The sequence below is a fragment of the Photinus pyralis genome, unplaced genomic scaffold (genome assembly GCF_008802855.1).
Source record: "Photinus pyralis isolate 1611_PpyrPB1 unplaced genomic scaffold, Ppyr1.3 Ppyr1.4_LG6, whole genome shotgun sequence".
Classification (NCBI taxonomy): domain Eukaryota; kingdom Metazoa; phylum Arthropoda; class Insecta; order Coleoptera; family Lampyridae; genus Photinus; species Photinus pyralis.
The window spans coordinates 22,510,792-22,654,970 of NW_022170663.1; the positions used below are offsets into that span (position 1 = coordinate 22,510,792).

At 36.4% G+C, this 144,179-nt stretch overlaps 2 protein-coding genes and 1 long non-coding RNA gene across 3 annotated transcripts; 1 reads left to right on the forward strand and 2 right to left on the reverse strand.

Moving 5' to 3' along the window:
- The first annotated feature begins 15,897 nt into the window (after positions 1 to 15,897).
- LOC116174537 lies at positions 15,898 to 94,895 on the forward strand. Its single transcript, XM_031492473.1, has 4 exons — positions 15,898 to 16,035; positions 94,094 to 94,266; positions 94,319 to 94,449; positions 94,507 to 94,895. Exons 1-4 carry the CDS (start codon positions 15,898 to 15,900, stop codon positions 94,674 to 94,676), a joined length of 612 nt encoding a protein of 203 aa, XP_031348333.1. The 3' UTR covers positions 94,677 to 94,895.
- A 5,196-nt stretch (positions 94,896 to 100,091) lies between these two features.
- On the reverse strand, positions 100,092 to 101,303 carry LOC116173072. Its single transcript, XR_004145852.1, has 2 exons — positions 100,728 to 101,303; positions 100,092 to 100,675 (listed from the first exon to the last, which is right to left on the reverse strand). It is a non-coding gene; the product is annotated as an uncharacterized LOC116173072 (long non-coding RNA).
- A 9,214-nt stretch (positions 101,304 to 110,517) lies between these two features.
- On the reverse strand, positions 110,518 to 111,361 carry LOC116173071 (cuticle protein-like). The gene is made up of 2 exons (XM_031490361.1): positions 111,300 to 111,361; positions 110,518 to 111,253 (listed from the first exon to the last, which is right to left on the reverse strand). Exons 1-2 carry the CDS (start codon positions 111,309 to 111,311, stop codon positions 110,651 to 110,653), a joined length of 615 nt encoding a protein of 204 aa, XP_031346221.1. The 5' UTR covers positions 111,312 to 111,361; the 3' UTR covers positions 110,518 to 110,650.
- Positions 111,362 to 144,179: the final 32,818 nt, after the last annotated feature.

The following is a 144,179-nucleotide window of genomic DNA, read 5'->3' on the forward strand; positions in this document are numbered from 1 at the left end:
AAATTGGTGTATTGGGTTGTAAGTACAGGGGGGTTGCAAAATTGTCCCTGACACATGCGATCCTGTTCCCTTCGAGATATTCAACAAAATGATACACAAGAAGCGCGATTTTCCGTCGTCTGCCGATCCCATCGACATCTCGGTCCCTGAGCCAACTAGAGAAAAGAGACATGGATGGCACAAGGAAAACGAAGCAGACTGAATAACTCTTTTTGGAAAAAAGAAAGGGGGGAAGGCATCTTTTACTTTAAAATGGTCACCCCTGGCCTCAACCCCTTCAATAATTTTGAATTGAAGTTGGATCGAGTCACACATAGTCGGAAAGTGCTCGCCTATGGATTAGTTTTCAAAATCGAGCGAGTCCTTTGAAGGATACAGGGTGACAAATGACCAATAATTCAAAAGGATATTCAAGCTACACAAAACAATCCTGAAGAACATAAACCATGAGAAATCAACATAATAATAGTTATTTATTATAGAAGAAGGTAAATGGGTGTTTTAATCATTGAGTGAAAGGTGTTAATTCACGTGGCGTAGCCACTCCACGAGATGGTTAGTTACCGTTTATTGTCGTATATAATACAAAACTTTATTTTATAGCAGAAGCCATATAAATCATTGTAAAGCTTCTGACAATTTTGAATTTAATTTAGAGACGTCAAAAATAGCAAGCTTAGGTTCTGCCGTCACGATCGTTTCCATAGAAACAGAATTGTCATATGTTCTGAACGTCATTTTATATCGTACATTTGAAATAAGAATAACAGATGTCACTAGAATGCACAATCAACTGTTTCACTTTATCTACTATCTTTCCTTGCGGTTAAAGAACGGCTTGGCCTACTCATTCAAATATATTAATATATAATTTCCATATATGCTATCAAATAAAAACTTCTAATTGTTAACATCGGGTTCATGAATAAAACGTATTTTCTCAAAGGTAATACAAAGAAATAATTTTAATTTATTGCATCTGACATTTGTAATAATATCGCTTGTTTTCTGTAACCAACGTTAACAAATCCAACATACCTACTAGAACTACAGTGACTGTATTAGGGCAGTGGCGACAACTTATCATAATCCGCCATGTTGGAGCTAAAAAATTATTTGATTGTAGGATCAAGATACCTTGTCATGTCAAATTGTGACTGTAAAATTTCATTTAAAGATTCTCATTCAAAACTAATGCGCAGAAATGATCGTTTAAAACTATGCATAACAATTCATGGGTAAACCACTGCTTCCCAAATTCAAAAAGATGGAAAACGGAATAATAAGTATAAAATATGGTGCAATATCTATATCCAAAATGTACATGTAAAGGTAACCATTAATCATTACATTGTGTTTGACATTTCAGTGTGTTCTGTCACTTCTTGTCCCTTGTCGCGTATTTCTCCTTCCGTTATAAAAAGTACCACTTTACACGTTTACACGTTGATTTAGTCCAGGGAGTACAAAAAAGCAAAATTCGTTGTGGTTCAGCAATCATCAATGTTAAACTTTAAACCAATTCAAGCGTATTTATGAACATAATTGCGTTATCCATAACCACAATTTATTGGTACATTTGGTATAAGCTGCTTCTCTACCCTTTTCTATTTATACTCATTATTTGCGGCTTCTGAAACAATTTTTACATCAATTACCACTAGTATGGTTAGGTACAGTTTTACATCTAAAAACACTTTAAGCCAATTACATACTTTATAATATCGTAAATCCAAGCTATATGCATCTTGAAAAATACGAGTTTATATAGAACGTAAAATACAGCAAATACAAGAGGCAAAGTGTAAACTAGTACCTAACGTGCAGCCGTGAAGCGTTAACTGTCAAAACAGTACCTATCATTAATAATTATAGCACGGAGTGTACTGCGTCGTTTTTGAGGCTTTCTATTGGCTACTTTGGAATTTAGCTCCAATATGGCAACCAGAACGAACGACCAATCAATAACAAGATACCCTGTTGTCGCCACTGTTCTAAATTGAGTCACTGTAACTAAAACTAACGAACTAAAAGCACATGTTGTCTGTGCAGTCTGTGCTGAAAGTAACTAACAGACCATCTTCCCTTTCAAGCTTAAAATATTAATCCAAGACACTAGGGGAAATGTTTAAACGTTTATCGGGAGAAGGATTCGGAACACTGTGGGTGGGGGTTATACTCGAAATCAGATAGGATTTTCTTACCTCAACACTTACTTTCGATTCACTGTTCTCCGGGAGCACCGATCTATTACTATTTTGACATTGGTTCTGAATACTATACAGGGTGGTGACTTGCGTAACGCATCATAGGGATTTTATTGTAAAATTCATTACATGCGATTATTGGCTTCCCAAATTGTATTAAGGTTTTTTGTAGAAAAAAAATTTTGACGTCAATCAACCGTATTAGTTTTCCATTTTTTACATAATAAAGACGGAAAATTGGTTCACTTTTGGGGTATATCCCAAACAAATGGTGTATTTTTTTTATAAAGACGTCAATGGCTCTAAGCCCTAATGAATGTGTCCGATTATAGGGATAAGTCTACGAGATAAATTAATCATTCCTAAAAATTGTAAAACTGTTTTTAGTTCTTAGGTGTCAAGAACTATAACTTTTTTTGAATTGAACACCCTGTATATTTTTTGTTGTTTCAATGCCATTAGTTAACCTTTACATTGGAGACTATTAGCTTTTTGTTTCTTTTGTCAATGTTGCCATCTCATTAATTTTTTCCGAATAAGAAAAATCATTTTTTGAGTTAAGATATAAATTCCTTTCAGCAGTAAGGTTAATCAGAGAAATGGGCAACACTTTGATAAAGTTGCATATAGTTGCATAACTTTATTTTTCAAATGGAAGTACCACTAGAATGCCAGAAACTAGGTCAATCTAGAAACTCAATAAATGTAGGTAACATTAAATTTTAATGGGAAGAATGCTGAGTTGATTAATATTTTTAACTACTTATTTTATTTGTTTATCATTTTAAATGAAGTTAATAACTTTATTAATAATTGTTTCTGGAAATTTTTTAGGATTATTTTTTGAATATAGATATTTTAAATATAAAATCTAAGATTATTTATAATGATTTTCTTTACTGCTAAAAAATAAAAAAGACAGCAGTTATTTTTATGAAACGCACAAAGTATGAAAAGCAATGTAACAGAAAAATTACCTACATTTATTGAATTGTTAAATTGACACTTGTTTACTTTCTGGCATTATTTTATTTTTTATTTCCACGGCCTACTCCGGTGCAAAATGATATAATTAATTTTATTAATGGGTAGGTATTTTTGTGCAAAATATTGAATAACATAAAAACTACGGGGTTTAGACACAGTACACCCCATATACTTTCAAGCTCAGAAACTTTACCATTTCCTTGTGAACACCCTGTATCACTAAATCCAACTTTCTCATTATCAGAGTGCTGTCCTTTACTCGGATTAACATTATTGCTCGAATGTATTTTTTAATTTCAAAAAACAAGGCCGCTACGATTTATCTAGGTTGGGCTTGCTTATGGGGAATTATTCGGAACAAAATTAATAAGATGGTAACATTGACAAGAAATCAAAAAGTGGCTAGCGTTTAAAGTAGAAGTTAACAAATGACATCGAAACACATAAAAATATACAGGGTGTTCTACTTTAAATAAAAGTTATTTATTGGCACCGAAAAAGTGGGACACCCTGTACCTCTACATTCAATAGTATATTGAAAGACAAAAAGACAAGTGTTACAATGCGACCTATTGTAATAAGACTATCTTGTGGTACGAGTGGCGACGCGAAGCGTAGCCACGAGTGTCCGCAAGATAGGAGTATTACAATAAAGCATTGTAACACGCGTTTTTCATACTATTTTTTCTATTTCGGTGCTTTAATTTAATTAAAAAAATCATTATCAGAAACTATAGCGAACATTAGAACTAACATGTTTTATGTTGGGAACACCTTTTATGCCGTTAAGTTTTAGGTTGGCAGCGTAGTAAGACTGACATTTTGAAGTTCAAACATGGAAGTACCCAACGAAGTACCTACTTGTACTAACTAGTAACTGCCACCTTAAGAGATGAGTTACCAAAAAAAAAAACGATTATAATCACTGTCTTTGTACAAAATCATCATTGTGACACCGAAATAGAAAAAAATAATTTCTATAGATGCGCATGCATGCATCATGCATCCGTGCATAGTTGACGTTTACACACAAGGTTTTTTATTCAACATTCGGTTACGGTGGATGTACTTTAGTTACCCGCGCTTTATTTACTCATCTCGAATATGCATACGTAAGGCAGTATGTATTATCTTATTCTATTTATATTTGAAATAAAATTGCATTTCTAACCGCGCATATTACTTTATATTGCCAATAACCCTTCTAGTTTCCTTGCGGTTAAATAAAAATACCAACTTGGGTTATGGATAAATGAAATAATTAATTTCTTTGCAATGCCTAAAGCTGACACAAAGTTATCGTTGCGTATCTATTTTTGAATTATGCATTTTCTTCTGGGTACCCCGCCTTGAAGAATGTATTGTACATGAATTTCTCTTACGCCGTTATAGAAGAATTCGAAAAAAATCAATGTAGCTACTCGTATTTTAGCGAAAGGAATTTAGAAGAAGCTTAACAAGGACTTGTAGAAAGCTTAAAGGGAATTTAATATAAATTTGCGGGTTAGCGGAAATTTTAGAGGAAGTTAAGAAGGACTTGCGAGGAACTTGCGAGGAACTTGAGAAGAATTGGATTGGAACTTGACCCTAAGAGTGAGGAATTTGGAAAACTGAGCGCAGTTTTATAGTGGAATTTGAGCAAAAGTTAACGAGAATTTGATACGAAGGGGTGCGGGACATTGAGGGGATATGCGAAACTGATGGAAAAGAATCTCTGAGGAACGTAAAAGACAGCTAAGAAGAAAACGAGTGAGGAGAACTTTAAGGGAACTTTAGATAAACTTAAAAATTGAGTCCCATAAGTAGAACCGACGAGGAGTTTAAGTATAACGGAAAGAAAACTTGAGGAAGACTTGAAAATAAACGTAGAGCAACTTGAGGGACTTGGGAAGAGTGATGACAATTGATGGATTTAGCTTAGGAGAAATGAGAAGAATTCTAAGAACACTTGACGAACTTGAGATAAACTTAGGAACACAAATTCGGGATAAATTCGAAGCAACAATAGATAATTTCTTTTATAAAGGACAATTAAAAATTTACTTTTTAAGTCACTGCAACGCGAAACTAGTTAATGGAGGTAAGCCACATATTAACGTTTTAATGTACGTTAATGCACCTCTGAATCGCGTAAGCTTTTTGCAAATGTGACAAGTCTACCATCAAAGTCGCTTAAAGTTTTAAGGCAATAGTTTCTAAAGAATTCCCCCAAGATCGAAAGTTTCTTACATAAATTTTAATAGAATATATATAAAGTACGGGACGTATTAAATAAATCGCTGTTTTGCCGCAAAACTTAGTATAATCGCATTTCAGCTCGAATAAACTTATGGAAAAGTCGTCATTTTTTCAAAATAAAAATTATCGGTCGGAAAATCGAAATACGATTCAACTGAATAACCATTTAGAACGCGACTATCACATAACGACACTTTATGCTTCTATCAAAATTTATATTTAGAGGAGTTTCATTATGTTTTCCGCGATTATCTGTATGTAATAATTTTTATTGTAATGGAAGCGCACCAAATTGCCTCGCTACCTACATTTTTATTAAGGCTATTTAATAATGACCGTATTGTTAGTGAATACTTCCCTTTATTCTTTTGTGATCCATACGCGGATTAGTAAATGCAAAGTGGGTACAAATTCATTTCCTCTCGTGCTTTTTTCCTCCTCTTTCAGAATAAAGGATTGGATTGCGCATTTAATGGAATTGTTTACAACAATTAAACGGTATTTCCAATGCATTCGTTCGTTGTAACCTTCATTTTCATGACCACTTTATGTCGGGAAATTTTAGTTTCCATGACAGTAGCAACTAGCAGTAACACTTTGACTACTTTTTTCCATTTTTCTGTCGCATCGCATGTCACATTGATATTAATTAAGAGTGATATTTTATATTAAAATACGATTTCGGGTAAAATTTAATACAAAACTCAGTAAAATGACACTACTTGACTCGGAAATTAAAATACTCGGCCTCAAAGAAGCCTCGTGCTTCAATATATGCCGCACCACGTCCATACCCACTGTTGTAAAGTTACCAACAAGGCTTGTAGCTCTGTTTTTAATTAAAAGATTCAAATAAGGTTTCAAGAGAAGTGGGAGATGATCATTCTAACAATTCCAGTCGTTTTAAATCGATTTAAAACAATCCAGAAATAGCTCTAGGGACCAATTGTACAGGGTGTTACAGGAAAACCGATAGTTTGCCGAATTTTAAGCACATGTCGATTTGGTGTTGTTCTTTAAAGTATGTGAAATTCGGTTGCTTATTTCCGACGTATGACGATTGTGGTGGGTGGTCTCCTTTCTTAATTCCTAAAGCCTCCAGTATTAGAATCTTGACTACATGAATTCCATCACTTCCTCTGGTGCCGGAGTCTTGGTTGGATTTCTGAGGGACTGATTAAATATCCTATTAGTTTCGGCAGCCCATTTCCTGGAAATAAGTGTTGTTTTCATGGGACTCCATGACGATGTTTCATGTTCGATGTAGTTGATCCCTTCCATGCACTCGTGTAGTGTATCGTGAAGCATCCTCACTTGTTGTGCATCTTCTTTACGGCTTACCGGAAAGTCGAGTATTTTTTCTAGTAGTTTCGACGTAATTAGCCTCGTGTTGTGGTACCCCTTGGCCATTGTATCCCATGCTGTTTCGTAATTCCTCTCGATATTGTGTAGATGTTGAATCAACCTGACGGATTTTCTACATACATTACTTTTCAAATAGTGCATTTTTTCCGTGCTGGATCAGCTTCTGAAATAGGTCATGAAATGGTGTCCAGTTTTTATACCCGGTCCTAAAGATAGAGATCCTGATTATCGGCAGTGTTATTTTGCTGCTCGAATCTCCATATTGGCGATTTGCTCCTCAAAGGCATCGTACCTCTTTTGTGCCTCTTCGTATCTTTCGCCCCATGGGCGAACTCCATTTGGCATTTTTTTTCCATTTCGTCCTCGCATATTCTGTCCCAATATTTTTCGGTCCTACCACATATCACTTTTATTCGACTGCTATTTCGTGATTGCTCCACCTGGTTCGATCTGAATGATACGAACCTCGTGTCTTCTAATCCGCATCTCTTGAGTGGCATTGCTCTCTTCGCGATCTTCCTCTGCTTTTACCGCCTTTTCTTTTTTGTCCAGGTAGTCGCTGACCTTAGGGTGAACGTGAACTTAATTATTACAATAGATACTAAGAGAAGGGTATAAATACAAGTGCATTCGCACCTGGAAAAAGAGTGTTTCCACGGGCAGCTCCGATGTGAAACCTGCGTTAGTTTATTTCAAACATCCAAATAGTGCGTTACCGAGCAAATCGTCTTCCTGGCGATATTTACCCACCCCCGACTTTATCAACCAGAAGAAATAGGAGAAAAGGAAAGATTGTTGCAAATTTACTTGTAGTTTTTGTTCTGCTTCGGCTGTTAACCAAGTTGGCGTTGCATTATCTTTAAAAACAGCTAAGATACGCTCAAGTCTCAACTAAAACAGGACCCCCGTCACATGTACGGGGTGAGTCAACGATTGCGCGGAGTAACTTAATGCCTAGAAGATAAGATTTTTCGATAGAGTGCTTTTGTATTATGATATGGTTGAATATTCTCCACATTTTACAAATATTTGGAATTATACAGGGTGCGCCCACAAAGTAAGGCGCCAAAATGGTACATTTTCTTAAATAGAACCCCCTATATTTGAATGCCTTTTTGAATTCTACGTGTACGTCTTTTTTATTATATGGTTAATATCCGAAAAGCTAGTAGTTTTAAAGATAATTCTAATTTTAAATATGTTAAATGTCATTTACATAATAGTGAGGTGGACATGCAAAAAAATGCAATTTTTATCTATCTCGTCCAAAACGAAAATCATATCGATTAATTTATTTTTCAAACAATTTATTTTACGTCCAAAAACTGGAGAATAAGGAAATTTTCAATTGTCTAGCTTACTCGAACTTCAAAAAATCAAAACGAATTCAGTCACAGCAAGAGGGCTTTAGGTGGGGCAATTAAAGACAAAATGTTTATTCTTTTAATATTCGACCCCTGATTCTTTTCCCACAGATTTGGAACTATTTGAATATCCGTATCCTTTCAAAAGTTAGGTAAAGTCAATTTATTTGTGTGTACAAGACTGAATAAAAAGTTGAGATACATCTCATTTCATACACGAACCTTAACAGATTGGTCTGCATTCACGGGTAACTGCAGGTACGAAAGGGTATTTACCACGAGAGTTTACTAAACTGAATTGAGTTTAATCTTATGTTGAGTAGGTACGTAATTAATTCGACTTTCAAAATGGTGCAGCTTGTTAAATGGGCAAAGAGCTTTCTTTCACAATTCTCTTCCTTTGCCTCTTTTTCCTAATTAGTTTTGCTTTATTTCCACTAATCCCAGATTACTTTCTATGTCGAAGATAAAAGTTGTGATCCACTTTGTTTTTCACTACAATAAGATTTATTTGTCTTAAACAATGTAGTTCTTTGGGGATGACTTAAGCTTTTTAATACGACGGTAGATTAGTGCTACTCCAGAATACAATAGAAACCAGCCACTCTTTACACAGCTTTGTCGGATGTTCGTAACAATACCTAACGTTTAGTTTTTCGGGAAATTGTGAAAACAAAAATTATACAGCGTTACCGTACCAACTCGGGACTACCCCTCGAGCACGTAAATTCCCAATTTATTTCCTAAAAAGACCGGCTTTCACTTGACATTAACAACAACAAAAGAGATTGGCATTAATCAAACTTTCGATTTGCATTATTATGAATATAGCGGTAAGGTAATATAACATAACGGATGAAATATAATAAATTTTTTTCTCCAACGTCGGAAAAGTTCTACAAACCGTTCTCTTGTTAAATTTTCATCAATTACAAACAGTAGCTGACAGTTTTCCAGTACGTACGCAACGCCTTGTTTTCTACGTGACAATACTTCAAACATTTTCAGTCCATACACTCTATTCTGAGGGTATTTAGAGGAGACGTTTATAATTGATGATGTGCCTGTTATTCTCGTACAACAAATATCGACTCACCTGCAGTCATGTCACACTAACATAATTTCCAAGATTATCTTGATGAAAATCAAGGTGCGATGCACAATAACAGCAGTGCCATCACATGAAATAGTAATTACGTAATTAATAACGCGAATATAAAGTTCACTAATCAACAAATCCATTATGGATAAACGAGGTTTATTTGGTAAATTTCAGCTTCGTTAGCCATTATTTTATTACTTTCGGATTTGGATTTTTGTTACTTAAATTATTGGTAACGATAAATACGTGGCAAATGAATGCGTGGTAATGGCGGAATTAAGTATCTACTACTTACTTTTTTATTGAAATCCGATGCGCTATTGCGATGATCTTTTCTGTCCGTGCGTCCGTCGTCAAGTACTTCTGCATTACCTCGGTTATGTGTACGTTTTGGTACCTAAATCACGAATATGCTGCGGTCAAGCTAATCCCCTATTTTTTAATCGGACTCATCCCCTTTTGGTTACTTCGTAATTTTTTTCCGCCCACAATGGCGAATTGTCTTTCAAAATGGTGATACCTAATTATTTATTGGTTAATGTCTTTTGGTACCACCAATCCCTAATGTTTCAAAACCATTAATAAATAGTACGCAATATAAAGCTGTCACACGATTAGCTAAGAAACGTAACTTAATATCTCCATTCAAAAGGATGTAATACTATACTTCCGCAGTCCCCCAAAATAGTCCAGTATGCAGATAATTTTGACATGCAAAAGGTGATGTAAAAGATTTTATTATTTTAAATGGTCCATTTGGGTCCAAATAACATGGATTTGAAGAATGCACACCAATTTTTTCCCGGCACAACTTTTAGCAGCCAAAAAACCTAAAAATGTTTGGCCTTTTTTCAGTTTTTCGTTTAAAACTCGAAAACGGTCCATATTTTATGAATAACACTCCTTTAGTAAAAAAAAAACGAAAACAAAAGGCTGCGTCGATCAAAGGATGAACAAACAAAATCGGTCCAATAGAAAAATTGTTAAAAGCGATCACCTATTTTTTGCAACTTTAACTCTAAAAAAATGAGTTAGCCTTCTGTTTAATGCCTTATGTGGCTCTTAAAGGAATGATAAAATTCTTTCCCCCTTCCTAAAAATTGTAGGACATCCGAGTTCAAAAAGTATCAAAAATTTAAAATTGGAATGATATTTGTTGGAAATTGTTGAATGGGCCGGAATGAATGAGATTCATCTAAATTGCTTGAATGGCTCTCCCAACACCACCCTTTCACTGCAACTGATGCCCTCATGTCACTAAGGAGCGGCATTTGTGACGTTTAAGCAAAGAGTTACGTTATATACTCTTTGGTTTAAGCCATAAAGGTCAGTTCGCCTTACCCCTTATCTAATAACTGGCAAGCGAAAGTGTATTTCATTTTCATATAAATTGTAAGGTACTGCGTCAGGAAAACAACAACCGCAAACTTGTAAAGTCCCTAAGAACATTGTTTTGGGATGTAATGCTTGCCAAACCCACGTCTTTTGTTCAAGTTACTAATGATTTTGGATATTTTCAACCTTACATTATTTCAAGTTTCTAAATTGTAAGGTACGCGCCTTTAAAAAACTCACCAAAACTTCAAATGACATCATTTGTGGTTGCGTTACCACCATAATAATTTTTCCGAAATTCCTTAACTCAACTCAACTACAGTATTTTTAGTTAATTCTCATATCACATTTAATGAGCTTCGTCGTTTTAGATGTTACACTTACCCAACCCACGTCTTTACGCAATTGGCTAAAGAATTTGAATTTTCTACAGCATTTCTAATGAGCTTTACAACATCCCTAGGGGCGTCGTTTGGGGATCAAAAAAGCACCTCCTTGGGTAGGAATTTTACAGATCAGAAAGGCATGCCCGAAACCTAGGTATAGCCGCAAGTTCAATCGTTCCATTTGTCATGGTTGCTGAGACAAATATCATTAAACACTCATGCAAGAGGTAATACAAGTTCAAGACCAAATTATCTGCTCTGAATATGCGAAAAATGGAAATTCACTTTTCGATTCTTCAACTTTAAAGAATTTTGTGAATACGTGGATATATTGAATGAATTTTTGCACCATTTAAATGCCTCTAATAAGGACCCGGATTTAACATGAATACAGAAAGAAAGAATGAAATTGCTAGTCATCCTTTTCGTACAGTTTTTAGGCATGAGGTGACACAGTAATCTTGTTTCGATTTCAAGACATTTCATTTTGCGAAGGAGGTATTTGGTTCACTCGTATCAAATTAATTCAAAATTAGTAAACTCTGCGACAATTATTATTAAAGCTAATAACGGCAGAATGAAATTATCAACAGACTTCTAAACACCTGTTCAAAATGCCGACTCCGCCGACGTAACATGTGTTTCCAATTTAGACTTGGATAGATAAGATGATTGTAGGTAATTGTTGTGTAGAAATTTTTGATTTGGAAAATGATTGCTTGAATCTAACGGCAGTTATATGTGTTGAGGTAAATTTCCATACGCAATATTGAATCACAATTCACCTATTGTCCAACTCCAAAATCATTTTGCATTGTATGCCCAATGTTTAAATGTAAAAATCCAAATTACTTACTGCATTTTACGCGGTACCTAATCTGTGCTTGTCAAAATTCACCCTTAGTTTTCTTGCTTTCGGTACTAGGCACTCTCCTTCGAACCATTGGAATTTTTGGAGACCATTCCGCACAATATGCACTGCACTTCGCGTTAATACGATCGAATGACTTGGTCATAAGTTATATTTTTGATGGAGGGGCGGTAACGCAAGCAGGTACAGATTAATCACCTGATGCGCTTATCTGCACGTGCGGTCACTTTTACCTTTCAATAATTGTTTTGACGTACCGAATAGTCGTTCCTGATAAAATATGACATGTGAACTGCAATTGTTTAATCCATGAGATTGTGTTCTAAATTAAATTTCGTTCTCACATGGAAAAAGTCTAAATCTGACTTTCCTTATCTACCCCCCAATTGCATTTTGTCACTGAAATAGCTTGTTATTTGGACCCAAATGGACTATTTAAAATGATACACCGGTTTTTGCAGGAATCGGCCCTTCTGACTGCATCGCATACTGGACTATAAAAGTAATTAAAAAACAAAAATCCACACAAAATTGAATACGTAGAAATGGCACATATTCCGTTGATCGCAACCAACCAGATGAATTCCTCATCATCATGACCAAAACATGTTTGGGAAGACACTTCAGCACGTTGACATTTTTTACAGTTTTAAAATAAAATTTTACTTTACTTATTTCTGCGGAAAAATTCAAAAATGTAAATACAACTTAATACTCAAAATTTCCCACGCGGCACGCCATCTAACAGGGCCGTAGCCAGATTAGTTACCAAGAGCGGGCAAATTAATCTACAGATTAATAATTTTGTTTGGTGTGTTCTGCTGAAGGAATTCGTTTTTAGCGCAATCCACGAAAGTGGAGCGCTTATGACTTCACATTTCCGCCCGTCTGCGTGTCGTTCCGTACTATAGCTCAGTCCTTAGACCTCGTATCGACTATCAAAAATTAACTTTGGCATTCATCACGTGTTATAGCTCTAAATTGGTCAAAATTATTATTTATGCACCAATTTTGTAGGGAAAAAGATCAATCTCGATTGCTCGATGACTAGAAAATGATACATGTCTATTTTTGGTGACCAAAATATTTTTAACCAAAGGATGTCAAAATCGTTATGTATGCATCGATTTTCTTGGGAAATTCAATTGCGCAATGCCCAAGAAGTGGTCCATGTGTATTTTTGTTCACAAAAAATCACAAAATCGTTATTTATGTACCGATTTTCTTGGGAAAATGAACTCGTATCGACTTCTCGTTTTCGCTATTAGAAAGCTTATGGGTCCAGATGGATAACTATCAAGAATTAATATTGGTATCAATCACTTTCTTGCCCAATATCGATCTAAATCCGTATTTATGCACCAATTTCACTACTACTCTTCTAGAGATATTAAAGGTGTTGTTTTATCAATAGTACATTATATATCAAGGTAGAGAAGTACAGTATTATTGCCTGAGCACCAAGATTACATCTCGAGGCGCTTGCGCCGGTGCGAAGGCAATAATAGACTTCTCTACCGTGGTATATATACTATTTTTTTCACTACTAGCACTTGAAATCCTCTAAATTAACATATTATATTGATAAGAAAGTGAACGGTTGGACAGAATTTTTTGTTTCTTAATTTAACATGTCAATCAAGTACGTAGAAGTACAAGTCAAACAGGCTGTATTTTGTTCTGTCATTGAGATATTTTCAAAGAGTAATTTCGTTCGAATTTTTCCAAAATGTGATAATTTTAGGTATGTAATTTCTCTGGAAATGGCGAATGGTGACAATTATTCATTTTAGAGAACTTGTCCAAACGTTTATTGAGCGAAATTTCGGGTTGTGTTTTCTAAAAGTGACAGCGTGACATTCTCATTATTGACTACTAGTTAATAATGTCCACATTATTAACCACTTTGAACAACTGCCGAGAAAGCCTACTTTACAAGTGGAAAAAAGGTTAATAATCATGTCATCAGACGCTAGTAGTGAAAAATATATTACCTATTTTTCCAGAACCAGAAACAGAACTTATAATATATTAATTATCTAATTATATGGTTTTAGAGCAGAAAACGTGTGGGATTATGCGGGAAATTTGAAATTTCTGTCAGGTAAATTTGTACTTAAATAATGGTTTGAAATTAGGGAAATATATCAGGAGCGAGAGAACGTTGTAAATTTACGCAAGGCGCCAACAACAAATAAATATTCCGCAGGGGGATATTCCCAGAGAAATTTTTCAAGAAGAGTTTTTTTCATCTTTTTTTCGGGAAGTTTCGTTTTCGTATTCGCATTGACGAGCGAATAATGACATCCGGTGAACATTTTCTTGAGGGCGCGTTTTCTTGGCTGAATGTATTCCAGGGGCCAATTTAGCGCGAGACAAACTTTGAGGGAACGATTTACTCGCGTGCCATGGGTTTTCTTGGTGGCAAATATCCATGAGTGACGCGAATATTCCGAAAATGAATTCTGTCAGTGAGAACCAGAATATCTCGAAATTCACGAATGTACATACCTGATGGTGAGTTGTCTTATTTTGGATGACCTTTCGAAATTACTGAGCCCTTGGTAGCGAACTTTTATGGAGGAGAGTCTTTGTTAAACAACTTGTTGAAGGCGTCGGAAGATATTCCTAAGGTACGTTTCAGCACCTGTATTTTCCGTTGTCAATTCTCTGCCAAATTGCCGAATACGCCCGAACATCCAGTGGCGGAGGATAACAGAAACATTTAAAAAGTGGCCGCTGTGGCAGCCATGGTTGTAATTACTGGAAGGATATATAGCAATCGATTTGGCGACCGTCCTAGGGTGTAGAATTGGCCGTAACCTACAAAAAGCTTCGGTTGAACCCCCACGCAAAAAAAGTTTCAAATTATCATGCATTAAAATTCACATTCTGTACCATGAAGCGCGTCCAGAGGCAAAATCCTGATTTCAGGACGAGCCTATGGAAGACTTTTTTTCCGCAGGAAGGAGCCTGGTAGGGCCCCCGCACTTGTTGTCGATGAGGCATCCTATCTGGAATTCCAGAGGCAGAATTTCCAGCACACGCGGGAGTCATACACATCACGTTTGTGACGAAAGCGAAGGCTCCAGCTAAAGGAGTGGGCTCCACCGGAGCAACGGGACCTAATCCCGTTGCGAGGAAGGGTCTGAATATCTTGCTATCAACCTTCAAAGGACGCCTGGATTACTACCGACGCCCTCAGAGTTCGAGAAAGATGTCTCGTGTGGCGGTTTTTGTCTCCGATCGGGGGTCGAAACAGTCGGCATCACTAGGAGAAGGGGGGAACCTAGTACATAATTGATGGACGGGGTAACCTTCTTACAGAGCAGCTTGCAATACAGTAAGGGAGCGACCTGTTAAATAAGCCTCTTACAAGAACCTTGGTTTTACAGGGAACGCGTAAGAGGTCTGAGACAGGTGGAGGAATCTCTTTATTGTAAGAGGATCAGCCAACTGACACGAACTGGAGGGGCGATCACCTTCTGGAGTAGGTCTTGCAAACAACTGATTTGTATTTTTTTAATCAGGGAGCATCCCCCACGTTCGGTAGGAGATTATCGATTTGATATTGGGCTCTAAACGAGGATTTTGGAGGATCTTCTGTGAGAGTCTTCCGAAAATCCAAAAACATCATACGAATACGATCCTTTTGAAAGACCCAGTGCAAGAACTGGGGATATTGAGGCTTCCATGCGGTAGATATACATCTACCGCGGGTTAGGATCCACGTGTCTTCTGCAAACACACTTTCCAGGCTTCGGGGACTACGTAACTTCGGACCCCACAAAAAGGAGATACCCGGGTCGGTGCAAGCCCGATCGAGTGGAAAGTAGCTGTCCGTATGGTTACCGAGGAGATGGGTGGTCAACACGTCCATCCAATTTAAGAGTGCTGAACCGGACGGGATATTCATGGCTCTTCTGCGAAAGTGCCTGGAACCGCTGCTCTTACATTTGTTGCACCTCTTTGGAGCCTCCCCGAAAGCTGGAGAAATGAAAGAGTTGTGTACCTGCCTAAGCCGCGTCGTGCCAAATATGACATGGCGAAGAATTACAGGCCCATCAGCCAGAATGTCTGCCGGCGGATAGCCTTGGGAGCGTTCCTAGATATCGAGAGTGCGTTTAACAACGCCACGTTTGTGGGAGTGTGTGTATGTGATTCGTTTCTTGTAAACACGGTAACTATAAAACCCCTGAACCGATTTGGACGAAATTTTGGGTGCATATAGGGTGGTATGGGGAATCGAAAACGTTCTATTTTGGTTTTGATCCGTAGCCATCTTCATGGTTGTTGAGGGTGTCAAAAATTTAAGAGCCATAACGACTTGAAAAATTTTTCGCATACACTGGCCAAAATGGCTTAAAAAACTGTAAAAAAAAGTTTATTTACAATTTTTTTGAGAGTTCCTTTGTTTAGTTTATTTAGTTTATTTTTCTAGATTTGCATTTTTCTCTAAAAGTGAGCATCAGGGTGAAAAATGTTTACAAAAAAGATGTATCTTGATGAGATCTACAAAAAAGGCTTGTGCACTTTGTGTGTCAGGTTCATAATAAAGACGCCAGAGAGCATTTTCTAAAATGGCCTGCTGCTGAGCTGCTGTACCGGCTGATGGGGGCCCCCAAAGATTGGTTTGGTTTTTTCACTTTTAAATTGATAAATGCGCGTAAAACTCGTGCATGCTTAACTTGACTTTCCGCACATCGTTCCGTCTTCGCTAGCCCTTCTCTCTACATTTTTAACAGTTTTCGCGAATCCGCCCGAGTGCCCGATTGTACTTGTATGATTTGAATGTATAGCGGCGCGCCGAAACAACTGAGTTTTAAACAATAATTGCAATGGCGGCAATGACTATTAAAAGTAGTAGGAAAGTCAAGTCAGGAGTTTACCTGACAACTAGTTTGAATCAAATTGCTAAAGGAAACAGCTCGTATATTATGTAGAATGTATATTATGTTACAGTGAAAGTATAAAATCAGTGAATGCTAATTTTTTGTGTAGTAGGAAATATGAATCTTAACGTTTTGACAAGCATGAGAATTTGAAATCTTTTTTGCGTGGGGATTAAACGAATTTTTCTGTACGTTAGGGGCAGATTTCACCTACCCGGACGGTCGCCAAAAGAATGCCGATTTTTTGTGTGGTACAGAATATGAATCTTTAGTAATTACCGGCATGGCTACCAGAGCGGCCACTATTTAAATATTTCTATTATCCTCCGCCACTGAACGTTCGGATGTCTTCGGCAATTCGGCTGCTAACTTTACACAGGTGTACCAAATCCAGTTTAGTTACATGACATTACAAATAGTTGTCACGCATGCTGTATATTTATATAATTGAGATGAGGGTGCGAGATGAATGAATGTACGACTGTGTTAATCAGATGGTTACTTCTGAAATTATTCTTATTAGTGGCGATTTTATAAAATAACTGAGCTGAGAAACATATCAGTTAATTATTTGGCGCTCAACGTGGGGCAAAGCAATATATGTGCCACGTATAAAATAAAAAAGGTCTGACGTCAAGATCGTTATCGCGCAGTAGTAGAATATCGCAAAAAGCAAAGCGTTATTGTCACTATAAACTACAATTTCGGAGAGAAATCACATACTGGAATGGCACAATTCTAAGCTGCAAGTATTCAGACGCAGTTTGGTCGTAACAAAATTTATTAGGAAGGGTCAGCTCAGCTTCTTACAGTCAGCCAGAGAAAGGAAGAGATGGTATCTGAAGGCAACATAATCAGAGATGACGCCGTAACTGCGCGACTCTTAATAACCGAAGGAAAAAGGAAAACCTTAAATTTTCCCCTTGGGAAGCGTACAATGTATTATTTGATATTGATAAATTTCATAGGTATAGATAAATTCAAATTTTCATTATAAAAACGCCACGCGTGGCAAGTTACAAAAATTATGTAAATTCTAATGCGGGTTTTAAAATTACGAAAATTCCAAGATGTTTTTGACTCCCTATAAATTACTCGGCTTTACCATTACGTGTAAATTGCGCCGAGATGAGCGTCCCATGAATCAGCCCAATTTGCGGTAAAAATTTACATTAATAACGAGCCTGATAAATTAACAAGTATTAGTCCTTTTCTCTTTTCTTTGAGCTCGAGATCAACGCGAAACCGTTTTTGATCTACTAATTTTTTTCTACCGAGGAGGGCGCGTTTTTGTTATTTAAAAATTTCAAATGTTCCTCGAACACGAACATCGTACGTAAGAAATAAGGTTAAAGATTAATGCTGAATAGGGTATTACATGAAGTAGAAAACAAGCCAAGAAGGGAGGGTCAATGTTCTTAGCATAAAGCCAGCCATTTTATTTATGATGCCCTATAACAATTCTCCCGCCACTTTGTAGTTTTTTCCTCCCTTTTATTGTTGCCTCCTGTTAGGTATAAGGCCGTTCCTTTCTGAACGAGTTTACACCTTGATAACCGAAATTTTCGCACTTCGCCGATTAGATTATATGAGAATATTACAAGCAAAACGTTGAGGCGTAATTACGTTGGTGTGCTTTATGGTGCCTTTATAACAATGACCTTTTAAGTACAAAACCCCTTTTGAAGTTACATGTACGCGTACTTGTAACATTAACATTCAGGTGGTAAAGCTGGAGCAGTTATATGAACATTGCTTGGTGAAGTACGTAAATTAAATTTTATTACCTGCAAGTTGTAGATAGTTTTTTATGTACTTTGTAGCAAACTGAGTGGAAAATTATGCGAGCATGTTATCCTTGCCACCAGGATACAATGCGATCGATGAGTGATTTGTGTTATCATTGTTCATTACACTTCTATTTTATCCGATCTAGTACGGAAATTAATGTGGAACTATCAAGTATTCTTGACAGTAGATGATAAGAAGTTTCCCATGCGGTTTTACGAATAATATACCTAATTTGATAGCAAGGATTCCAGTATGTCGAATTTAGTATGACAAATAGGGGTTCTTAAGAGGGAGAGAGACCCACGAGGAAATTAGGAGATGCCTACGGCAATTTGAAGGGAACTTGCGAAGGGTTTGGTAGAAAATTGATAGTAACGTACGAAAAAAGTGAGTACAATAAAAAGATGCTCGTTATCAGCAGGTGGAAGACATGTCAAAGGCACTCGCAGGCACCGGTAATTTAATGGTATGTAAAGCGTCTCCGAAGCTCCTTGTCTGGTCCTTACAGTCGAATTAAATTTGAGTTTGAACTAAAATTAAAACCCTAAATGTACATATCTCGTAAATAAAAGGGCTAAATAAAATACATGAAGCAACAATTGTCGATGAAAAATTGTGGTGATGACAGCCGAACCTAAAGAAATGTACAGTGTACACTTCAATTATGGAAAATGCAAATGGTGGTACTTACAATGAGACAGAAAAAACACAAATTATATCCTCTCTACGGAGCCAATGGTGAATCCGTTCACTAATTATTCCAGAATCCCAAATTTACTGAATCCAATTGTCAGAAATCAATTAAATATGGATGATGGCAACTAAAATTCCATGCGTTCTAACTTACGCCTCAGCTGTTGGTTTTAATGAAGTGTAACCTGAGACGGTTCTCGACAGAAAAGAAGGAAGATGAAGGTCGACAATCAACAACAAAAATCACGGCGCCGGCACGGTAAAATGGCGTGGTTAAAATTCCAACAATAGATTGAGCCAGCTATTCAAAAGTCACAAGAATCTTTTAACAAGTAAATATACCGTGAACAATAATAATGCTTGTAAAGGAGAAAATAAACCGTTACGCTCGTTACAGACGAATAGAGTCAAAGACCGCGAGCTTTAGTGGGGCCTCTGAGGCGAGTTTGCGATTAATTGGTTTTGTTTCGCTATCGTGGATGTACCTGACACCCTACAGCTGACGGTGACCACACTACAATAAACCCATCCAGGGATACCAAATAATTTTGTTGATGATATTACATATACAAGGTGTACAGTATTATTGTGAAAACAAATTCAAGTTCTGTGACAATAAATTTTATTGAGAATCTTGGAGCCATGACTGCAGGTACCTTTACATGCAATCAAACGCCTAAATAATTATTATTTAATTTAAAGTAATTACTGTCTACTCCTGGTGTGTGGTAAAATTTGTGTATACGAGTATATAGAAAATTCATATTGTATCGTTAACGTGTTAATTTATCATGTGATATTATGTTAGGTCAAAGTATGCACAATTACTAATTTTGAAAGGTGATATAAGATGCAGCGTAAACCGAGGCGAGTGCAGTGCGCAAAGGGAGAAGGACTTCATGGCTTGATAAGTGGAGTTGGTTAAAAGACGCCTCTACTTAGTAAAGTATCGGATTGAGTCGGTGGTAAAATTGAAAGAGTACAAAATTTAATCGGCGGTAAATTCATCCTTTTACCATTGTCACTGCGATCATTTGTATTACATTACAATACTGATTGAGAAATCATAAAATCAATACTACGGAGTTAAGCGCAAAGTGCGCGGTGGTAAATTAAATGCACCAGCATTGACAACTGAATTTCACCATAATTTGGAAACATTCCATTAATTAATGGTCACCAACAAGCGTATTGTATAAACTGGCATGTTGTTTTCCATTGCTTGTGTTTTATGTACGAATAAAGCCTTGGATTAATCGGTACGAAAATCGAGCCATTTGGAGAAGTAAGCGGTGTACCGTGCAGTACATCGATCCTAGCCTGTAGGCGTTATCAGTTGATACCCAATGTGGTATTTAGTATCAACGTGGGGAACATTCCAGCACGATAATACATACTTTTATCTTTACTTCTTCTATATATTTCGAATTTGTTTAGAATTACTCATTACATTGTTTGCTAAGATAGGTTTAACTATCTGTACAGCAGAGCTGTTATTTTTTGAGAGCAATTAGGAATTAAGTTATTGTCTTTTTAGACTAATGGTAAGAATTTGTTTTTGATTCATTGTTTAATCGTAATAATTATGTTCATTTTAGGATTTCTTGTCATTTACATGGCATTTATAATTTCTTGCAAGGGAAGCAAAAATATTTGTTTCTAACACACGCCAATATGGAAGTGGCGTAATTTCTCCAAACATGCTCAAGTATTTAAATTTCGAAATATTCTGCTAATAATTTTGAGTCAGCTTTTTCCAAATTTTTATTATGAATGTTGCATTATTAATTAAATATTCAGTGAAGAAAAAATCAAATGAATTTATTATAGGATTCGAAGTACTTTCCAAGACGACGATGGCGTGGATCTTTAGTTTTCGAATATTTGCATTTTTTCAATTATCTTCTCAACAAATCCAACCCGCGTCAGGAGGGAATTAACGGATGTTCTGTATGATGATTTCAAAAAGGCTCTAAGAGTCGTAGGTTCTAGAAGTTATAAAGATTCCGCCCTAAAAGAATCCTAATAATGGTGATAAAGAGCAAATTCCTAGACGATCAAAATAATTGTAAAAAGATTTTAAATTGTGAATATGCATATTATTGTAACTGTAACTATAACTGTAACCGTAACTGTAACTACAATTGCAACCGCAACCGCCACCGTAGCATTTTCTTCCAATCGGTTCAACCGTTTAGTCGGAAATACGAATTTGACACATTTGCTCATTCGCGGTTCTACTCAAAAGCATTTCTCACCTTCCTTGTCTAAGAGTATGCAAAAAGCACAGAGAAAAAAACTTAACTACGTGGCTCATTGATAAAAAGAATGCTTGGGCCCGATTCATTATAGTTATAGAGAGTAATAAATAATGAACGAAATGGATATTTAACTCGAAAAGAAAGCGCTCGAAGAGTCAATCAATAAAATTCCTTTGTACAGTAACTTATATAGTCATCATATATAAACTTGTGTGTGGTCTAAGATACATAAATGCAACAGATGAGGTGTTGGTCAGATTCAGGGTCAATTATTTGTAATTGGGATTAAGTTTGTCAATTACACAAGCTGCAAGTAAATTATAGTAACTTAACTGAAAGGTCTAATTAATTCCCTTTTTTATTTTCCTCTTACAATTGACACATTTTAATTTTATCACTTCATAAATATGCATTGTTGTCTAGAACGCATGGTGTGATGTCGCTATAAGTTCCGAGTTTGGATTATTGTGTGGTGGCGCGGGAAGGAGACTCACCTCTCTTCGAGTTAATATAAGTTAGCGTAATGAGAATGATGTTTTTTGCGTGTACGTAATAAAATTTAGTTAAATTCAGCATCACGCCGGTCACCTGTTTGTTTTCATTGTCCATCAGCAACTTTCTCTTCACGTAGCAAAATTAGCTCGTCTACATGCATTGAAGGTCAAATAGTGCCTGAAATTTTGGTTGTTTAGGAAGCACACTTGCGCGGAACTACGACATTATTATTATTATTCTTAGCTTATGCTTAGATTAAGGCATTAAATGCAGTTGGTGGCAATGCGAACGACTCGTCGAGTAATTATTCAAGAACCTCGATTTTGTGTTGGAAATCAATAATTTTGTAAGAACACTGGTAATGAAACATTGATTGTTTCATCTTACCCATTATACATTTTTGGACCGGGTACTACTTCACCATAATCATTTTTGGATATGACTGAAGCAATTGTTTGTTTGAAATATTGAATTATGCTACTATCGAGAAGGGGCGGAGTCTAAAAGTTTTCAACAAGTTTAATAATACAGTGGTTGTGGGTAGGTGAATGTAAGTAAACTAAAAGTTCGCCTTTCCTCATTTGTAAATAAGCAAAACTTAAAATACAACTCGAAATATGGGAAGGAAAACGCTAGCTTCGCTGTCTTCAAATATAAATCTCAATTTCAAGATAAAATACTCCGTCCCATAGAGAATTTAAATTACAACACATCCACTTGCGTATTGTCACGTGCAGATATTGCTTCATATATTCAAACAATGTTACATTTCCTCGTCTGAAACGCGTTTCCACATTCAAATATGTCGGTTACATGTGAATGACATCTAATTTAGATTAATGGGAAAATTCTGGCATAGCGAGAGTTTGAAAACACAATTACAAACTTAGATCTGAAGAAGTAAGTCGGTGGGGCATACTAATTAAGAACTACCTCCAGAGAGTACCTCCAAAAATATTTGGTCGATCAAAAACTGCCGACACATTAAACTCCTTTACGTGCCGGGATTATGCATCACGCAATCTAAAAACGCCAGCGTCACTCCTGGAACTAGACGTTTATCAGAATGAACTGCTTTGCAGTAAATGAAATTAATAGAAACCGCTTGGGACGATAATGGATAACTAAACCGTCAAGCGCATCTCCAAGGAACCTCTCGAATGCGACGCTTAAAAAATTAAAACTACCGTCAGCCTTGTCGCTTCGAATTTAATTCCGAATTAATGAAAATTTTAAAGCGGATAGTTGAATCGGACATCGTATGCCAGAAGGGTCTCTCTCTCATCCGTCGTTAATGCTAATCGCGTTCCCAGCAACTTTTTTCCCTTCATTTCTGGTTGGAGCAATATGCGTATGACATAAAAAACCGGCAATCTTTACATTTTCGACAGAACTACTAAGAAAATAATTTAAAATTCCTTTTAATATGACCCTTACGCCGCAATAAAACCCTTACATCTACGGACAAAGCTTCGGAATCTTACAACGCTCGCTCTGGGAATAAAGCAAAGGACATGAATTTTAAAGCTTCAGGCCATTCTTTAAAAATTGATAAGAAAGAATTTCTAGCAAAGAAAAATTTACATTACAAAGGAATCGAGTTATCTTTGAAGTTGCGTCCCAATTATACTTGGCTTGAACCTTAAGAATTGACGAAGTAATTGTTTCACTCCATATTTCTGCAATTTTTTATTCGCACATATAACGTTCTTGTAGCAATTCGAAGGCTTCCACGGGATTAAATTACATAGCTGATTTGGGACCAATCCACAGGCAACAGGCAACAGTTTTTTCGAAAGCTTCACATAGAAGTTGTATAATATTCTTGTAATGCTAGGGTTTGATCCAAAATAAAAATCCCATTCGAGCTTCCACCACTTGCCATTATAGATACTTACGCCATGTAAAATCTAGCGACCTACTCTACTAGAAATACTGTCCCATTAAGGTAAGGTCTGCTAGTTGCAATAAAATTTTTAAAACTACCCTAAACCAGCAAATCATTTAAATACTCTAATTTATGTTCGTGGTATGAAAAAATTAAATAGGAGAGAAGTAAGCAAAAGGGCATAATTAATCATTTCAGCTAAATTTTAGTTAAAAATATTAAAGCGCAACGGAAAATGTTGCGCCAAACTTAATAGTTATTTAAGTTACAAGGAATGTAAGTAGCGCATTAAGGCTTCGAGGAAGTTTGTTAAGTCACGTTCCTACACCACGCCCTCAACGTTTGCACTTATGCATTTATTTCGGAGCAATTAGATCACACGCAAGATTTTCATTATTTGGTCAACTCTTCGGAAATAATTGATCAATTAATTAGAAAAGTATAGTCCAAAAAGTTGATGATCGAGTCCAATACTCCACAGAATTCCTTCCGCTTTGAAGTTTCGACTAGAACCAGCAGGATTATATCGTGCCAGTAGAAAACTCAAATTACCGCAACTTACAGCCACCTGAACCACTGAATTTATTTATTTTTATTTATTTATTGCTTCTTTCAGGGCAAATCCCTCTATCGAAGCATTTCTTGCAGAGTATTCAACATTATAACTGATGCGTATTCCAAATGACATCATTTTTTGGTGCAAATATAATTCGGGAAAGGGGTTTCAATCCAAATTTTGAGGTATTATTTTTTCTGCAACCAACATCATACAATCCATCCCAACATGTAACCACGAATTGGGGGTTTACAGTATAGTTGAATTCCGCAGTTCTAATTTAATAAGCGTGTACCTAAAACCATAAAACATTTTTTTGGACAGTAAAAGTTTATTTAAAAATAGAGGCTGATTAGCAAAAAAATAATGAACATGTGCGGTTTTAAAGGTTTATTCAAAACGATATGATTGTGGCGGGCTCTGTGACGTAATAAGCCCGACCAATCAGCTCCTAGAACCATTCAGATGACATAACGACTTGGCAATATTGCAAGAGAATGGCATTTATAACTTGCGTCATCTGTCACAGGCACTTGTCACTTTCGTGCTAGATGCAGTTAAACATCCCTCTCAAAACGTCAAATGTGACAAACGTCAGACCCTCGCGTAAGGTTGCCAGCTCACTTCTACGTGATTGGTTGTAGGTTTGTGACGTATTTAGTCTGAAGCGTTTCAAATTCGGACTAAAAACACAGCTTTTCAATAATTTATTTTGGGTTTATTTTACTCGCAAATAAAAATTGGGGACACACGGGTCTTTTTATTTTTAATGTACTTTGTGGATCAGAAATAAAAAATGAAGGCGGGATGACCCCATTATAAACACCCGTGCGAAGCCGGGTCGGGCAGCTAGTATATTATATTTCTGGACTTTTATGTAAATAACTATTAATCAATGGTAGGTACTACTGCTTTCGAAAATTCGCACTCGAATAGTTCCAAGTGAGTATTTGGGGGCGAGTAACGAATTCTTATAAAAATAAAAGGGACCTTTAGAATTGAGTAAACAGCAATTATTTCGAGGACAAAAACCTTTAAGAACTCTTGCAGAGTTTTCCCAGCGTAGGTTTTCGTTCGAAAAAGTTACTGGTGAGTATTCCAAAGAGGGTGTGAATGTCCCAAAGTGAATTTATTTGGTGGCGGGTTTTCCTGTAGGAGAATTTCCGGGAATGTTGTCACAGAAACCGAATTTGTGGTTGAGTACAATATAAGGGCGCATATACTTTTAAATTTCAGTTTTCTTCCTTTTGAGGTAAACTCTTGGTGCGGGCGCGTTCCAGCTTTGAGAATTTTACTTGGGAGTCGAATATTTTGAGGGCGGCTGTTTGAAGGGAGAATTTCCTTAGATAAAAAAAATCCGGGGGTAAATTTTCGAAGACAAATGGTCAGCATTGTCTGATGCAGGACAAATGACTGTAAAAATTTGACCTTGTTGTGTGCAAAAATCAAATAATGAACAATTTGTTACATTATATACCCTCAGAGAGAAAATGTTTAATACTGAATCGTATACACTAAAGCTAAATGGAAGGGAAAATAAAACGTGCAAAGCTGCATACAATTATAGCTTTCCCACAAGCCGAAGTCGGAAAACGTTATTTTTTTACCATTTAGTCGTAATTTAAAATTAAATTTGGTTGTAAAATCTTAAATTTACATAAGAGCTCCTTTCTACGTTCTGATGGGGAGTTTGTTTAAAGTAGAAAGCGTTCCATTTTAACAATGTTATTTTAGGAATGTAGTTTGAACATTTTTCCGCGTTAGCTTGTTAGCTACCTTGCCGCTTTACACATACTGCTGAATCATCCAGTGTTTCCATTACGTACCCCTTTTCTACCCCCCCATTAATTATATAACGCTTAATTTATTTCCAAGTGTATGTACCCTCGAAAATTTCACCCTCCACGCTGCTCTCGCGCTTTTATTACAAAGGTTGTACCATTTTTGAGCCTCATAATTACATCGCCCGCCCTCAGTAATTTTTAATTTCCAATTTCTCAAATTAGCGATAAATCGTAAGTAAAACGACTATCCGGCGAGACAGAAGAATGGCCGAGAATTACCCCAACGCAGCATACATGCGCTGTTAAATCAAAGCTTAAATTGCGACCTTTAAAACTAAATTAAAACGGAGGGGTCGGAAAAATATTCTGCCCGACTAAGTTTTTTCCATAATGAGAGTTTGTACTTAAGAAAATTACATTTTAATTTAACACCGAGTAGGTTATCTTTTGAAACTGACTCAATTTTTTACGCTGCTTTATGGAAACTGTAATTAACTTTCATTATTCTTTATAATTGGATCAAGCGTAGCTCTTATTCACTTGAGGAATTTTTCATTATTTTATTTCCGATTCACCAACTTTTTAATTTTCTGCCGACGAAAGTTCGACCCTCTCTCCACTTTCCACGCTGTATATCACTTCCGACATCGGGCCTCATTGCGGAAAGTGTCCTAAACTTGAATTATTGATTAGAACTGTTTGGGTCACGTAAAAAGGGCGTAGGAAATGATTTGAATAGCGTACAAAATTCGTGTAAAATTGCCACGTATTCATTTTCGCCGCGATCGATTCCGCACGTGGGTCAGTTTTAAATGAGAATATTTAAGTTCGCTACCTGGGTACCTATAGGCGAAATAAAGCGATCTCTTCAGATAACTGCACACAAAAGTCCTTATGCAACTTTCAAACTTGAAACGTTTCGGAATGACTCCGTTTATACTGAAATAGTCTAGGAAATAGTTCTTGCAAAATTGATTTTCTATACGTAATTTATGAAAGCATTTTGATGGAGATTGTTAAAGTTTGAGTTTAGCAGCATGCATGTTCCAACTTTGTAATTGACCGTTGTGAATATTGGGACGATATGGACAAATAAACCCGATTATCCTTTAGAGGTCCTTTAAAAGGTTTAACGAACGTTCATTTAAATGTCGAAGATGATTTCATGAAATGCACTGAGAGCTTTATTGATTATACAGAGCTTTCATTTAAAATTCGTTGTTTTGCTAAAAAATCAACAATCGAAAAAGACACGCTCGTTTAGATATAGCTAAAGAGTTAAATGGAAGACTTTAGTTTTACCATTTACCTCCGCACCCCTACCTGCCTTCACTTTAACATTACTATACGTGCACTCCCTATTGAGTGACAGATCATTTTCAAAGTCATAAAATTAAAATATTTATTGAAACGCATCCCCATACGTAGGAATATGAGAAATAAGTACGTCATGAAGTTGGTGTGTAAGTTGACAGTGAAAAGGCCTATTGAAAGTTGGGATGCTCGTTTAATCACAGCATTAGTCCCTTGATTTTGGCACAATTAGAGAGTGGCAAGCATGCTTAAACAAAAAATATTGTTGTGAAAAATACATCAGGCGAACGTTTTATTTGACTTCCGCACCTGCCGTTTTGATGGGTCACCCTGTATGTCTAATTTCAATTTTTATTAACGTTGAATGTGGTGGGAATAAGCGCAATTCCGATCATGTTTGATTTCGAAGTCGATCTTGTTTAGGATCACAATTCTTAGTTGTTTAAATAATTGCTTTCTTTGTTTTGTTCATTTTGTTATGATATTGTGATTCTAAAGTATGCGTAAAAGATTAAATTTATTCATCTGGAAACGTGTACGTAGTATTTGTAAAAAGTTTCTCTCCGGTCCTTGCGATAAGAGTTGATATCGCTGCGTACACTAATTAAATTTCGGGATAAGGACGTGTTAATTTTAATCAGAGTGCTTTGGTTATCGAGTGTTTGTCGCTGAATAGAAATTTATTAGTTAAAGGGTGTTTGTTTACCATCCAAGGGTCAATTTTACGTAATTACGTAATCTACATCGAAGTTTGAGTGCAATCAAAGAAGTGAAGTTCCGAAGTAGGTACCATAGTTTTGACCGTAATTAAGCAGAGATTTTGGATTACTTTACGGTAGATTTGCTTTAATTAATTACCTATCGATCGTTTGTCTGCGTGGTACATGTTTGCTGGCCCTGGGTGCCTGTGTTTCTCTCAGCCTGATTGTTGTATGTCAAGTAAATTTATTTCATTCTGTAAATGATTGGTTAATCGAGCTTGAATTACGACCTAGATAAGGTAAGGTCTTTTTTTCTATTTCGTGCCCGGATCAGATCAGGTGTTAATCAATTCTTTGGCATGTTAAAGACTGCTGAATTTCTCAAGTTAATCAAATTTACGCCAATATCGACATTTTTATCGTGTCGGGGGCTGGACGTGTCCTAGAAATTTGTTTAAAGGTTTCGTTAGTGTACCTACCTATGTTTTAATTGAGCCAACTGGACAGGTGCTTGTGGATGGTTTAGTGACCGCTTTGTAAGCAATTGATATTCCTGATTTAAATTTAAGTAACTTTTTAATTCTTACTCTGGTGTATATTTGATATTCTTACGCCATCTAGGTATTTTCTTTGTCATTCACTAGTTTATATGTAAGTTATTCCTGGAGGAAATTTGCCGTGCCGTGATACTCATTATTTTTGCCTTTAGAAGCCATCCGAGTGTTATACAATTCTTATTACTTTAGTTCTTTGTTTCTCCGGCCAAGGTCGTGCAATGTTTTCTATGATATTTCTAATCCTATCTCTTCTTTAAACTTTTTCTGGCGCAGTGAAGATTCTGTCGTCATATTGGTAACATGCAAATTATTTCATTGGCGCGCCATTATTTCTTCTGACTGCTACCATATCATTGGAGTGGTTTCCTTCTTTCTTTTTGACGTCTGTGGCTGTGCTCCATTGATGAACGCTTTAGACGGTTTTGTATTTGCAACTAATCAATACGAGATATGTTAGATGATTACTGAACATTTTTCTTAATATATTTTGTGTATTTAAATGTACTCAATTACACATGAAATGAATTGTTTTAAAGTTATGTACTCTGGACAAAACCTAAAACTAGTGGATTTCTATTTTTAATTGCACAATTTATAGTGTGATATGATAATAATACGCCCTTTCAGCACCTCCTTTGAATTATAAGCACCCCTCGAAAATTATAAACTAAATGTTTGCAGGGAAACTGATGAAACTGGAGTCATTTAGCAGGACCTTTTTTAACCAATAAAAACTACGTGACTAAGTTGCTTTCCACAAACAGAATATTTAGTGCACTATGGGCTTAGAACATAAAAATGTTGATTTTCTTGCAGCGAAATCGAAGTTATTTAAACATTTATCAGAAAGTTCCGACAAATATTGAACTTTCTAACACATTAACACCTTGAGCGTTATTGATTGCGCGCGATAAACCTAAAGCTGAAATTTTCATCAGAAGCAATCCACGAAAATGTATTTCGGATAATGTACTGTCAATGTGAGCGATTTCGTTTCGGTGAATAATGATTTTTGTGAATTTGCGACATGTACGTAAATAATGGAAGTAACACGGTGTGAAATGGATTATAAATAGATTGACTCACCACACGTAGGAACGACGAGGTGCTTACACCTGAAACAAGAAAACGATTTTAAATCAGGTTATATTATATTTAGTGTCGACCCGTATTATATTTATAATTTATATACCTTATAAAATACAATTATCAAAAGGCATTCATAAAACTGTAATGTGGTACTTCGATATCCAACATTTACTACACCTGAAAGCTTTCACCTTATTTTACTGTGCCCATATTGAAATAAAACCCACACACTCAAAAGATTATTTATCAAATTGCATATTCTGTCTACCCTGTAAGTCAGAGAACAGAGAAAGATTTTTTAATTTGCCCACGATCCCCACTCTTCACTATAAACATAAAAAGGTTGATTTTCTTGCAGCGAAATCGAAGTTATTTTACTAGCATTTTCCCTTCTCTGTTGCTAAGGGGTCCGTTAGCAACCCCACCGTCGAATGATGCTAAATGATAATTTATTGCTGGTAGAAAAATTTATTGCTCCTCCCATTTCACAGATTTTTCATGAAAATTAAGCTCAAACCCCCTCAAATGTATTTAGACTCGAAATAAATTGCAAATTTTGTATTATCCAAGTTATAAATGAAAGAATTAATTTCAAACTTGCTATTTAGCAAGCAATTAATACAAAAAAGTGGTTTAGCATTACAATCATAGCGACATTAAATTTATTTTAGGCACTTTAGTTTTTTGGGTTGTTGGCACCCTCACATAGGTTTCATTTCCCGGCTCCCATTCTAAGGCAAAAAGGGCATATCTCATTTCTTAAAATGTGCTTGCTCGAATGGATCTTCGGATGTATTTTACTACAGAAAAATGGGAATTTTAAGGTAAATTGATATACCAACCTAAAATGTTGATTTTTCGAAGCAACTGTAGGTGCGCCCAAAGGAAGCGCCGACAAGGCCCAAAGGAGGCGTAATGGAAGAGCATAGAATGCGTGAAGGAGGCGTTGAATAGATCCGAAGGAGGTGAGAGGAGCTCAGAAAAGGCGGGAAGAACATTTGACACTGTTCGTTTCAAATTTCATCACACGGATCTTTTTTGTTTAATTTTTCATAACGTACAAATATTTTTAATTTAGTCTCATGTAATAACATCAACTGTAAAAAACTTCATTAAGAATTGATGAACAAGAATCGTAATTAAAAATTTGAAAAGGTCCCTAATCGAACCGAAAAGGCATTATTTTTTATTTACATGTCAATAAACATTTCATGGACTTGAATCTCTTTTTTCTGTTCTTTCAATTATCAAAAATTTCCTTACAAAATTCATTTTTGCACCAGTAATAGATTAGTCTTTCACAGAGCCGGTGGGTTTATTTCTTGATTAGACTATCCATGACTGACATTATTGTTTATTAACAAAGCGAAAATATAATAAAAAATATAGTTTTTCGGGAAGCGATTGTTTTGTTACTCTGATTTCCCTCAAGCGCATGGCATATTATGTAGTTCTATGACACTAGAATTTTTATACGTAAAAAAATGAAATGCATGTCGTGTCAATAAATAAAATCTTAGTTTACTAATTTTGCTGTAAAAATAAAACGAAATTCGAATATTTATAAAAAGTGTTGAAAATTCAACGATTCTTTCTGTATTTCGTAAGAACGCCCGTGAAGCACATACAATTAAACCCGTTCTGAAACGTCCTTCAAAATATCTTCCTAAACTTGAAACCTCAAAAAGATTTTAATTAATCTTTCTTATCTATCTATAAAATTAAACTCAAAAATTTTTACAAATCCTGAAACGTATTTCAATATTTATTCGCAAGTAAATGCCAAAGTTAAAGGTTCCAAAGGACCCGCATAGTAAACGGAATCATCTATTCGCGAATTATAAACTACGATGGGTAATAAATATATTTGCCCTGACTAATGTCTACCCCGCTATTTAGACATGACTCGGATTTAAAGAAAAGGGCTACCCAATTTCCTATCATAACAGAGTGTATCGATGCTTCTAAAGGGTATAGCTAGGGCGCGAGCTAAAAGCTAAAATTTTCATTCATTGGGGTTGGTACACCTATAATGCCTTATCTTTTCGCCGTTTAAGAGCAAAACCACAATCAAAACTCAAATCAAATTAAAACTCGCGAAATAAATTAATCGATCGAATCAAAGGTTTCCGAAAACATCACCTACCACGTAACCGATATTCGTCGACATCTCACAACGGATTAAATGACAGGGTTATATGTATTTGTAAGGTCATTTGATTAACTTGTTTTTAGAATGCGTTTAGAAAATCACATTCAAACTCTCAGTATAAAAGAGATACTTTCTATCTATATTTGTTTTCCTTGAATTTACATTTTCTTCTTCGGCCAATTTGAAGTGAATAATTTGTCATTTTTTAGAGTAGCTTAGGGTTGTAATATTTTATTTATTTTATTTATTTTATTTATTTTATTTATTTTATTTATTTTATTTATTTTATTTATTTTATTTATTTTATTTATTTTATTTATTTTATTTATTTTATTTATTTATTTATTTTATTTATTTTATTTATTTTATTTATTTTATTTATTTTATTTATTTTATTTATTTTATTTATTTTATTTATTTTATTTTTGTTTGTTTTAGTACCGTTCCCTTTTCACTCTGATTATTTAACTTATATCAAAATTATGTAAAGGTTTCGCCATTAACAAGTTTACTTTGTAGATGTGCGCATAGAGAAACTGCGCAATTTCAGCTTACTTATGAAGATATTTTTGAAATTCTTCTAAACAATAGTAAAGAAATATCCTTTTAGTAAACGCAAACATAAGCATATTTTAAACATCGAGTGTGCGCATGCGCAATGCGAATTTGTTAATCATCAATTAAAACTAACGCCCTCTACTCCTGGACTTTCATCACATTCTTCGGTTTCAGAACTTTATGCCTATATTTCCCCAGCCCCTAGGCTATAGTGTTGGTGTCTTGTGGACACCACTGGCCTAAAAAACTTTCCTACTGATAGAACCTGTGTTGTGTGGTGAAATGAGTTGCTTGAGGATGTGTGTGTGTGCCGCTCTAAGGATCGGCCAACATAAATAAAACGGAAGAAATGGGGAGAGGGAAATTTTATTAAAAACGTTAATAACAAAACAATCAAATCCAAATACAAATCAGGGTTGCCCGTCCTGAATCACACGAGAATAGCTCCAGGGACTTCATTGATAACAATGAAAAAAAAAGCTATTGAAAACCTTCCGGGATATGTACTTACTCACTTACTTTCGTTCTTCTTTTCCAAATTTCATTTAACAATTTTACATTATAGTTTTCAACTGGTATGACATCAGGGGTCAGGGCTGAGAAAAACCATTCCAGAAACCTACTGAGTCGTTTTATACAGCTCAGGGGGAATGACTCTCATTCACATGCCCTGTCCGTTTCTAAAAATCGTATCAGTAGCAGGTACACTAGTAAGGCCAGCGGGTTTCCCATTTTATTTTGGCTGGAAAACCAATCATAAAAAAGTATCATCAATTACAATTACAATTAGTAATGACAATACAAGAACAACCACACATACAACAAACATACCCCTCCCATCCATCGTACAAGCCGACAACAAAAATCATAACAACATTCGCTCTTGTGGAATTTGAGCTACTAATATTCGCGGTAAAACATTTCCAGTGGCGTAGCTTGCGTTTTTCGCCTTTAATAATTTAAAAAGGAGAACGATACAAATTTAAAAACTGCGAGGATTAGTCACACATTCTGTTTCTGAAGCACGCGAAGTTTGCCATATCCTGAGTTTTCTGTGGTTTCTGAAATGTCTGAAGCTTCTCACGTAAATGCCTGAAATCTTGTAGAGTCTTATGAAGTCTCTCAATCTCACAAGACTTAAGGCGTCGAAGTCACCATTGATTTAGAAGTATTTAATGTCCTCTGAAGTCTCTGAAGGTTCTGAAACACCAAAAGCTTTCAATGTCTAAAGTTCCCGACCTGCCTCAAAGTGTTTAAATTTTAAACTTTGAAATGTCTCCAAGCTTACTAAAATTTCTAACGGATTCAATTCGATAGTAAGAGGGTTTTTAAAATTCCTCGGTTTATAAAATATATCAATATAATGATTGTACGAGTATATTATAGGTTGAGAAGGTAGGTGGAAGGGAGGGGGGGGGGGGATTACTAGATACTTCTATGAAGACGATTGTTAAAAGAATCACTTCCATGCAAATCAGATAAATTTAACGGAAACATGGAAGACAGCTTAGGCAAACATCTAATAAGACACCCTTCAATGTGAACAAAGTTGTTTCCATGGAAATTAACTGCCAAATTAACAGACAAGAATATCTGCCCCTAAATGTCCAATAGAAGTAACGCCCAGTTTTATTGTATTACTTGAATTTGTCTGATAGATAACCTGCTATCTAAATGTATTTAGCTTATTTCCATATTTCTAATTTTGATGAAGTCGCGTACTGGAGCCACTTCAGAATCCAAAACAAGTGTCCAATAAGTCATCATTTTAAAATAGATAAATCAGAAGTTTTATGTGTGTCACGTATCTTGTAAACACGTCACTACTCAGTGATTTCGTGACGAGAGACGTAAGCAAGCGTGAAATCTCGCCGTTGTGCAGCGAAGTGGCACCTAACGATCGGATTGGAAAGATATTCAGAATTTTAAACGGAATCCAGGTCTAAGATGCCGTTAATTTATTTCTGGCGTAATTGATTAGATTAGCAGGGGGGAGTTTATCCAGAAAAATAATTTTCCGGCATCTGCGATTACGCCCACAACTTAATAAAGTTGATTTTCTCCAATGCCCTCTTATTTTGCTCGTCCGCAAAAAATTTCTCCCCGAAGGGGTTTCTGTTAAAAAGAATCTTTCTAACAGCATATTATTCTCATGGTAGACCAGAAAGAGTTGAGTTACCCTTAATCAGGTCGGCAACGGGGGCAACATTTCAGCTTCCTCAATATGATATAAAGGTAATCCTAAATAAAACATGTCAACATGAGATATCGCACGTTTTTATTGCAAACATTTTACGAGTTTAGGCGGAAAGATCCTTTGGTGTTTCTGTCTAGAAGGGAAAGTGTCGTGGAATACGACACCGAAGCAAATATCCAATAACCGTATATCATGCAGCGGCTCGGATGGAACATGACTCCCTTCAGTATGACGTCACCTGGCATGCCAGAGTTGCACAACCTCGTACTCGAATCGATTTGTTCATTCCTCGCGAATATTTCAACCCCTACATTCGACGACGAATCACTGAAATAGGCTTTGAAAATCCCGTTATTTTTCCGCAAGCATGTTTACAACGTGAAAAGACTTCATAACTTTTACACGAAAGGAAAACACCTGAAACCTTTCAATTTATTATTAATGCGTAATTAATAATCAACGAAATGCTTTATTTATAATTTAGATTTTCACTCCGTCGTTTGTTAAACCTCTTGGAAAGTATCCGATCGATCCTATAGGAATCTTCCTAATATTGACATTTGAAAGTAATAATGCCTTTTATCCGGCCACACTTTACGCATAAAAATTGCTTTTGCATACAATATCATTTCTCCAAGTCGAACTCAATCGTAGGAGATGAGCAAAAAACTCCCCTTTTATCTGCACCACTTTAAAGGGAAATCTTTAAATCGCAAAGGGCTTTTTGCATACCTATAGGTGGAGTAACTCCTTTACATATAAATTGATTAGACGCGCGATTTTCTGCCGCATAATTTTCTCGTGCCATATTCGAACTCGAAAATAAATGAACCTAAACCCGAATAGCGATTTATGCGCGTCTAAAAAAATTGAAAGTGAACACGGAAGGCGATACAAATCGCCGATAGGATCACCACTTTTTTTCTGCAAATTTCGTAGTATTCGGATGCAAATAATAAGAAAATCTGAGCACGGTTCAGGAAAGCTAGAGAAAATCACAATTCTAACGTGTAAAAAATGAAAATTGGAATATCACCTTGTATAACAATATCTTCTTATAAAAACTGTAAATGGTACAAAGCTGAATTCACCGAGTGCCCATTAGCACTGAGCGATTACAGGTTTGAGTATAGTGGTAAAATTATACTGATTAATCAAATAATCGATTAATTTAAAAGAATAATCTAACTCGATTATCGATTATGGTTTGATTTTAATCGATTAATCGATTTTTTTGCCCAACGCTAATCCCCATGCATGTGCTGTTCATTAAATTCGTCATTTCTGCAAAAAGGAATACCTCCAAGAGATCGTAAAAATCCCTGCAAAAGTTCCAAGTAAAAAACCTAACCAGGTTTCTAAGTAAATGTTGAGATTTTGTTGGTATAGTAATATTTTTCAGTAGCAGATGATCGAGTAGGATAATTTGAGGAAGTTATGTAATGGACATGTGCAGAATATTTACTGTATGAAATGTTTTCTGGATATACTTTTTTCTGGAGTCGTCAAGGAGTCTCTTTAGAATTACATGTCCTTTCTGGGAAAAGCTTAAAACCTTTTTGGAATCACGAAATTTCCGTGAAATCTTTAATTCTCCTTCAAATTTCCTTAGGATTTTCATAAAATCGTGCCTGGAATCTGTTTCCAATTTAGGAAAAGCAAAATGCTTTGAGACCCATCTTCAAATCTAATTCCTTCATTCGTGTTATGTGGAAACTATACTTATTCCTCTTAGAATTTTCTTTGGGATTTTTGAAATCATCTTGAAAATTCGTTTGACTCCTTTGTTCTCGAAAGTCTTGGATCTACTTGAAATAGTGTCACCGCCATTGAGAATATACTTCAAATTCAAAGGCGCACCCATACGAGGAATATCAATCAATCAATATTTATATATTAACGATACTTGGCAAAAACTTTTTACAATAAATCAATTAATACAAATCAAAAACTAAAATTGATGTGTTTTATTCGTTTTTCTAAAATCATCCTCATGCATTTCGCTCCTATTTGCTTCTCTTCCAGCACATTTAACTCCTACTTTCTCTTGTTTCCACCTCTTTACATTCTCATAGCATGTGCTCTCCCTCTCTCTCCAAAAATTCTGCATTTCCTTTCTTCATCTTTTCTCCACTTCTCCTTCCCACTAATATTATAAACATAGCTTCGATAGTCAAATAAAGCTATAATTGAATCACCAACATGGGCTGTAAACTAAACAAGAACAAAGCAATCTCGAAGGATTAATTCTATGGACCTCGTTCAAGGCCATTTTAAACTTCTTGTAGGACTTTGCTAGCCAACATTTTCGAACAGAAGGGTCAGATCTGAGAAAATCACATTCAAGAAATTTACTTAATCGCTTCCTACAGCTCAGGAGGAGTAATTCCTATTTGCATTCGGAAACCGCTTTAGTAGCAATTTCTTTCTTTTCTTTTGCATTGCATTGAATTGTTTGCTAAATTTAATGTCATTGTAGGTGAAAATGCATTTGGTAAATTATCAGGGCAACGTCAGTGTGTCATTTATAACTAATTACACCCACCGTTCACCCTTTTGTAATTATACTGCTGATCATACTCATAATTAATTACGCAGAGATATATACACCAAGATTGTAACACTTTATTTTCTTAATTACAAGTATTATGATTGTTCATGGTATATTTTGTTGAATGATCCTCGTAACTTTTAGAACGCAGTCGTACCCTTCGAATAGATGACTCCATCAACCGTTGGAATTTTGACCACGGCGGCGTTGGTTATCGCTTGTTGACCTTCAATTTTATGTTTCGGTTGTAAACTGTGATAGAGTGCATTTGATTTTTAATTAAACAGCAAAACGCATTGCATTTTAATTGTCCGATTGTAGTTATCTTTGGTAATTGAATTCTGATTTGAGGATTCCGCAATATTTGGTGGCACTGAACTCCGATATAGGAGGATATTAAAATTGCGTTTTTTCTGGCTAATTGTAAGTATCCGCCATTTGCATTACATCCACTTGACGTATTTTTTTCTTTAAGTTAGATGATATTTCATATACGATTTTCCATTGACAATTGTTGCACGTTCATCTACAGGTATAATTAGCCCTCTTATTTAAAGAGATATGTACATTTTTCGTTATCAACGCAGAGGGTTACCTGTGATTTTCTTTTAGGGTTTTTAATTTTAGTTCGAGTTTAATTGCAGTCTTAATTGCAAATCCCAGTTTTAAAAACCAGTTGGCAGTTCCAATACCATTTTAAGTATAATTCCGGATAAGTTTTACGCACGCATGTGGGTAACCTTGACGTAAATTCACCATCGGCGCAGGAGTGCCATCACCTTTTGACAGCCTTTTGCTGAAATTGGGTCACTGGGTTATGCACGAGATTTAATAACAAGATTCGATCAACAACCAAGAAAAAACAAAGTATTTTTGCCCCTTCTGGGTTACATGTCACTTGTTTAAGTAACTTTGTTAACGTCAATATCTATATTTATTATCTTGCGATCTCTGTGAAGTGGTGATCGAATTACACCCGCGTATGGTGTTGGTAACTCTTCGCTTCCTTCAGAAGCGGTTGGGCGATTAAGCATCGTACTTATAAGCTTACTACGAGTAAGGCGAGGCCCTTCAGGCATTGATCAGTTCATTGCATTCCGAGCTTTGCAGCTGGGAGGTTTTTTTTTGTTTACAGATTTATGAATCCTGAAACTGAGCTCACTTCTCGGGATAACATATTAATTTAAGGTAAGCGTCTCCGTATAAGATAAAATATAGCGCCTGACACCTTCTCGTGTTTCTGCTCTCTTGAATCAAATCTCTTCCTGTACCCATATTACAATAACGTAAAAAGGTGAAAAATGTAGGTATTGCCAGACTTATTACATTTTCCTGATTCAAATTTCTTCTGAAATGTATCGGGATCACATACATACAAGAAAGGTAAACGTCACCTCACATGTTTTCTTGTTACAAATTTATTTTTTTGTGACTTGTTCTATCAGGAAATGCAAGAATAGTTTTTATTATATCCTTCTAACAGAAATTTAGATTTTTTATAAGCTGTATCAAAATCACAGGAAAACATGTAGAGGTTTATGAGCACGATAGTTAAACCTTAGTTCAGTTGACTAATTATGACTTGATTGCCTTAATACACATTTATTTTCAAAAATTATATGTAAAGTCGCGTCTGGAAATTCAGTTGTTACCTGTAATCATCCTGAAACAATTTTAATTTTTAAATGCTGTATCAGGATAAAAGAAACGCAGAAAAAATGAATTGACTGACCACTTTCTCACGTAAAATTTTCTTCTGAAAGAATTTGAGATTCCTCTGTTTAGCGCATTTCCACAAAAATTAAAAAAAATGCGCTATTGTGACCACTTTGTCCGTCCGTCCGTCTGTCCGCTCTTTCGTTGAGACGCTACTAGTTCTTTATCTTAAGAGCTAGTGTTTTACTTTTTCCGCTATTTGGTTCGTTATGGGGCCGAGGCTTGCACCAAGGAATTTGGAATTTTTTCTGCTTTTATTGCTAAAAAAGTTATTGTAAAAAACTAAAAAACCGTTTTTTACATGTTCCATAATTTTACACTTTTGCCGTTTACTAACGATCCTAGAGATCGTTTATAATTTTGTATTGCTGTCTAGGTTGGTCTGTCCGTCTGTTCCTTTGTCTGTCTGTCCATGGATCTGTCCGTGTGAACCATAACTTTGTTTAGAAATGTCCGGTCGCTTTGACATCTCCGTTAGTTATGAACTTCGGTCATATAATATGCAATGCCCAAAGTTGAGTCGAATCGATTCAAAATTCACAGTGCCCTCTTCGCATCTCCACCATTTATCAACCGAATTGCAAAGTTTTTTATTTATAAAAGTATTTAAATGAAATTTTTCTTATAAACTGATATTAAAGTAGCACGTTAAAAATGGATTGCACCTATGCAACGTTATCTTTCATATTTGTGGCCGAATTTTGACGATTTTAACAGAAGTTGCATCTTACAAATGGGAATCAAAGTGGAAATGCGCCCTTTGTAAATCGTTTACGATTACTTACGTATACTTGTTAAATTGTATTTACATTAATCAGGATCATGGGATCGCAAAGACACTTTCTCATGTTCTCCTAAAATAACATTTTGTGTATCAGTCGGTATCACAGCAATGCAAAAATAGCAATTTCTCATGTCTTGTGCTCTCCGATCTGAGTCAAATTTCATATTTAAAAATTTTTGTATTAGGATCCAAAAAATGTATTCTTTGCCTCCCTTTGAAAATGGCCCGTGATAATCATCACAAAAAATGATTCTTTAAATGGTCTATCGAAATACAGAAATGGAAAAAGGTAAAAAATTATTTTCTGGTACCCTCTTACGTATTAAACTCTTCTGAAACAACACATTTTTGTTTTGAAAATTGCCGAGAATCGCAAAAAATAAGGTCAACATTTATCCGCGCCCTTCTCATGTCTAGTGCTTTTCCTTTCTGTTTTCGTTATAAAATGTTGTTTCTGGTGAACAAAAATTCAAGGAGGAAATAAGTTCCTCTCCTGCCACTTCACTTCAATGAAGAAATATGAAGTAATAAGTACCTTACATTTGGACGAAAGTAACTAAACTTTTTATTATAGTTATGCAAATGTTTTGCTGAAAACGCTTAATAAAGTCTCCAACAATTTTTACTAATTTCACGATCGCAGCTCGGGGGGTCCGACTAAGATCGTGTACCCTCAATAACTTGTTACATTTACACTACCTACAGAAGTAACATTTCTTAAAAATCTGTGGTTGTCTGTTGACATATAGCGGATTAACCACAGAGGAGTCTTACACCTAGGGAATGCGATCACACTTGACACGTATTTCATCCTTTTAGTCGATTAATTTCATTTATTAATTCCAACATGTCAGTAACAACGGACATCATTTATACCTACTCTTGTTTATTTGATCATCGAACTGACGACGACTTCATCTACATCATTTACTTTTCCATCCTAATGAATTTATAATGCACTTCTTCTTCCTGTTACCCAACATTAAGCGATTAGTTGCCGACTCACTTCTTCAGGCCGTTCACGATGAATATTGTTGGCCATTATAACCCCTGGTTGGAAGCTTATACGTAGAAGTACGACTGATATAAAGGGAGAGGTCCAAAGCACGCCCTTGATGGTATTTTGCACTAATGAAGGGAAACAAAAACACGAGGGATTCGCATTAATTTTTTGGAAACGCTACGGGGTGCAAATTTACGACGGTAGTTGTCAATAACACGACGAATAGCGTTTTCTGACCCAAAACGGCGCGGAAACAGGGAGGTGTATCGACAAAATGAGTACCTACGTCATTTAAATTAACGGTCATCCATCAAATCGTCCATTGGATTTTCGGACGAATGAGTAACGACAAGAACACCGACGCTGATAGGAAATTAATATTCCGTTGAATTCATATCGGTATAGCCATACAAATCATAATATGGATGTATGCTTACAGTCGCGTATTTCTAATTCAATTAAAATTGATTGCTGCATTTATACAATAAATTTAAATTACTTACGTATACGCGGAATGCAGCCCGCAAATGAGAAAGTTCGTTGACTTTGGGGCTGATAATTCTTTTATAAAATCGATACATCGGGAGAGAGACAAAGACCTCGCTTGGATTATTGTGAATGGTTGAACTTTAGGATTGAATTCAATATTCCATTCCCGAGCGAGTGTCCTATCTAGGTTAATATTATAGCCTCCCGCGCTACAGAATGTAGTTCATTTTTGATTATACAGCCGGACTGAGGGAGACGAAAGATCGAAATGAAACTTAATTATCAAAACCGTGCTTAGCGTGTGGAAGTTCACAAACATCGCCATTCGGGTAGATGATACGGAAAGTACCCAGATTAACAAAGCGACAAACGTCCCCAACAACGAAGGCCTTAATCTGTAAAATTTAGACATGGCGAACTGAGCAAAAAAATACTTTCATCTCTGTAATATTTTGAGGGTCGGATGGTGACGGACACCTTTCGCATAAGCCCAAAATCCAGTACGCGGAAACTAATTTCATTTTGCCTTCCGACTTTACTCATTTCGTTTAAGTTCATAACAATAGTTTCATTAATTTTAATTCTGTTCCGTTATGTTCAATAAGGCTTGTATATGTATATGAGTTTGCTACAAGTGCTCAATTCATTTCTGTTAGAGCACAATCGATACCTTTTTCAACAAACGCCCAAAAACACATCACCGTTCATGAATTTCACAAGATACTAACACAATATTCAAAATCGTCTTGAAATGCCTTGCAAATACTTACTTATGACCAAAAGTACCCCTTATACAGGAATTTCCTTTGAAATACCGGTATGCTCTTGGAAATTCCGTAATATTTTACCAAATACATTGCTATACGTTTGATAATATACAGTGTTATTCATTTAGAAGTAGACATAGGGATTTCTTATGTCTACTTTTAAATGAAAAAAACTCTTCTGAAAAACACCTAACCAAAATGCATACGCAGACTGCACTGTCATTCTGGATTTTAACAAAAGCGACACTGCGACAGTAAATAATATGCTTTTTTATTATACCTGAATGACAATCTCCGTTTTAAACACTCAAATGCGTGCGAAAAAAGGCCTTTTGTTACATACTTCTAATTTGCCACACTACCGCTTTGTTTAAGACTCAAAAGGTCTGCTCCAGCATTAGCAAGTAGCGTTGCGGAGGTACGCCGAAAACAATGACGTAAAACTAGAAGCATTTGGCAATTTCAGGTAACTCGCAATTTTCTTAGGAATTGCTCCAAAACTGTCATTTCTTTTGAAATAAAAAATCTTCCTAAGTCGCTTTCTGTAAACGCAAAACATTTCTTTGGCTAATATTAGAGCAACCTACAAATAAATTTCATTATTTGTGTGACATAACAAATGTATAGACATGAAAAAATAGTAGGTAAGTATAGGTGCTTACTTTTCATTAAAAAACGCTCGTAAAAGTCAGCGATTTTTTCGGCTTGTGACCAACAGATTTACGTTTCAAAAACGATTGTAACTTGGCATACTTGGAAATGTCGACGTTGTCTTGCAAAATCAACATACTTTTCAACATGGAATACATTGACCACAGTGTCGACTTTTTAGTGTATAGCAATAACCGATTTCTCGATTTTTCAGGCAAAAGCTCAGGCATAATTGATTCCGCCATTGCAGCAACCTCAGGCGGAGTGCACATAAATTCATCGCCGCTCTCACTTTCTTCATGCAGATTTACTGAAGAAATTGCTTCGTACAAAACTACATGCAAAATTACTAACCGGCTTTTTTATAAACAACTCGTTGGTAACTAAGACAACGTAGCGGCGTCACGAAGACTTGATTTTATATTTTTACAGATAAACACGAGAATCGTACTACGACTTGATTTATACAGAAATTGTTGTTTTAACATTTTGATATAAAATTTTTCTCTAAATCTTTAAATTCGAGAACTTTCGTAGAAAAAATAGTATGTAATACACTTGCGGAAAGGATTATTAAAAAACTTGTATGATTCCTATTCATCCATGGTAACAAATATTTCGTTTTAAACATGTTGATAATAGGCTTTACTGGATTGCTTGTACCTATCCTTCGGTTGAAGCACAAACGCGGGTAATTTAGGGTATGCTTCCAAATCTGTTCCACTTTTTAGTCCCAGCAATAAGTGAAGTTTTGAATGAATGCACCAAAAGATAGAAGATACCTTTGACATTTCCTTCATATATGATTTAATGGACGGTGATAATAGGCTTTACTGGATTGAAATTTTACACCTACCAACGTTTGTTTAGATTTTCGATTTTTTATCTTTTTCAACGGAAATCGTTTTATTCACAAAGACGACGATTTTTATAAGCAAACGTCAAGTGACATTTCCATGGCAATCGTGAAATTACGAACACCCAGCCCACTTAATTAGACATGTATTCGAGTATAACGTCAATATGACTTCATTGTATTTCTTATTTTTAAATTATACTGCAGGTATAATAAAAAATACTATAAGATACACGTGTATAATTGGTCTTTAAAGCACTTGCAACGTTAAAGGCACTCCGCTTTGCGTCGTGCCCTTAAACTCGTTGCGCGTGCTTTAAAGACTTGATTATACACTTGTATCTTAATATACTATTAGGTTATGGTGGGGAGATATTAAATACGGTCATTATTTCCACACGAACGAAAATAAAAATACGGAAGCCAATAATTCCAATATACAAATTATTAATGACAGCTAGATCATCATTTGTTTCAAAAAGTTATTTTGGTTGCATAAAATTAGACGCCCTTCCGAAGAGTTTTTGTTATATAAAAGTAGACATAGGGAAATCAATACACACAAATCCCTATGTCTACTTCTAAATAAATACTAGTGTATATTTATGTATTATTTGGCTATTTAAGAAGCACAATATGTAATGAGAATGTATAATGCACAAGATTACATTTGAAAAAGTTGTTTCTAATAAAAAATGCTTCTGCAATATTTTTTCATGGCTCACATTTGAGCATGGAAAAGTTCCCATACCACACTTCATGTAGAGGTTCTCACATAATGTTATTTAGAAAAACTTTGATAGCTTTAAACTAGAAACGATCAATTATCAAATTTAAAGCATGAAAATTTCACGATCGTCCTAAATTTTGAAGGAAAAGTGGAATTTTGTGAAGAAGACTGCCCTAAAAAAACATGCTCGAGACAGACAGCAGATCGGTGGAACTGGCGGTGGTCCGTGAAATGTGGAAGTGAAATGCCAATAGTTGCTCACCGTAGCGACGGATTTAGTCCTGGGGTTGGATTTTCTAGAAAATTTACCACATTTAGCGGGTTGGGGGGGTATAAAACAGGCCAGAGGCTATAGTAGAGATGGAACCACCATAGATCGGTAAAAGCACGGGAATTGCATCGTGGTATACCGAAGATTCATCCGTCACTTTTCACAGCTGACCTACCCAGTGACCAGTCTCCTACAAAATTAGGGTCGAGAGCAGCGCAACGCCAATCCTGACTTGCCCTGCCTTGAACCTGAAATTTAGTCCGCAAACCGATGCTAGTTCTACCGGATTAGGGCCAGTATTAACCCAACAACGGGAAGGAGAAGAGAACGTCATCGCTTATGCAAGTAGAGCACTAAACCCCGATCGAACAAGAATGCCTTGTAGTCGTCTGGGCGGTGGAGAAACTGAAGGGTTATCTGGAAGGGATCATTTTGAGTTGTCACGCATTTTGCAGCAGTAGAAGGAACCGAGACAACATGCAAATGGTACAAGAAATTGAAAAACAAATACAATACAAATAATACAAAACTCATCCGGAAAATAACCCAAACTACCAGATCCAGACCGGAGAAGTGTACCGGTCCTTTCCTGCTTCGTTACCGGAGGTGGCCGAAGGTTTTTTCATCACAACTGTGTGACCTCAGGGAAAAACGCTTGAGGATTCTCAAGGAATGTCATGATGATCCCGCTACTGACACACTTGGGGTTAGCTAAAACAATAGTACAAATATTTCAGGTATTATTTATTAGCCAGGATGGGATAAAATAAAGAAAAGAAGATGTGATAATTGCCTTAGATTCAAAAGTTCCACAGAATCTCCGATGGGCGAGATGTATTCCTCCAAGGCAAAAATAGCCTTGGGAGGTAGTCAGTATGGACCTCATAGGGCCATTTCAGAGATCAAGTAAGGGTAATGTTTACGCAACTTTCCGGCACATTGCAGACATCATTTTCTATTCACGATCTGTGTTCTAATTTCCTTTTGTCCAAATGCTATTTCCGATTTTATTCAAAACTAGCATCATAAATGAGCAAGTCGATTGCTTAAGGGAATGTAGCCGCCTTCATGAAACAAATTTTATTTTTGAAAGTTCGTTGGTCTCAAGCGATTCGATTGGTTGAACAACTTAGAACTCTTAGAATAGAGCGAATTATTATAAAGAGGGTGGTGGCGCTTCCTTGCGGAGAATTTTCGTTTTTAACCCTTGTGTTGATCTTCCACTATGGGCTGACTGCATTGAGATACTTAGGTAAGGGTTTTTCACACTAACATTATTTTGAACACGCAAATCGTTAGGTTTTAATTTTAGTTTTTACAAAAACAATTTGAAGCTGAGTGACCTGATTTCTTACAAATGAAACAATTTCATCCAAATAACCGCAAGTCAAATCAAAGTAATTAGAAATGAAATCTAGCCTTAGAAGCACTTGTCGATCGTTTTGCACAGAGACTGTGACTTCCATATTATGTTGAAGTCCAATCCCAACTTTACTACGCGAAATCTCTCTCGAGATCGGTCGAGTGAATTACCACTCGGAATTCAACATCGCAATCGGGATTATTTCATGGCACTCTTCTAAGCATATACCTACGCATCGGATGTTATATAATATATTACCGTTGTCACCAGGTTACCTTATTAAGTGAAAAGTGTTTTAGGTTTGACCTACGATTTTGTTACTGGTTTCGTCCCCTAAAAGTCCGACCTATATGCATAATTTACGATTGTTTTAATGAACCTTGAAAACTTGTCAAGCCGTTGAATTTAGACGTCGCGTCGCGTCACATGAATCGTCGTAAGTAAGTAAATTTTCAATTATCGACGAAGTAGCCTAACATTCGATTCCGACGAAATTTAACGTATGGGTCGGAGTAGGCGATGGATCGAAAAAGCTTTTAATGCGCTAAAGGTGTTTTGATTAAGCGAGGAGAACGAGGATTAATGGCAAACACACACAATAACGTACACACTAAAACATGAATTATATTCAATTATACGGAATATTAATTATTGCAAACATACCAACAGGTAGGTAAAACAGAAGCGGCGAAAACGGCGGGGCGTAATTCTCCATCCACTCCAAGTTAAATCCAATTTATTACGACGATTGGGGGGGCGTTCCATTGTTATTTCTTGTGTATTACAAAATGCCCGAATCATCCCTGTGTACAGTTAATTGTTACAAGCGTCTTGAGCGCAATAAGTAACTAGGAACTGTCACGATAAATTTAGATTTACGATTTTCCATTGGAGCAGTTGTAAATTAAGGGAGGTTAGATATGTACACGTTTCGAATAGACTCAAATTAATTAATTTCAACTACAGCATTGCTCAAGCGTTGAAAATTTAATCGATAAAATCGTCAAATGTTTAATTAGATTTTTCTTTTCGTTCAGGTGATCCGGGATAATCTGGGATCAGTTTGTATGGATTTTTATAAACCCTTAAACGAGAGCTACTGCCAATAGGTTAATCGGGGCAATTAGTTTGCGTTTTAGATTTGGGCTGTACGTGCATTGGGTCGGTGCTTTATTTGATTGCACTCACGAGGCAATTTCTCGGATAAAACAAGAAATTAATTAGGTTACACGCGGCGATGAGCTACTGACATGAATGCAAAAACGTGAGGCGGAAGGTTGTATCGCACCACTTAGGCCCTCGATTAGTTCGTTAGCGAATTAAGTGAAACAAAAAACCAACAAGGAAAACTCTTACGATTTACTTGCGTAACTAAAGAAATATTATCTAGGTATATACGCCCCAACACTACATTTATTCTGCTTTATTTACGACTGTGATGAAAATGAGTGATGTACTCTTTAAAACCAATTTTGAGCGATGTTTCCTGTTGCCAATAGACACTTGATTAGAATCTTCTTAGGCTTCCGGGTTCACAGATTTTCCAGTAAATTATGCGGGTAGTGAACTTTAAAAAAAAAACCTGCAAGCATTTGGTAGAATTGAAGATTGCCCTCTCTGCGTCTTTTCATTTCTGTAGAGCATTGTTTTCATAATGGGTTTCGGATGTATGGAGACGAGATGTCGGTGTAAATAAAGCTGAAATGGGTAGCTTACCTACTCCAAACCACTGAATAAGCATGAGGTCATTCGGTAGTGTGAGAATTGCATAATATATATATTTGAAAAGTATGTTACCCTAGCTCCGATTTGATTCGCAGGGAAGAACGAGTCAACGATTAAAGATGTCTGATTTTATTAATAAACAGTCATTTTGTAGGCGTTCATTAATCAATAGGAAATCAAGGAGGAGGGTGGGGTCATTCCGGGACATTTTTACTTTTGGCCACATTGGAGTCATAATGGCTAGCATAGTTGCATCATCATAATATGCAATGTACATTTGTAGTTAGAGATGCTGCTAAGTTGTTAATATAAACCAAAAAAGGCAAAGGACCAAGAATTGAACCTTGTAGTACCCCATTAATAGACGATATTTTAAAAATTATGTTTTTGGCGTATATTTTTTAGAAATGAGGTAACCATGACTACACTGTAAACTGACTATAGTTTTTTTGCTAATTTCACACGGGAGGCCAACAAAGGTAGCCATCGTGTGTTAAACCTTCAAAGTCCTTTTTCGTTGAATGTTTGTGACCTCTTATTTACAGTGTTAAAAGTTGCTAGGCTTCTGAACAATTTCTCAATTCTGTAAAATCCCCAAATTCTATTAAAGTCTTAAAGTATTGTAACGGCTTCGTTACATTTACAGGGATTAGAAACCACTGCACAACTTTGTTTTTTCAATGACTAACCATTTCAAAAAATAGCGCCACAAAATGTTTGCACCTTGGACGCTAATGTGCACTTGTAAAAATTATTACTTATTGGTACTGTTCACGATTGAAAATGATATCAGCCGTCCATTAGTTTTCGCTACCAGACCAAATTCCCTTGTTGCTACCACTGAATATATAAAGTACGCACTACAAATATCTTCGGTTACACGGCTTCTTTTACATACAGTAGTTAAAGTACCTTCAGTGGCGAACCACGAGATTTTACGCCTTGAAAACTTAATTAAATTTACGCGCTCGCAAAACGTCAATTTACCTAGAAAAGTCTGGATAAGAATTAAATACGAAATCGAAAATTGTAGCGACTTGCACAGATCCTCTTCGAAGGCTTGAGTAAGAATTCCGCTCTCCCACCAGATTTGTACTTAAGCAAGCGTTGAATCTCAAATACGAAACGGGCCCACCTCAAACCAAGCGTTGACTTGAACACTTGTTTCTTATCTTAACGCGCTTCATTTTCTCGAATATTATTCCTGTTCTCTTTTATTATGAAGCGGTACACGTATAAAAGCCTAAAGCGACCACCTGTTACAGTACTCCCTTCTGTTTTTTAAACGAAGAAAACTTGATAATCTTTGAAAAATAAAAACTAACAAGAGAGTTAACTGACCTTACGTAACAGATAAACACCGAAGTTGAGCCTACTATAGTCCAGAACAAATTTCCCATGTGCACTATTCCGTACCTATTACCGGAAAAATTCATTATCGACAAATTTGGCTCGGATTTAGAATAAAACTTTGCGTTAAGGAATGTTGTATTCAACAATTTCAATATAGCAATTTGCCAAATTCAAAGGTTCATTTTCTTGTTAATTTTATCTCAAAAAAAATATGACATTAATTTATGTTTATGTATGTATATAAGCTGTTCAAATGTAAGAATTTAAGTTATTTAAAATGCAGAATTAGATGGTCATTTCAATTTAATTTACTGTACCATATAGAATATATGTACTTATTTGACTAAAAATTTCATGTACAAACGAAAGTGCACGTGGAAAATATTTGGAAATTAAATTAAATTCAATATACAGTTATATGGCCATTTAGTAGTAGTAGTTGCGCTCGCAACGTGGAAAAAAGTCGAATGAAAAATTTCAATGAAGCGTAGTTCTGCGTAGACTGTGGCTAAAAGCGACGCTTTTCTTGTTAACGTCCTATTTAAGGTGAAACCCTTCTTCCGATAATAAAAATTACAACAACCAATCATACACAGTTGATAACAAAGAGAGAAACAAAATTATTCTAGCAACGCACGTTCTTAGGCCAACAAATAGAGGTATATTTTTCTACATCAACTTGTTATCAGACATTAAGAGATAAATCCAAACTTAAAATCTAGGAAAAATAAAATTTCATCTCTCTTAACTACACAGAAAACGCGATAAATCGCATCTACCTGTCAATTAAGCTAAGCATTTACATTTGATAACAGATAACCCAAAAAAACTTTCTACGTTTAAATAAAATTTAAACAAAAATAACCTTGACCACTTTGTCGTAAGACACAATAATCTTCATGCCGTTACATAGATCAACGACAATTAATAAAATTTAATTATGAATGTTAGTTACACAAAAAGGGACCGCCCTTGTCCATCTTAATTAGGATTTTCGAAAATTTCATCCTGCCGGACGAAATACATCAATACAGCAATATACATTAATAGATATTAAATGCGATATTAATTATAAGTGGATGTTTATATTGTTGCCACAAAATATTGTATAAACGCACACATTCCAAAAAATAACTATGTAAAAAAATGGAATGGTTACTTTGCGCATTTTCTAATTCGAAATAATAAAATTACCAGTCATCATTTTTCACGCCGCACACAAAGCGTGTCGCAACCAAGCAACACTATTAACTCAATAATTGAATTTGTAAACAGCATTGCATGGTAATGATGTCGATCAAAGGGTTAGTAAGTGCTTCAGCATTTTGTTTTTAAAAGCGCGCCACCACCATAAACGTGGTAAAAGTGGAACACAACAATAAAATTCGCTCAAATGTGAATGTCTACTAAAACGTGATGCATATACTTTTAGATAAATGCCCGTTTTTATTTTTTATGTCCTTTTTTTTGTAACGCATAAAAGAGGTCCGAGTTATTGCATTATTTTAGAAAATAAACCTATTCCTTAAATCGAACTGGTTGCTTTTAGATAAATCCTTCTGGTGGGAAGATGCCTATACTCAAAGCTGTATATGGTACAAGCCTCCGTCGTAGTATATTTCACTTATCCAAACACACGCACGAATTTTGTTTAGAGAGCGTACTAATTATGGGAAAATATACAGGTTGTATGTCGTATTAAATTCGCAAGACAGTCTCCTGTTTCCATCCCCCTAACTTGTAACCATTACTGTTGGTTCTGGTATTACGGAAGGGACTGCTCTACAATTTCGCATTGACGACTAAAATGATATTTTTGCACCGAGTAATCGTTAGTAAAAGGCGTCAAGGGTTAAAACGTCCCTCTGAAGCTCATCTCCGCTTATTGTCTCGTTTTCAATGTGGTAAACCCTTCCGTCATATATTACGACCGAATTTCCCTTTCCGCAAACTCTAAAAGTATAATGTCCATAAAAATATACACTTGGGCGAGAGAAAGCACAATACCCCTTAAGAAATCTAAAGGAAAGGCGATATTTAATAACACTTCAGTCCATATATTGACATAGGTCCTATAGAGCTATTGTTATGTAAGTAGTCGAAAATGACACACATTTGGGATTCCTATCAGCAATCAATAGTGTATAGCTTTTATGAATTCACTCACATGTTGAATTTATTTTTTGTCCTTTTTGTAAGAGAACCGAACCTTGTTCTAGAGTTGCAATTCGGATTCTAAAAAATCGTGCTTCCCTATTTTCAATTAGCATTTCGATTCAAATTAGAGGATGCACTTTGCGTATAAACCATCGTTCCATGTCTCTGCATGCACGAAATTGCAATTTTTATTCGGGATCGAGTCATTTTTATAATGGAAAATCTAAAATCCCCTTGTAGTATTACATAAAGCGGAGTGGTTTTTGAGATGCGCTCATATTTTTTTCAAACATTCGTCATTTATACATACACTTGTAATATCAATAAGGGTTAGGCCGCTTTGACAATCAAACATTAGAATTTATAATATCAGTTGGTGTTATATTTGATGAGCAAGACGTATCAGGAATTTATTAACGGTCCTCGAAATCGTTTATAATTTTGTTTGTCCGTTTCCACGATAACTTCGTTTATAAATGTCCGATCGCTTTGAAAATTGGTGCACATTTGCTTAAAGTAGTTAGAGCGCCTAGGTAAAAGTAACAAGAAGTTGGTGAAAATTTGGTCACTTATTCTCTGAGAGACGCACTTTCTAATGGTCAAAAGAAAAAAGTGTTCCTATGTGCCGTTTCTGAGATATTTGACAGTAAAAACAGGGTATTTTAACATGGGCTCTTATGGACAGACGCAGTTTTTCTGAGCTAGCGAAGGTTTTTGTATCTTAAATGAGATGGGTCTCATTAGAAGCGAAATTTTGTGACGAATCTAAATATGCACGGAAAAGTACATGTTCATTAGAAGCGAAATTTTGTGACGAATCTAAATATGCACGGAAAAGTACATGTTCATGATGAAATAAGGAAGATATTTACCGCCGAAGCGGCGTCTGCTCTGACGCGGCGGCACGCTATGCAGCACGCGATTAAATCTGATGACTTTTCCACTAGGTCTAGTATATAGCTGAGCTAGGACAATCTTTTCCTTCTTCTGCTGAGCACTTTTCTTCACAAAAGGCATGTTGTCTTTCAGAAAGAACACCAAAACCAGCGATATTTATCAAGGCCTGCACACGTCTTGTTGACACACTGATCGGATCGAGATCAAGATAGCGGCTGGGGATCTCTGGCGCCAACATCGAAAAACCAAATCCACTACACCGACTTCACGTAAAACGCCAAATTATTTAGTTTCCCAGCTTTTACATACGTCTCGCATACGTTTTGATTAAAAAGAAATATATTCGTTTAGGATTTACCGCTTACACTGTGAATATTTAGTCGCGGTGTGTCGTCAACATTTAGTGTGCAAAGGTTTGAAACAGGGTCGAAAAGTAGGGAGACTAGTCAAGTTGACTACTGTATATACCTTTTTAAAAATCATGTAAGACGTTTGCATTGTGCTGAGGTACAAAATACCATTCATACCTTATTTCTAATTATGTTTCCTTCATAACAACATTTTTTTGGGGACGTTTACCGTAAGTAATAGGTAGGCCGAGTACATCACTTGACTTCAGCCGAACGCGCTCTAACTACTTTAAGGTCAGCTACGTACACTATCGGGTCAAAAAGAATGCGTTCTGTCGAAACTGGCGTTATTGAAGTGATTGGCGGTTTATGTAAAAAAAATTGATAAAGAAGTAGATTATTGTGGTGGAAGTGGTGGATGCTTTAAATACGAAACACAACATTTAAACGGGACTTTTTTATTTGGTGACGATTCCAGTGCGTCATTTTTTGCGCGGTTATTTTGGGCAGTCGGCCCTATTTTTTTAACTTAGAGTTGGGCAGAGGAAGTTAGGTAATCGTATTGAGAAATTTATACTTATAACGTGGTAAAGTGAGAAGTTTTTTTTAAACAGTTTAACCTTTTTTTTGATAAACTAAAATGTACATAACTCTTAAATAAGAAGAGTAATTATATGGAAATTTTAATATGACAAACATCAGGCGAAACCTATAGAAAAGATACACGTCAATTACGGAAAATGCAAATGGCGTACTTACGATGAAGAAGAATAAAACGCAATTATATCCTCCCTATTGGAGTTTTTGATGAATCCGTTCACGAATTATTCCGGAATCCCTAATTTTATAGTTGATGGCAATTAAAATTCCATACGTTCTCAACTCAGCTGTTGGTTTTTAATGAAGTGTCACTCAATACGATTCTCGACAGAAAGGAAAATGAATGTGGACCATCGATATCGCAATCTCAAAAGTTACGAGGATCTTTCGACAAATAAATATTGGCTGCCTCGTAATGAAGAAAGTAAATCGTTGCATGGTACAAAACGTGAGTGATGTTACGGAGGAAGTTTCACTCGCATATTGGAAAAAAGTACGCTGCATCTTCGATGTGGAGCAAGTATTCGATACTCAGGACAATATTGAAATCTACAAGAAGCTGGATATCAAACGTGACGATGGTTGGAAATCTTCAGCAGTGGCAGAGAGCTATCTGGAAGACTCCGTTTCCAACAAATTAGAGATTGCGAAGAAATTCCGAAGACATGCTAAAACAAGACCTATTGCTGTTTCTGCTTCTAAGTAGGTTACATCCGGATTACCGGTAAGTATCAATAATTGGGATCGAGCCCTTAAAAAACTTTACAATTAATCTTAGTTAACTTGAATAAATAACACACCAAAGGTAAAACATCAAAATTCAAAATATTATCGTAATGTGTATTTTTGTCCACCAAAATTGAATGTATAATGACTTCTCTATTGGACAATTTTAGATCAAATGTGTTAAATTGGATATGAATATTCGCATAATTAACACTCGAGTAGTTCGTATAAATGTTTTATCTTTTACGGTACCTATACCGTACTAAAACAATTCGTTAAGTGCAGCGTAAATCTATAAAATCTCTCCCGACATAATTCAATGGTCCATCCATCAATTCAAATTAGCGCAAACCTGATCAGTGTGAAACGTCAATGTAATAAAATTATCGTACACCATTATAATTGCGTTTGCTGTCAGTGCCAGCAACGCGGAGTGCTGACCTCTCTCTGTTTTGTATTGGACAGCTTAAAGTAGGGCGACGATGTTTTAGAGACGTAATGCGAAATAATTAAAACTTTAAAGCTTCAAAATTACTCGCAATTTCAAAACGCCATCATACAGGCGTAAACCCGAAGGGTTTTTTTGTCCTATACGTTTGTATAAAGTTTCATAAATATTCTATGGCTTCTTTGCGCCGTTTTAAAAGGTTTTATGTATAGGTATCCATTTTTTACACTTTCTCTGTTTGCAGAAAGTGCTCGGCGTTTAATGTGTTCCGTGAGAGGTTTTTTTTAAAGGACAATTTCTCCATTTTACTTTTTAACTCGATTTAATTGAAACGTGTATTATACAACAACGGCCCAAACTGGAAAAGTGCTCTCGAAGGTGGCCGGAAAGTCAGACGAAGGTTTTATGTTGTTTAACTGCCAATTCGTCCCTAATGACCATCGGTTGCGAGTTGAGTACGTATAGTAGGAGTGATTTATTTCCTAGCAAATTTGTTTTCGACGGCTTCCCATCTGGAGTTGGCAATTTGTTTCTCAAATATCATTCTTAGTTCCTTTTTTCCCCAATACTCTAATTACCGATTTGTCTTATATAAATTTATCGCAGACCTCTACTTCATTCTAGGAAAATAAAACTACGCCCTTTTAAAATAACCTTCTTTGTACAAAGAAGTTGCACGCAGATTTGTATGAGAATGAAGCAAAGGAAATGATAGGGAACCAATTTCATTGGTCAATCAGCAAGTACTTTTCACACTAGCTATAAACTATTTCGTATGGAACAAAAACAACAAAATGTATCAAATAAACAACAATTTGATATTTGCGTCAAAACAATTGACAAATTTTGAAAAATGTTGTAATAGTATTTTACATTATTAGCCAGGTAAGTGAGTTTTTACTGGCGATAGGAGAAGTTGACTGGCGAGCCGTTAGGCGAGCCCTGTCATCTCCTAGAGCCAGTAAAAACTATTACCTGGCGTATAATGTACAATATTTTATTTGTTACTCATTTGTAAACAATAGTAACCGTAAATAATTAGTTCTTAAATTGATCTTGAAGAAATTCTAAAATATCATGTGATCCATGTAACAGAGACTTCGCATTAATTCTGGCCAATGAAATTACTAGATTACTAACTTGTAAAATTTTTACAGGTCTGCTGTCAGTTTTACAGGTCTGCTGTCAGTTTTACAAGTCAGTAGCGTTTAAACATGACGTTTACCCGTTTGCGTTTTGTCTTGTTAATCAACGTTTACAACTGAGTAACAAATAAATTTAATTTTAGTCACTATAACCACTATAACATAGTAATAACTATTAATGCCCTAAGTACCGTAATCAAGAAATGTGAATTTGGGAGTTTCGCTTCTAGGCTGTTTTATCTTTGGTCGATTCACCTTTAATTGTGATTTCGAAATGGGCTTTGTTTCGATTTGTCCTTATCTCGGTATTGAGGGTTTGAATGGGAATTTTTTACACGTGACAACCGATATCTGACTCTTGAGACGAGGTTATTTAATTATTGTTACCATCATATTCGTATTGATTGGTTTCTGTGCCTTCTCATTAACTTAGAGAGGTGTTTACTGCGGAACAATAGTCAATACCAGTCCAGCTTGAGGGGATTAAAACCAGCAGAGTGTTTCCGTGGGAAGATATCGATTGTTCTGCGAGTAGTATCCTTCTGATTGCTACACCGAGTGCATATCAGGGGCGGATCCAAGATGACATCTTAGGGAGGGCAAATGTTTGCTTGCTCGCTTTGCTCTCCGTCTCCGATACTCCCCTCATCCCCACGGGCATCCCTTCACTACCTGTTCAGTTGTCATTGTCCTCCGCAGATTTCCACACCTAGTCAGTTAATTTCGGCATATTCATCCATAAGATTTTGCACTGGTCACTCGCCACCACGGCAGTTTCGAGTACGGACCTCGTCCGGGTGGTCGATTCTATCTATTCATAAGCTGAACTCCGTTAAGCAGCACTTAACCACACCGAAAGTCTACCCTTTCTTTCGCGACTAAGTGCGGAGTCCGCTCATCCCCTCATAGAACCCTGTTGCTGCACTCTCCCCGGTTCCAAATATCGGTCGCCAAGGAGCTCATGTCTGTATCTCTGATCATAGTGACAGCCCACATGTTCTGTAGTTTCATCTGCCTCGTTTCTAGAACCTTCACGTGGGATCTCCTACAAGCCCAATGTTGTGCAGGAGCTAGTTGACCATCCAGTGTCCCGTAAAGACGCCGGTGATCTTCCTAATCCCGCTTCTATTCATTTTTAGAAGCTTAGAAGACCCAGATTTCCCAAAGGTTCCTGTCGGGTTGCTTGTTGCCACTGAGCCTTGAATTGACTGGTCACCCAGTCCGTAGCCTACCGATAGATCTAGCCGTGACATTGATTTAGTGACGTCACAACTGGAGATGGGCCACTGCAACGCGATACTATGTGTTTAAATGCAATTTGATTCGCGTGCGTACTCATTTAACGCGAAAACATTTAGTAATTACTTATTTTGAGCCGCAGGATTGTTATATGTTGTTTCCTAATTATAGACACGTGTTATTATGCAAACATTTTATTAAATACGTACATAAACAACAAATACTCACCGAAAACCGAGCTGAAAACAAATAAAATTTATACATTCTAATACACACATCTGCCTTTTTTAGGGTAACACAACGAAGGTGAGGTAACGCTTATGCGATCGTTATTCCGTCGTCTGCCTATCTGTCTGTTCCATCGAGATCTCGGCCCCTGGACCACCTAGAGACTACAGGTTTTCGGTCATTTGTAGTTCCAAAGGTCTCTATTTTCCCGTTACTCATCATTTACATCCTTTTCATATATGATGGGTGATTTTCAAAAATGGTGGGATACGTGTCTTCGACAAGTTTAATCTGATCTCATGGAACTGTTAATACTGTATCGTCTTATCTAGTCATCTTGTCTACCCGAATCATGAAAATGTCGGAGAAATGCTTTATACAAACCCTGGAGTAACTAGTAATTTCAAAATTGTCCCGGTGAATACATCTTAACCACTTTTTGTGATCGTCTTCATTTTTCGGAAAACGAAAAACCGTAAGGAACCTTGTCTCTTGAACTATAATTGCTTTTGCAACCAGGGACGCAGCACGTGTTTGGCATTTTCTTACTTATTCTGTTCGAATACAGTTAATTTAAGTGTACAACATTAAACTACTTGGAATTAATTACATTAAAAGTCGATATGACGGCCGCCGTCAGTTGTGACGTCAACGCAATAGTGGGGATGAGTGTCACGGCTAGTTCTATCGGTAGGCTACGCCCAGTCTCAGTCAGATCCAAACATGCCCAAAGACTGCCTCGATCTTTTCACTCCTCCCAATCTTTCAGCCGTATGGAAGCCTTCGGAGCCTTTGCCTCGACAGCTAAGTGTAAGGGCTCTAATCCCAGAAGTGCCTCCATGGCCATAGTTGGTGTGGTTTCATGGCTCCAGTGACTCCCAGACAGGCGAATCTCTACCTAACCTAGCTGCTTTCTTAATGTGGGAGGGGGGGGGGATGTTCCGGAAGCTCTGCCAAGAAAATTTTGAAAAATATAACGCACTAAACAGGCTATTTTATGCATTTTCCAGTAAATTTACGTACCAGGTTTGGTTTCACCATGTGTCTTTCGCAACTCCCTATACATTTACTTTCGAATTTACCACCACGACACTATTTTATGAATCATTCACTAGATGTTAATTGCAGAAACCTAGAAAACTATATTACCGCGTCTTGTTTCGCCACTAGGCGGAGTCACAATCGGAAATTCAAAAATTCAAATCACCCGCATTCAAACTTATTGTTACAAAATGGCGGACATCCGGAAATTCAAAATTCAAAACTCCCGCACAAATTCATATTTACCGCCACAAAATTTGAATCAGAGCGCGCCACGTATGACGTCATAAAAAAGTGGAGGGGCGACCTGACCCCTCACTGCAACCAAATTTTAAAGTAAGATTGTTACGATTATATGTAAAGATTTGAAGGTTTTGTAGCTCAGTTGTAGAGCGTTGGGCTACAAAACCGGAGGTCGGGTGTTCGAACCTGGGCTGAGGTAGGAATTTTCATCTGTGGCAGATGTGGGAATTTTCTTAGATGAGTTTCGAGCATTCTGTAGGTTACTCCGAATTAGGTTTTCCTGCAGTTTTCCTAATTCGTAAGGTAAATACCGGAGTAGTATAGAACAACTAGTGATGTGGATTGTAAAATAACGATTTGTAAGTTACATAAAAAACGGTTATATTACGCGTAACTTACAAGAGGCCGGTTTTTTTAATGAAATTTATTTCTTTTATGAAACTTACGTAACTTACGTTTTTAATTTAAAAAACCGTAATTTTTGTAAGTTTGTATTTGAATACTGTTTTCTTGATCGACTCCAAAGTTTTATTAACAAGTATAATACAAACTGCTCTTACCACAACAGTTTGGGTTTCAACCAAAATGCTCTACACTTGATGCCTTGTACCTGTTTTTCAACAAAGTACTAGATTACATTAACAGAAGCGAATGCCCAGTGGGTATCTTCTGTGATCTCAGGAGGGCATTTGACTGTGTAAATATCGACATACTTTTAAATAAACTGCAACACTACGGCATGAGAGGGGTGGCGCTTAGTTGGATCTCCTCGTTTCTACACAATAGAGAGCAAATAGTCTCGATATCTAATACCACAAATGGATATAAACAAACATTTCAATCTGAGAAAAAATCAACAGACATTTGTGTTCCCCAGGGTTCGGTGCTGGGTCCCATTTCTCTTCTATATCAACGACATTTCTCCTCATCTTGGTGTCGGTATAGCCCACTTCCTATACGCGGACGATACCTCCCTATTGCTTTCAGATAAGAATGAAACACAACTAGAAAAATTATGCAACGAGAACCTTGACAAACTACACAACTGGTTCAGCAACAATTCTCTGGTATTGAATGGAAGGAAGACTAATTTTGTTAGATTTCATAACTTCCAAAAACCAATAAATATATTGACTTTAAAAATACAGGGTGAAGAGGTGCAGCATGTACACGAAACCAAATTTTTGGGACTACATATTGACCACAATATAAATTGGAAAAAGCACTGTGAGAAGCTGGCTGCTAGGCTGAGCTCCTTAAATTATCTGTTTAGAAATCTAAAAAATGTTATAACGCTTGCGCAATTAATAAACATTTACCATGCTCTGGTGGGCACTATCCTTCGATACGGGATATGTTTGTGGGGCACATCTACTTACTCTCACGATGTTCTTGTTGCACAAAAACGCATTATTAGGACGATTGCGAATGTTCCAAAAATTCATACATGCAGGAATCTTTTCAAACAATTCAACATTTTATCTTTAACCAATCTATACATTTTAGAAACATGCAAACTAATTTTCAGATACTCACATACATTAAATAAAAACAAAGACATTCATAATCATAATCTCCGCGACAACGACTTTTACAGAATTCCGCACACCAAATATAACATTGGCTTGAGCTCACCCTTTGTACTGGGAGTAAAAATGTTTAACAAATTACCCGAACAAATTAAATGCTGCAATACACTAAATAACTTTAATAAGAGATTACTTCTATACTTAAATAATCACTGTTTTTACAATATCAAAGAGTTCCTTGAACATGCTTAACTGTGATATTATTTGTCTGTTAGTAATTATATGTGTATTTGACATGTCCTATACCTACCACGGTCCATGGAATAAAAATATTTTTATTAAAATATTATTATTATTATTAATACCTATTTGATACATTTTGATCGGTACTACCACAGACCAGCAACGGTACTACCAACGTAAACGATTCACCGTTGAATTTAGTTTGGTTTAATGAAGATGATACAGCCTCTAATTCGCGATCTGGAGCTTCTTCCTCCAAACGACGCGTGATGGCGAAATACCTACTGCTTATTTATATGTATTTTATTTAATACACCAAAATATATAACTTAACAAGTGTTTTTATTTTCAAACACTCACAAAATTCAAAAAGGTTTATACAATATTGAAAAAAAAACATAAAAAACATAAATGACAGGCAATTTTACAAAAATATTTGTAAATTACATAAAAAACATAAATTTACTGGTAATTTTACTGTAAAATTACGGTTTTTTAAAAAAATGGCAAGTTACATAAATTACATAAAATACATAAAAAACATAAACAATTGGTAATTTTACACGTAATATTACGCACTTTAAAAAAAACGTGTAATTTAAAATAATTAGTTTCTAGTCTATAACTTTTGATTGAGAAGTCTGATCGAAAAAGTACGAATTGATTTGGATTCGACGCACCCAAATTAATAAGAAAAAGTGTTTTCCCGAAAAATTTTGGTGTAGTCGATTTTTGGTAAAAAAGGAAGGTTATACAATGCCTTTTTTTGAGCCCCGAAAAAAAATTGTCTCAGATCGACCCGGAAAAAAAATTTCTTATAGAATGTGGCCTGTAGAATCCATAATTTGAAACAGTTCCAAGATTGGGCTACTAGTTCAAAAGTTACAGCCCTTTGAATTTTTTTTTCGAAATTGGTTTCTAGCCTATAACTTTTGATTGAGAAGTCTGATCGAAAAAGTACGAATTGATTTGGATTCTACGCACCCAAATTAATAAGAAAAAGTGTTTTCCCGAGAAATTTTGGTGTAGTCGATTTTTGGTAAAAAAGGAAGGTTATACACTGCCTTTTTTTGAGCCCCGAAAAAAAATTGTCTCAGATCGACCCGGAAACAAAATTTTCTTATAGAATGTGGCCTGTAGAATCCATAATTTCAAACAGTTCCAAGATTGGGCTACTAGTTCAAAAGTTACAGCCCTTTGAATTTTCTTTCGAAATTGGTTTCTAGCCTATAACTTTTGATTGAGAAGTCTGATCGAAAAAGTACGAATTGATTTGGATTCTACGCACCCAAATTAATAAGAAAAAGTGTTTTCCCGAGAAATTTTGGTGGAGTCAATTTTTGGTGAAAAAGGAAGGCTATACACTGCCTTTTTTCAGCCCCGAAAAAAAAATTGTCTCAGATCGACTCGGAAAAAAAATTTTCTTATAGAATGTGGCCTGTAGAATCCATAATTTCAAACAGTTCCCAGATTGGGCTACTAGTTCAAAAGTTACAGGCCTTTGAATTTTTTTCGAAATTGGTTTCTCTGAACAACTTAAGCCCTTTTTCAGGAACACCTCTAAAAAGCATTATGCGGGTCACTCTGTAATTGGGCGTAAGCCCGTTGGGGGCCTAGAACAAGAGAGGGATAATATATAAATAAATACTTGTTCTTTCATAATCGGATCAATTATTGAACGTATTTCATTGTGCTTTTGGTGAATTTTTGTTATTGATGTCTATTTTTTTTGTATTAGTTAACTATATTCAATTGTAAGTTTTACAAGGTGATAAGTTTACAATTTATAAAATTAAATTAAATTAAATTTGATTATTATTTTTAAATAAGTGTACCTACTTTAAATGAATTTTTGAATTGATTGGAATTCGGTAAAAAAAGGTATTTTATCTGTGCTAGTATGTTGGGTAGATTTATGTTTCATATTTTGCAAAGGAATCATTAAAAATAAAAGTGACTCATTTGGTGGTAACGTTGTATTTTATTATTTTTTCTTTTGAGCTCTCGATTTCGGCAAATGATTATGCCATCATTAGGCCTTGCGTCATGAGAAAAATGTGTGGGTCGTAAATATGAACATGAAGTATAACGGTGGAAAGGGAACTGTCGGTTAAAGGTGGACGAAACGCATTTGTATTTAAAAAGTGTGGAATCATTAAAACTTCACTTAAAACAAATTAATCAATTATGTACTGAAACTGAACCTCGCCTGGCCACCCCCTGGGCACGGCCCTGTGAAAACCCCTAGAAGAATTTTAAGAGATACTTAAAATATATAATAATAAATCCGCCAATGCGGTAGTGTGCAAGATGCTTCCTCAAAGGTTCAAAAACACGTGCCATTTCTTATTTTATGTTTTTTTAATACAAGTTGAATGGCTGGATTTCCTTCTAAATGGTGAATATAATAATAAAATATCAAAAATATTATTAAATTACCCAGGGTGGTAGGGGAAGGGGCTACACCAAATACCAATTGTCATAATCTAGACGTCGTCTTGCATAAAAACAGTCGCAGGTAGCCGCCGACCGCAAAACTTATGTCCTGTTCTTTGCATGGGCTAGGTGAAAATATAATAGTATAACTTCGGCCCACGTCACAGGCGACCAGTTTTGCAGTGGGCGGATACCTGCGATGATTGACGTGACTGTTTTTATACTAGAAGAGCAATAAGGTTGCTTGTTTCGATAATCCGTCTTTCTTCTTGCCACGTGTAGTTGCCAACGTCAATAACGATTTGAAACTTGACTTTTGAAAATTATACCGTAAGAAAATCATTTCGATAGGCCATTTTTAGTATCTTATAGATGCAATGTAATTATCTAAAGGGTTCTTTTGACACCACGTAGCACATGAAGCATCAAATTGGTAGAATTAAATTAACTAAAGCAATTGCATATATTCGAGCGCATGAACATGTGCTCCTCTAGAATGGCAATTCTCATTTCCAGCGTAAAAACTCCAATTATCATTTTGTAGTAGAGTGCTTTCATACAAAATGAAGTCGATTACACTTAGTTGAAGAATTTTAGGATATAGGGCAAATGAAAGTAAATATTTACTGAGCTGGTCCACCGAAAATAATCGACACCAACGACAGAGTGAGAGGAGAGACACTTTAAAGTTAACTGGAGCGTCAAACAAAAGCGAAACGTCCAAATTAAGTGTACTGGTAGGAGAAGACTGAAATTTTCTTAATGGAAAGACAGGTTCTTGTTGACATAGCTATAATGCCATGGAGTATTATTATAACGGTAAACATGTGCTTCGAAAATTAATATGAAGCTTAAATTTTATGGCGGGGTTAAAATTTCAATTAATTCAAAATACAGTACATTACATTATCCTTATTCCTACAAAGAACAAGAGAAATTTCAACAGTTCGCAACACATTGTTGAAATTAGTTCGCTACGCTCGTTAGTTCAATAATTGTTTTCTCTATGTTGACTTAACACGTTTAACGTTCATATTTTCAGCTGAACTTCGCGAAATTTAAAAACAAAATACGCGAGGGGATCCAGAAATTGAAATAAGCTGGCCAAACAAAAATCTTGCGCTGCAAATGTCAAAGGATTAATTCGATAGGTCTGACGGGAAATTTAAATTTAATTAAAAAGGGTCTATAGAATACGTCTTTTTAGGCCATCGCGTCGCTTTAAAAAGTCGACCTTTTTAGGCTTTCACTGGAATGCTAAAAAAAAGTTAAATGAGGCATTGACTAAGAAAATTACTCAAATGGAATGAATGTATTGCGTGACGTTAAAGGTTTACATTTTTAATCAAAAATAAGTAAAATCCGTTTAAATGGATAGGGGCAATTTTTAAATTAAAGTTTAGCTTTGACCCCACAGAAATCACTCACTTTTCTATTTATTGGTTCAGTAATTATGGTGCCGTGACATTTCATTAGATCTCTTTTTTTTCGTTCCGTTTGCTATTGTGAAGTTGACCCGAGATGTTTAAAAGTCTTACATACCTACGTAGAAATTGTGAGCTGCTTCTAATTAGGATCTCTTACACTGTGTCATTACGAATGGATTACGGTAACAGTAGATATCTCCACCTATCAACTGAGTTTGAACTTTTAAACGGATGAACGTTCTAGGTTCACAAAGAGCTTAGGGCTCACTTGACTGGTTTCTATTTGCACTTTTTTTTTAGCAAACTCGCATATAGTAAAAAGAAAAGAAAGAAAATTTCATATAAAACGAAAATATAACGGCAAATATTACATAAAAAACGAAAAAAACTTCACGGTTAGTTAAAATTGTTTTTAGAAAACGTTAAACTTTTAGAAAATTATGGAATTGTAGTTATTTGACCTCTATACAACATCTTATACTAGGCAGATCCTTCGACTTTTTCATTAGCCATCTGAAAGCTCGAAAATGCGCACTTTGTTAATATCTCAAGTTCTGAAAACTGTAAGCTTGAGCACTTTTTTAAACCTTAGATAAACGGTAGTAAAACTCCCCTCAGAAAAAGTTAAACCGTTAGAAAATTGAGGAATTGTGATTTTACAATCCCAATTGTGTCTAATACGTAGACGCTTCGCCTTTTCCTGTTTAACATTGTAGACAAAAGGTCGAAGTATTTTTCCGCCAGAGGAAAAAACCCTTGAATATTATTATTGGAAATATTCTCTGCTAGAGAAAGATCGGGTTGGTGGAGCCTGTAACTGTACACAAAACCACTGAAATGTATGAAATTTGATTTTTGCACACTGAACGAATGCTAAAAATACCGACGTTTTTTTGCATGTATTTTAGGGGATGTATTTCGACGTTTTTATAATGAAAGTGGTGCATACTGGTGTAATTTGAATTCTTGGTCCATCCCGCTTGGTTCAATTACGGATTGGCGGAACATTCTTAGATAAGCAGCACGGCAAATTATAATCATGTTTGACTAAAGAGAGTACCAGGCTCAAAAATGATCTTCCTGCCGAATATGATCAGAATTCTCCATCATTATCAGGTACAATTTCGGCCCAAACGGTTTCGCTGATTTTGGGATTGGGGATGAACAAAGTGTTCGGGATTCCAGGCTTGACATGTGGGTATCGATGTTTTTTCACTGGCGATAAAATCTGAATGTATCACTGGAATCATCCAAGAATCGGTGGTGTGGGTGCACAAAAGAACCCCACCACTAAAAAAAGCGAAAACGCAGTGTTCAACGGAACAAGTGATTCTTTTTATTGGGTACATGAAAAAACTACAATTAACGACGATGTTTATAAAAAAGATTATCAAACATTTCGAAACTAACATTCAAGAGAAAAGTTCTCAGAATTTTGCAGACATTTCGACAAATTATCGATGAATGTGACTTCCAGGAATTTAACCACCTGTCGTGGCCCAGCCCGGACCCATCAGAGGTAGGCTCCTAGAGCCAACTCCGTGAGGCGAGCAAACGGGTAGGTGACGAGAAAAGGACGGATGATTCTACACTGACCCAACCCCCGTCAAAGAAGGGCAGACCACAGCCCCAATCCAAGCTGGATGTCGACAAGACTGAAGCCGTACCTGCAAGCAAGCTGCCGAGATGCAACTTAAAGTAGCCATCGTAAATACCAATAATCTCCTGGGCAAGTAAACGGCTAATCAAGCGGAAATGGTACAAAAACATTTCTTGACCTTGATCAGTATCTTAACTTAAAAGACGCTATTCTTCTATTATCTATACGGACAAACCCTCGGAGATAACTGAGGTACTGAGAGACGCTCACTTTCCCGGAGCCTCTACTACGCCATAGCCAGAGGTAACCCCCTTCACTCCCACGGAGAATGATAGAAATCATTACGGCATAATACCAGCTCTTCTGCAATGGGGACTGGACGTTATTGTTATCTACCAAGTGATAATATCTGTTTCAGATAGGGACCTAAACAATGGAAGGAGGTAACAATTGTTTTCATTCCCAAACCTGGAAAATGTGATTACTCCACACCTAAGGCATATCGTCGAATCAGTATGCGGATGATGTATCCATACTAATAACCGGCAAATTTGAGGCTATTCTATGCAGTCTGCTGCAATCATCCCTCAGAGTAACCGAAGAATGGTGTAGAGAACTCTTTTGGTACATCAACCCGACAAAGACGGAGCTAGTTCTCTTCGCAAAAAAAAGAAAGGTAGGCAAGATCCCCTGCTATCCAAAATCAATTGCAATTTTCACAGTCAGTATAATATCTAGGTATCACACTTGACTTTATTATATTATGTCATATTATATTATATTATACCTATTCTATCTTATCTTATTTTAATATCTTTTTCATTGTTATATTATATTATATTATATATGTGTAACATCGCAGAAATTTCTCGGTATGATTTTGGACTTAAAACTCAATTGGAAACAGCACATTGATTGTCTCGTGCGGAAGTGCGAATATAGGCAAGAGATGGGCGTGTTTGCAAGTGCCAAGTGCGCGACTCTTGCCATTCCCGCAGCCATAAGGCCCCAATATGTGAATTTATCGAGTTCATGCGTTTTCTTACATTGTCTTCATTGAGCGAGCATCGTTTTCCTAAATGTAAATGTATGAAAGGTAAGTTTCTCTCCTTCACAAGCTTATTTACAACAATGTGAATGGTTTGTTTGCGCCCAGTAATAGCAGATTTAGGTTCTGTTGTGTATTGCTGTGTTTATTTTGTCTGGCAGGATGAAACTTTCGGACATCCTAATTAAGATGGACAAGGGCGGTCTCCTTTTTGTGTAATTAACATTTGTAATTAAATTTTGTTATTTGTCGTTGGTCTATGTCACGGTACGGAGATTATTGTCATACGAGAAAGCGGTCAAGGTTGTTTTTGTTTACATTCTTTTTTATTTAACGTAGAATTCCCAGGAATTTTGTTTGGTTTTTATCTGTTATCAAATGTAAATGCTTAATTTAATTGACAGGTGGATGTGATTTATCGCCTTTTCTGTGTAAAGAGAGATAAAAAATTTTTTTCCTAGAATTTAAGTCTCTTAATGTCTGATAACAAATTGATTTATAAAAATTATTCGACCTCTATTTTTTGGTCTATTAACGTACGTTGAGGGGATAGTCTTTGTTGTCAACTGTGTGTGATTAGTTGTAATTTTGATTTTCGTAAGAAGGGTTTTCGCCTTAAATAGGACGTCAAGAAGAAAGGCGTCGCTTTTAGCCACACTCAACGCAGAACTACGTTTCTTTGAAGCTTTAAATCAGCCTTTTGCCACGTTGAGAGCGGAACTACGTGTCGTTGAAGTTTTGAATTTGGCTTTTTAGACACAGTCAACACAGAACTACGTTTCGTTGAAAAATTTAAAATCGACTTTTTTGTTAGAGTTTACGCAGTATTACAATTGTTGAAGTTTTGAAATCGGCTTTTTGCTACGTGCAGCACCGAGGTACGTTTCGTTGAAGTTCTTAAAATCGGCTTCACGCCAAGTTTAGGGCCAAAGTGCGGCCAATTTAATTCAGCTCTTTACTACGTCAGTACCGAGTTACGTTTTGTAGAAGAATTTATTCGCTTTTTGCGAATTCCATCGTTGAATTACGGCCAGTTAGTATTCATCTGAAGCCACAACCAGCATTGAAAGTTTTCGTCCAATGTGAGTTTAAAGTTCGAAGAAGTTTTGTTCGCGAAACCGAAAGCTGAATTCGCGGCTAGTTTTTGTTCTACGTTTTGAATTATTGGCCATCAAAGGTTTTGCAAGGAGAGGTTTGTCGGCGTCCTATAAGTGCGTTTTCAACGTGACTCAGTTTTGAGTTGAGTTCTTTTTATTGGAATGTCCTTGTCTACTAGAAGAGAAGATGCTGCGATTACCCGGTCGTTAGTGTAAAGTGTGTCCTTTGAAAATTGTTTTTGTACTGTGGACGGATACCTTTTTGATTGGATGTTACAATCGCCGGACAAGTAATGTAAGTTAAGTCTTAACTTTAGTCTTTTTGTAACAATTTTTTGTGTGTTTGTACCATTTTCCTTTTGTGTGTTACAATTAAATCGCACTTTTGTAATTCTCACATAACATTTCCGTGTGTTTCATTCTAACGACTTCATTTCTAATCTAATGCATGCTTGCGCAAGGTCCATTTTAATTATTTTTTAATTTGCAGTTCAGTTTGGACTTTAAGGTGTTTGGTCTAACCCACTATCTGTTAGAAGTTAACAGGTTAACTGAGAGCAGAGTCGAATCTCTCCTCTGCACTGGGGAGAAGTTTTGTACCTCAAATTGTTCTTATTTGGTGCCCCACTTTTTTTATTTTTGTTATTGTCTTTGTACGTGTTCTCTCCAGTTCATTTTTTGTCGATGTATATGGCGAGAAATTTTATTGTGTCGCACCAAGGGATTTCTTTATTATACGTGTATGGATGGCTTTTCGTGTGGTGCATTTTGTTTTCTCTTCAGGGAATTTTAAACCTCTCATCTCTGCTCGTTTTGAAATTGATGTGACGGCCTCTTGCAGATGTTGAGCCATTGCATTCTCGTCGTTGCCTGTTATTACCAAAGCAAGGTCATCGGCATACAATAACGGGGTAATATCTTCACGTAAATTATCAGCAACTCCATTTATTGCTATAGCAAGAAGAGTTACGCTCAAGACCTTGTGGAATTCCGTTTTCCTGTTTATAGACTGCAGAGGTCCTGTTGCCTATTCGAATTCTGAATATTCCTCCCTTTAAAACGTTTTGTATAGTTAGGGGTAAATGTCCCCTAAGGCCCCAATTGTACAATTGCAGCGATATTCCATGTTTCCAAACGGTGTCGAAGGCTTTTTCTAAATCAAAAAATATCGCTAATGTATGCTTTCTCTCACAGAATGCTTCTTTGACGGTCTAGTCTAATAAAACTAGTTGATCTATGGTTGAGTGCCCCTTTCTGAATCCAGATTGATATTTGCTAATGACCTTGAGGGCTTTCAAAAGTTTCAGTAAGTCCATCTTTAAATTCCAAGAGTTTATTTTCTTCTATGCGTTTCAGTTTCTGAAAACTTTTTGTGTAATTGGCTCCTTCCTTTGTTAATTTCTTCAAAGCAAACACCAAACTTTTCAGCGACTTCACTTGGTTGGGAGGTAACTCTGCCTTGATATTCAATTATAGGGAGTTGGTGTACACACAGCTCTTGCCTATTATGTTTTTCATTGTTATATTATATTATATTATAGGTATTATATTATTTTATATTATATTATATTATATTATATTATATTATATTATATTATATTATATTATATTATATTATATTACATTATATTATATTACATTATATTATATTATACTATGCGATTATATAAATTTACAGGTTTTGAGGCATAATGTTCGACCGTTGAGCAACTACTCCTTTCGGCGATTTATGGTGATTTGATTATACTTATTAGAAGTTTGTTATTTCGACTTAGGCTAATCGTTGCTTTAAAGTGGAGTACAGAACTATTATTTGCAAACTTATCTCTGTTTTGTGTAATTGAAATCGTTTTAATCCCATCAAAGTCACCGAAATGACATCTCCGAATGTATCTTCGATACCAAACGCTGCATGTTAATTACCGCTAAGAGGTTCGTAAGGTAGAGACGTAACTAAATAATCAGCTCCCATTCACATGCATGCAAACATCAACAAAGCACATTCAGTACCTATTGTTTGAAATCACAGCACGTTGAAGCACGACATTCAAAGTTATATGCCAACAGTAAGTCTACATTTCCACATAAATACGCCGTTAGCTTACAAGACATTTCCAAAAGTTTATTGCTGAAGCCCGCAAGATACGGCGCTTGCCGGAGAACTTTCTTAAAACAAAGCCCGCGCACCCGTTAAGTTAACAACCCGTGTGCCAATTAAAAAGATTTTTTTACGTGACGTAACCCGACGCCGAATTCCAATTTGCGCTAGCAAAACTTAACGACGTGCGAAGCGGCGGTGCCTCGCGCGCCTTAACGAAAACTGCATCAAACAATAAAAGGCAAACGAATCTTCGTTATAGTGGCTTTATACAGTAACGAGAAGCAGTCGAAGAATAATGGCATCGGTAATGGCAAATAGGGGAAACTGCGCTAGATTGAGGGAGGCTGCACAGTTGGGATCAAAGCGTGTTGTGGAGAAGGGCAGGGCGGCGGCGACGGCGTTTGGAGTTAGTTAACGAAGCTAGAATGGGGAGAGCCAAATAACTTATACTAAGTGCGTATTTATGGACCAGAAATCGAAAAATGCAATATTGGTGAGTGAAAGCCGCCTAAATTTAAATGTTTCTTTTTTCGCGTCCAGCTTATTTCTCAATTAATGCCCCAGGGAGTCAAGAGCGACAAAGTTTACTAAAATAAAGGACGAAGCTTATTCGAAGAGAATCAAGCGCCTTATGACATTATCTTTCCCAATCAAATTTTCTATTTCCATTCTCCGGATTAATCCAATCGAATGAATATTAAATGAGTTTTGTAATAAAAGATACGTTTATTTAATCAAACACGTCGAATTGTATTACTGAAATGGAGTCTTGCTGATTTTGAATGTTTGTTGACTATTGTCTGACTTTTCCTTTTTTTATCACCACAGTACCGGATTAGCAAGTCTGATTAGGCTAATGATGGGAGTCTGAGATGCGTCCCGATACTTTCCGATGGTTCTTTGGGTTTGTTGGGAGCGAAAATTTTTCATTCCTAAGGAGAGAAATAATTATAGAAACGTGTGTAACTTTGATTTCATAATACATTATACATATACTGTAGAAGGATTTATATGTATCAGTCGATGAAATTTTTTACGAGGCAAAATTTTTTTTTAATAAAGCACAATCTTATCTATGTAGGAGCTCCCCCAATTTAAAAACTGTTTTTTAAATTTAATCATCATCGATAAAATGAAAACAAGAATTACGCATTTACAAAATTTCTAAAAGAAAAAACAAGACTGAGATACATATTCAAATTAAACGAATCCACTCTGTAATTACTTCGTAAATAATGCTTTTTAAAACATATTTACGTTTTTCGCGTGCCTTATTGTTTATGTTGTTCTCAGGGATTGGATATTTATCTTGTAAAGAAAGCGTTCGGGAGTTAGTCAAGCATACCCGTTCATAAGAGAAGGATGTAGACACGTGCATTAGTTATACTCACTGCGAATCCACTATAGGGATCACTCACTATAAAGTAAATTCCTAGGTAAATTCTTTTCAACTAACGTTAATTAATTGAATTAGACATTATAATATTTGCAAGTAGGGATAATCCTATATAAATCTGAGCGTGGTCTAATATGAATAATGCAACAGTAGGAGGCGTTGGTCAGAGACGGATTCAATAAATTAACATTAGGCGAGTTACTTATACCGGGTGGTGCATGGTAAGTAGGGACATAGGGATTTAACATGGAAATTCTTTTTATGCAATATCCTGCCCTCCTGTACATTTTACAGAAAAAACTGTAGAAATTAAAGTTGTTCAGAATTAAAAGGTGCGTACAGAACTGTTTACATATTTTAATAAGCTTTTGGTATACCCGCAAATTTAAAACTAAATTTCAACATTTTTGTTATCAGTAGCAATTCATAAAACAACAAAAGTCATGGCTATTGCTACTAGTAAAAGAAATGTTGAAATTTATTTTTTAATTTTCGGGTATACCAAAAGCTTAATAAAACATGTAAAAACAGTTTTGTATGCACCTTTTAATTCTGAACAACTTTAAACAGTTTTTTTCTGTAAAATGTACAGGAGGGCAGTATATTGCATAAAACCCACTTTCCCATGTTAAATCCCTATGTTTCTACTTACCGTGCACCACTCGGTATACTTGTGTATGTGCTTTATAATATCTAATGAATATTAAATCGCGGGAAACTATGCATTCGGCTACAATTATTATTAATTGATAATGAAATTAAGTTTACTAATTACGCTAACTGCTAGTACATTATATTAACTTGCTGAAAAGATTAATTAATTTCTCGTCTTATAATTGACTCATTTTAATTTTATCATCGTTTTATTGAAGTGTTTCAAGAAAATTACACTAGTTTTAGGTGAATTTTAAATATTGGTTACTACGAGTGCCTTAAATGTTGGTTCTGTGAGAAGCAGACCTAGTCTGAACGACCCCTATTATAATAAAGACATTAATCAGTGAGTCAGTGAGCCACTGACCATTTCAACCTCTAATACCAGTCCGCGTTTTCGTAGTTAATGGGCCCTGAGTACTGTCATTTATGCGTTCGTTCGTTTGACCGAAATTTAAAGGGCACTGTCAACGAAAAAGATGAGCTCCCAGCTGCACACTTATCGGGAAACAATGTGGCATACACGTCGAAATGGAATACAAATCCAATATATTATTTATATTATTAAAATATGGTCCAAAAGATGGAAAGTCGGTTGAATTCGTTGCGGATGCCGTTCGGGTAAGTGCAGAGATGGTGCCAGTAGTGTAGAAAAATGCTTATTAGTAGGCATCAATCTAAATAAGTTACATAAAACTCGGAACCATTGCCTACGCTCGGTTAATAACAGGTAAAGTAAATGTCGGCACAAGAAACTTAACACGGTTTTAGATACCCGGATAATTCGGAACGCTTAAGATCAGGTTGTTGCCTATTGGGCTGCCTTTGCTTATATGCGAATGTGTGGTGTGTCGCTTTTTGTAAAACAGCGAGGCTGTTCTTTGATACCACCCTTATCAAGTTAGGTAACAATTTGACCACAGTCTTTTCTGATTACCTTATTAAAATGATGATGATCTTACTAATGCATTCCCTTAAGTAATATCTTTGAGCATTAAGTATTCCAAATGACAAACGCTCGCCATCTGACTACTCTGGAAGGCCCATGCGTTTACTAAGAAGAGTTTATTTCCAAAATGTTAATGTTAATTAACTCTTACGATGTCTTGAATTTACATGGTGCTACTTCAAATAAACGAATTGGCAGACGACCTCTCAAATTGTAACTTGAAATACCACAAGACACAACGTAAACTCTAGGGTCCTACACTATCATGTAGGAGGTCTCGGTCTGAGAGAAGGTGAGGGGTATAATAAGCAAGTGTAATTATCCCTGTTTCACTACAGTACCTTTAAAAGCATGTGATAACTATGAAGAGCCTTTATAGACCACTGTAGACACAAAAAATTTAGCGATAAGCGTAAACCTTATCTACGACCGGAGAAAAACATTAGATAAACTTTTCAAATATGACATAATTTTCTTTATTTTACAACACGTAGATTTATTTAACAATTAAATAAGCAAAATAAGCAAATTACAATGCGGCTATTTACAAAAATTAAACATAGTCCAAAACTACATGCATACAGTAATATACTCGTAAATGGTCTCAATACCTTTTCTGTCAATGTTTTTTGGGATGGGTTTGCCGACGGACCCATAAAGGCTCGGTTTTGTTGTACAATGGAAAATTCTTTACCATTATCAGATGTCGACTGGGTTGAATATTGAGAACGGTTGCTGTCTTAAACTCCCCTTGAAATTGACTCCGGAGAAAATTTCGAAAATAACGAAACGTTGGAGTTGTTTTATATTCTTACTGACCCAGAAATGTTTGCCAGTTTGTGCACTTTTAATGATTTTTTACCAAAAGGGAAAATGTTAGTTTCTTTTTCGTACGCTTATATTTATTTGTACTGCGAAAGCGTGTTTTTACTATCGCCCAAAAATTGTTCAAATTAACTGATACGCAATGAGATAATGAGCACATTCTACATTCAAATCTACGTAAACCCTCTTTTTAGCGCATTTTTGGTAACAAAAAGGAGCTTATCATTTCACTTTGTCCGGCTGGCTGGCTGGCTGGCTGGCTGGGTGGCTGGGCGGATTGAAAAACTTTTGATCTAGACATCGTAGAGAGGTCCGGTTTTTTGCATTATCTCCGTCTTGTCGAGTTATTGGCGCAATGGACATCATTAAGCCCGTAGTGGTTGCGTTTAATTAGAATTTGCGAAATAACTAACGCCGCTTGAAAACTTGTCCGTGCGTATATCGATTTTAAGCCGATCCGATTGACGTAGAGGAATGGCTTTTTTATAAAATATACTTTTGGCATTGCCTAACTACGGTCACTAATATGACTTATCTAGGATAACTACTTCAAGGTGAAAACTAATCAAAATCATAACACGGTGATGAGTTTTACAGTTTGTGGTATAATTTTGGTTAAAAATATCGTATCCAGGTCTGAGCGGTTTTTAGCGTAACACAACGAAGTTGAGGTAACGCTTATGTGCTCGTGTTTCCGTCTGTCCGTCCGCCCGTCTGTCCGTCCGTCCGTTCCATCGAGATCTCGGCCCCTGGGACACCTAGAGACTTCGGGTTTTCGCTAATTGATAGCTGCTATGGTCTATATTTGCCCATTTCAGACAGTTTTATTGCACTCTCTATTTTGCGCAGACTGCGCATTGCCAACTTTCTTATTTATGAAATATTCTATAAGATATTTCTTTGAAATTTTAACCACAGATGCTTCTAGTAAAGGCAAACATTTCACACATAGTAAAAATTATGTAGACATGCGCAGTGACTGCACAATGCGAACTTTCCTATTTACTGAGATTTTTCTTTGAAATTTTAACCACAGATTCTTCTAGTAAAGGCAAACATTGCGCACATACTAAAAATTATGTGTGCGCATGCCCAGTCCCTGCGGAATGGGACTGCGCAATGCCAACTTTCCTATTTATGGAGATATTTCTTTGAAATTGGAACCACAGATGCTTCTAGTAAAGGCAAACATTTCACACATAGTAAAAATTATGTAGACATGCGCAGTGACTGCGCAATGCGAACTTTCCTATTTATTGAGATTTTTCTTTGAAATTTTAACCACAGATGCTTCTAGTAAGGGCAAACATCGCGCACATACTAAAAATTATGTGTGCGCATGCGCAGTCCCTGCGCAATGCCAACTTTGCTATTTATGGAGATATTTCTTTGAAATTGGAACCACAGATGCTTCTAGTAAAGGCAAACATTTCGCAAATAGTAAAAATTATGTGTAGGCATGCGCAGTGGCTGCGCAATGCCAACTTTCCTATTTATGGAGATATTTCTTTGAAATTGGAACCACAGATGCTTCTAGTAAAGGCAAACATTTCGCAAATAGTAAAATTATGTGTAGACTGCGCAATGCCAACTTTCTTATTTATGGAGATATTTCTTTGAAATTTTAACCACAGATGCTTCTAGTAAAGGCAAACATTTCACACATAGTAAAAATTTTGTAGACATGCGCAGTGACTGCGCAATGCGAACTTTCCTATTTACTGAGATTTTTCTTTGAAATTTTAACCACAGATGCTTCTAGTAAAGGCAAACATTGCGCACATACTAAAAATTATGTGTGCGCATGCGCAGTCCCTGCGCAATGCCAACTTTCCTATTTATGGAGATATTTCTTTGAAATTGGAACCACAGATGCTTCTAGTAAAGGCAAACATTTCGCAAATAGTAAAAATTATGTGTAGACATGCGCAGTGACTGCGCAATGCCAACTTTCTTATTTATGGAGATATTTCTTTGAAATTTGAACCACTGATGCTCCTAGTAAAGGCAACAACTTGTTGATTGCAGCGTTATCGGAGATCGGGGATTTCATTGAGGCAACTGAAGACGTCTTGATTATGGGAGACTTTAATTTCCCATTAACTGTCGGAAATCGGGTAGAGAAATTTCTTCAAGAGAAATTCAATATAGTGATCATCTCTTCCCGAACAGTGACAACGAATGGCGGAACAATAATTGACGGAGTTTTTGGCAAAATGGTCAACTACACTGTTGATTGTTCGGTTTACGAGTCGTACTGTTCATACCATCGTCCAATTATTATTAGAGTTCGTGAAAATTAATAAAGAAATATATGTTTGCATAAACCTTATTTTATAATTAAAATTTTCTGATAAAATACTGATTGCTAATGCAATACTGATCCGTCACGCCAAAAATGCGCTGAAGTCTCATCGATGCACATACGAGGACTTTTGTAATTTTTTCGCTTTGTAATGTAAATTCACATAATAATTTTTTTTAGCGTAATTGAATACGACTCGAAAACCCGAATTTCTTCTTTGATTTAAAACAAAATGTCCTCGGGCGATAATTTCCTAATTAGAACATGAATTTAACCAAACTGTATTACATACTTTAAACACCAAAATGAAACTCGTATTGCAATATTCGAAGGTTATACTTCTTGTTCTAGTTCTTCCACCAAATAAAACACTAACTTTCTTTGTGAGCTTTGAACTTCCGTAACTGTCGGGAATTATGATTCTTGGTCACAACGGTTTAATTTTTTGAAAACGCGACCTTCTAATACAATGTGAATAATCTGTTCATCTCAACCACCAAAAAACCGCGAATTTCTTTTGAGACCCAACTGGTCGCATTGAATTCAAAAAGCGAATCCTCTGTTCTAGAGAATTGTAATGACTATTTATTTTTTCAAAATATCGCATCGGAATATCCATTAGCATCAAAAACTACACAACTTTGCCAATTTAACCGAATCTGTACGTATAATAATAACAAAGATAGCCATGTTATTTAAGACACCCTGTATACGATTTTTGGAGGCTAATTCGAAGTTGGGTTGTGGTTGTCTTCACAGTTAAAATTATTCTTTTTTACTTTATTTTCGAATTTTTTGAATAAGTTGGTCGTTGTATTTGAAATATAATTGGGGTAGGTTTAAAATCTACTGCTAAACTGCACTTGTTCGTCTGGAATCTTCGGAAAATTTACTGGTAAATTCTACTGCTAAGTTCACGCCGGTTATCACCAGAAAATTTATTCCTCCATGATATACCTACCAAACGCATTCGAAATGAATATCTTAAAATTGTGTTACTTTCATTTACAATTGTGTCCTCCATTATATTAAATACCTGAATTTCAAAAAAGTTTCTTAATAATGTTGGTTATTTTTCAACTGAATATATCTCTCTCATTATTCTTATTTAAATAATCAAAAGCAGGATAAGGGATCATTCTGGAACACAACAATAGGCCTATAAAGCACACCAACGTCGCACACAAGAAAGTTTTATTTTGGCATAAAGGAGAGAGGATTTCATATTAGCTTAATGGCACCCCGGTTAGCCAGGTCTTTCAGCAGAGGACGTCCAGAAAAGACGAGCCTTGCCCTTGTCCATTCAAGTTGATTTAGCGTCCGTACCTCTATTCAACGTATATAACATTGTCATAATCCATATTTTTCAGGAAAATTTTGCTTACGCTAGGAGCTTATTGGGAATTAGACTTGCAAAATCCCGTATATAGATTTAATAACATAAAATTCTCCGCATACAGTTAAAATATGAAAGGACAAAGGAAGAGGATTTAATTAAACGGGATACGTTTGCAAGGTAGGTAGTTTATACGAACAGAAAATATCCCGCGGCTACACTTTCGTTCATTTCCTTGTAAATTGTGTTTACTTCAATATAGGCGCCCATTTTTAATTTTGCACCCATCTGACATACGCAAATAAAAACGTTTTAAATTACAGTCCCATTCGTGTATCCAGAAGCTAGTGCAAGCATTTGAAGGAGACGATTGCAATGCTTGATTCAACCGTTGACATGAAAACGTAGCGAAATGGGAATTTATTTATGGAAATTGATTTTTCCGGTCATCCCTAGCATTTAGATGAAATGCATCCACTGTTCCAGTTAATCCAAAATTTTGCTCGAATTTAATAATTCATAAAAAAGTTATCGACTATACTTGATCAAACGCAAAATCGACCAAAATTGGAGAACATTCTCATCCGAAAAAATTATGTAAATCGCTTCGCAGGGTTAAAAAAAAAACCCTACGGGCGTTGAACGCTCTAACTTGATAGAATGGGATAGGTGGTCGTTACCTACCAAAAGACTTTTTTCCCCACATTTTAGATAATATATGGATGTAAAGCAACGTAGTGGAAGCCCACGAGTTCCCGACAGGAAATTTGTAAGGCAAACATGCTAACAGTCATTCCCACAGATCTCATCGGATTCACTAATGTGATGTCATATAACTCCTAATGTGACTCCTAGAACCCCGACACGAAAATTACAGGAATTTCTTATCTAAAACCCGTTTCCGCGCCCTCATTATCGTTTTGCTTCTCGTCTCAAAGGTTCAGAAATTACGAACGTAATTAGACTAAACTTGTTACGGCATTTTTTAATCTTTTTACGTTACTAATTCGTTTATGTTAATTTTTCTTAATTGGGCCACGTCTCGTCAGACGCTTCGGACGGAAATAATCGATATCGTGAAAAACGACGATAATGTATGGGCCTAAGTTCGTTACACGTTTGAAATATTTAAGTGGTTTTTGCCGTATAGGAGAATTAAATATTTAAACAGGAATAGAGGGTCATTATTTATGTATCAGACTTGACCGAACGGGAGCTTACGGGCTGTTGTATTGAATATATAATTAATGAATTAAATTTTCGCTAACTACGAAGTGAAATCAATCTTATTGTACTTTTTCTCATTTAAAATTTTCTAACAAAGTAATGAAAATGTCTATTGTGTTATGGATGCTCAAAATCTCATTTTCAGAACTTGTTAAAAATTTCAAGTCTAATTTTATAGCTCGATAAAAAAGATTAATTATAAAATCTTTCTCTCTTAAACAATTTTTGACTTTTAAGTGAGTTCAAAATGTTATAGGGACCACGATTGGTCTCTTTTAATGTTCCAAATGCTAACAATTTCTAATCTTCTTCAAGGCCCAATTCCTCTAACATCTGTTACCACACGTTTTTCATACTTATCTTCAGAATAACGTTAAACATTTTTCTAATTAAGCCATCCTGAGTCAGAAATTGTCGCTTTGAATCAAACTAAAACCCCTCGCGTCACTGAAACATCCGGAAGCAATTAGGAAAACAAAAGGGCCATTCGAGACAAACTATGCACAAATAAGTGCACTGCTCTTTTAAACTGCAATCAATCAGTTTGTTCCTTTACATCAACAGAGACTAATATTTATTTGGAAAAACTATAGCGAACAGTCCAGAAATTTCGATAGACATCGAGGCGCTATAAAAAATTAATCATCGGCGATAAAGAAATGAAGGCGGATTTGACGTAATTTTTCCGAGAAATATGACGTGTTCGTTCCAGAACACGACAGCTTTGCTTTGGTGTATTCGTAAGTGGTATAATACTGTTATAAATCAATTCATTTCAACACTGTTATAAATTTATTGTTAATTATTTGTTTATAAGTAAACGACGTAATTAAATTAACATTACAATACATTAGAACCGGGATACTACTTTTGCAAACTTTCACCAAGCGAATTTTTTTTTAAAAAAGGAATGTCCGAAATAACACTTCGGACCAGTATGTTTCTAGCCCAGAAATTTTTGAAAATCTTAGTCGAAGACCGAATCCCTCCAAAAGTTTTCCCCGTATTAATCTCTACCTATATTTTTTGAACTAAATAACGCCCCTGTAACATGGCGCTTCGTAATTAAGTGAACGATTTATAGGAGCAAATGGGATTCGCTGTGACCCACGGATTAGATGCCGTTCATCGTGATCCCACGCATTTGGTTTTCCTACAAGATTGCATTCCCACAGATCTCATTCGGATTCTCCAGTTTGAGACACGTAAAACTAATTGAATGAAATTTACTTCTTGTTATCGCCGACAAGCTGTCGCCAAGAGATTCGAAAGGCATTAAACGCTCAACACGCTATAGAATTTAATTACGCAGAAAAAATCATCGCTAATGATGGATTTCAAGCATCCCCAAGGATATTAAAAACGGGTAGGTCGCAAGAAATTTTAAACTACAGAATATGTCATTACCATTTAGAATTACTTCCAACTTACCAGTTTTTAATAATTTAGGTAATTTTAAAAGTGCCCTTTACATACTAAGGGATAAAAATAATTGTTTATTTTAGTATTGGAAATGTGCCCAAATGAAAATTGCACACGATGGTTTGTCAGTCAAAAAAGAATATGCATTTTAAATGAAACGCCCCACGTTCGGAAAACCGCGCAACACGCGTCACATTAAATTGTAACAAAAAAAATTTTCCTTCTACGCGCATCAAGAAATTAAAATTTCCCCGCTTTTACTTTCACTTCACATATTTTGATATGTTTCTTTAAAAATGCACGGATACGAGTACGTACTCCTAGAAATTAGGGAATGGACGACTAAATAATTAAATTGTATTAGTATTTGTACTTGAAACACACGAAGTTAGTTATCCTGCCGCTGCTATTATTACTAATAGACCTAATGTTCATTATCCGAAGTAATGGCGAGCTTTCGAAATCGCTTATTAGAGCTTTATACACAATGTACTCCCTCGTGGGATATTTAGGTAATACAATAATCCTTCTAAATTATTTCTATTATCTGCTTTCAGTGGGAAAAAATGGACGGAAAGGAAATGTTTAGTATTTCATACATTTTATCCCACGGAAATTTGATATTAATATCATTAATAATAAATTGTAATGAAGTACTTTGATGTACTGAAATGGATTCCGAAGATAAAATGAGAAAACAAAGCACAAGCCGCAGATTCACCCCGGGGGTTAATTGAACGATCGGTTGTGTAACACATTTTTTCTTTAATGCTCATTAGTTTCCTAACGAATTTGAATAAGTTGATGTAAATAGGAATTTTGCAGTAATGCCCGCAGCTTGAACTTAATTTCAAGCCACAGACCACGGGTACTGTATTTCATTTTAATTCAAAGCGAACCAATTTGCAGATTGAACCAACTAATTATGCCGTTAATTTGGTTGGTTACTTTCCGACTACATACGAAGTATGTATAAAGGAAAGTACTGTAATCGCGATACATTTTCGATATGCCAATGCACGTTTTGAAGCCCCAAAAAAGTGATTTTTAGCTTGACGTCTGAGGGTGGGTGTGTGGGTGTGTAAGTGGTCCGTTTTTTGTGAACACGATAACTAAAAAACCCCTGAACCGATTTGGACGAAATTTGGGGTGCATATAGGGTGGCATGGGGAATCGAAAACGTCCTATTTTAGTTTTGATCCGTAACCATCTTCATGGTTGTGGAGGGTGTCAAAAGTTTAAAAGAGCCATAACGGCTTGAACAAATTTTTTTGAAATTGTTTCGTATACAGTTGCTACGGGGGTTCCTTCTGGGCTTGAAAATTACCATCGGTTCCGCCCGGCAAGGCAAACCGTCTTCTTCTCAGGCTGCTCAATCGATAAAAATAAATGCTCCGGCTAACTCAAATCGGTGGGCTCTTGAACTCTTGAAACTGCTTAACAAACCTTAACCTGCCGCCTACCAGTCTCCTGACGCAACTCCTACTCCTCTCTTTCCTACCCCTCGTTCTTCGTTAAAGACATAGGCACATTGAAACCAAATAGATAATATATTTAAATGATATTAGAGATACAAACAAATTACAGGGATCTAGCAGTTCTTCTCTCCTCCTTGTAAAAAAATGGCTTAACAATGACAACTAAACTAAATAAAAAATCCTACCAGGTGAGCCTAATTTACTCAAGGGGTGGCCATCCTCTACAGTTTGAAAATTTCAACAACAGGTAATCGGTTTTTACTCCAGCGTGGGCTGGGACTTATTTAAATAAACACAAAAATTTATCCTACTCTTTGGTAATCGTTCATTGGACTTTAATAGACAATCAAATCAAAATTTTTACTATAGCTTCATTACCAAAAAGTGGGATTTTACAGAACGTTACAAATTTAATTAGACTAACCTTTACAACATTTGTACAGCTGATCTTGTGAACTGCTCTTTCCTCTGGTACAGGGTGGATGTGATGAAACCTGACACTTAGGTCTCTGTGACTTCCTAGGGGGTGGCTTGAAGTTAACACACGGAAACAAAATCCACGGTGCCTATCCTTCCTCGGAACGAAAGCAAAGTTTAGTGTTTGAACTGAAGCTTAGTCCAGGAAATCCTTCGCGTGGCGAGTGGGAGACGGCTAGTTGCCAAAGTTTCTACACAGCAGGTGTATTTAATTTAAACAGTGACCCCTACTATTTCCTTCCATCGGCTCTTAGAGTTTATTAACTTTGATCGCCTGCGGGAGACGGGTTTTTGAGTTTTGAGAGCGGCACGGCAGAACACAAAATTTTATGATCACTATCCGACGGTAAACCGCGATTTGTTCTTGGGTGGTTCGACTTATTATTTCACCAGCTCTTCTTGGGGCAAATATCTCTCCAAAACGCAGCGCTCCTTCGACAAATGACCGTACGGCACTAGTAGGAAAATCCACCTGGGGCGGATCCCGAATATCGGCGCCTTGAGGACTAGGGCAGCACTTTGAATTATATATCCTCGAGAAATCACAACGTATCCTAACGCGATTCACTGCATCCAAAGTAAACTGGGGTGAAGCTCAAAAGGTTCGCCTAAATATCACCTGATCGGAACCTGGGTCTTCGTCGCCAAAAAATCAACGCGAAAAGAAAATAACACTTCGAAACGGGTGCAAAAAGCACGCAACTGCGAGCAACCGAAATAAACCGGTGGCTCAAACCGCTAGGTACCCCCAAAAAAACGATCACTCAAGGTACGTGTTGACCCCTTGACGTACTAACCGCGAGTCTCCCCAAAACGATCCCCTTCTTCAGAATTGAAATGAGAAAACCACACCCAAATTACCATAAAACAAAAATGGCTCCCGTTAGAAATTCTCCCATTGGTTTAGATAAAGAAGACTTAACCCACTCTAACTTCGTCGTCAACCTCCAGGAACTGCTGAATAAGCTGATCTCACGGTTTTCTGCTGACGCAACTCCTACTCCTCTCTTTCCTACCCCTCGTTCTTCGTTAAAGACATAGGCACATTGAAACCAAATAGATAATATATTTAAATGATATTAGAGATACAAACAAATTACAGGGATCTAGCAGTTCTTCTCTCCTCCTTGTAAAAAAATGGCTTAACAATGACAACTAAACTAAATAAAAAATCCTACCAGGTGAGCCTAATTTACTCAAGGGGTGGCCATCCTCTACAGTTTGAAAATTTCAACAACAGGTAATCGGTTTTTACTCCAGCGTGGGCTGGGACTTATTTAAATAAACACAAAAATTTATCCTACTCTTTGGTAATCGTTCATTGGACTTTAATAGACAATCAAATCAAAATTTTTACTATAGCTTCATTACCAAAAAGTGGGATTTTACAGAACGTTACAAATTTAATTAGACTAACCTTTACAACATTTGTACAGCTGATCTTGTGAACTGCTCTTTCCTCTGGTACAGGGTGGATGTGATGAAACCTGACACTTAGGTCTCTGTGACTTCCTAGGGGGTGGCTTGAAATTAACACACGGAAACAAAATCCACGGTGCCTAGGTATCCTTCCTCGGAACGAAAGCAAAGTTTAGTGTTTGAACTGAAGCTTAGTCCAGGAAATCCTTCGCGTGGCGAGTGGGAGACGGCTAGTTGCCAAAGTTTCTACACAGCAGGTGTATTTAATTTAAACAGTGACCCCTACTATTTCCTTCCATCGGCTCTTAGAGTTTATTAACTTTGATCGCCTGCGGGAGACGGGTTTTTGAGTTTTGAGAGCGGCACGGCAGAACACAAAATTTTATGATCACTATCCGACGGTAAACCGCGATTTGTTCTTGGGTGGTTCGACTTATTATTTCACCAGCTCTTCTTGGGGCAAATATCTCTCCAAAACGCAGCGCTCCTTCGACAAATGACCGTACGGCACTAGTAGGAAAATCCACCTGGGGCGGATCCCGAATATCGGCGCCTTGAGGACTAGGGCAGCACTTTGAATTATATATCCTCGAGAAATCACAACGTATCCTAACGCGATTCACTGCATCCAAAGTAAACTGGGGTGAAGCTCAAGGGTTCGCCTAAATATCACCTGATCGGAACCTGGGTCTTCGTCGCCAAAAAATCAACGCGAAAAGAAAATAACACTTCGAAACGGGTGCAAAAAGCACGCAACTGCGAGCAACCGAAATAAACCGGTGGCTCAAACCGCTAGGTACCCCCAAAAAAACGATCACTCAAGGTACGTGTTGACCCCTTGACGTACTAACCGCGAGTCTCCCCAAAACGATCCCCTTCTTCAGAATTGAAATGAGAAAACCACACCCAAATTACCATAAAACAAAAATGGCTCCCGTTAGAAATTCTCCCATTGGTTTAGATAAAGAAGACTTAACCCACTCTAACTTCGTCGTCAACCTCCAGGAACTGCTGAATAAGCTGATCTCACGGTTTTCTGCTGACGAAATGAAGACCCTTATCCCTTGATGGCTCGGTGCTATATCCGCTCCTATTCTCGGTCTAGACGGCGCCTTGGGTAATAAACGAACGACAAAATTCGCATTACTCATGATGACGTCAATCAACTTTGCAATCTTCCCACGACGAAATTAAATCTGAGCGAAATTAAATCTATCGGACCATAGTCTTGAGCGAACCGAAATGCCCAAACACAAAATTTCTAACCGGAACAAATAATGAAATATACAGGGTGACCTGCACTATCATGACAAGAAATTTCGAATTTTTTAATGAAATTTGGCGCGAAATAAAACCACTCGTTACACAGTGGCCAAAATGGCTTAAAACACTCTACAAAAAAGTTCATTACAATTTTTTTGTGAGGTCCGTTGTTTTTGAGAATTTTTGAATTGAAGAGTTAAACTATTTATTTTATTTTTCTGAATTTGCATTTTTCTCTAAAAGTAAGCATCGGAGTGAAAAATGTTAATTAAAAAAAAGATGTGTCTTGATGAGATCTACAAAAAAGGCTTGTACACTTTTTGCGCCGGGTTCAAAATAAAGGCGCTAGGGGCATCTAAATGTTATACTATGACCAAAGATATTTGCAATGACTATTAAAAGTAGTCGGAAAGTCAGGAATTTACATGACAACTAGTTTTTTCAAATAAACAGTTTCGTTATGACAATCGCCCACCCAAATGTTACATAACTATAGTTTCTTCTTTAATTTTTTTCTCAGAAACCCATCTTGGGGTAGGAATTGCAGAAATATTTTTACCAAAGCTTGAAGGTTTTTACGTGACCAAAACAGGTACAGTATTGAGATCATAGAAGCGCTGAATTTTCAATTTTAAAATGGCTGTGGATTTTGATCGATGATGATGGTGATGATTGATTGATCACGCGTGTGATTGGTTGGAGCAGGCGCGACTACTGGCTAATAATTATAAATGGCCGCTTTAATTATTGGCTCCATTTTGTGAGCGGTCTTTGTAAAATCGGAGAAGTAGGGATGGAGTGGAAAAGATCTGTTTTTGGGGCATTTTGTGGTAAACATTCAGCTGCGAAGTCACGACCCGAAAGAAAAAGGTTTTACACTTTCGAGTGAGTGGATAAATTAAATGAAATCACCGAGAAGGGATTACGTTTGAAAAATTCCATTATCGAGTACCGCTATCGTAGCATGATTGAAAGACAACGTCATGCGGACCAGCGGACGTCTTATTTGTATCAGCAACTGCAGTAATAATGGGCCACCCCGTATGAGTTGAATTTTTAAGTTTAAATGTGGTTGTTAATTTGGATTGAACTAAAATTCCAGCATATTATTTAAATTTGTAGTCAACGTTTGGAATTAGAATTATTAGATGCTTAATTTTTGTTTAAATAATCTTCTTGTATTTTGATTGATTTGTTGTTCAGTTATTAAAAATGCGGGAGGACAAAAAACAAGGTTTTTGGGTTGCAAAGTTTTTGTAAAAGAAAGTTTAGATGTTCCAAGAAATCTTAATTCGTCGTTTTAAAAGTGAATGTTCTAGTTCGAGTTAATCTCGTTGTGTTACTTTTGAGTGGTTTTTCCTGATAAAGTAAGTCAAGTTATCTAGCACCACAAAGTCACATGTGCATTCGAAACTACAACAAAGTGAATTTGTTTTAATCAAGAACCAAGTGATTCTGAAACAATATCAGTTGGTGTTTGTGTTTTTGTGCGTCTGTTAAAGAAAATCGCAGTTATGACGGGACGTTAGGATTACTCACTCTTTACATTTAATTTGTTTCAATCGATCACATGTTCGTGCTACTTTGTTTGTAGGGTCTGAGTGCCTTTCTTTCTTACCGCATTATTGATTGTTTTTTTTCGAAATTTGTTAAATAATCCTTTAAAATCGCGAGGAAGTGATCAAGGCTGCCGAATTTTTCGGATTAATAAAATTTAAGTCTTCATCGAGATTTTCGTTGTAGCTGATGCCGAACGTGACTTGGAAAACAACATTTTCATGTAAAATATGTCGTGAGAGTTTGAGTTTAATTAAGCTAGCTTTACGGACCGTTTGCCATTGCACATACCACGTCTGTTTTGTAAGAAAATCATTGTCTCCCAAAGAAAATTTGATATGAGGTACAGTGATTTTTAATTTATGTAAAAATAAGGGATGCTTATCTTTAAGAGAAATATCCGTAAACTGTATTTGGCTTATGGTACTAATTCTAAAGGAAAATTTAGAATGGTTTTTTTAAACATTCCAATCTCTGGACAAATTCAGGCCGTTTGTATTAGATAGATGTTGTCATTTTTTAACTCATTGAAATTGGATGAAATAAGAAAATTAGTCAGTTGGTTTGATTAAAGTTCAAGTCAGAAAATATCCATGTAAATGGGTTCGATTTGAGTAGCCATAAAGTGTATTTTTGTATTAAAAAAATTTGTTGTATACTGTTATTGTTTTTGATATTAAAGTAAGGTAATTCGAAGAACGTGGCCGCGAATTAAATTTATTATGGTTGAAACTCCTAGTAAAAGATATAAATAGAAAACTAAGAGAGGTGGGTCTACTTTATCTGGTTAATATATTCAAAGTTTTATAACAATTTCGTGTTTATTGTCAGAAAACCAAGTGTAAGAAAATTCCTTTATGTGAATTAGATAATAACATAGCCCTATATTTTCAAATGATTTCGAGCTACTTACATACACAGGTAATGGTGTTGTCGTTAACAATCAATATTGTCTTTAAATTTGAATCGCACTATGACGTACTCAGAACATTCTTCCCCCCAATAATTCTTATTGTCCCACGGTGACGAAGGTGAAATCAGCAAATATTCGGTGAATGCCAGCAAACGGAAGGATTATTGTTCATGGCAAATATTAATCAATAGGGGTACTTTTTGTCTTCCTCCAAGTGCGCACTTGACATTTTCCAATTGCATTGTAAGAAGAGGCGATCGATTTCAATTTTTGTGTGTTTAACGATCGAGTACTTTTTCTTTTTTTTAAGTCAATTTCTGAGGTCCTCAGACATTTCAACTTCAACTGCAAGAAGAGCAATATCGGATTTCTTTCTTTCCCTTTGAATTTCGTTAAAAAGGAGAGTGAGCTAATGTTTGTATATGACAGGAGTGAGATTGCAGCTTCTAACTTGAGGTGCCGGTTAATCTACGGCTCATTACGCCCTGGCTCTTCCACCCCTATCGTTCTAATTGCGTTACATTAGAACGGTATAGTAGAGAGCCGTGCGTGACGGGAATTCACTAATAGAAAACTGATAATAATCCATTAGCAATTCCAAACGAACAGACCCATAAAAATTAACGCATTCGCAAACGGTTATGGAGGTTAGCGAAAATTACATCGAGACGAAAATTCAATATCGGTTATTAACATAAATGAGCACCATTTTATCGTGAACGTTTTCCACGATGCGTTTATAAAGTGGAAAACAATGTGTAATTAGAAAATTGTGTTGTCGAAATGCCATTTAGATTAACATTCAAAACGCTTTTCCACTTCTAAGTTTATTTAGTTAAATTGCTTGTTTGGTGAAAGGGTCTCTTAAGTTGTTTACTTATTCTTCGAGCGAGGGATTCCCTCAATGAATAAGAATTACGCCCTTTACCTCTTCTCCAACTAAATATTTCAATTTCACAGATTACAGTTAAATGTTTCCGAATTGTGTTTTGTGTAAAGGGCCGAGATTGTATAAAAGACCCCTGGGCAGCACTGTAAGACGAGTCTGGTCCGCCACAAAAGCATGACTGAAAGCCTAAATTCGGAGCTCGGGATTGATGTTGAAACGAGAACATGCCTAATAAAGAGCAGCTATTTTTCGGCCGGTCGTTCGCAGGGGCAATCGATAAATTCGCAATATTTATAAAATTTTTACAGAGGGGTTCACTTGTAGCGTTGACATTTCGCATCCCTGTGATCGTTCCGTTACTTTTTGCTTTAATTGAGATTGAGTTAATTACGCACTGACGATGGGGATACGTGTGGTGTATATTTTAATTCTAACTTCCACCCCGTCATCTTCAAATTCAACGAGAATTACTGCTTCCCTCATGTAACGGCATAGTTACATTTAGAAGGGTCGAAAACATCACTATTTTATACCCATTACATTGTGGAACTTTGAAAGATTTCTTAAATTCAAAGTATAATGCTCTGGTCTGATTGAACTCTATTTTGTGCTCACAGGTCCATGCTAAATTTGATCCTTATCTAAATGTTTAATCTTCGAGTCTAATTTTTGAACGCATCAAAATAGTTCCGGCTCATGAACCGAAAAGGGACTTATTTCTGAACACAAGTGACCTCGACTGGCGTGCTCTAACAACCAATAGAAAATCCGCATCATCACGTGCTCGGTTTTAAACAGAACGGAACACAACTTCTAGTTCCCAAGAGATAGTAAAAATTGCGCTCGCTTTCCGCAATATGGTTATCGCCTGTTATCGCCAGACTGGCTTTCGTTCACGTTCGCTATGAAGCGGTACATGTGGAAATTTCCCTATGTTGACCAAAGCTGAATTCATTCAATAGATTTTGCTGTTTGATAAGAAAATAAGGTTTTCTTTCTCTCTCTTCTTATGCAAACTACTACATATTTTGCCTCTATACTCATTAGCATTACTTTACCCTTTTTAGTGTTTATCTTCAAATCATAGTTACTTTCCATCTTCTCAAGGTCATTACAGAAAGCTGTCAACTCTTTCAACCTCTCCTCTTACAAGCATATCGAAAGATTTAGGGAACATCGTCTACGCACCTGCAGCCTTGACCCCAAATGACATTTTTCTCCACATCTGCGTCCACCTCCCTTTCTGGTAGTGGATATCTTGAATGTATTCCTTCAATCTCAATTGCACCTTATCTAAGTATTTTTAAAATACGCCATTAACATCCCCAATTTCCTGCCTGCAACCTCCTTTAGACTTATCTTCTATTCTTTACTGCCCATTATAATAGTGTCTGACTTTTCAAGCCATTTCTTTACATTCGCCTTCCAGCTATTTCTCCCTTGCCTTATTAGTTTCCATTTTCAGCTCATCCTTTACCCTTCTATATGATTTCCCTCCTTCCTCAGTGCTCTGCTTATATTTCCTCCATTTTTTCTATGAATTCTGGTGTTATCCAAGGCTTTCTTCTATTCTTTTCTTCAGTGCCTCCCATATCCTACTTTAGTTTCTTTCTATTTCCTATTTCTACCGCTACTCAATACTTTCTTATTTCAATGTTTCTTCGTTTCTTCTGTATCGAATTTCTATTATTGTATCCATACCTTTTAACCTTTCTGCCAGTATAAACTCTATCTGCCTGCGGTACACCACCCGATGCTTAGCCTTCTTTTATGTTGTTTAAACGACGTGTTGCAAGCAATCAAACACCCCCCCCTCCCCTCTCTCGTTGTTTATCCCTGCTCCAAACTGTCCCATCTCTTCGTCAATGCTGCCTTCCTCTACTACAGCATTCCAAACCTCCAACAAAATCCTGCAATTGCCCTTCGTCGCTCAGAATGCTTTTAATTCTTCCATAAATCTTTTTTACCTCCTCGTGATCAGTGGTAGGCATATAAACCAGAATGCGCAGTACATTACCTGGGACTTGCCTCAATTCCATCGCCCTTATCTCCTTCAAATATGGCCTTTTAGACAGATTTAACCATTTCTTCTCTTTAGAATTAAAAAAGTTTTTTTTCCAATTTGTATTTCGTTCAGGATATTGCCGCTTCATAGTGAACTTGAACAAATATATGCCTGGCGATAACCAGCGATTACAAAAGCGTATTGCGGAAAGCGAGTGCGGTCGCCACGATCTCTTGGGACCTAAAAGTTTCGTTACGTTGTGTTTAAATCCATGCACGTGACAGAAATACAGGTTTACTATTCGTTTAAAAGGGTACGCTAGTCGAGGTCGTCTCGTCCAGAAAATAAGGTCCGTCTCGCTATTTCTACCGGGCTAGATTTAAATAGATTTAAATAGCTGGTTTTCACGAGCGACCTTGTATTCATTTGAACGCTAACCATCTAATCTTTTTTGTTGCTATATCAGAATAGCTAAGTTATAGTAAATAAACTGTTCATTTATTTCTATGAACCTGATACATCAATTTCTCTTCATTAGGAGGACACAACATTGGTGCTCTTGGTTCCTCGTTCGTTGACCTCACCTGGGCATTCATCAAACACAACGACGTGGCCGCCACGAAAGAAATCAAAGGTTACGCATTCTTTCGTTTTCGTGGAACCCGTCTTTTTTTTTTTTCTTTTTTTTTGCCCTAATTTACAATAACTGTTCCAAACCTAACGCTATACGAAGGAAGTTAATGATCCATATCGATCCGACAATATCAATTATTTTTCGACTAAGTATGGTTTGCTGAAGGGGAATTTTAGGCAGTTGTATGTGTCGTTTGGTTAAACGCAGTTGTAATTTTGTGTTTCGAATAGCTACCGTGGCTGCTTCGATAATTACTCAGGTAATGATTATTACTTTTGTCTTTCGTTTATTGCAGTAATTATATGATTCTGTTAGATCATTTGCCAAATTAAAGGCATTCTACACATACATTAGGTACATACGAGTACAGCATGGGTATTGTCATTGCTTTGCAAATACCGATTGTTGTCGTACATATTATTTTGCGATCATACTGAGACTCTTCTGAGAGGCCAACTGGTAACGTTTTCATACAAAGCTGACATGTCATGACCAGAGCAACTAAACCACTACTCGATGTGAGATATTTGGACTGGCCACCCAATATCCAAACTTATGTGAATTTATTATAATGTTTAATGATGGTTTTTTTATTTATTAATTCTTTAGGAATTCCAAGGGAGCCTATGATTCGACATTGTATTTATTTACTTGACAACTTCATGTCATTACAGACAACTAATTTTGCTATAAAGTTTAATATTAATTTGTGGGCTGGTTTTTTTCTTGGTCAGTTCTTTTTTTCCCAGCCTATTTTTATACTTACACTCGGTAAACTACCATTTCCTAAATTTAATCTTGCAATGCAGTTAGATTACGTAGCGTTGTCTAGACGATCATATGCCATGGTGTTCAGTTAGTTTCGGAGGGAAAGTTTTGAATTTAAATCTTGAGTTGGGCAGCCTCTCGGGGTTAGCCTCGGTAGGTCAGAAACAGAGCATTTTTAAGGACATTATTATGTACCTGTCACAATTCATAGTAATAACTAAAGTGGAAAGGTCCGTCTATTTCCATTACGACTTGCCTTGATTATGACTATAGCCCAAATTCATATGCAAGCTTTAGAATCGCATTAAGGTTGTTGAAAGATGTCCATTTCCTCTCGGTCGCTAGATAAATTGCGTTCTAACGTTGATTTCTCTTCCCCATTACATAACTGAAAGCAACTTTCAACAATGTCCGGTTTACAACCGAACCGAGAACCGAACTCCATTTGGAGATTAACGTATCTAATAATCGACTTAACTTACGTAACATAGTCCATTTTATAAAATTTCCCCAATTCAACTTCTCGGCGTCGATAAAGTCCATCTGGGAAAAAGGAACGAGCAAACGTATAAAAGGATTAACAGTGACAAAACGCTTGCGAAGCCCTAATGAAAGGGGTGGGTACCGCGAGCGGGAAAGAAAACTAGTTCAGTTCTTCTGCAACCGAGCAAAACTTGATTATTTTTAATTGCAATTTTAATTAAAGTACACGGTTCTAACAGTGTAGACGTAATTTAAATTGTAGTTTTAACTATCTCACTCCCAAGGTGTATTTGTTTGTTACACGAGTCCACAATTTATTCTCATCGGATTATAAACACTCGACCCTTCGCGTCGCCCTTTAAAAATCCATAAAGATACAATTCGTACTTTAATTCAATTTCCTAACTCACTAAATCAAAATTTAATTTCAGTCTACCAAACGAAGCAGAGATAAACGGTTCTTGAGATTTAGCGTCTCGATAACATCTAAATTGAGACGAGGCTATTTACTATACCATTCTTTGAAGATAGGTGTACGTACCACAATTCCTTTAATGCCCAGACGTTACAAATTAAATTCGTATTTCCTTCGGGCGCTCGTGTGTATGCGGATAGGGGTGGATCATAAATTATGTCCCGGTTAATATCAAGGAAAAAGAGCGAATGATAAATCATTATTTAGTTAAAAGGTTAGTTTGCTTTTCTCGGTCATGAATTAAATTACTTTTTAAATATGGAGTTAACCGGGTATTGAGATAATGAAGGTCGTAAATTTTCACTGGCGTCACCGTCAGTACATGGGCCTGAATTTTCCAGTTGTGAATAGTCGTACGTAATTAATGATAGGATTTACTGGGTTTTGAATACGATAAGAGATGAGTATTACAAATATTAAATGCTAAAAAGAAAATGCTCTTAAAAAATCTACGCAAGTTTTAATAACACACAATTAAATGAAAAATTCAATCAACTATTTTGTCTGATTCAGATTCGGTCAGTTGTAATTCAAAGTTGATGAACATTGTGACAGTTGAAAAATGAAGGAGACTTCAACTGATATGTTGCTTTCTCATATAAGCAAATTTGGTAAATAATTGCTCAGCATTTGACACTTTTTCTGCTGATCAACTTTCATCAATTAAATTACTCATTGGTGGAATTTCAGTTGCTAACAGTCAAGTATTTAATGACATTACTTTTGGATCACTTCTCTTTCACAAGCTTCAATTTACTAAACCATCCGCTCAGATCAATGATTCTGTTCGAGGATGAAAGTCCAGAGCCGTCTGTTATATCGACAGACAGTGAGACCACTATGGAACGCCAATTTACTATTTATTAACTGCATTTTAAGTATAGCATTTTAATTGGTTACGTTTATATGCCATTGTAATAAAATGGTTTTGTTAAATTAAAATCCACATTTTCTTGGAGTACGATAGTAATTTAAATAGTTTCCTTTGTAACATGTCACAAAATAACGACGTTTATATGGCGAATCCCGTAGCACCACTTCAGTTTTTAATGCCTGTAAATACTATAAATTGCATTTAAAATGCGATAGGTTTATTTTGAATGCTTTTTCTTTGCGATCATCTACATCACAAACCTATTTAAATGCTGGTGTGTACAAGATGCGTTTTACTATTTATTATACATTTATAACGTATACCAAAATATTTAAATAACAATTGAATTGTTACCAACAAATTAAACATGTCAAAAAAATGTTAGCCAAATGTATGCAAATGTAGGAAATGTTAATATGGATTTTAGCGTTTGAATCCTAAAACACTACAAGATGACAGAGATGAATATTAAACATTGCCAATTTAATTGTCATGCATCAAAATAAATAGCAATTTCTATAAAAGATTTAAACACATAACGCATTTATTTGGAACTGTCCAGCTATACCAGAAGTGAAATACATTTGCTGCTGTGTGTAATTGAATTGATATTAAATAAAATTGAGTCGAGTATATTTGCATCCAAAAAAAATGTAAACCATTCTCATGCGTATATCAAATTAAATCGCATGCATTCAAATCCGTATATATGCACTTTATGACTTTAAGAACAAACGTTATTCACGTATTGGATTAAAATAGATACCCGTTGCGATATTACCAATGGAAATAAAATTATTCGTAAGGTATGGCATAAAAATTAAATCGAAGTTTAAGATGTAGCATTGAATTCCAATGTATTTAATAGTGCATCTTTTAATTCAAATGAACGTCGAATTATTTTGTGAATCATTTCTATGCGATACACCGCATTAAAATAAAGCGCATTTTAAGTGTGCTTATACATACAATGGAAATTCGGTCTGCATAAAATGTATCGCATAAGAATGAGACACAAATTTAATGTATCAAATGGAAATGGTATGAATGAAAATTACTCTGCATGCAAATGCGCAGTTACGTTAGAGAAGGAAAGTAGCCGTAGGTCTTAGGCATATATATAAGAGAATTATATATATGGTCTTAGGTACGTTTTATTTGCGGTTGCGCAAAAACAAAACAGCTGTTATTGATTGTTACTTACATCGAACGTGTAAATGGATTAATTAATACGTTCATCAATTTTGAGAAGGCAAGGGATTTATTGGGTTATTTTCTGTCGGTCACACGTGACCTTTACAGTTTTTACGTACATATTCGGTAAGTCCAATTTTACGATTCCTTTTATGATAACAGTAAACAATGAATGTAGGATTTGCACCTGCTGCGCAATATTGTTTAATATAAAGCAAGAAAAAGGCCGATGGAAATCGAAAGATGTGCAAGAGGCGCCGGGTCCCCTTAACAATAAATTGGAGGTGTACGCTGTCGCTATAAAAATAGGTAATCTCAAATTTCACTTATTCTTACCTGTAATGCAAATTGAGTGAACAGTTACAGGTTCGTGGGAATTAATAATGGATAAAGAGTCCAGAGATAAACCGTTAATGGAACGAAGCTCATGTTCTACGACTCTTGTAAGGAACAAGCACATCGACAAGTTGATGCTCCTTCGTAATGGAAATTGTGTCGAGTTCAATCGTGATATATCTACTAACACGATAAGTTAAATATGTAATCTCCATTGAATGAGAGATTTGTATATTTACAAGATGCTAATACATGTACCTGTGTAGAAACACGAGCACGTGAGACATTGTTAGACACGTATCTCGTTCTGTTTGATGGGTGCACCGTAGTATGTAAACGATGACGTCGCTAACAAAGTTACACAAAGATTGTCAAAAAAAATTTGTATCCTGATAATTAAACGATTATCCTATTCGTCATCTGGAAGCGTTTATTTCAAAAGTGAACCACACACCGAGAAATGTAACTTCCCTACATACCAAAAGGCAGATTGAAAGAGAAGTCCTCGCAGGGATGATAGAAGCGTAGTTCCTCTTAACCCTTCAGTGGTGACGCACGGTCTCTCAGACCGACGAAAAGTATTTTTCAAATTTTTATAAAAACGATGCAGCGCATGGCACTGCTAGTTCTGCTAGCTTAATATTTTGCGTGTCTGAGACCAGACGAACAACTTGATGAAGCAAGCCGTTCTTTGACAATTTAGTGCCGTGAGTAATTGGCCGCTTTCCGGTGCATTGATGCTACGAAAATTCTAGTCAGCGCAGCATTGCAACGCGCATCCCCCCATAAGCTTAGTATTGTGTATAATTCAATTTAGTTATGTTCAGTGGCGGTCCCAGGGGGCCCGGCTCCCCCCCCTATTGTTCATTTTTTTCATCAGATTTATTCTTTTCCGTGTTGGGACAAAGTTCGGGTTTGGGCCCCTCCCTTTACCAAATCCTGGGACCGCTACTGTCAGTGGCGGTCCCAGGGGGGGGCCACGGGCCCCCTCATTCATTTTTTTCATTAGATTTCTTTCATTTTTTTCCATGTTGGGGCAAAGTTCGGGTTTGAGCCCCTCCCTTTACCAAATCCTGGGACCGCTACTGGTTATGTTACAAGAATAAAATTTATTTTTCGATTTATATGCCTTTATTTATTGACTGTACTTTTTCCTTTATTTTAAGCCAAGTTACATGCGTAGTAACTATACGAAATCAAGCCAAAATCAAATTCGGTCTCTCAGACCGAGGTCACCACTGGTGTTCCAAAATTTCACGTCACCACTGCAGGGTTAAAAACCCCTGTTAAAGTTTTTCTAGAAATGCTCCAGAATTTGAGAAATAAATTTTTAAAGTTGACCACGCACATACTTCTAAATAGAACACCTAACTTTGACATCGCATTAAAGAAGTTACAGAGAGGTTGGAAGAAAACCCCCTATAGGGGTGATAGAAGGCATGTTCCCCTTTAAAACCCATGTTACAGTTTTTCTAGAAGTGCCCCAGAATTTGAGAAATTAATTTTTAAATTTGACCTTGCACGTACTTCTAAATAGAACACCTAATTTTGACATCGCATTAAAGAAGTTACAGAGAGGTTGGAAGAAAACCCCCTGTAGGGGTGATAGAAGGGATGTTCCTCCTTTAACACCCTGCTCGCAGTTTTTCTGGAAGTGCCCTATCATTCGAGAACTTATGAGTGTGTTTGTTCATTCTTTTAAATGTGAACGTTGTGATTTAGGTAATTTTTGCTGTGCATGCGTGAGTTGTGGTTATGAAGCCGATTTTGCGTGATGATTGATGTCATTCACTTGAAAATGTTCGTTTTAATTTTCGGTGAAGTCCCAGACTATAATATAGGAAACCACGATCACTGCTTTTTTCATTCCATAAGAATCTCTCTTTTTGGTTATGTTATTGTGATCCTGTATATTGTACCTATAACGGTAGACAACTGCTATTTGCATTGCATGTAAGTGCACGTGCACGGCGTAGTAGTTACTGTTATGGAGGTGGTTATTGACAGTGGATCTATTACCTACTTAAAACCTTATATCTATCTGTATGTACGTGTGCGTTTACAATGAACGTATACAAAAATTCTTTTAAATGTGAACTTTGTGCTTTCTGTAATTTTTATTGCGCATGCGGGAGCTGTGGTTATGAACCCGATCTTGGCGGGCTAACGCCAACTTCAAAACACACCGGAATATTTGACCATATTCTGTAGTGAGGGAATGCCAAACTAACATGGCTGCCTATTTGAATATTCTCGCTTAAGTTTCCCGCGAGAATCTGTCACTCGGGGGCCACTCCGAGTGCACTAAGATCGTGATCGTCATGTACGACACCTACGTTGTGTAATAACTGGGTTCTCAGCAGGCACTGAGGGTGTTTTATGGATAAGGAACACCAAAAGTAAAAATAAATAGCTGATTAAGTTTATATTGAATCTAATACCAATACGATTACAGAGTGACCCGCATAATGGTTTTTAGCGGCGCCCCTGCAGAGGGTATTAGGTGGTTCTATACTACTCCGGCATTTACCTTACGAATTGGAAAACTACAGGAAAACCTAATTCGGAGTAGTCCTATAATAAACATCTAATGTACAGCACTTTTGAGCCCCCTCGAAACCGGGGTAAATACTATACAAACACGCTATGAGTAACCAAAATGGAATCGAGACATTCTCCAGGTATTACAACACATCATCAGGCAAAACTAAGAAGTGTTAAATATACCTCGACGGCCGGGAGGATTACCCAGGCCCTGTAGACATGGGCTAAAGTTGTTGGGTTCGGAACGAGTGAAAATGTTAGTGTTAGGTTCACCAAGGCCCGTATAAACTTGAATAACTCGATCCCCTCTAAACAAGCACACTTCCCTCTTGATTACTCCAGTCCCAAATAAGCAAATATAATGAAATGCAATGAAATAATCGAGAGTGACTAAAAAGCACAATACGCAAATATGTACACATGCAAGTATGTACAGCACAGATACAGCCCTACCGACAATGAAACATGACTGCCAATACCAACAAAGGTTACACATTAAGAGGTACAAGTGATTGAATCCAGTAAGTACATAAGTAAAGAGTTACAATCTACATTCAAGTTATGCACATTTATAGATTAATTGAATAAAGCAAATACCTCACCTGATACAAAAAAGCAAAAGGACACAGTTAAGGTATAACAAAATATTTCAAGACAAGCCGTACTTTACACTTCAGCCGGTTACAAGACAAAGACCATGAACACACATGTCAAATCCTATTTATTGAACAACCCAAGCCATTCGGTAATTTGATCTGCTAATACCCCTAAAAACCTCCCGAAAAAAAATTCTCAAAAGAAGGATTTGCGTAAATCGCAACATTCCTACACTCAAAATGTGCGATTCTCCCATAAGCTCAATAATAAATTTGGGAAAAATGGCGGAAATGAGCATATGGCCACACTGTCTTTATAGAGTCACTGTAATATGGGCACCGACAGCATAATACCTATTGGGCATTTACGAAAACTGGAGCGGTAGATCCACGATGGAAAATGTCGGTAAACATTTGATGATGACTGATGAGATGCGGTAACTTTGGTGCATGCCTGTTTATAGAACAATGCTTTTGTCATGTGTAAATGTAGCGCATAAATTTATAAACATATAGAGTAGGAAACAAAGATAGTTCCACAAACAGAACACCCTTCCCCATGTCAAAGGGTGCTGATAAATTATTAAACACAATGGAATAAGTTTCAATCTATAAAATGAACTAAAAATGCCGAAAATTACGATTTTTAGAAATAAACAGATATAGTTTCATCTGTCAAATCGCTACAGCGTTGCCGTCGTGACACACTAATTATCTTAAATTTTCTTATTAGGCCGTTTAATTTCAACTTATAATAGTTTGTTTTTCACCACCTTTATAAATATTTAAAAATCCATTTAGATCCTTTCTATATATCTATTATTAATATTAATTAAAAAATGGTTTCGCGAAATGTGACAAGTTCGCTTCCTGCAATATTTACAAACACGACGAGATTATGGCGCGTTTTGATAAGCATCAAGGCATCGCTATCTTTATTTCTTACTCTGAGATAAACAGCATATACCTACAAGGCTACATTAGCATATACTTACTACCATGAAAGTGTTTCGTAAGATCTAAGGTTTCGAATATAACAAAAAATGTACACAACGGAAGTCCTCTTGATAATTATTGAAGGAAAGCCAAAAAGATTGCAAAGTGAGGTTACAACTCTTGCACCTTTTTTTAGTGGCGCGCGTGGACCAACCAGATGAATACACTCCAATTAGTGATCCATTTCGTTAATGTGATCGGTACATATGGTAATAAAAGAACACTGTAAAATAATTACCTATCACATTTTCGAACGCTACGGTATATATACCGGGATCTACAGCTCCAATTTTTGTAAATGCCTCATAAATATATTACACCAATAGGCCTTCTAACCACCTCCATAACAGTGGCTACTAAGCCGTGGACTTGAATTTGGTTGGAAGTGGCTGACACATAGAAATTACCGTTAACAGGTACAATACACAGGACCACAAAAACTTATAACCAAAACGAAAAATTATGAAATGAATAAATTAGTAATCGTGGTTTAATATACTATTTAATCTGAAGACTTCGCCGAAAATAAATTACCAAACCTGTCGGCTGTCATGTGATTTAAGCTGAATTTATAGTTCCGTACCCGCAACACCGTACCGTAACGTTTGGAATTACTTGTTGCGCGTGAACCAGAGACATGGAGATGTCTCTGGCGTGAACATTTATAGTTCCCGTTTACGTTGCGTTAGAACGGTTACGGTACGTAGGAAATGCCCAAATCTATTCCTTACGGTAAATCGCGCTAACGCGCCTGTCTTCGATAGTACTCGGATAATTCAAACAGTTGAGTTTATCCGGACGTTCGTTTCGTTTATTTACAGTAATTATTGACACTTTGTTGGTTATTATTATTTTGAAATGCACGTTACTCTTACTGACAGATGACATACAATGGCAGATAAATACGCAAGCTCATCTCTTACCACTACGGTAACTATAAATCGCATAATTTTCGTTAACGTCAGATTTTACGGTTCCGTTCTTACGGCTACGGAACTATAAAGCCAGATCCGGCTTTAATGTGAATAACTGCAACAATTACACAAAATCGGCTTCATAACCACAGCTCCCGCATGAGCAAAACAGATGACCAAAATCACAACGTTCACATTTAAAAGAATGACCAAAATACCCTTAATCATTAAGTTCTCGAATTTTAGGGCACTTCCAGAAAAACCGCGAGCAGGGTGTTAAAGAGGAACATCCCTTCTATCGCCCCTATAGGGGATTTTCTTCTAACCTCTCTGTAACTTCTTTAATGCGATGTCAAAGTTAGGTGTTCTATTTAGAAATGTGCTAGGTCAAAAAAATTAATTTCTCAAATTCTGGAGCACTTCTAGAAAAACTTTAACAGGGGTTTTTAAGAGGAACTACGCTTCTATCATCCCTGCGAGGACTTCTCTTTCAATCTGCCTTTTGGTATGTAGGGAAGTTACATTTCTCGATGTGTGGTTCACTTTTGAAATAAACGCTTCCAGATGACGAATAGGATAATCGTTTAATTATCAGGATACAAATTTTGTTGACAATATTTGTGTAACTTTGTTAGCGAATGACACGTCTTCGTTTACATACTACGGTGCACCCATCAAACAGAACGAGATACGTGTCTAACAATGTCTCACGTGCTCGTGTTTCTACACAGGTACATGTATTAGCATCTTGTAAATATACAAATCTCTCATTCAATGGAGATTACATATTTAACTAATCGTGTTAGTAGATATATCACGATTGAACTCGACATAATTTCCATTACGAAGGAGCATCAACTTGTCGATGTGCTTGTTCCTTACAAGAGTCGTAGAACATGAGCTTCGTTCCATTAACACGGTTTATCTCTGGACTCTTTATCCATTATTAATTCCCACGAACCTGTAACTGTTCACTCAATTTGCATTACAGGTAAGAATAAGTGAAATTTGAGATTACCTATTTTTATAGCGACAGCGTACACCTCCAATTTATTGTTAAGGGGACCCGGCGCCTCTTGCACATCTTTCGATTTCCATCGGCCTTTTTCTTGCTTTATATTAAACAATATTGTGCAGCAGGTGCAAATCCTACATTCATTGTTTACTGTTATCATAAAAGGAATCGTAAAATTGGACTTACCGAATATGTACGTAAAAACTGTAAAGGTCACGTGTGACCGACAGAAAATAACCCAATAAATCGCTTGCCTTCTCAAAATTGATGAACGTATTAATTAATCCATTTACACGTTCGATGTAAGTAACAATCAATAACAGCTGTTTTGTTTTTGCGCAACCGCAAATAAAACGTACCTACCACCTACGGCTACTTTCCTTCTCTAAGGTAACTGCGCATTTGCATGCAGAGTAGTTTTCATTCATACCATTTCCATTTTGATACATTAAATTTGTGTCTTATTCTTATGCGTTACATTTTATGCAGACCGAATTTCCATTGTATGTATAAGCACATTTAAAATGCAATGTATTTTAATGCGGTGTATCGCATAGAAATGATTCACAAAATAATTCGACGTTCATTTTAATTAAAAGATGCACTATTAAATTCATTGGAATTCAATGCTACATCTTAAACTTCGATTTAATTTTTATGCCATACCTTACGAATAATTTCATTTCCATAGGTAATGTCGCAACGGGTATCTATTTTAATCCCATACGTGAATAACGTTTGTTCTTAAAGTGCATATATACGGATTTGAATGCATGCGATTTAATTTGATATACGCATGAGAATGGTTTACATTTTTTTTTGATGCAAACATACTCGACTCAATTTTATTTAATATCAATTCAATTACACACAGCAGCAAATGTATTTCACTTCTGGTATAGCTGGACAGTTCCAAATAAATGCCTTATGTGTTTAAATCTTTTATAGAAATTGCTATTTATTTTGATGCATGACAATTAAATTGGCAATGTTTAATATTCATCTCTGTCATCTTGTAGTGTTTTAGGATTCAAACGCTGAAATCCATATTAACATTTCTTACATTTGCATACATTTGGCTAACATTTTTTTGAGATGTTGAATTTGTTGGTAACAATTCAATTGTTATTTAAATATCTTCATATACGTTATAAATGTATAATAAATAGTAAAACGGCGCACCATAGACCACCCTATGCAATTTTGATTTAAAAAAATCGCACCTACGTTTAAATCACTAATGAGACGTCTGATCTTTGTTGTGCGCACATTCAAATATCCAGCTACGCCCATTATCGATTAATTAGGTTCCGAAATCTTGCACTGTATGCCATGTATACTCTTCCAACACTATTTCATGGTAAATCGCGCTTTTGGAGGATAATTTTACCCATTCCGAAACGTCACAGATATATTAAGAAGGATCGTTCAAAGTACTAACTAACTTGGTGTAACGGAAAAGCATTTCAAAAGTATTTTGCTAGGCATATGTACACATATACCGCTTCATAGCGAACATGAACAAAAGTATGTCAGGCGATAACAAGCGATAACAAGACCCGTATAGGGGAAAACAAGCGTAGTGGCCATGATCTCTTCGAACTTAAGAATTTCGAGACTTACTATTCGTTTAAAAATGTTCGATAGTCGTTGCATTCAGAAAGGACCGTTTCGGTATTTCTACCGGGCGAGATTTACATAGTGAAAGAGTGGAAGAGCAAGGGATTCGAAAACAATTCGCGCGTACACTCTGCATGAATTTTTCTATCGTTGAAGATTTATTCCAGGTTGATTTTGGCGAATCATCGCGGACCATTTTAAGGGCGTATGTGCGAAGATCTGTGGCCGAACTTCAACAACTAAAACGTTTATGAATTAAGTAGTAGTAAATAAGAAGCAGTTTAACTTCGGGTTAAATACATAGCGAGAAATCCGAAAGGTCGAATAAGTCGTGGAGAAACCCTTAAGCAAATTCGGGCTCAATTTTATATGTGTGCGCATAAACGAATTACAGTAGATTCCGAGACGAAGAAAAACTTTTTAGCATCCTAATTCGTAGCAAGCTCGTTCATTTACGAGTGGTACAATTTACGCGAAGGAATATTTTCGAATCGGTGAACTGCTTTTTAAAACTCATCGTGCTGTATAAAGTAGTGGTCGGTTATTTTTAGGAATTTGCGTGAGCTATTCTGTTCCAAGTAACTTTAATATTCCTAAAGGAATCGACCCGTAAAAATTATTTGTATGAAACAGATTTTGTATTGTATTTGTTGATATAAATCGAATCTAAACAAAGGATTTGGGTTATTTTGCTTCAGTGATTGGAATTTTGCATTTAATTTCAGTAATACTAGTCCTTGGGTTGGAGTAAAAATTTGTTCAGACGTGTGCAATTTACATCCAAGAACGTATAAAGAAAAATGGAACTTGATCGCCTTTGTTTTTATTAATATATTTAATCAACTAAGGTCATAAGCGTATATATTATGGTTCAATCAAATCAGCGCATTAGATTTTGAATTTTAAAGAGGCCAAACTTCTGCAAGGTAAGAGGTATAAATACCATTTTCTATTACTGAGCTAACTGGGGTAAATAAAAAATTAATTGTCACATTAAAATTTTTAAATGTGTCTAAGCCGTTGGTTACCACAAAATATGCTGAAGTGTATTTTAACAACGTTTTAGTACACCAATAGATTTTGAAAAACAGATAACAAAATTCTCACTTGAACACCAAGTTCATAGGAAAAAGTTCAAACTTTGGTTCTTAAAAAGTGGATTTTATAGATACTATGTAAATTTTTCCTTCAAAATATGTAAACTGTGCATTTAAAGAAATGTTTGTTATTGGGTTGAATACCTTGAAAATCGGATGCTCGACTGTTTTCCCTAATTTGACCTTTGTAACACTTACCAAATAAAACAAAATCAGCAATTGTATCGCCTTCAGTACCAAAACACTATCTACTGCATAACTCGTGGTATATTTAATCAGTTGACCCGGGGTGATATATTTCGGCAGTTGGCCCGGCAGTTGGTAACGAGTGAGAGCGGTGAAGTTTTTGGATTTTGAACCGCTAGCAATTTTTGCACTTTGAGCTGCCAGCAACCTTTGGACTTTGAATGGCGAGCAACCTTTGAACTTTATACCAACCTTTGGACTTTGAACGGGGAGCAAACTTTAGACCTTGAACGGCTACCGCCGTTTGGACTTTGGTCATCAACCTTTGACTTAATTTCGAAGATCACTACATCGATAACCTTTCCGACTTCTGTCTAGAATTAAAGTCCTCGGCATAAGGAAAGCTAGGTAACTGTGACGGCACCTGAATTTCACCTCACGGAGTTTTATAGTTGAGTTAGGATATCCTTATATGGCTTTCCCTACCTGAACTTGTCAACTTTATATAATATTCCCATAAATTGAACTTTTTCATTACGAAACAAACAAACAACCACCAACCCAAAGGGCATCCCTCGTTAGTCTTAACAAAGTTAAATACATTCGGGGTATGTTCCAACCACGCTCAACCCCAGTTCAAACAACGAGTGCAATAACGGAAAAGAAAAACCTAAAAAGAGAAAATATGAAACTAAAAAACATACCTAAAATGAAATCGCCATTGAATTAAAAAAAATCTGTACACCAAGCTAACTACCGTTACATTCTAAAGTACATGGTTTCATTTGAAAGCTTTCTCTATAATTAATTATTTTCATCTCCACTAACATCAATTATATATATTGTGTTTGACGAAACAAACAAGCGGGTGAGCATTTAAAACAGTTATTAAATAAATACCTTCCACATGCACGTTTGTACTTTGTTTTCGTTCTCGTGTTATTTCTATTTCGTAGCAATAAAATGTATATATCACAGTCGTTTTGTTTTGCCCAATGCGTTTGTTGTAGCTTTATTCTGTCTGTTAAGGTGTTTATTTATAATTTTAGCTAAATACAATATGAATATGAAACAATTATGGTATGCTTTTCCATGTTTCTGTACTGTGCGGAGGTGTTCAATTTATTTTCCTTCCTCTTAATCTTATAACCGAACCTGGGATTTAAATCGCCTTTTAACTATGTGAGCAACTGTTCAGCATCAATTTTCTGTTCGATTTGAAACTCTTTTATGGATCTCGAGCGGTTCATCGAGAAAAAAAACTAAACAGTGAAATCTTTAGGAAATATTATACACTTTTATTTTGAATAGGGAGGTTATTCTTGAAAAGGTGATAGTTTTCGAGTTGTAAGCACAAAACTGTCAAAAAAATATATTTCTCACCTATTTTTGTATTTTTGTTAATGTTACGTCATCAAATTTTGATAGCAAACCTCAGATTCGGATTCATCACCCCACAAAACATATGGAATCAAAGAAATCAAAACTACCCCACAACTTTCCCACTAGAAGCCCGTTTGGGTACAAATGGCCTGTAGTAATAATATTATTAACCAACGCGACGGATAGCTCTCTTGTGGCCCCGTTCTCTATTACTAACTTCATCAATCCTTAAATGACAAAATTTGAACACGGAAACGAAATATTTGTTTCGTCTTTACACATTGACAATTTGTAATACACATACGTGACTCAGTTAGAAGGTCTCTGTTATTTAATATTGAACAAAAAAATGAGAAACATTTTTTTTTCAATTGAAAAAATTTTTTACTTTTATAATATTAAACAGATACAAAAATAATAGGGTCGCCATAATATCCCTAATTTGGGTTACAAAACATATTAGAACCCTTGAAGGACACGATTTGTATTGAATATAAGATACACATTATCCACACAACTACATTCCCTTTGTCGGTACCCAATTTCGACGTCCCGTTCACAGTACTCAATTTTTGGGGCACTTCTTTATAGCTCGAGCTTCCATTAGCGACACTATAACACTCCCAATTTTCCACCGCTATTGTAATCGGGGTTGGAAAATTAAAAGTTCAAAGTGTTGGTTCGAGTAGTTGAAGTCGCATCAGGATTCGGTAGTAAAACAAGATAATAGTTTTACAATTTGCTACCTAAACTATAAATATTAGATTCCATCCAACACGAGAAGGAAAGATCGCGATTAGAGCTCTAAAACACTTTTGGGCGCCCAAAGTTGACTACCCCTCAAAGATGCGCGCTTTGCAAAAGGTGGTTAATTTCGCCATTAGAAAAAGATCTTTCCGACGACACCAACTTGAAAACAATCGGACCAAAATTGCAGAAGATAGGAAAAAATAAAAAAAATCACCACATTCGTATAACACGCTCGGGGATGGCGCCCAGATGTCGCCCACGCTACATCGTGTAACCCCGTCCCTAAAGTTGTTGATTACACAGTCCCTGCAGGTACATGTATACTCCTCGTTGTTCTACTACAGACCCACATCGCCAGCCAGCAGATCAAATTGACATTAAAAACGACCTTTTTACAAATAACTGACGTGGGTCGATTATTATTTATATAAAGTATTCTAATTTTCTTGGCGTATTGTAAAGAAACTCTTCTAATCACCTTCACGGTCGCTCATATAACAACGTTTCGCGCTTTTTTTCAAAACTAACCTCGCGAACCAAAAACGCATAGCTTACGGCACGATCACTAATTGCAGAATCCCTATGACTACACCTTGAACCACGCTCGCGTATGCCGAAAACTAACTCTATTTTCTCTGAACCCGTCCCTACTCTTTTTCACTTGACAAGAACACCCATCAAATGGCGAAAAGAGCGTTATCGATGCATGGGTTTCGAGATAGGCACGTGATATCGCAGATGTTGTTTCACCGATAAGGAAACACAGGTGCGTAGTTTGAGGTGGAACGGAAAGGGAATTTGTTTTAAATAGAAGAGACGGACGTTAATCGTTACTTGTTTGGTGGTGGACACGTAATCGTAGATTTTTTTTGTGGTGGACGCTGAAACGTAACCGTTTATTGTTTTGGTGATTGACACGTTTTCCGTTATTTGAACGTATTATTGGAAAGACAGTCAGTCTTTATAATTGTAAAAAAGTTCTTGGTTCTTGTTATAGAGAAAAGATAGTTGAGTGCTACGAGTATTCAGAGATTTAAGTAGTCGTAATAAATAAAAGTGAGTGTTTTAAGTCAAATTGAAGAAGCGAAGTTTACAAAGAAGTAGAACCAAATTATACATCAGTAGTGTTGTCGAAAATCGAGCTTCAAGTGATATAATTATAGTCGAGGAGTGAAGTTTCGATGCATTTTCCCCTGGTATTTTGTGTTAGTGTCTCTCTTCGAAAATCGCTTAACTTTTAGGTAAAAGCAAAAATGGGGGTGTTGAAGGGGATCAAAGTTAGTTGTAACTTTGTTTACAATCAATCTAACTTCTTTTAATTAATTTGCTATATCGATCAGTTGTTGCATGATATTTTTTCTGGCCCTGAGCGCCTATTTTTCTTTTAGCTTATTTTTTTAATTTAGATTATTGATCACGAATGTGGTAACGCTTGTCCGTTCGTCCCTCTGTCCGTCCGGATCCACTTCTGCCGTGCTGAACAGTTGAACTACTTTTAGGAGAATGTTCCTAGAGCCTGGAATTTTTTACAATAGGTGGTAGTTGAAGGTGTGTCAGACGGGTATCAAATTAGCCGACTGTGTAGCTCAGTGGAAGAGCTTTGGGCTACATACCCGGGAGGTCGGGTGTTCGAACCTGGGCAGAGGTAGGAATTTTTCATCTGTGGTAGAGATGGGAATTTCCTTAGATCAGTTTCGAGCATTCTGCCGGCTACTCCGAATTAGGGTTTCCCGCAATTTTCCTATTTCGTACCGGGGTAGTATAGAACAACTTAAGTAAGATCTTCTGCAGGACCTTTTTAAAAAGCATTATGCGGATCACTCTAGTAATTGGGCGAGAGCGTGTTGAAGGCCCAAAACAAGAAATGGGATAATAGATAAATAAATAAATAAATTTCCTTGTTTTAAAGAGGACCACTTATTATTTCTTAAGGTGCTGTTTTTAGAAGCAAAACGTGTGCAATTTTTACATGTCTATTTGGTCTCATATTTTGCATACGCATCCCAAGTAAGACTTTTGAGAATAGAGGGGTGGGGCGGGGGGGTAAGGACATGTTTTACCCTACCTGGTATTCTAATGAAAGGTCTCATCAAAATGAATTGGGTTGTACAAACTATAACTTTCCCGCGCTACTCTTTTTCGAGGTCAGAGGGGGACCCCGGAGAGGGGGGGGGGAGAATAACTGGTTTTCTCCTTCATGGTACTCTAAGGAAAGGTCTCAACGAAAGGAATTAGTTTCTACCAACCATAGTCCTCCTCCTCGACTTTTTATCGTGATCGGATATAATTCCTTACATCTCAAGAACAGATTGTCGGAGGAGGGTACTCACAAAAGGCGATTGCAACGTCTGGGAGAAATATACTCATTGTCAAAATGTCAAAACTGTCAGAGCGAATATGTATCTCGAAACCGGTTTGTGGGAGGAAAGTATTCAAGTGTCAAGCCCCCCCCCCCCCCCCCCATAAATTATTTCCTGAGATGCTGTGTTTATATGCAACAGCCAACCGGTCTAAGAATTTGCATACACATGCCTCTAGTTGTACCATGTAAAATTTTTTAAAAGGGGGGTGGGGGTAAATTCGTTCTACCCTTCATAGTATTCTAATGAAAGGTCTCACCGAAATGTATTGCTTTGAACTTTCCTGCGCGAGATCTGTAGGTGGCCGGGGGGAGGAGGTAGAGGGTGGAAATCTTTCATGGTATTCCAATGAAAGGTTACAACAAAAGGAACTGTTCTCACCCAACTACCGTCATACTTTTTGACTCCTTATCAAAAGAGGGGGGGGGGGGATTCGAATTCTTCATGGTACTCTAATGAAAGGTCTCAACGAAAGGAATTAACTTCTACCAACCATAGCCTCCTCCTACACTCCTTATCGTGATCGGATATAAATAATTCCTTATATCTGAAGAACTGTTTGTCGGTGGATGGTACTTACAAAGAGCGATTGGGACGTTTGAAAAAAATATACCTATTGGTGATGTCAAAACTTTACGAGCGAATATCTTGAAGGCGCTTTGTCGGAGGAAAGTACCCACAAAGGCAATACGAATTGCCTGGACGAGACATATATTGGTGAAGTCTTCCCATTAATCATCTAACAAGAAAGAAAACATCGTTAAATATAGCATCCTACTCCTTATAACCACTAAGCTACATATTTCGGTGTAAAAAAATGCGTTTTCTCTGCACAGGAGATGTGCACAATTAATACTTGTGTTTTCATAGGCGCGAACAAAAAATAGTCACACAGGTACCTATAGGTCAGGGCTATTAATGATCGTGTGATCAGTAACGTTCCCCTAGAGCAAAAAAAATCGTTGCAAGGACTTTTCCAACAGAGAAACAAGTCTTGTCCTTTACCGTGCAACCTTCATCCCTTGTCCGCCACTTCTTACTTGCCAGTTTTGACTCGAGAGTGTAGTGATGCACCCATATTTCATCAGATGTCACGATACGCTTTAAACAGTCCTCCACTTCTCGCTGAAATTGATCCAGAAGCCTTCGAACGACATTTTTTGGTTTTGTTTTGAAACCTAGTTGATAAGTGATGATGGGTTGGACACTTCTATAGCTGATACCTACTTCTGATTAAATTTCTTCCACAGCTAACTGGCGATAAGCGCTCGAACGACACGAATGTTGCCATCTGTAAGGCTCGTTTGGCGTCGATCGTGAGTTTAGTTTTCAACCCATTCTCGCCCGCCCTTAAATTCTCACATGATTCTGAGACATTGTACTGTCCCCAGACTGTACTTGCAAACGCGTTCAAATTTCTGACGGTTTATAACGCCTTCATTGGTCAAACACTTTATGATCATCCGTTGTAAAGGGCAGGTGGAACTTCAGGACAAGGCATATCTACTGGTGATCTCAAAACTGTTAGTGGAAGTATCTGCAGAACGGAGTGTACTCTCAAAGGGCGGAGAGATCGTCTAGACGAGACACATTTACTGTCGATGTAAAAAAAATGTTGGAGGAAGGCTTAAAAGATAATATTGACACACAGCACAAATTGCTGGTCATTTCATATTCTGTAAACAATTTGAAATAGCGCGAGCAAATGGTGTGTTTCGGTTTATTTTACTCCATTCGCACTAAAAATATAACCTCTATTGTTTTTAAAATAATGCCGGCTTACATAAATACAAAGTTAAATTAATTAATACGCGTTACGAGCTATTTCGAGTGATTGTTAATTATAAGTGTTAACATTATTGAAATAAATAATTCTGTATCTGAAATTCAAAACGTTACGTCACGTGTAATCTTTCACAAACGATGTCGAGCAATTGACACATTCTGCAGTAAATTACACAAAGTGGGTAGAAAAATGCATTCAGAAAATAATACACGTACGGAATACGTTTCGATTGTTACTTGAAACTGCGATCGATATAAGCGGCATTATTCGCTTACCAGCTGACCTATTTTACATAGTATTGAATTTGAATGCAACCGAACCGTAACGTTTACTCTTCCCTTACACAAGAATTACAAGAAAATCATACTCGCACGCCAACCCTTTGAAAACTGACTAGAAAAGGAAACCACAGCCGTTTTCCCTTTTATATAAAGAACGTTTCCCGTGCATCATTTTTCAACCCTTACACCTCCTTAACCGCATAAACACACACTTGCACATTTCCATATTGCTATTTAAATTTGGAGGGAAGCGCGGGTTCCATAAAATATAAAGATCGACTACCTTTGGGATTTCGGTGCTCGCCAAGGAATACGCGAGTGCATGCTTTATGTTGTTTAAGCGAAGATTTAACAACGCCCCGAACCGTACAGGGAAAATTCAATCAAACTAAAACAATCATTTTAATAAAACGCGATCGATATTTCGATTAGTTTTTTATACAATGGGAGTTATGATATTAACAAGTTTGGTGGCGATCGAAACACCTTAAAGTAGTAATAAATAAATAATTCTAAGCTTTAGCTGATATATTAATGGTATCGTACAAATCTTAAATAAAGCGCAGGAAAAGTGGGCGGAAATGGTCGAGAATAAATATTAAAGTCGCCTAAGGTCGTCCTCGAAGGTCATAATTTGGAAAATCGTCTAGTTTCTTCCGCCGTGTATGTATTGGGGTTGTTGTTGTTGTTGTTGTTGTTGTTGCTGTGACTGTTGCTGCTGTTGGGGTTGTTGTTGTTGTGGTTGTTGGGGCTGCTGCTGCTGTTGTAGCTGTTGGGGTTGTAGCTGTTGTGGTTGCTGCTGCTGTTGTTGCTGTTGGGGTTGCTGCTGCTGCTGCTGTTGTTGTTGAGGGGCGGTGCGGTGGACGATCGCGTTGAAACCGTTGTGTGGGTCAGAACTGTAATCGACGGTGCGTCTGGTGCCATCGGGGTCGGTTAGGCTGTATTGGCCCTGCACGATGTCACCGTGGCGAGTTTCGTGCTGGCTCTTGGAGTCTCCCGTGTGGAAGTCGTTGACATCGTAAGCGTAGACGTAGTGAGGGTGAGGGTCGTAGGGTTCAACTCTTGTTTGCGTTACTGGAATGGCAACTGGTAGTATGTGACTCGATGGAATCGGTATGTGTGGTTGAGGTTGTCCTGGTGCTGACTGATGGTGTTGAAGCGTCGAAAAGCTGGTGGCGTGAGGATGTGGATGTCCACCTCCCGGCGATTGGCATTGAGCAGATGCGATGATGGCCGTTAAAATTATTATCTGAAAATTAGAGGGTGGAATTGTATCGGTATTCTACGGTGCTCACCTTTGAAGCCATGTTGCTAGTGCCTGATTGATAGCCAAGCTTGCACTGATAACGAAATGGGTTCTATTCGCGATTTATATACCAGAATCGCGTTAGCAAGCGTGAAGCATGATATGGCACCTTATGCAACTTGCCCTAGATGTAAAATGCGTTTATAATAAGCACATGATACTTCTGGGAACTTGATATTAGAATACTTACATTTGTATTGCTTTGTATTTTTCGCCTTCCAATTGAGACTGTTACACAGACTAGACTTATCCAATTTCTTTGGCGTCGCCCTTTCATGTGCTTTCAGGGACGCTTATATCCATTACGCTTACCAAGTGTGAAAATGTAGGTAATTAGATTACAAGCACCGAATTACATTCATTATTGGACGAACGTATCTGTAATTTGCAAAACGTACCGAAGCTTCTCATTATGCAACCGCATCTACGTAAATCGCGATTTTCGTTCAATTTCCAATTCACTCGCTTTAATATTAATTGAGCATCGTTTCGATTAACTGTCATAGATGTGAATAGGATTCTCGAAATCCAATTACCTACTTTCTTTGTGCCATTTTCAGAGGTTCGGTCTTTAAATTGAATCAAATAACAATAGAGTTGTAGATTGAGAGCATCTCATTTTTAGAACCTGACATGTCTCATACGAACAGGTGCCGACATAGCATACGTAGGTACATTTTGGATGACAAAATATCAAAATTGATGGCAAGTATAACATCTTATTAGCCAGAAGAAATCAATTTTTACTTTCCAGAGGGTCGTTACAATGGCGTAACGGTAACCACACATTCCTTTATCATTTTTTGTGCTCTTATGTGCTACTTACGAAAATTTGTGCTCATCAATAAGGCCGTTATGTAATTTTGAAGAAAAACTCTCGTTACGTGTGCGTAATCAAATGTAATTTCGTGCTTTTATGTGTTGATAATTTTAAAGTAAAGTGAAAATGTATTCCGCTGAAACGATTAAAATAAAATCCATGCAACAAAGAAACGTTACAAAGATTGTTTGGACATAATACCCCGCACGCAGATGGTCAACAAGTAAAATAAGGAATATTAAAATTACTTTTCCTTTTAAGCCAAATCATTTGGTCGTAAAATGGAGTTTGCGATATTCAGGTGCAGTTATCAAAGACACAAGAACACTGGATCTTGATAAATAAGATGAGAAATATTTGGTGGCTGCTCGGATTTAATGAACGACAAACCTTTTAGCAGGATTTTACTAAGCTGACAACACTGTTTTGTTTACTCACACTCAAACTAACTTTTTCAGAATACGGACAAACCGCTTTAAAAACTTTCCACAAACTTTTACCCCTGCACACGATAATTTAAATCTTTTATTAAGACTGCTTAACTTCTGCACACTTTATTCCGAAACAGACGAACTGCGTCTGCAATTAACTGCCCGAGAAATTAGCGTAAACAAAAATACACGTTCTTTACGGTTGCGGAACTCGCAGCAGCAGTTTACGTTGATTCTACTATTTAAGAGAACACAACTTCTACTCTAAGATCATCTCCTTCTTCAGGATTTTCGAATACACCGCCAATCACAATTAGACTTGATAACGTCCATTTCGAAGGAACGCATCCCAACTTGCGCCATAATAACACGCACTTCTTCGGAACATATTATCTGTTCTAACAGCGATAACACGTGCGTCAATTAAATTTCGTCCGAGAAAAACTTCTGATCTCAAAGGACCAGTCGTCTTGTAATACCTCATCTAAATTGAATAAATTGCAAAAGGTACAAAATCCAATCAAGAAAATATTACACAATTAAAAACAATTATTCTAAAAGGAAAAAAAAGACACTGAAATAACAAATTGAAATACAATAAACCAACCCTGTGCTAATTCATAGAAAATTCCGCAGATTTACACGTAATAGAATTATTTCAATTCTATTACGTGTAAATCTCATATACAGGATGCCCCGTCATTATTTTTGGTGTACGCCGAAATAATGCGCAATTCTTAGGAACATCTTATCTGTTCTAACAGCCATAAAAACACGCGTGCGATAATTAAATTTCGTCCGATACAAACTCCTTATCGCAAACGACCGGACGTCTTGTAACACCTCATCTAAATTGAATAAATTGTAAAAGGGACGAAATCTAAACAAGAAGATAGAAGTTACACAATTAAAAACAATTATTCTGAAAGGAAAAAAAAAGACACTAAAATAACAAATTGAAATACAATAAACCAACTCTGTGCTAATTAATAAAAAAGCCCCTAGATTTACACTTAATAGAACTGAAATATTCTCATATACAGGGTGTCCCGTCATTATTTTTGGTGTACGCCGAAATGATACGCAATTCTTCGTAACACCTTATCTGTTCTAACAGCGATAAAAACACGTGCGTTAATTAAATTTCGTCAGATAAAAACTCCTTATCGCAAACGACCAGACGTCTTGTAATACCTCATCTAAATTGAATAAATTGCAAAAGGGACAAAATCTAATCAAGAAAATATTACATAATTAAAAACAATTATTCTAAATGGAAAAAAGGCACTGAAATAAGAAATTGAAATGCAATAAACCAACTCTGTGCTAATTCATAGAAAATCCCCCAGATTTACACTTAATAGAATTGAAATATTCTCATATACAGGGTATCCCGTCATTATTTTATTAACATCTACCAATGTATGAAGCTGTATCATCTGAAAAATTTGAATCAATTATGAACGAGCTTGGAAGAACATTTCAAATTAGCGTAAGACAAAATGGGAAAAACAATATAGTAAATGGATATTCTGATTGTTGATACTAGAGTATTAATTTTATTCATTTCCTCCTGAATCAAAATTAATGAGAAGGACGTTTCTATAATATTGTGAATAAATAAACATGTCAGCTGGCTATGTCTCGATGGGAAGATTGTCAGTTGATTCCCAGTGTATTGCAGGAGCCAGAGAGGAGTATCCATCGCCTATTTAAATGTACCAGCTGACGAGTTTTCCCTGGGTATATCTAGCTGACTTTTTTTATATTACTTCATGATACAACCATCTGAACCATTTTACAAGTTATCGCCCGAGAGGCTGTTGGTCATGAAAATCTGTTGCTGGCTCGCGGAGAATGAGCACGAAATGAGCACAAAAAATTGCACACTTAAAACTGAAAAAGGAACACAGGACTTAATGTTGACTTTAAATTTTATCAATTTGAATAACAGTAAAGTTGGTCGGCTGTCGACAATTCCAAAGAATCAACTAAACAATTTGGGTCGCACTTTGGGTTCGATTAAACACGCAGCTACAACAATTCTGGAAGAAAGAAAAGCATTTAAAGCCTGTTTTTTCGCACAGGCGTTCGACAGAAAATTAAATAAAGACATCTTAATTACTTACAGTTTTTCAAGAATCCAATAAATCTGATCGTAAAAATTTTTCGACATTCAAGCGCACTTAAAACTGACGCCAACACACGCTGTCAGCTTCAGGAACTTCATTTACTCGAACTACTACTTTTTTCGTTAACGGAAATAACCGCGTAACAAAAATCAAGCACTCCAAACGTCACCAATAAACAAATCCCTGTTTAAACGTTCTCTCCCGTATTTAAGGGATCCACCCCGTCCAATATAAAGTTTTTCCTAATGAATTTTCACATAAACCGCTAAAGCCAGCGTCGAAATAGCTCCGCACCCCCACTTACGCCGAGAAACGCGCACGTCTTCTTATCGAACCACATGTGCATTAATTAAATTATCGCAAACGACCTTCCACAAAAAATTTGACCAGATGTGTCTTACTTCTAGCGCTTTATCTAAATTGAACAACTTTAAAAAGCGATCAAATTAAAACGAAAATTACGCACCTACACAAGTTTCTGAAAGGCCAAACAAATACTGAAATACAAATTTAAATGAAACTCGTTAATTCGTAAGAACTCACGAGATTTACTTAAAAAAATCACACACAGGGTGGCCCAACCTTATTGAAGGTGTTGAAATCACAACATACACAACAGTATGCTCTTTAATAATATGTAGTGAAATCTAGTAGTTGCCATTAAAAAATTGCCCTTTACCATGCAGAAGTACGCCACTGATCACAAATTTATTTATTGTGGATACCATAAATCACTCCTTTGCAAAAATTTTAGTTTTGAAGATATAGTCAGTGTTCCAGACGAAATTTTCACCATGTATATTAGATTTGAATAAGGATTTCGATTTCTAGTCTAATAATATAGTCCGCCTATGACGATCAATTTGTTCACGTAAAATTTACGTCCAAATATTTTTCTTACATTCCATTTCTATTCGATTCTTACTTTCATTTAAGTGATATTCTTACGCCATTTAGGTATTTCATTTGTGATCCGGTTTAATTAAGATGTAAGTTATATTTATTGCAGATTTGTTATTACCTTAGTTTTCTAGTTCGTCGGTAGAGGCCATCCGAGTGTTATAGGTCTCATGTACAATGCTTCTTTGTTTTACCCCCAGAGGTCGTGCAGACGTTTTTCGTGATATTTCTAATGCTATCCCTTTTTTAATTTGGTCTTGCGTACAGTTGTACTTGTTGCGCGTAGAAAAGATCTGACCTTCACAGTGGTTAGTTCCAAATTCTCTATGTCTGATACGCTTCTCATATTTATATTTGCAAGTAATTAGGGTGAGGGGTTTACGGATTACCTGGCGATCTACTTACATGGAAGTCTTTTACATTTGAATGTTGTTGCTGTTTAACTGCAAGTATAACTAAACCTTCTGGGAGTATTAGCTTTGTGAATCGCTTCGATATTTCTGATTCTATATACGTAATTTTGTCGTTACCGAAGAAAATACCTTCCGAGACTTCTTTAATGATAGTTTGATTACGTGTATCGTTCAGATTTGTTTGTTATAAGAAGATTTTAGTTATCGTTGCTTTGTAAATTCGTTTTTCAAATTACCGACTTAGGTTACCTGTTTCGTGTATAGAAATTTAGTTATTTGTGCATAATAAAATAATTTTCTTAACGTCACATTTATGTTTTTATTTTAGCGACTTGTACCGACTATTCGTTATCGATCAAAATTTTGCTTTTGTTTGGTTAACGTAACTTGAATTATTGATTCTTATTGAGTATTCTTTACGGTTTTAGTATTCGATTTACCCTAGTGTCAGACATTAGATATTGCTACCGCAATATTTTTGTGCCACGCTACTCACCATTTCTCTTGTTTGTTTGTTTGTATATATGTATATATGATACATGTATATATGATACAGATATATGGGTATATATGATACAGATAAGGCAGAAAAGTGCCCTTCTGAGCTCAAAAGGCCGTTACAAACAGAGTTCATAGGTAATTTTTTTCCTTAATATAACGTTTGATTACATATTGGTTTTATATACAATTCTAATTACCATATTTGTCTGATAGCCATTTAACCTATACAGCTCCGTTGGCAAGAGATTTATATATTTTATTTTTTATGTTTGTTTCTTGTTCTGATGAAACTCCTTGCGAAAGCGGGCGGAACGTTGACTTTTATTCGATATTTTATTCGTTCAACATTGACACGGTCCTCTGCCGGAAGTCGATCGCATCTTAAATACCACAAATTATTCGACTCCTGTTACAACGTTATAAGTCTCCAATTCTATCGGATATTTATCCCTTTCATGCCTCGGTTCACTTTAATATCGCCCTCAAAAACAGTCTGTAAAGGAAATAGCCGAAAAAATATAATTAAGCTTGTCAAAACTGAAAATTGGAATGCAAAAGTGAACAGAGAACGGCGAACATTGTAAAAACGTTACATAATTGAAATACATGTTTTAGTAGCTTTCTGTGATTAAACTCGCCCCTGTACGTAATTAATAGAGAGGCTTTATGTACAGAAGGCAGAAAATCTCAATAATTGCAGATGGAATACAATGCAGTCATTGTAACTGACCTCAATAATAAATGCGGCGTTCAATAATGAAAATCGCTGTTGTACATATCGTTGCAATACTTCACGAGAATTACACACTACGTTAATGCTTTGGGGTAATTTGTGTTAAAAGATAATAATTTCCACTTTAGCTTGATTAATTACGCATTCGTTGTTGTTGTACAATGCTATTGCTAATTTACTTCGGCTATTATCTCTTTTAAAAGAAGTACCTGCATTCTGACAGAAAACCTTCCTTTACTTCGCTTTCTTAGAGGAGATTGTTGCTATAGTTTTTATTTTCTCACCCTCTATGTTTATTGGCTCGCTGAACACGAGTTTGAAGTTTGCAGGCAAACATTTGTAAGGTAACGGTTTTTTTGCACTCAACAGAAATTTTGGCATTTTCTCGTTTGTTGGCCGATATCTCAGAAAGGAAGCATTTTTTTCGAAGCCTATTTTATACAAAGTTAAAGTAGAAAAAAACTTATGGAAAATTCCCCCACCTTTGTGATTAAAGAAAAGCTTAATGAAGCAGTAGAAAAATTGCTAAAAACAAATTTCAATGAATACTGGTAACTTAAAACGCAAAAGCGATACGGTGAAATTAATTTCAAAAGTCAAGAAAATTACGGAAAATGTCGATACTTACAAAACTTACTCGTGACGGTAAAAAGCTCTAACTTACGGCAAGTAAAATGCAAAAGATCCTTTCAAAATTGTGCGTTTACCTTATAAAGAACTCCTAATTTTGCGGAAGTGGAATAGGGAATTCCTAGCTCCTCGGTTTTTAATAAATTAATTACTCGGCCTGTAATTATCGGAAAAATATAAGATGGACGTCGGGTTTCTCGTATTTTAAGGGCGCTCGTTTTGATATAACTCTGGACGCCGTCTGTCGGTTTTTTCTTCAACGTCGTTCATTAAGCATGCTTACCCAACTAAGCCCATTTAAACTTCAATACTCATTAATTCAATTAATACCCATTGTTAATTGGAATTTTACGGCGCAACAACTGTTGCTGCAGCAGCTGATGATGGTAGTGTCTTCTTATAATTAATGCACCTCACGCGGTTTATCGACGCTCAATCTTTCCTGTCTAGCCATATACACGCTGACCAGGAATCTCCCTTTTGCAGCTGCAATGCTTTCTAGAGTCCCCTCAGCGTGTTTGAACACACTTACAACATCGGCAACGTGGGGGTTTTTGATTATAAACTGCTAAAATCGTGTCACACTCACTCATTGCCTGAAGATACATGATGTGTTCTTAAATGGTTTTGTTTTACAGAGCGTGCACAGGAGAGTAGGTGGTTGGAGGAAGGATGCGTTATCTCGTTCGCCAAGACTCGTGAGGATAACCAACAGGCCGATGACCTCTCCAACCACCACCACATCCTCAGTACGTTCACCCAAAGATGGGGCTTCGTTCACAATGACGGTCTCGGCATCTTCTGTAGCCTGTCCCAATGGCATTTTTTGTTAGTGTAACTTGGCCATGGTCATGGAAATCCATCTTCTTTCGTAGTTCGTATTCGTAGACCTCTTCAACCGTTTAGACTTTCGCTTCATGGAATTGTCGAAAAAATGCTTCCTTTTTGAGATATAGGTCAAAAACTGAAAAAAGTGATCGATTTTGGAGAAAAGGTACCAAAAAAAGACAAAATTCCGGGGTAAAACTTCAAATTCATGTTCGGTGTCGTAAAAAACACAGAATGCGGGCAAATTAAAACTATCAAAACTTTCCTCTGAAACCTTATTTCTTTTCTAATATACAATTCCGTGTACGTCCGAAGTTCTGCCAGAAAAGCCGAAATTTACCGATATTATTTCTGCAAGGCACCGTTGAAAGATTTTCAATCCAACGTTTCGTTTCGGAGAAATAATCATCAACTTCATTTTTTGGCCAGTAATAAAAGTACATTGGGCAGCATTTTTTATTACGAATACTACTATGTATGGTACTCACGAACAGAAATGGTAAAGTGTTGGTTTCTACAGTATGGTGCACCCGCGCACAATGCCCTAATCGTGCGAGAATGCCTACCGGACATATTTTCCAGGAAATTTATGCGCGATAGGTGTAGTTCTCGTACGATTATGACATTGTGCGCGGGCGCACCATACTGTTGAAACCAACATCCTCCAACTTTTGTTTTTGTTGTGTGCCGTACATCGTTGTACTCGTAATAAATAATGCTACTAAAAAAAATAAAGTTGATAATTTCTCTGGAAATAATCCTCCTCGATAAAATGTGTACTTTTTTACTGGCCATTGTTGGTCCATTATGGGCCATTATAGCGAAACGGATAACGACTTAAAGGGCACAATTTAAATATGTTAAAGACAAACACGATAAACGCAAAGCTAAAGGGAAATTGAGATACGCGATTAAACCAAGAAATAATTAAAGACGGAGACAATAATAAGGATAATAATAAGAAATATGAACAAAATAATAATAAAATAAAGGAACAATTTAATAAAGAAGAAAAAAAGAAGTAATACAAAGTAGAAGCAAATATTAAGGGCACAAACAAACATAATAAAGTTAAAGAAACTTTCTAAGAGGTAGATATGAAGATAATTATTGAAGAATATGGAGAATTAAGTTCAAAAGATGAAGATAAAATAGAATCTTATGAAGAATATAAAGAAAGACAAAGGATAATTTTGGAGGTTTAGATGAAAAAACTATTGAGCTTTTATATTCCTTAATTAACAGAAACGCAGACATTTTTGAAAATGAACCAGATCAAGCTAACGTAACTCACAAAAAAAGCACACATTTACGCCTCCAAAAAAGTCTATCTGCCGCAATTGCGACTGTAAAACGTAAAATCTCGTTTTTCGCCATTCCCGTTCCAGCTAGAATTTCTGGAAGTGTTTTATTAAATCAGAAACCTTCGCATACGTCCAACAATTCCCCAAAGTTTTATTTCAATCGGATGAACGGTTTAGGAAGGCATATAAGGCACATACAGACAGACAAACATTCCTTTTACTTATATAGACTGCAAACTATATAGACATAGCAGGTCCTGAGGGACATCCTACATCAACAACCAGCATTAGTTTGCCGAAATGTAGAAATACTAAATAATATATAAAATTTAAAAAAATCTGCATCCGCCGGGATTCGAACCCGAGTCCCCCATTTGCTACAAATCATATTTTAATGAAATTTGGCATCGTTGTCGGCCATAAGAGCCTGTACTGTAAAGTTAAGGTGAGACGGACTATAGATGACAATGTAAAACCAATCGCAAAAAGACCTTACAAAATTTCTTTCAAACATAGAGTGCTTCAACAGTATTCATTGTGAAAAAACTTCCAAACCGACAAGAAACAATTAGGTAATGTATAGACTATAAACGTTTAAATTCAGTTACAAAAAAAGACGTTCCTTACGTCTGCTACAAGAAGCAGTTGATCATCTTTCAGAGTCATCACTTTTTTCAACTTTTGACGTAACTTCATCTTACTACCACATTCCGATGGATGAGGATTCAAAACAATACTTATATAGCATTTTCAACAGCACAAGGTCATTGGCAATTCAATGGAATGCCTTTTGATCTCTGTAATGCACCAGCAACTTTTCAAAGGTTCTTAAATTCTACATTAGAAGGTCTCATAGGTGACATTTGCTGGGTATATTTTGACGTTTAGTACACAATTCAACCGCTCAACCGATTTATGATAGGGAATCAATACTTAGAGAACAACAGATACGTCTGGAAAGTAATTTCGAACCTTTTTTACAACCTGAAAATTTCGATGATGCCCAATATTTTACTTTAAAGGTGTCGTTACACAAGTGACACCTGGTTGATGATGGAATCTACCACGCCCTGAAAAAACGTAAGATTTTGGGTAATTTTGTTTACTGCTTCAATGGGATTTATAGCAATTTTGCTCAGGATAAGCCAATTTTTTTCGTATTTTACCCGAATATTTTCTTACGCCTTAAATTACAAAAGAAGATCGATTCATCATTTAATATTCGCCGACAAGAAGACACGCGGCGCGTTCGTCAACGTTAGAAAAGTAATGAATTGTTTTTGTTTGCTTGATACGGTATTTTAAACCTGCCTGTCACTAGCAAGGTTTCGCTAAAATACGACGATCACTTTTCCGGATGCGATTGTATCAAAATAAATTTAGGTTTAATGCAAATACATGTATACAGAGAGAGAGAAAGAATCGTCCGTTCCTATATTAAATCTGCGGTTTTCAGAAATTTCATTTTAACTTTACTGTCGGGGTAAATTACATTCCGGAATTCAAGTCAAGTTTTGTTAAGTTCAGCAAAAATCGGAGTAAAACGAAATTATTTGACCGCCCGCATCCGTTTAGTTAGTTATCTCCGCATGAGCATAATAAACGTTTTCAGCCCTATTTTATGCATACAAACTAATCCCGAGGGAAATAGGAGTTCATGGTTGTAGAAGTTGTCGTCAGAGTGCGTGTCGCGCAAATGGCGAACGTGCAAGGAGCGAGCCGACCCTTCACGTACTTAGCAGATAGGTCAGGATGGGATCTTCTAAGGAGCGGATCGCTTTAGGTTTTCCGTCGGTGTTAATCTCTATTTTTCAGCATGCCTCGTAGTTATCGTTATTTTGCGTCAATTTTCTCCCGTTCGCCGCCGTACTGTAAATAACTTGTATGGAAAATTGTCCTGCACGTACCGCATATAAAAGTTGAAGTGGGTGCGAATGACTATCAATAAATTTTCCCTTTAGGTGAAGAAGTTGACCGAAAAGCCGTTTCGCTATTCCAATCGGAGTGTTTGCTAACGACTTTGTTCGAAGTAATTAAGTACTGAGAGGAAATTTATTTGAAGTTCAAAAGCGCAATTAAATAAGTTAAAGTATAAATACGAGACAAATTTAACTTTTGTTTTGTTTAAGTAAGTAATACACAAAAACAATAAACAAAACTGTTTCTAAAGTTTGTACATGAAGTGGTTGGAATAAAGGGACAAATTAAGTTAAAACTTAAACACATTCCCGGAAAATGCTCGCATTCATTCGGTTATAATTATTTTTTAAAGTTCACATTTTGAGTTCCTACCGATTATACAACCACTTGCCTTGTTCTATTCAGATGAATTGTTTTATACGTCAGAAACCAGATAATGGATAATGGATAACGTTCCTGGTTCTGGAAAGAGCTCCTCACAATTTCATTAAGTATTCAAATTGTTTGTCATAATATTTGAAAGGGCGGTAGTGATCCTCGGTTAAGCTTATATTACTCTTCCAAATTCACTCGCAATTCCTTGCTACTGTTTTATTTCGACAACACACCTTTGAAGGTGAGAAGCATTCCTACAATTTTTTCTGGTAGGCATTTTATGATGAAAACAAGGGTACCTATGGAAAATAAAAATAATACAGGATTACCAATAGTCGGGAGAATCTCAAAAGTCAGATGAATTCGAAGATATGAAAGAACATGATGAAACTTATGCAATTCGAATAATGGAAAGCATCCAAAGAATTATAAGAAATTGAAAGAAAAAAATTCTAAACATATTAAGGGAGGTATTGGAAGATTCCCCCGGAAAATTTGCCCCCGAAAATTTCGTTAACAGTAGACAGAATGTTCCCTTAAAGGGCTCTCTACCTTCAAATTTACAGTAACAAAAGCCACTTTATGTTTATTGTACTCGTAATATGTTGTAACCTAAGTGCATCAATAAGACTTTAGATTGTGGGAAGATTCGCTCCAAAAAAATCTCTCCGGTATATTCCCCCAAGAAAACACGTCTACGGATAAATCCGCCGCCAGAAGATTCGCATCTGAAGTACTACACCTCCAGAGCATTCGCTCCGGGAAGATTCGCCCTAGAAAGACTTTTTCTGGGAAGTTTCCCACAATTATTAAGGCCATCTACAAATTTTGTATTTCTGGAAAAATGGACTAATAAAAATTGATTTTCACCCTTATTTTTGACCATAGGTGTGGATTAGTTAAGTAATTCTGTAATCCAGTCCTTACAAGAGCTGGTGTAGCATCGTTGGTAGTGACGTTACAATTGGAATGTGCAATGTCGCGAAGATATTGCGGGAAAAATCTTCTTGGAGCACCGGAGGCAAGTCTTTTTGGGGCCGAAAATTCCGAAGGCGAGTTTTTTAAAGTCAAATTTTCCGCGCGCGAATAATCTGGTGGCGAATATTCCTGGCGAGGCGATTTTTCCGGGGGAAATTGACCGCACACGATTTGAAGAATGTGGGGAATTGGAATAATCCGGATAATTTTGGAATCTAAAGGAATGTACGGATCGGAATATTTGAAAAAGAAACGGAAAAAATGGGTACGAACAAATTGTAAAAATTGAAGATTTTCGAAAAACTGAAGAAGAACTATAAGAATATGTAGGTTCTGATGGAGCTTACGAATCTTCAGTAGGTAACGGAAAAAAGTTAAAAATTGAAAGAAAAGAAAGAATCCGAAGATCCTGGGGATCTGAGGCATTGGAAAAATTTTGCAATCCCAAGAATCTAAATCTGAAGAAACTCAAGTGCCCGAATAAATGACTAGTAACGGAGGTTCCAAAGGAACGGGAGAATCTAAAGAATAAAACGAATTTGGGGGATCAGAAGAATTCGAGTAGTTTGCAAAATTCAAAGCGACTGCAGCATTTGAGGGGCTGAAAGGGTCTAAAGGATCTCAAGAGCCAAAGAAGTCGAAAAACCTAAAAAATCTAAACAAAGGATCTAAAATACCGATTTTAAGAAACATCAAACGCAAAGCTCTAGAAAAGCGAAAACTATGGAAGACTAGGCAATCACACATATTTCTCTTAAACTCTTCTGTTGTTGGCATGCCTACTAACAGCCCTTCATATTTTTAAGGGAACTTAATTTAGTAGACGATAAATTTCTTTTTGCTTTAATACTGTGAAGATTGATGCATATCCAAAAACTGAAGAAACAAAAGACTTTTAAGAAACGAGACAATCAAGGATATAAAGACACATACCATTACACTGATGAATCTGAAGAATCTGCCGATTAAGGTAACAAATCTAAAACGCATGAATTATTCCAAAGGGATGAATTTGGAGAAGCGAGGGAATTCATTTAAGGAACATAGTAATTTTTTTGGCGCATATTATTCCAATTATTATCTTAGTTCATTTATTATTATTATTATTATCCTTCAGACGCGACGGGGAAAAAACTGTAAATTCCAATACGGAAAATCTCAGAAAATTCCTAAAAATTGACACATCTGTAAAAATAAACATACGAAAAGTACGCAAACACAACACAACAAAATAAAAAAATATTGTAAAATTCGGAATAAAAAAAATTACATAAAATTACCTACCTCTATCACATTATACTTCTATGAGAAACATTAAAATACTTCCTCAAAAATTAAAAAATATTGAAAAATCGAGACAAATAAAAAAATTACAAAATCGCACACAAGAATTCGCATACAAGAATACATTAAATTTAAAAAATATCGTAAAATTTAGAATAAGAAAATTCCAAAAAATACCTCTTTGGTAATGGATTAAAGGTGTACTCAAAAAGTAACATTCAGAAATATTGCAAGTGTGCAGAAAAATGTTTTTCCACCCAAGTATAAGGAAGTTTCTGAAAAATGAAGTAACTTCTTTTAATCCAATTGAAGTATGTCGTAATCAATGGGCCCTCTTTCTTCCCCTCAGCTATAATATCTATATTGTGTCTTATGGAGCATCCGGCGTTTGCGTCGTTTGGAACTAAGTGGCATTCACGTGTTCTTCTTCTTTAAGAAATCTGAAGAATTGTAAGAATTAAAAAAATTAAAATAATCTTAAGTAGATGATGAATCTGAAGAATTTTAGAAATCGGATGAATTCGTGGGTCTAAAGAATCAAAAAATCTGACGCAAGAACCCAAGGAACTTGCGGAGAATAACTGAAATAATTCAGAGAAATGGTAGAATATGAAAAATCCTCAGAATCCGCAATATACGAAAAATCCAGATAACGCGTATCTGATGGGCATGCAAAAATTGGAGAATCAAAAAAATCTGAAGAAATGGGCGAATCGGAAAAAGAATATGAAACATCCGAATAGACTGAAGAATCCCAACCAATCGAAGAATCGGAAAGAAAGATAAATAACCGATTAAGGTGAAGAGGTCAAAATGAACAAGAATGTCACGAATTTCAAAAATCTAAATTTAAAGAAACAGAAGAATTTCATTTTGGTTAAGATCCTGATTTCCCACGAGTGGTAGAACCGCATTTTGCGATTTCCTAAGAACTTTATCAATAAAAGAATCATAGAACAGGAAGAATCAGAGCCAGTGAACTTATGAATAACGGGAGATAATTAAAATAATAGGAAAACAAGGAAAGAATATGAAGAAATCACGTTTGAAAAAGGAACACGTACCGCAAATATATAGATGTGGCCTGTGCCAGCCGTGACGTAGCAAGTTAAATTATTCATTGGAAGGTGGAAGAGACACCCACCGTTCCCAGTAAACGAGGAAAAGCTAAGACTGGAAAGAGAAAAACGATTACCAAGAACGACGACTGAGCTAGAGAAGGTGTGGATCAAATGGGCTTAAAAGGTGATGCCAAAGGTTAGGAAAGGGACCAAAACACAAGCGACATATTGGTGGGACCAAAAAGTGGCCGAGGAAAGCGAAAGATGTGCGAAGGAAGGCTCGGAGGTGAGCGATTGGAGCAACGAGGAAAGGCGGAAGACAAGAACATGATTTGTTGGAAGAAGATATGCCAGAGACCTATAGGGGCAGACCTATAAGATAGTAATGAAGAAGCTTGGGCGCAGGAAGGCTGAACACAAGGAGGGGTATAATCGAGAAACTTGATGCGCTACAAAGAAAATGTCGAAACGAAAAGCGCCGTTCCCAGATGGCTTTCCGTCCGAATTGGTAGCGCTATCAGGACAAGGGACCTTCCGAGATGTATTCCGAGAGGTATCCAATGGCATATTAAGTATTAGAAAATACCCTGTTAGATGGAACGAAGCAAATGTAGTCGTAATACCAAAAAAGGAGCCGTGGGCAGTACGACCCATAGGGCTCATCAGCCATATGGGGAAGCTATTTGAACGTGTCATTGCGTCATTGGAGAAGGAAGTGCAGTATGGGTTCCGAAAAGTCAGAAAGATAAGCGAAACGCTTCAACGCATCCACTCCACAGCGGAGGAAGTAATGGCGGGCTTCCCTGGGTGTGCGGAATGCATTCAACTCGATTTCTACCCATGTGATTGTCCAGGCAAGTGTCAGTATACATGGTGAGGATAGTTCACAGCTAGCTTACGAATAGAATAGTGAAAGCAAAGCAAAATTTAGAACATAGTTCCAGTTGGGGACACCACAAGGGTCAGTGCTGGGGTCTCTCTTATAGAACGCTGTGCTGATGCTTACCGTGCCGCGAGAACCATAGAGAGATAGATGGAGCTAAATGGGTTAGAGTGCTGCCCAATGTCCATGATGGGACGCGCTTAGATAGAGGCTAACCTCTTAACCTGGTGCATACACTGGAAGAAGAGAACATTATCCCTCTAATGCTACAGACCACAGACAGATGGAAGGTTGTCCAAAAATTTTGTTGACATTGGGATAAGAACCAGAGAAAGAGGGGCGAGAGTAGCTGAACGCACAGAATCGGTGCAAACACACAAGACGAAACGAAGCCAAGGGATCGCAAATTTGATCCACGCGGGTCAAAGGCCCCCCCCCCCCCTAGTTTCAATGTTTCCGTCTTTGACTGTATTCGTCTCGAACGAGTTGAAATGGATGGCGACGCGACGGTATATGGTGCCAGAAAAGGTAGTTTGACGATACGGGACGAAAAGCTCTATCATTTAAAAATGTAGATGTTATAGTTACAGCGTTAATGGTGACAATAATCATTTTGAAGGGACTAAGATGGTTGCTTAAAAATTTGTCAAAAGTGCAAAAATCGTTGAATCATTTATTATGGAACATGCGGCCATCATTACTTCCAAGCTCTTTAAGATTGTAATTAGATTTCCCCTTGAAATACATACAAAACAAAAGAAAAATCTGAAACACCCTATATAAGTAGATAATAAACTTGTTTACGGTATTATAGTTACGATAAGATTTTTCAAAAAAAGAATATTACAAGATACACGACTATACCTACTTGAGTGAACTTTTTCAATTCCAAGGTGTCGCAATAGTTTACACGAAACTTTTAATCGTTAATTTTTAAAGCAGCCCGACATTTTTCTATAAATTCCAATATCCGAGTTCCTTAAAACCGACATACTTTCCGAAACTTTGACGAGATTATGTTTTATAAAGTTTCGATTGGGTTTTCGTTGCTTTGAAAAATCCGTTCCCTTCGTCTTAATTCAATTTCATTTTTCGAATGTTGTTTGGAACATTTCCATACTTTTTTGTATGGGAAAGCGGATCCATTGAGCCCGTTGGCGGTTTGCATACCGGCCGTTAGTAACTTTATCCGAAAATTTAATTAAAAATTAGCGTCTCTCTTCAACGTCAATATATTGATGGCTCCCTCTCGCGTCTTAGATTCAACAGGGTCATTCTTTAATTTGCGAAAGACGCACGAAATAACACGCATTAATTAAAGTATGAAAAAGACCGTCCGATTTCTGAAATTAACCACATTTGTTTAGCAAAAGCTTTTTCAAAAGAATTCGGATTGCATTTTGAAGTAAAATTTGTAAAATTGGGTAAACACCATCAGCGTTCGAGATATAAAGTCTTATGATGTGCAACTGTACATGTGCACACCCTATCTGCGGTTGAACGACAGTTCTCCCTCAGTCGTTTTCTACTTTAGGTTGTAACGGTAGCTCCAAATTGGGTTTTATTTTTTCGAATTTTATAAAGATAGGTAAACTCGAATTTTTGAAGATTTTAACGGTTAGAGCAGGTTAGGTATTACATATCATAAAAAATGTACAGGGTGTCGAAATTTGGAGGGCCGATTTTGCACTAAATTACATGACTATGGGAATTTCAAGAATAAATCTGAAAGCATTTGGTGGAATTGATGATTGTCCTTTCTGCGTTTTTTAATATCTGTAGACCATTGTTTTCATAATTAACACATCATTAGCTGCTTTTGACCAGCGTGTAAAACGGATAGTTAGCGGAAAGAGAAAGAATGGAAATGCCCATCCCTGCGCGTCAAATTTGCGTGGATAAAATGCATCGGTAGGTGGAGTCATCCATCAAACCGCTTTAGATGTTACGGGGGTTCTCCGACAAGTAATAATAGCCGGAACAATAATGATGAGTTCTTCGTAACGGAGAAAATGAATCGTTACAGTCTAACATTACTTTAAGACTTCATCCAAAATCAAAGAAAGTGCACTTTAAATTGTCTTTAAAAGAATAAAGTAGCTTGTTCGCAGTTCAAAATCAGAATTTTCTTGCACAGACTAAAACTCATAAAATCAATAACTGTAATAATTAGATACGCATACAAATATTCAGTAAAACACCCAAGAAATAATAGTAGGCAGCTTAATCAATCAATGTAGCCATTACGTAAGAGATCATCTCAAGAGCATTGAAATAAACCACCAATAACACTTCCGCCCCCATTCGGAACGTAAACCGATAATGAAGACCTTAACATACGTGATTCCTAAACGTAACTTGACAACAGGTATGTAGACTTAAGGGTAATTGATTTAGCAGTACCAAAACCGCCTATCCTTGCCAGTCACGCACGCACATCACCCGTCTGCCAACGCGTGTGGGGTTCATCAAAATCGCGGGCGTGATCAACTTCAATTTAGCAATTACGCGATCCCAATTGATATTTAACCTCCGCGACATTTTTGTACGTTCCCTCCTGGCACTAAAATTAGCCGAAATTCTAATTTTACGCGTGAAAGTTTACAAAGCGTAATTAATCAACTTACAAAACAAGTCTCGTTATCCACTTTTCCAAACTGTTTAACGCCGTTTAGAAAAAAAGTCTTTAAAAATGTTTCACGAGTGACGTACATCTAATTTCGTCGAGGGAACAAATTTTGTCCATCAAAATTCGACCCATTTTTGAACAAACCGTATTGTTCAATTAGGGAAATAATACCAATAATTAAATTGCTGTAATTCACGTGTTTTAAGTCTACTTGATTTTATGAATGGGTTGGAATAAGATTAGAAACGAATTAATTCTGCAATATCTTATACTTAAATTTCTGTGCATTTTGTACCAATTTATACAAATTTCGTATTTTTCAGGACGTGCTATATTTTTGGAGATACCTTGACTCTACGCTTTTTTGTGCTGGACGAATGGTCAGCGGTAGTATCAGGATACCGCACCCCCTACCACGTCTGTGGTGCAAGGACGTGGCCTGGTAAGGAGAATTTTATACAGTTCAGGTAATCTCAAAATAAGCAAACGAACTATATAAGAACATTACTGATAGCGAGACAGAAAGATTTTAATTAATTAGAAAAAAATTGAAAAAAATTACGTTCCTAACTGCAAGAAATGTGCCTACGGACTCGTTAACATTAACATAATATGATCCTAAAGTTCACGCGATTGTAGTGATGTTATAAGTGTATTCCTTTCACGTGTGAATATTTTATGTGAACTTTAAAAAATAAGAATCTATTTTTTTGCTTGATCTCTTTGCTTTTTTTTCTTTGTAAAGGTTGAAGTGCATAATTTATCATGTTTTTAAAGTAGCTTACATTTGAAGTATGGTATCTCTCTCATCATTCCGCGTTTTTCGAATTTCAAGTTTATCTCCGGTCGTAGATAAGAAGTATTGTTATCGCGGCGTAAGCTAATTAGTTTGAAGATAAGAAAACGCAGATGCAGTTTATTGTTCAACGAAGCATCAATTTGTTAAAGAAGTGCCTGGTCATCCGCTTTCATTACATATCGCCGGTACCTAAACTGTTATCGACTTTGTGGCGCCTTGATAACGTTCTAGAAAATTCGTTACACTATCTGGGATTTTTATGTTTGATATTAGGTAATAAAATGCATCATAAAAACATATTTTCACAAATTCCCATAAATTCAAACCATGATTAAGCACAGAGAAGTTAAAAAAGGGGTGTCCGCCCTTACATTTACCATAAATTAAAATCAGGCATCCCTTCCCTAATTACTTACATCGATATGAGAGTTAACTGGAAATTTTCACCCTATGCGTGAATTACGTCCAACAATTTCGTAGATTCGCAACTATTTGCCAACAACCACTTCTATTTACTTTCAGAACTTAACCCATCCGCCGGTATTTACATGAAATCAAATACCGACTTCAGCGCCCGAATTATTTATGCGTACCAGCTAAGGTCATAAAACATTTAATCTAGTATCTAAAGCCTAATTTCCCAGCGGGCTTTATTACATTCTAAACATAACTGCTTCGGCCGTAAGTTAGTCAGAAATCGATTCGGTGCTGAACATTTTTAGGTACTTACCAGGTTGTTACTTCATCGCCGCGCCACGAATCTGAAATCAATTAAATTATTAAATTACTTTCACAGTGTTTCGTTGCGTTAAAAAAGTAGGCGAGAAACTGATTTCGGCAACGGTGCATTTTATTTTTCACATTCCCAGCGTAATGAAACATTAATTCGACGATTCATTAAAGATGCTGTAGACTAAACTTGAACCCATCGGTTAAGTTTGCTGATAGGGACCCATACCGGACCAAAAAAGAACCGAAAACCGGACCGAAACCGGTATTTTTTTTCAGGGCCGAAAACGGAATCGAAACCCGTTATTCCTTTTCGGTTTTTTTTACTTCTTAACAGGTTATTGGAAGTTGAAGGACGCACCCGCACACACGTCCTGGAAATTTATAAAATGTTCTGACTGCCATCGGTGGACTATACATTGAGGGCAGTACGGGTGGCGGTGCTGGTCACTGTGAATGTAAATATTAACATGAAGACTCCTATCTAGGTCGTAATTTAGGCTCGATTAAACACAAAACTAACCATTTACAGATAATAAACTTTATTCAAGATCAGTCAATCAAATCAACTGAAAGAAAAAATGACACTCAGGGTCAGATAAAACACATCACGCCACAAGCGATCGATTAAACAAATTAAATTTACATAAAGTTTTAATTACCTTAAGTAAAATAATCCTTATCATCCTAAATAAGACCAAACGGAATTTCTTTGGATTCACTTAGAACTCGATTTAGACGACCACTGACATCGGTACAATTACAATTATAGTATTTGGGGTTTTATGCTGGAGAAACTCCCTTTAATTTATAACTTGAAGACGTTCAAGAAAGGCTTCTCTTCAGCGACAAACCACAGCTTTCCGACTAAACCTCTTCGTAAACGTGAGAACACGGCTCCACTTAACTTGACTTAACGTTCACTTTTATCACGACGTAAAGAAAAATGCTTTAACACTCTCTAGCTTTCTTCTGCACAACTTTACAATTACATAAACAAAACAAACTGTCTTATGCGGAGTTACACCAAAACAAACGGCTACGTTTCAAACGTGCACTACCAAAAAAAGCCTTGATTAACATCCGGTTCGCTTATTTAAAACCTTCCTTCCGTGTCCGCTTACTTCCTTCCTCCTTCCTTTCAAAATAATGCGTCGTCGTAGAATAAATTGCACCTGCGTTTAATTTTGGCGATAACTAACGCCGCGATTACGCTCTTATCGCAATGACCGGAGAAAACATGAGATAAACATCTATAAATTCTACGCAATTATTTCCAAATGTTAAATCGTGTCTTTTAACACGTAATACGAATGAAAAAATAAATAAAGTACAAAGTGATTATTTAACCAAAATTAACAACTAAGTAATAATTCTGATGCAAAACATAATTGACCTCGAATTCAACTATGATCGAAATTGCGCTTAATTGAAATTTATAACCACATTTAACAAACATTAAGAGCGTTTAAGAACTTTGAAGAGGTTTTATAGAGGTCTTTGTAGAACCACGTGTTTCCTTTTCATGCGTTCTTATGGCCTCTATAGCTTTTTAGTGAACGTCTAACGCGTTTTGAAGGTCTTTTTTTAAAATGCTCTTAATAACCTTTAAGGTTGTTAAATGTATTATTCATCCTCTTACGTTAATTACCTTTATTTTAGTTAATTAAGGGTTATTATTTCGAATCTTAAAAAAGAGTGGTGGCACTTTGACAAGAATTACGAATTTGAAGGGCGTATGAACATCTTGAAAAGCCTTAAGAGTCGCAATTAGTCTCCAAGACGCTCTCAGAGTATACCAGTTTCCCAGACTACCTCCTTTCTTTAAATTTAAATGGTCAAGAGTCTCAATTGACCTTTAAGAGCATTCAAACACATTTAAGAACCTTTAAAGGTGTTTAATATTTAATTAAAAGTTTCCAAAAATTCTACAAGAAGTCTCAAGGCCAAAGCCTTTATTAGTTTTTAACAACTTGACTTTAACAGGTGTTACCGAGTCTAAGAATATTTAAAGCATTTTTAGTAACCTCGAAGAACTGTAATGTTTTTATAGGTCCTTAAGGATATGTGGGATTTCTCAATACTGTGAGGTGTTTCAGTGCCTGCAAGCATTTCAAAGATCCTCTTACAATCATTAGAGGCCTTAAGGCTTTTAGCAATTTTTGTAACCTCGTAGAACTGTAATGTTTTTGTAGGTCTTCAAGGATCTGTGGGATTTCTCAATACTGGGAGGTGTTTCAGTGCCTGCAAGCATTTCAAAGATCCTCGTACAATCTTTAGAGGCCTTAAGGCTTTTCGCATTCTTAGTAACCTCGAAAAACTCTAACGTTTTTGTAGGTCTTCAAGGATCTGTGGGATTTTTCAATACTGTGAGGTGTTTTAGCGCCTGCAAGCATTTCAAAGATCCTCTTACAATCTTTAGAGGCCTTAAGGCTTTTAGCAATTTTTGTAACCTCGTAGAACTGTAATATTTTTGTAGGTCTTCAAGGATCTGTGGGATTTCTCAATACCGTGAGGTGTTTCAGTGCCTGCAAGCATTTCAAAGATCCTCTGAGAATCTTTAGAGGCCTTAAGGCTTTTAGCAATTTTAGTAACCTCGAAGAACTCTAATTTTTTTGTAGGTCTTCAAGGATCTGTGGGATTTCTCAATACTGTGAGGTGTTTCAGTGCCTGCAAGCATTTCAAAGATCCTCTGACAATCTTTAGAGGCCTTAAGGCTTTCAGCAATTTTAGTAACCTCGAAGAACTCTAATTTTTTTGTAGGTCTTCAAGGATCTGTGGGATTTCTCAATACCGTGAGGTGTTTCAGTGCCTGCGAGCATTTCAAAGATCCTCTGACAATCTTTAGAGGCCTTAAGGCTTTTAGCAATTTTAGTAACCTCGAAGAACTCTAATTTTTTTTTTAGGTCTTCAAGGATCTGTGGGATTTCTCAATACTGTGAGGTGTTTCATTGCCTTCAAGCATTTCAAAGATCCTCTGACAATCTTTAGAGGCCTTAAGGCTTTTAGCATTTTTAGTAACCTCGAAGAACTCTGATTTTTTTGTAGGTCTTCAAAGATCTGTGGGATTTCTCAATACTGTGAGGTGTTTCAGTGCCTTCAAGCATTTCAAAGATCCTCTGACAATCTTTAGAGGCCTTCAGGCTTTTAGCAATTTTAGTAACCTCGAAGAACTCTAATTTTTTGTAGGTCTTCAAGGATCTGTGGGATTTCTCAATACTGGGAGGTGTTTCAGTGCCTGCAAGCATTTCAAAGATCCTCGTACAATCTTTAGAGGCCTTAAGGCTTTTCGCATTCTTAGTAACCTCGAAAAACTCTAACGTTTTTGTAGGTCTTCAAGGATCTGTGGGATTTTTCAATACTGTGAGGTGTTTCAGTGCCTGCAAACATTTCAAAGATCCTCTAACAATCTTTAGAGGCCTTAAGGCTTTTAGCAATTTTTGTAACCTCGTAGAACTGTAATGTTTTTGTAGGTCTTCAAGGATCTGTGGGATTTCTCAATACTGGGAGGTGTTTCAGTGCCTGCAAGCATTTCAAAGATCCTCGTACAATCTTTAGAGGCCTTAAGGTTTTTCGCATTCTTAGTAACCTCAAAAAACTCTAACGTTTTTGTAGGTCTTCAAGGATCTGTGGGATTTTTCAATACTGTGAGGTGTTTTAGCGCCTGCAAGCATTTCAAAGATCCTGTATTTTGTTTTGGACACTCAAATGTCAAAGCGCAGCAGTGTTCCCACAGTGTAAAAAGCGCATGTTCCTAGAACGCGCCATTTTCCAAGATGGCGATCCGTAGTATGCAGATTCCCCTTTCAGGGAATTATTTCCAAGTAGAGGAGTATTTTTACCTAATATGACTGGCCTACTACGCTGACTGGCCCCAAAGGCTTCCAAATAAATATTTCAATCTAAAGGAAAGTGTGTTTTACTTCCGTGTCACAAAACGTACATAAAAGTGACAAACTTTACGAACATGACAGTTAAAGACATTGACTGCCCTATACAACTATTTTTCACAAACTTTTCCAGCAGCCCAACATATCGGTTTATAGGGCAACTATCGCAAAATGCGCTGAGAAATGGGGGTGTAAACGTTTTCATTTACTTTTACGTGTGGTAAATGTATAATGTACATACAGTAACCGCTACCAGATTAAATTTAATCTCGGCACTATCTCGCCGTTATTAATTTGCGAAACGTAAATCGCGAAACTTGGTGCGTTTACAATTTAGAGCGATTTTTTTTGTCTCAAAGTTGGTAAAAGTTTAACAACGAAAGCGACACCCCTTACTGTGTTACAATTTGTCGACGAACTCGCCGTAAAGCACAGGATACGTATCCCACGCACTCCCCGCTGTGTTTTATGGGTGAAACTCCCTTTTTGCTAGGTTTAAAGCCGACAAAAACATAAAAGCTACACTTTAAATTGAATCTTGTACGTTTGATATTAAAAACGTACAAAATCGTCGTTCTATTGTGCTGCAGTGTGCCGCAATGGTGCAATTTAAAAGTATTTCTACCGATATTGAGAAAGTTTCGTTTCACCGATCCTGCACTATTAAAAAATCTTAACGTTTGTATTGCTACCTCGATATTGGACTAGGCACAATTTCGCCAAAAAGTGCCCTACAAAGGAAAAATATCATTCTCGCTTTGATCCTATCCGAATGAAAAACAGTAATGTGTTTTTCGTCATTGAAAATTGAGTAAGGTGGGATCTGTTTTGCGCTCGCCAAAATTTGTAAACATGGGCCTTGAGGGCGACACTCTTTTCCATTAAAATTCCGTCGCTTACATGCGCGTACTATTTTAAATTTTGCTATCGTGAAATGCGTATAGACGATAAAGAGTTCGAATTAATTCTCTTGCCAAATGAATCGGGGGTTTTGTGCTGCATGTCAAGTAAACAATGGATGTTGGGTGCTGCGTAGTTTTCCTACATTACACAATAAAATATGTAAACAATCAACGAAACAATCACAAACTCTCATTAAAACACACGTCCAAACAATTGTTTCGGATATACGTCTCTTCCAAGCTTTTTCATGTGATAAATCCCTTATGTCATTTTACAGGCATTAAACATACTAATGACTTTGTTGTCTTTGCTTCTAATTCGACTAATATCGTTAAGTTTCCAACATAGTGGTTGTGGTGTTATGAAGTACATATTTTCCGCATTGAAGTTTACCTACTTTCATGAACACCCTGTTAGTGGAGGCGCTTCGTTACGAAAAGTGTCCTGTCGAAAGTATTTATGTTGGTTCTGGAAGTTAAAAATATAAAGTAAAAGAAATTGATTTAATTCTAGAATTGTTTCAGCCACCGTTACCGGAAACCGTAAGCTGTAATTAATCCGCCATTTACAACCGTTCCCGTCAAGATATTTCAATTGTTTTTGTTGCGTTGGAAAGCTCTTGTCATTTAGAAGACGAGGATGAGTTAATATTTAAGAATTTTAGCCCGTTAAGTAACTATTACATGATTTTGGTTTCTAATGGTATATGAAAACAAGCTTAAAACCAGTCGAGGACTTGCAGTTTAGGCGTTTATCAATTTGATACCGCCTACCCCGCCGGTTGATCCCTTGCAATAGGTGTGAATTGGCCTACCTTCAATCCGGCCAATTAAGTAAGTGCAATATTAACAGCATCCGATTAAGATGGGAGGGTTCTCAAAAGAAGCGCTCTTAATTAGTTTCAATTTTAAGACCAATAATTACAGACTTTTAGATCGTCAGCAGGCCGCACAATTAATTAAAAAAGTTTTAATTTTTGTTAATTTCCTACCTTCCTTCTTCGTATTTTGTAAACGCTTAATCTTTTGCACTTTCGCAAGTGACGTTTCGTATGTACAGTAATGTTGAGTTTTTCCGTACAATTATTTTGCATTCATACCGTTTAATTTTTGATTTTACACTAAGTTTTGGCACACCGCATCTACAGCTTTTGTTTTTTTCTTGCACAGGTGGGAGGGATATTGTTTAGCTATCCTGAATTTGCTTTCTCGTTTTCACCGCTAATTAATTTGTGTTTTGTTACTTTCATTCCCTCTAGGCAAGCATGACATAAAAACACCGGGGAAACTGCCTAACGACCTTAAGAACCATCTAGGATTGGTAGTAAAAAAGGCTCTAACCAATGAAAAATTCGAGGGTACCATTTTAAGTGATAATCTGCCATTGTGGGCGTTCAAAATCAAAATGTAATTAAGAGAGGGATTGGTTCCGAAAAGAAGAAGAATTCACGTTATGAGATTCAAGGCGACCAGTGTGGTCCTTTAAAAGATTAGTGTGTTAATCGTTGGCGTGACCAGAACTTTTCACGTGGTATCAAAAGCGACAGATTTTCCCGTGGTGATTTAAAACCTGAATTACAATGATGAAGGTCACCGTAGTGCGATAGATATGCTCGCGTGACCCGAGAATTTAATCAAGTTAACTGAACTACCGAATTTTGGAATCCCAACCCGGCCAATTAAGCGAGATTGATTAAGAGTAACTAATTAGATGTGTTGCAGCAAACCTCGTTTGATTAGGTTGTATTTAGTATCATTGGGAGCGCGCTATTTTATCAAAATCTTTAAGCAAAATTTTTTTTAACCCTTTAAAGCTTAGGATTCTTTCAGTTCCCGGAGAAGAAACTTGGTAATAGTTTCAGAAATAAACCGTGTGTCATGTTTTGGTTGGGACTGCAGTGTATCTCATCTGTTTTTAAAGGTAGACACTGTGCGACCTTATTGTGAAGTTTTTAATACGACACACAGAATCAATGTAGCTACGTGTGTTTGTAAGATACAGGGTGAAATCGAAAAGTTTGACCTTTTGAATGATATAATATTTTACTACCCATTTAAGATAGAAAAAAGGTAAGAACTGTCTATTTCATATATTTTTACGTAGATCAGAAAAATTTTTCGGCCACCGTTTCTGAGATTTGACTGAAAGTTGGTATTTTTTAAATGCAACAGTGTAGATACACACGTCGATTTCTTGTATTCTTTTTTCTGTTTATATTGATGTATCACAACCTATATTTTTTTATACAATTATATACTATACAGGGTGCCCATTATGTATGGAATACAGTATATATCTCGGTAAATATTGATTGTATACAACATTTTTGTATATGAAAGTTGTTTGGCATTGTATTTCCCATAATATGGCAGCATTTCATGTTTTTTTCGAAAACAAATGAATCTCGAAAAACAATTGCATTTTTTTAAATAGCCAATGCACACTTTCATTTGGTTCATTTGATAGAGATTTTTTTCTCTTTTCAATGACGTACCACGTTAGCACCCGTGTAAAAAAATTCTTTAAGCCGCTTGTGAGCAAGAGGCGAAGAGTGCACTTTCAAATTTGTTTTTTCGATTTTAATAGCCCTTATAGACATATCATGCCTTAAAGAGAATACAAACATGAAATAATTTTTAATTTCTGATCGAATGACACCAATACCAAGTCTGTAAGTGGTGTAGTTCTGAAGCCTTTGTAACTCAGACAGACAGACATCAAGAGCGCAAAAGTGCACTTTTTATTTTTTGAAAGTGAAAGTGCACTAAAAATTAATTTTTATATGCCACTGCCTTGCGGTTAATGGTGAACGCTTTGAGCATTCATTGCGATGAAAGCCATTTTACTGCTAATTTCGTTTTGTCTTCAAGGTTTAATAAGAAACGCACACGTTCAATTGTTTTATTTTGATGTAGGATATCTGGATTAATGTTATTGATCAAATTATAATAAATTTTTTTGAAAACTTTTTTGAATAAGGGTACCTACTAACATGTTATATCATCGAAAAGAGGAAAAAAATCACTAGCAAATGAGCCTAGTGAAAAGGTGCACTGCCATTTAAAAAAATTCAATTGTTTTTCGTTACTCATTTGTTTTCTGAAATAAAAACAACTCAATGCTGCCTTATTATGGGAAATAAAATGTTAAAACAACTTGCATATAGAAAAATTTTGTATACATTCAATATTTACCGAGATATATTATAGCGAAACATACAAATAATTCAAAATAAAATAGAATTCTGTCTAATATAAATTTTAATGTCTGTATTTCCTCAATAGATGGCGCTGGTAGTAATATATATTAACAATAATCAGAAATAATTCAAAAATTCAAATATGTTTCTCCAGATGGTCATCATTATCTCATTTTTCTGATGTCCTTGTTCTTTGGAAATTTTCATAGGCAATTCTAGAATAAGGCGAGCATGGTCCAACTTAGCGAACTTAATTGTAATTATTAAGATACCTTGTGGAGTTCGACTCTTATATTTAGGTAAGTTCATAGTACTGTGTAATTTAGTTTCGTTCTTAAGTTAAGTGATGTTTTTATCTAAGACATGTGCTGATATTCGACTCTTATATTTAGAAAGCTACCAAATTACGACGATTCCCGATTAAGACAATAACCCCCGATTTGTGACCAATTAATAAACCGACTACGATCAGTGCATCTTTCATATCCCCGCACTCGACCCTGGCGATCCGTTCCAATAACCAATCCAAGGGAGCTATTCCGGTTTAATATACGATATTCCATACATAATGGGCACCCTGTAGTCTGTATTATATTATCCTTTCAAAATTTTGAAATGCGATGCTTATATCGACCGCCATTTTTTTTAATGGTATTGAATCAAATCTCAAAGACGGTGATCCAAAAATTTTTCATGTCCCATTGTTTCATTGTAAACGTACCCTTTTGTTTGAGTTTGGGTAACTGACGGAATGTAGTGTTTTAGGAGTGTATTTACGTGAATGGAAATCTGCTGTATCTTTTTGAGGTAAAGTTATTTTCATAGGATTCCTTATTTTGCTAACGTTTCTTTATATGTTAATTACCTATCTTTCTTGTACTAATGTCGCAATCCGAAACACATTTATTAATGTGGTACGTATTGGATTTTAGTCTGATTAGGGCATTGTAGTTTTTGGGTGTATCTTTCGTGTAACGAGCATTAACAGTTGTATCGATGAAGTACCGTTCTCTTATGAAATGCTAAAACGAGTTCAGCAACCTATTAGTGATACGTTCTGCATAGCTGGAACTCATCAACCACCTGGTATTTAAGATCAGACGTTTTCCAATGCAATGTGTGAAATCAATCAACAGGAAAGTGTATTTTAATTTGTTTTGCCTTTGCCAGAATTGCCAGTTTATTTATTGTTCTATGCAATTAAATATCATTTGTGTATATATGTTTGTTCTTTGCTAAGACAAGAGTTTTTATACCCACAGTGCCTGAGGATTCACAAAGCTTGTATTTTTATTTTATTTTTAGTTTTTGGCGTGACTTGTACAATCTGGCGCCAAAAATCATATGAGCTTTGTCAAACCTCGGTGACTATTTCACTAAAAGACTCGTTTCCCCTGGCTGGCCGTGGCCAATTTCCTTTTCCTTCTCGAGGTTTGCCGCAGACTCTACGCCAAAATATCTAAAGTAGGGAGTTTTACCTGTTTTTTATCTTAGAGATTACATACAGATAACATCCTAAAAAGTGAAACCTTTCCTTTTCGCCCTGTATCCCAGAAACAAACTAAAGTGATTCTGTTTGTGGTATTAAAAGTTTTACAAAGGAGCGAAAACCGCAAGGCTCTGTCTTTAGAAATGGCTCAGATACGCTGCAGTCTCATCCAAAGTAGGACACGGTACATGACATCAGCGTTTAGCACTTATCCACAGCGAAAACTTTTATATTAATGGGTGCATCGACAGAATAGAATTTGTGCCAATAGGTTTGAGTTGTCTATGGTTCCAATGCATGGGAATTGTATTGAATGGGTTTTCTGGCGTTTACAGATCGCCATTAATATTGCTTACATTTACGTCTCGAAGTCAATGTTTATGTTCTATAATATTACAGAAATCCGGGGGATTATAGCAGAATTGTAACTTACGACGTATCTCCGAGCTTTCGCAGATTGTGTCAGTAAATTCAATTTGCACTTTTTGCATATTCGCGTGAAAAACGTAACTAGCAGACACAGATGTGAAGCAATAACTGTCAGATTTAAACCTACCATAATGTGGGTCTTACATTTATTACATGACTTTTATGTCTGACAGTTACTTGGCAGAAACTAAATTACATCATATCATGGCGAAAATCTCCACAGGCAAATGGGACAAATAAATAATTGAGAGTATTTTTTTGCGTTTCATTGTATTGCATTGGATTACTTCTTTGCGCAATTACTAAAATAACAGCTCTAATTGCGCTACCACTCAAAGCAGCTCGTAAAGTGGGTACGTGTGCACAATCTCGCATCCTTAATAATTTCGAAACTTCGGAAAACTAAACGAAAATAAAGGAGAACGAATCGATTTTACATCCACGTGGCGACAATATGAAATTGGTCCACGCGGCCCTCGCAATTTTAAAATAATCGAGCGCTCCCCGAAAACACCTCTTCGTCATTTTATAACCACTAAAAGTAAGTGAGATGTGGTAGTATAGCGGGATTTGCAACACTTGTTTCATAACCTCCCCATCGCTATTTTCTCATAAAGCATCCTTAGCCGGCCACCCTTGGGGCTTCCTCCACCTGCCGCATAAATCAGATACGCTCCGGAGCTGAGTTGAGACTAACCGTGACGAAATTAGAGCGAACAAATTGAGTTGTCCATAAAATTTATTCAAGAGTATCGAGATTTATGAAGAGTATTCTGGAATTAAAATGCGCGAAGGGAAGATGTAGTTGTTCGAGAATAACCTGTCCGTTGAAGAGAATTATTACATAACAAGAATATCATATTGTATGCCTTTGTACCGCAAAATAATGTACGGCACCAATAAATTTTCAAATCCCGTTTCGTACAATTTTTACTTCATGATTTTAGATTCGTTGAAATCGGTTGTTTCGTATGCTATTTTTTTCTGAAAAATTGTGACTGATGTCAATTTAGCTCGCATATTTTCGAAATATAGGAATTACAATGTCTGTCGCCGTTTATCGGGATTTGTTCTTTAAGGCATTTGGAATCAAAGCCCACGTTTCACATTTTGGGATCGATCACTGATCAGATCGACTTTACAATTTTACAAACAGTAATCCAAATTTACATACAAGTAAGAACAATGACACATTACTGGCGAGGAAATATTGAAGTACGAGGCCTCTTTGGGGCAGAGTACTTTAACTTCGGAGTCAAGTAGTGTCACTTTACTTACGAGTTTTGTATTACGTTTTACCCGAAATCGTATTTTAATATAAAAGTTCAATTTTCATACAGTACATTTGATTATTGAAAATTTGGGTAAAAATTGAACCCTTGAGACTTTTTGAATGAGGAGTGTTTTACCGAAATTTCGCTCGTGAGTGCTTCGAAATAAGATAGGTAAGATAGATAAATAAGGAAGCGCCCAAAGTTTAATTCTTGTTCCAGTGCAGTCGTTTCCCCGACGAAATAGACAAATCATTTTGCTCAAATAACGTTTGACCGAAGAAAAGCTAAAAGTGCTCATAGATCGTAATAGAAGAGCGGAGTACGAAGAGACAGACATTCCAACGTTCCTGCCTCGAGATGGCACACCCCTACAGAAGTAAGCGAAGAAAGCTGATCACATAGCAATAGTTTTTTAAATTATGTTATCAAAAATCTCTAAACCTTCCCCATATAGTTTTATTCGTTGAAGTTTTTAAAAATAACAGCGACTATAGTTTCGGCGTACTGCCATCATCAGGCGACTAGAAGTGTATCACAATATAGCAAATTTGAAAACATTAAGAGCTAGTACTTACTGTGAAAAGTTAACAGGAAAACGGTAAATTACAAACGTTGAAGACGAATAAGACGAACATGTTGTTTTTTTTAATTATTAACTGGCCGAAGCCAAGTGAAAAACCTGAAGGGTGGTTAAAACGGAAAGGTTGTCCTAAGTTTCAAGACGAAATTATTATCAAGCCTTGTTAAGACAACCAACCGGAGGGTTGAATTTTTACATTAAAGGTTGAAAGTTGGGTTAACCTAAAAATGAACAAAGTTTTAGATTTAAAAATAACTTATCTAAAAGGTACTTACACATTTCAAAAGAACGGGGGGAAAAAATAAACTTATAAAAGTATTGAAACTATTGAGATGACTACATATTTAAATTATTTAAATTCGAGATCATGCAGACGGCATGTCTCGAAATGATTGACAATTCGGTATAAGAGGAAACTGACATATCGATAAATTTATAAATTTTGAAAAGATGTATAGGGTGAATTGAAATTATTGTAAAAACAGAAGATTGTTATTAAAGCCAAGAACTTCGCTTCGCTTTAATAACAATCTTCTGTTTTTACAATAATTTCAATTCACCCTATACATCTTTTCAAAATTTATAAATTTATCGATATGTCAGTTTCCTCTTATACCGAATTGTCAATCATTTCGAGACATGCCGTCTGCATGATCTCGAATTTAAACTTTACTTAAATAATTTAAATATGTAGTCATCTTAATAGTTTCAATACTTTTATAAGTTCAATTTTTTCCCCCCGTTCTTTTGAAATGTGTAAGTACCTTTTAGATAAGTTATTTTTTAAATCTAAAACTTTGTTCATTTTTAGGTTAACCCAACTTTCAACCTTTAATGTAAAAATTCAACCCTCCGGTTGGTTGTCTTAACAAGGCTTGATAATAATTCGTCTTGAAACTTAGGACAACCTTTCCGTTTTAACCACCCTTCAGGTTTTTCACTTGGCTTCGGCCAGTTAATAATTAAAAAAACAACATGTTCGTCTTATCCGTCTTCAACGTTTGTAATTTACCGTTTTCCTGTTAACTTTCACAGTAAGTACTAGCTCTTAATGTTTTCAAATTTGCTATATTGTGATACACTTCTAGTCGCCTGATGATGGCAGTACGCCGCAACTATAGTCGCTGTTATTTTTAAAAACTTCAACGAATAAAACTATATGGGGAAGGTTTAGAGATTTTTGATAACATAATACATTTCAACCCCATTTCGAGGAACGATGGATCCAACTCAAAAAAAAAAAAAAAAAAAAAAAAAATTTTAAATTTGAATCCCTATACCATCCAGGGGCACGAGCTGTGGGGACGCAAAGATGGCGAGTAAGAAAAAGCCACCCTCCCTCACTCTAAAGGAGTTGCGACGGCCAGATGTGCTCAGAGTAGGTAGCGGTGATGTGGTGCTCGTTGTAGTCGTGATGGTGTTGGTGAGATTCGGTCCGGAATGAGCGGCTTCGGTGGTTGAGCTTGTGGTACTGGAAGCTGGCCACGTTGGGGGTTGGGCGCTGTGCGGAGGTCGTATCCAATAGGCGTTCGTCCCGGCGTGCGCTATAATGGGGTATGGCCCGCAAATTTGCGCCGCAAGTCATCGTTAACGTTCCCCCCCCCCCCCCGTTCCATCACGAGATTGCCTTCTTGGAACTGGGTTTTGGTAGTTCCATGGTTAGCATAGCGCAACCGTGTACCTCCCTTATCCGTTGTTCTCTTGCTTCCTCGCCTTGTACCACTCTTGCAGGCGGATCGGGTTTCGCATGCCACT

Excerpts from the sequence above, each read along its gene's own strand:
- LOC116174537 (XM_031492473.1), top strand. The coding sequence starts at position 15,898 with ATGGCGAAGAATTACAGGCCCATCAGCCAGAATGTCTGCCGGCGGATA. Across the intron at positions 16,036-94,093 it reads ATTCGTTTCTTGTAAACACG|GTACGTTTTATTTGCGGTTG; the intron begins GTAACTATAAAA and ends ATATGGTCTTAG. Across the intron at positions 94,450-94,506 it reads CGCTGTCGCTATAAAAATAG|GTTCGTGGGAATTAATAATG; the intron begins GTAATCTCAAAT and ends GAACAGTTACAG.